Below are 139,706 nucleotides of genomic sequence, written 5' to 3'. Positions count from 1 at the left end.
TATGTTGGGAAGTGTCCAAGGAGGTCCATACCAACTTGTTGGAATGGGGCTTTTGGTGGCTCTATTTATTGGCTGGAGGAGGCCTGCCGGTTTTGTGGAGTCTTGAGCCTTTGAAATTTTCGTCAGATCTTGACATAGTGCTTCACTGATGCTACTAACTTAGGCCAGTAATATTTCAGACGAATCCTGGCGAATTTACGGCTCACGCCCATGTGTCCAGATGTCGGTTTATCGTGACATGCAAGCCAAATTTCTTCTCGCATAGCTGTGGGTATGATAAGTAATAACTGTCTCGCTGTGCTCGACTTTCTCTTGTAGAGGACACTTCCTCGCAGACAGAACGAGGAGAGCCCTCTCTAGAAAATACGCGGGAGTCGAACGTCGAGTCCCTCCAGGCGCTTTATAAGTGGAAGCAATTCTGAGTCATCTCGTTGTTTTTGAGCAATTTGTGACGCCTCAACAATGCCAAGGAATGACACAGTTTTCTCGACTGGTGTGCGTGACAAGCAGTCAGCATCACTGTGTTTCCTCCCAGATCGGTATATGACAGTAATATCTTACTCTTGCAGCCTAAGGCTCCATCTTGCTTGTCGTCCGGGTGGATCCTTGAGATTCGCCTGCCAGTAAAGGGAATGGTGATGAATGCTGCTCTGAATGGTCTACCATAGAGGTAGGGTCGAAATTTATATATTTCCTAAATTGCTGCAAGACACTTCTTTCTCGGTTGCCAAGTAGTTTGCCTCTGCTTTCGAGAGCTTACGGCTGGCATAAGCTATTACTTTCTCCTGGCCGGTTTTCCACTGGACTAGTATGGCACCGAGGCCGACGTTACTCGCATCGGTATGAACTTTAGTTCTGGCTGTCACATCAAAATGGGCAAGAATTGGAGAAGCTTGCAGGCATTTTCTTAACTTGTCAAAGGCATCTTGTTGTTCGCTTTTCCACATAAAGGTACGTCTTGTCAGTATTGTAAGGGGCTCAGCAATCTTTGAAAAGTTTTCCATAAATCTTTTGTATTATGCCCATAAACCCAAAAAACGTCCTACAGACTTTTTTTCTGTGGGTGTTGGGAACCTCACAACAGCTGCTGTCTTTCCGGGATCTGGCCGAACGCCTTGAACACTGATGACGTGTCCGAGAAAGCGAAGTTCATCGAAGCCGAAATGACATTTTTCCGGCTTAATTGTCATGTCTGCTGCGCAAATACCTTCCAATACCAGTCACAGTCGCTCTAGGTGTTGGCCAAATGTTGCGGAAAATACGACCACATCATCAAAGTACACTAAGCACGACTGCCATTTCAATCCTGCGAGCAGAGTGTCGGTCATTTGCTGGAAAACCGCAGGTGCAGAACCGACTTCGAATGGGAGCGCTTTAAATTCATAGAGGCCATCAGGAGTTACGAAGGCTGTCTTTTCACGGTCCCGCTCATCCGCCTCTATTTGCTAATATCCACTCTTGATATCCAGGGAGGAGAAAAACTTTGCACATGGGAGCCGATGTAACGTATCGTCAATAAGCAGAACGGGGTATACACCCCGCTTAGTTACGCTGTTAATTTACGATAGTCGTTGCAGAATCGAAGTGTGTTATCTTTTTTTTTCCCATCGAGCACTATAGGACATGCCCATGGACTGCTGGAAGGCTGATTAACGTCATCTGAAAGCATCTCCTCTACTTTCTTCTTGATGATCTCCCTTTCTTTTGGTGAAATTCGATACGGGTGCTGGCATACCGGTCTTGTGGCATCCTGTTGTAATTCTGTGCTTTGCAACAGATGTGCGCCGTACCTTCGAGAAAGTGGAGAAGCAGTCGGAAAAATCCTTTATCAGGGCATATATCTGTTTGTTTTGGGCTTCCGGGAGTCTCGGGTTGACAGTAATTGATCTGTCGACACTGCAGTTTCCCGGCAGGGCAGTTGACGTTAGACTGCATAATTGGGTCGCTACACAGAACTTGTGGAAATACGCAATAGCCGTTCCTTGTGCGATGTGTTGGAATTCATTTCAGAAATTCGTAAGTGCGACATTTGCACGGTTATTGCTTAAGTGAACGAGACCCCGAGCTACGCAAGTACCTTTGTTCAGAAATAGCCCAATGTTTCCATCCGCTATACCTGCGCGGTCGTAAAATGTTTCTTTCTCCACAAGAACCAATACACTGCAGTGTGGCGGCACACTTACATCATGAACGACGCGCAGTGCAGCAAGACGTCGCTTCTCCGATTAGTCCACAAGTATAGCTTGTTTTGTCGAGATAGACACACTGGACCTACGTAAGTTAATTATGGCGCCGTTAGCTTGTAGAAAATTCATTTCCAATTTAAGTTGCCTTGAAAATTCTGGCAGTACAATAAAGTCAGAAACGTAAGTGAAGCCTTTTATCTTTAGTTTTGCAGTGCATCGGCCAAGGGGCGTAATAAGATAACCACCTGCCGTGCGTATCTGCGGTCCAGTTCACTGCGTCACAACTTTTTTCAGTGTCTGCGCCATCTTGTAGCTTATTACCAAATAATCAGCGCCGGTGTCGACTAAGGCATTCAGCTCGCATCCGTCTATTATCAACCGCAAATCCGATGTAATCTTTTCGTTCCTGCACCTGTTTACTGGAATTATCTTTTCATCACACTGGAACCATGTTGGAGGATCTTTGTAACTCTGGTTATGAGCGGCCTCACCTCCACAGGTCGCTTGCTTCAGTTTTCCTGGTGTGGGTTTGGTGAACGACACCTAGGCAATCTTGGAGATGTGCGTGGGATAGACGATCGGTAGCGCATGGGCGATGGTGACCGTGGTTGATGTTGGCGAGGAGTAATTGGGCTTCGGCGCGTGGACAAGAATTCATTGACCTCGGCCGGTCGTTGTCCGTTTCGGCGGCATGGTGCATTTAAGGGAACACCCCTTAATCCAGCTTGACGGTACAGGCAGAACCTATTGCCACGCGCCTTCAAAGGGGGCTAACGACGTTTATTTATGAGCAGCTGGGCTCTGGCGAAAATGGCGGCGAGAGCCAACTATCGAGCGGGGCGGTTAGCACGCGCACTTCTTTCTTCTTGCGCCTCTGCGTTTGCCCTATTCCCACTACTACAGGTGACATTTCCCCCCTTCCTCGGAAAGAGCATCGCCTCGATGCTCAAGTGGTGGTGTGGGAAAGGAAAAAAAACTAAAAGAACAACAAAAAAGAAAAAGAAAACACGCTCAATGAAAATGCTCGCGCACAGAACACAGTGATAGCTACAGCAGCGTAGCTAGAAACAGTTCTCTACGTCTCTATAAACAGAGAGGTAAGCACATGAGGTGCAAATGGGAGCGTAAAAATCACGAACGCGCAACGTAGGGCTTCATGCGTACGACGTGATCGACGTCAGGGCTAGGTGGTTGTCTACGCCGTGTTTGCGCCGCACTGTTTGGAGCAAACTGAGCAAACTCTTCGGCGTCAGTAGTTGGTGCTCGGCGTCGTGGCACGGCAGCATAGCGTCCAGCATCGTCTGTACTTCGCGGCCATAGACGAGGCGAAATGGTGTGAAGCGCGTTGTTTCTTGTACGGCGGTATTATACGCGAAGGTCACATAAGGCAGGATACGATCCCATGTTTTGTGCTGGACGTCGATGTACATAGAGATCATGTCTGTGATGGTCCTGTTTAGTCGCTCCGTAAGGCCGTTGGACTGCGGATAGTAAGCGGTCGTCTTTCGATGCCGGGTGTTGCTTAGTTGAAAAATTTCGTCCATGAGCTGTGCCGTGAACGCAGTTCCTCTGTGATAACAATGGATGGGGCACCATGGCGCAAGACAATGTGACACATGAAGAACTGCGCTACCTGAGAAGCTGTGGCTCGTGGGAGCGCCTCTGTCTCAGCATAGCGGGTTAAATAGTCAGTGGCGACAATCACCCACTTGTTGCCGTCGTTCGATAGAGGAAACGGCCCAAGAATGTCCAAGCCGACTTGGTTGAATGGCTTATGAGGTGGTTCGATGGGTTGCAATAACCCGGCGGGCTTCAGGGGTGGTGACTTTCGCCGCTGACATTCACGACAGCCTTTAACATACTGTTTGACGCTTGCCGACAGCCCGCGCCAGTAATACATCTCGCGCACTCTAGCAAGCGTTCGTGAGGAGCCGAGGTGGCCAGATGTAGGCTCGTGGTGGCAAGTGAAAAGAATATCGTCCCGCAAGTCTTTGGGAACTACTAGGAGGTAGGCTCGGTCATTCGGGCGGGCGTTCTTCTTGTACAGCACATTGTCTCGTAGACAGAAGGACGTCAAGACGCGACGTAGATGGCGTGGTATGGTTGTTTGACGGCCCTCTAAGTGGTCGATCAGAGGTCGAATTTCAGCGTCGTCACGCTGCCATCTGACCAAGTCCGACGTAGTAAGGGCGCCCAGGAAGCCGTCGTCGTCCTCTGACTGTCGACTGACAGATTCGGCGGGAGCACGCGACAACGTGTCGGCGTCTTCGTGCTTGCGGCCAGACTTGTAAACTATAGTGACGTCAAATTCCTGTAGCCGCAAGCTCCACCGTGCCAGTCGTCCAGAAGGATCGCGTATGTTCGCCAACCAACATAGAGCATGGTGGTCTGTCACCACTTTGAAGGGGCGGCCGTAGAGATAAGGGCGAAACTTCGTGATCGCCCAGACGACCGCGAGACACTCTTTTTCTGTAGTAGAGTAGGTCGACTCGGCACGGGACAGCGAGCGGCTAGCATAAGCAATTACTCTTTCAATGCCGTCTTGACGTTGGACGAGTACTGCGCCAAGGCCGATGTTACTGGCGTCAGTATGCACCTCGGTGTCAGCCTCTTCGTCGAAATGTGCCAGGACGGGTGCTGACTGCATGCGTTGTCGTAGGTCAGCGCAGGCCGTCTGTTGCTCATGTGTCCAGGTTAATGGCGTGTCATCCCTGGTAAGGCGAGTCAGGGGTTCCGCAATCTTCGAGAAGTTGCCGATGAAGCGGCGATAATACGCACACAAGCCCAGGAAGCGTCGGACGGCCTTCTTGTCGGCAGGAGGAGGAAAAGCTGCTACAGCGGCAAGTTTGTCGGGATCGGGTCGAACTCCTTTGGCGCTGACGACGTGTCCAAGAAACTTGAGCTCTTCATAACCGAAGTGGCACTTTTCTGGTTTAAGCGTGAGATCAGCCGACCGGAGCGCTTCTAGCACATGCCGCTGGCGATGAAGATGTTGCTCAAATGTTTCAGAAAAGACAACTACGTCGTCAATATACACAAGGCAAGTCTGCCACTTCAATCCAGCGAGGACAGTATCCATCATTCGCTGGAAAGTAGCTGGGGCGGAACACAAACCGAAAGGGAGCACTCGAAATTCGTAAAGGCCGTCGGGAGTCACAAAGGCAGTTTTCTCGCGGTCTCGTTGGTCTACCTCGATCTGCCAGTATCCACTTTTCAAGTCGAGTGACGAAAAGTACTGGGCACGCCGCAGTCGATCTAACGAGCCGTCGATACGTGGCAGTGGGTACACGTCCTTTTTAGTTACGTTGTTGAGCTTCCGGTACTCGACGCAAAAGCGCAGCGTTCCGTCTTTCTTTTTGACAAGAACGACGGGAGACGACCATGAGCTGTTGGAAGGTTCGATCACGCCGTCTTCAAGCATCTCTTGTACTTGCGTACGAATCGCTTCGCGTTCCTTTGCCGACACGCGGTAGGGCTGCTGGAGTATCGGGCGTGCGTCGTCGCATGTGATGATCCTGTGCCTTGTAACTGAAGTCTGGCGCACCTTAGACGAGCTTGCGAAGCATGCCCTGAATTCAAGCAAGAGCTCGTGCAGTGCTGCCTGTTTGTCTTGAGACAACTCTGAATTAATGTCGACATTGCCCAGTGCCTTGTCAGCCATCCTCACTGGTTCAGGGGCAAAAAATTCAGCAACGTGTTCTATTTCTTCGGCAAACGCCATCGAAGTACCGCGGAAAAGGTGTCGATGCTCGTTACTGAAGTTGGTGACTAGCAACTTAGATCGGCCATCACGAAGCTGTAGCACACTTCTGGCCGCACAAACACCTTGCGTCAGTAGATACGCTAAGTTACTTTCTGCGACCACTCCACCTTCGCGCAATCCACCGCACATCACTTCGACTAGAACACTGGCTCGTGGAGGAAGCGTAACACTTTCGGCGGAAACACGTAGCGCGTCGTCACGTGGTTTGTCGGCGTTTGTGTCGATTGCTTGGTCGGCTGAGAACGTGACTACACCTCCCCGTAAGTCAATAACAGCGCCGTATTCCTGCAGGAAGTCAACTCCGAGAATGACGTCGCGGGAGCATTCGCGTAGGACAAGGCAACTCGCCACGAATGTCGATCCTCGAATCCAAACTCTTGTCGTGCAGGTTCCCAGTGGAGTAACGACGTGACCACCAGCCGTACGAATCTGCGAACCGTGCCAAGGTGTAATTACTTTCTTCAGAAACGTCGCCATCTTCCCGCTTAATATAGAATAGTCTGCTCCGGTATCCACTAAAGCGCTAACCGCATAACCGTCAATCACCACAGGTATGTCGAGCGAAAGCCGGTCATTCCGTTCAGCTGCAGTTGATATCGGTCCGATACCCTTCGTTACTCGCGTCGATCGGAAGTCTTCAGCGCGTCGACTGCCAGCGGCCTCGCCCCCAAAGGTCGCTGGAGTTAGTTTTCCCGGCGGGGACTTGGCGACCGTCTGCTCGAATACCGCTGAGGCGATGGTGAAAATCGCCTTGGCGACGGCGAGCGCGACTGCCGCCCGGTAGGCTATGGCATGCGTTGCTGAGCCAGATAATCTTCAATGTCCCGAGGTCGTTGGCCCAGTCGGGGTGGTGGCGAGTAGGCGGAAAAGACCCGCAACCCAAGGCGTCGGTATGGGCACTGGCGGTACAAATGATCTGCCTCACCGCAGTGGAAGCACAGAGGACGGCGATCCGGAGTGCGCCAAACATCTGACTTCCGAGGGGACATGCGTCGATCGTCGGCGTAATGTAGTGGTTGATCCTGCGGAAGCACAACCGGAGGAGCGGCATGGTGAAACGGTGGAGGCGTGCGTAGTTCCTCGATGTACGGCACCGGTTGGGCTGGTGGAAGTGCAACCGGATGAGCGGCCTGGACAAACAGCGGCGGGGACGAAGCAGGCTGTCTCAACACTTCTGCGTAGGTCGCACGGTGGTGTACAGAAGGTACAGGCGCGGTGTTAGCAAAAGGAAAGTTGGACCGGAGCGCTTGGTTCACTTCATCTTTTACAACACTTGCAATGGAGCTCACCGTGGCTTGTGGCGTGCCATAAACCATTATTATTTCTTCGCGCACAACGGTGCGGATGAGTTCTCGAAGGTTGTCATTATTGTTTCCAATGGCCGTCAAAATGTCCGTACTCGCGTTCACTTGCCGATCATAAAATTTCGAGCGATGCTGAAGCATCTTTTCCATACTTACAGCCTCGGCTAAAAATTCGGCGACAGTCTTGGGAGGATTTCGCACCAGACCAGCGAAGAGCAGCTCCTTCACCCGTCGCATCAGGTGACGCAGCTTCTTGTCCTCGGTCATTCCAGGGTCTGCTCGTCTGAAGAGGCGCATCATATCTTCGACGAACGCAGTAACGCTTTCGTTGGGAAGCTGGACTCGGGCCTGGATTGCTCGTTCGGCTCGTTCGCGGCGATCGGGACTGGCGTAGGTGTCTAGTAGCTGACGACGGAAGTCGCGCCACGACGTCAGTTGCTCCTCACGGTTTTGAAACCAGGTACGCGCGCCGTCCTCCAGGCAAAAGTAGACATTCGTACGTTTACTCGCGTCATCCCATTCGTTGCATTCGGCCACGCGCTCGAAGTCGGTCATCCAGTCTTCGACGTCTTCGAAGACGTCGCCATGGAACGACTTCGGCACCAGTGGATTTTGAAGCGTATACCGATTCGTCATTGCACGTTCCATACCGGTTGGGGTAGTCTGAAGCACTGAGGTGTCTTCGGTATCTTCAGGAGGCAGTCCCCGGATCCTGCGGCTGGTCCGATGGACGGGAGTGTCGACTAACACAGGGCTGGTGCTTCCGCTCCCAGGAGGAGTCTGCGGCATGAGTGAGAAGTACCCCGCACCTCCACCACTTTGCCACGCGCCTTCAAAGGGGGCTAACGACGTTTATTTATGAGCAGCTGGGCTCTGGAGAAAATGGCGGCGAGAGCTAACTATCGAGCGCGGTGGTTAGCACGCGCACTTCTGTCTTCTTGCGCCTCTGCGCTTGCCCTATTCCCACTACTACAGGTGACACTATACAGGTGACCGGCTTCTCCGCGCTCGTGGCCTGCGCTCGTGGTCACGCCAGACGTCACTTTTCCGGGGCATTTGCTCCATAAAACGAGGTGCACTACATGCTGGAGGCGGATAGGCAGATGTTGGTTCCAGCAGACGAGGTACACTTCGTGGTGTCCGCGGGTAGTGAATGCTCGTCACAACTGCTGCACTACTGTGTACCGCGGGTTGCCTGAGTACGTCGGCGTACGTTGGGGTGCACCGCATTGGCTGTGGCTCACACTCTGGATCCCGTATGACCTGCCTCAGTTTGTCTCGGACAACATCGACAATAGATAGTGCAGTAGGAGTCTGAGATGCCTGCAACTTGCTGAGCTCTTCCCTGATTGCATTTCGCTGGATTGCATACAAGGATTAGGCATCTGGTCTTTACGGCGTAGTATTTTATAAAAGCCCTAAAATGTCCAGCGAGACCCAGGAACACTCGAAGAGAATACAAATCGTATGGTTTTGTCAACTGGGCGATGCGCTTGACGGACTCTTCTTTTGTCCTTTTTGTTTGTCCGTCAAATATTCTCCCTAGGAAGGCAACGGTGTTCACTCTTCTTCAAGAATTCGCTCTTCTTCAAGTTAATCTTTAGCCCAGCTTTGCTAAGTGCCTCTAGTACCCTGGATAGATGCGAGCAGTGGTCACACGAGTCTTCGAATAAATGATGTTATCCACATGCACGTTGCAGAAGATCCCAGTAAATTGGCTAAACACGTTGTTCATGATCTTCTGAAACCATGCACCAGAATTTTTCCAACTGAAAGGCAGTCAGTTTTATTCTAAAATGTCGAAAGGAGTAACAAATGCTGTGAATGGTTTGTAGTCTTCTTGCAGCGGAATCTGCCAATTCCATTTGCAAAGGTCGGTGCGGGAAATCCATGTACATCTGACTGTCTCGTCAATATCGTCAATTCTTGGCATCGGGTATGGGAATAAATCAGTCTGACAGTTTCCAAGTCTGTCATCAGTGCACATCCTGAAAGTGCCATCATCTTTGGGCACAATTGTAATCGGAGATGCAAAGGTAGATGTTGATGGTCGAATAATTTCAGCATCAAGCGAGCCTTGTAACTCTTCATTTAGCCATTTCTTTTTTTCATAGGACATCTCGGAGGGCTTTCTTTTAACAGGTGTCGTGTCGCTGAGCTTTGAATGGAACCTCACTTACTTTTGCTGCAGAAGGATAAAATCCGATGCATATCAGCTCCGGAAACTGTGTCGGTAGATCCGAACTCTCTCTGACCAGTTTGAGACATGTTTCAGACTCTGCACACGCATTCAACTGGGAATTCTCAACCGGAATGCCGACGACTTCATCGCGCCATGAGATGTTTATCTGTAATTTCTTCATGCCGTGTCAGGGCGTGCCAGTATAAAATTGAATGTCATGAACAAGCTGTGCTTCTTCAGTTGTTTTGCTTGTTTTAAATTCCACACACACGCATGCCCACTTGTCTAGCACTCGAGAACTTCCATCGTAACTGTGTACTTTGACAACTTTGCCACTGAATATTTGATCTTGCGGAATCATTAGCGAATTAAGTATGCTAATTTATGCTCCAGTGTCAATTAATACTTCAGTCATGTTTCCATTGACGTACAGTAGGCCATCTGTGTGTACAGTAGGCCTGCCGCAGACTTCGCCAAGTAGACGCTTTCTTTCGGTGTCTTCAAAGAGAATGAAAAATCTGGGCTTACCAGCTCTTTACTTCTTTCGGGTATGGAGTCCTCTCTTTGACTGAGTCAATTTCAGCATAATTCACTATAGTGCTTTGACCATAGGATGCCTGGTCATCCGGGGATCCGATGGTAGAGCTTCGGCTAGTGATGTTGTTCTCTTGGTCATTGGTTAGTATAAAAGGTCGTCGGGAACGTCTTTCAGTGACTGTAGAAGTTCATACAAGGTGGCAGGTTGTCTTATCATGATTAGACGCTGATAATCCTTTGTCATTCTCAGAATAACCAGTGGCACGATTCCCCGCAGGGGCGTCTGCGCAAGCAGGCGTTTGGTGTTTTCCGACACCACGGACCCGAGCACAGGGGGGTTGGACCCTCCCGCGCCTAACCGTGCGCGGCTTAGCCGTGTCCGGGGAAAAGGGGATCCTGGAGGTTGAGCCGAAGCCGGGTGTTTGGACCATTATGGCCCCCCGGCGGAGGCAACACACCTCTTTGGCCTCGGCTTCACGTAGACGGCACCCCCGGACCCACCCACCCGGGGGAAATCGGTAGTTGCCTTTTCCTGTCTCTCTCTCCCTCCAACCTTCGTCTTTCTTACTTTCACTCTTTCGTGTCCTCTCTTTATTTTCCTTTCACTTCCGACTTCGCGGGCAGCAAGGGTTAACCTTGTGCATTATATCCTGCCTTGGGTATATGTATTTGGTTATAGTGGTGGCGTACAGTTGGCGTTTGCAGGACCTGCCCCTTACAGACTCTGCAGCGTCACCTTGTTGGGCTCCATGGTGGGTGGCTGGCGCCACCGCCGAAACTCATCCCACATATATGGATAGCTCCTTTCCTGCACTTGCTGATCGCCGCCCGAAATGGGGGCGCACCGAAGAAATATTCCAATTTTTTGGCCGACAAATTGAGAACTTTCCACGATACCACGTGGTACATAGTGAGAAAACTGACAAGTCCGTGAGTGATCTCACCCTTTATTGTTGCAAAGACTCTGACAGAGACTATAGGACCAGGTTACAAGGCGACGAAGTTGGCCAGCGGTGATCTCCTTCTGGAACTCCGCGATAAGAAACAACATGATAAACTACAGAATCTAGTGTCGTTTGGAAATTTTCTTGTGACTGACTCCGCATCGCACCATGAACACCTCCCGCGGTGTTATTTCTGATGACGACATGTTGGAGCTCACTGAAGATGAACTTCTGAAGGGTTTAAGGAACAAAATGTTTTGGCTGTTAAACGAATCAAGATGAGGCGCGATGGTGAGGAGATTCAGACAAAACACATAATTCTTACTTTTGGTTCAAGTGTTCTACCCGAGACCATTGAGGCCGGATACGTCAAACTACGTGTCAGGCCATACGTGCCAAACCCGCTCCGATGCTTCAAGTGCCAAAGATTCGGCCACAGCTCGCAGAACTGCCGAGTCCGACTGGCATGTGCTAAATGTAGTGCCTTGGAACACACATCTGAATCGTGTGAAAACTCTGTCCGCTGTGTGAACTGTGATGGGGAGCACGCCGCATACTCGCGGTCCTGCCCGTCCTGGAGGAAAGAAAAGGAAATTGTAACTATAAAAGTTAAAGAGAATATTTCATTTAAAGAGGCACGAAGGCGGGTGACCTACCTGTCTAAAACCAGCTTTGCCGATGTGGCGCGTCAGGGGGCAGCGTCACAACGGTCTCCGGCTACTGTCCGGCTCGCACGTAGTGAGCCGGCGGTGACGCCATCCGCCCCCTCGGCGGCTGCGGCTACCACTGCTCCGCCATCTCACAAGAAGGGGCCATCGACCTCCGGGCTCGTGGCCTCAAAGGTCTCGCCCATCGAGACGAGGCCCTCACGTCAAACACTGCGCTCGCAAGAGCACCTGTCCAGCGCCTCGCAAGAGCCGATGGACACAACAACCGGTCAGACGGAGCCGCCAGCGCTTAAGGAGCTCCGCGAATCTCGCGATCGGTCCAAAAAAGAAAAACCCCGCATCACAGGGCCCGACAAGGGCTCTGTAAGCTAATTTAGAGTCCCTTCACACACAGCGCAAACCTCTTTCTCAATATGGACACGCAAATATTGCAATGGAACGTTAGGAGACTTCTCCATAACCTCGATGACGTTAAAGAGCTCCTTCATAAATATAGTCCGAGAGTGCTGTGTGTCCAGGAGACGCATCTGAAATCAGAAAACACAAACCTTTTAAGGCAATACGCCGTTTTTCGCAAAGACCGTGACGACGCTACCGCCTCGTCGGGCGGTGTCGCTATAATTGTCGATAAAGGTGTTGCCTGTCAACAATTAAACCTGCGAACTTCCCTTGAAGCAGTTGCTGCCCGAGCAGTACTGTTTGGTAAACTAGTCACGGTTAGTTCGATTTACATCCCACCTTGCTATCAACTTTCCAAGACACAGTTTCAAAATTACATAGACGAACTTCCGCCGCCATATATAGTTGTCGGAGATTTAAATGCACATAACACTTTGTGGGGAGACTCTCGCTGCGAAGCAAGAGGGCGCCTAATTGAAAACTTTGTTTTCTTCAGGTGCATCTATACTTAACCAGAAAGAGCCAACGTATTTCAGCGCTACACATAACACATACTCATCCATTGACTTAAGTATAGTATCGAGTACACTAATACCGTACCTGGAGTGGTCTGTTCTCAAGAACCCCTTAGGGAGCGACCACTTCCCTATTATGTTAAACTCAACAAAACAAGATGGATGCTGGCCAAGTTTTCCTCGATGGAACGTGGACTCGGCCAACTGGCAACTGTTCCGAGAGCTTACGTGTTTATGTGGTGATGACATTGCTGATTTTAATGTAGACGATGCTGTGGCTTATCTAACATGTTTTATTATTGACGCTGCTACGAGATCTATTACGCAAACTAACGGATTGACCAAGAAGCGCCGCATCCCATGGTGGAACGATGAATGTAGGAAAGCACGCAAAAACCAAAACAAAGCTTGGGGATTGCTTCGCAATTCTCCAACCACCGAAAACCTCATTAATTTCAAGCAGGTTAAGTCACAAGGCAGAAGATACCCGTCGACGTGCAAAAAGAGAGAGTTGGGAGAGGTACCTCTCTGGCATAAATTCTTACACAGATGAGGCGAAAGTATGGCATAGGGTGAATAAATTGAAAGGCCGGGAGTCGAACCCTCTGCCCTTAGTAAGTACCCAAGGAGAAAGCCTGGAAGATCAGGCAGATTGTCTGGGCGAACACTTTGAATATGTATCCAGTGCATCTCATTACACAGAAACATTCATGAGGTTCAAAGAACGTGCAGAGTGACAGCCCGTTAATCGGAAATGTGCTCGAAATGAAGATTACAACCGCCCGTTTAGTTTAGCTGAATTTAAAACTACTCTCGCTTGTTGCAACACCTCAGCACCAGGTGCTGACCGTATCATGTATGAAATGATCAAGCACCTACACCCTGAAACATAAAAGACCCTCCTCTCTCTTTTTAATGTCATGTGGGCTACTGGGTACATTCCATCTTCTTGGAAAGAAGCTATAATAATCCCTATACTTAAACAAGGCAAGGACCCGTCCTTGCCTAGTAGTTACAGACCCATTGCCTTGACAAGCTGTCTGTGTAAGCTCTTCGAAAAGATGATTAACCGGCGCCTTGTCTATCTCCTAGAAAGCAACGGAATACTAGATCCGTACCAGTGTGGCTTCCGAGAAGGTAGGTCGACTACAGATCACCTTGTCCGTATTGAGGGGATTATAAGGGATGCCTTCATACACAAACAGTTTTTTCTATCTGTATTTCTTGACTTAGAGAAAGCGTATGACACCACATGGCGCTTCGGTATTATCCGAGACCTATCCACTATGGGTGTGCGCGGCAATATGTTGAGTACTATCGAAAGCTACCTTTCTAACCGTACCTTTCGTGTAAGGGTGGGCTGGGCATTGTCGAGGTCTTTCACCCAGGAAACTGGTGTCCCGCAAGGCGGTGTGCTTAGCTGCACACTGTTGTTAAAATGAACTCTCTACGCACGGCTATTCCACGAACGATGTTCTACTCTGTATATGTAGATGATGTCCAGATTGGTTTTAAATCGTGCAACTTAGCTGTCTGCGAACGACATGTCCAGCATGGCTTAAATAAAGTGGCTAAATGGGCTGATGAAAACGGTTTTAGGTTGAGCCCACAAAAAAGCACATGCGTCCTTTTCACTAATAAGAGAGGAATAGTACCAGACCCTTCTATTGAGCTCTCTGGTACCACATTACTGTAAGCAAAGAGCACAAGTTTCTCGGCATCATACTGGACGCGAAACTCACATTTGTTCCGCACATCAAATATTTGAAGGCTAAGTGCCTGAAAACAATGAACTTGTTGAAGCTGATGTCACGTACAACATGGGGCAGTGACAAGAAATGCATTTTAAACTTGTATAGGTGCCTTGTCGGCTCACGACTTGACTACGGCGCGATAGTCTATCAGTCTGCTGCACCCAGTGCTTTAAAGATGTTGGATCCTGTTCACCATTTAGGAATCCGCCTCGCGACTGGAGCCTTCAGGACAAGCCCCGTACAAAGCCTTTATGTGGAAGCAAACGTGTGGTCGCTCTACCTTCAGAGAACTTATGCCAGTTTTACATATTTCCTTAAAACAAATTCAAACCGTGCACATTCTACCTATTTTACCATAAACGATACCACATGTGCCACACTATTTAATAATCGACCAACAGCGAAGCAGCCCTTCTCGCTACGCGTGAGAAAGCACGGTGAAGAAATGGGTGCTTCACTACTTGAACATTGCCTAATGCCTCCAGCGAAGCTGCTACCGCCGTGGCAGTGGCAGCTGGTTGAATGTGACACATCGTTTATTGAAGTCACAAAACACGCGCCAGATCCACACATTCAAATGCACTTTTTAGAACTTAAGTCGAAATACTCTTGCCCTGAATTTTACACAGATGCATCAAAGTCACATGCTGGCGCTTCCTATGCGGCAGTCGGTCCGCCCTTCTCGGAATCCGATGTACTTTATCCCCAAGAAAGTATCTTTACGGCCGAAGCCTATGCAGTACTATCGGCAGTGAAACACATTGATAGATTGAAACTCCAAAAGGCTGTAATATTTACCGACTCTTTATGCGTTGTTAAAGCGTTAATGATGCCGCAAAAACATAAACACCCTGTAATTATCAACCTCTACTCACTGATCTGCTCTGCTTATGCATCTAAACAACAAATCATAATATGCTGGGTGCCTGGGCATAGAGACATTGAGGGTAATGTTCTTGCCGACCAAATGGCCACATCAATAACATCGCATGCTATTAATACTACAGCTGCTGTCCCTGTAACAGATTTGAAACCTTTCTTGCGTAAGAAACTGCGAACCCACTGGCAACGCTTGTGGGATGCGGAAACAAATAATAAGCTTCACTTGATAAAGCCACAGTTAGGTTTCTGGCCCTCTGCATCGATAACACGGCGAACTGATGTCCTATTCTGTCGTCTCAGAATAGGACATACATATGGTACTCACAACTTTCTATTGAGTGGTAATGATCCTCCAACCTGTGGTAGATGTGGCGAGAGGCTCACCGTCCTCCACGTCCTCTTGGAGTCTCGGGAAGCCGAAAGAGAAAGAAAGAAACATTTTCCGCTAGCATGTCGCTATTGTATCCCTCTCCATCCTGCTATGTTTCTCGGTAAAGAACCGCTTTTTGACACCAACGCAGTCCTCGCATTCTTGAAAGATGTTGTGCTACATGTTATTAGCCCAATAAGTTCATAGCGCATCCTCTCTCGAGAGGATGTTGCTGTGATAGTTTTTATAGCACATGCCTCCAGGCCCTTGTGTTTCAAGAGCTCTGTTTAGGCATTTGTGCTTCTGGCTAATTTCCGCATCTTTAATATTTTGTAAGTCGTATCATTCCTTCGCAATGCATTGTTCATGTCCAGAGTACACATAATTAGTCATTGCCATAATCTTATTACGTATAGATTTTACGCATTTTACAGCGACTGTTTTTAGGCCCATTTACAGCCATGTCACATCTAATGTTCATATAGTCCACTATTCATGTACCACTAACAAGCCATTACCATCGTCTTGGCCCTCCTTGGCCACATCTGGCCCTTGCGCCAATAAACCACAATAATCATCATCATCAGTGGCACGATTGACGATTCCCCCAGGTCGGGTCCGCTTGTTTCAGAAGCAATAGTTTCTTGTAGAAGTAGTCGATGACCGATCCTTCTCGGTGTTTTATTGCAATGGCCTTTCCCCAGCATTCTATTGGATTCAAAGCGAAGTATCACAGAAAGCTACTTCGCCATTCAACCCATGGTACATCTGTGTTGGTGGGTACGCACAACTCGAACCCCTTTTTCACTTTTCCTAAAAGGAAATGGTGCATATTATAGATGCGATCAGTCCGTGGTCCAATTGTTTGCGAACATGCATGTTCATAAAAGTGAAGCCACGTTGACGGGCTTAACGATGTACCATTAAAAGGTTCTGGCTTGATAAGTACTTTCACAGCCTGCTTTGTTGATCGGAGTGTTGATGACAATATGATCAAAAGCTCTTGTTGCCGCTGCGCTTGCTGTTTATGATTTTTCAAAAGATGTTGTATGAGATGTTCGGCACTTTGAGTTTTGTTTTTAAACTGCGGTTTGGCTACTCGAACTGTCAATCCACCGTTGGAAGTCAGTCACATGCATATGCACTCTGACTGAGCCAATGGATTCGAGATTCGCAAGCGATGAAATGGCTCTTCCCTGATCACTGACCGGATGAGCTCCTGCAGGGCTTGAAGGTCATTCAGCACGCCTCCAGAGGAGACATGAGCAGGTGCACAGCTTGCCTCAAGGTTGTATTGCCGAGTCTGCTGTTCCAGCATCTTTCCGACGATTATTGCTTCGGATCTGAACTCGGCAACCGTGCGCGGTGGGTTGCGGATGAGAACTGCGAAGAGTTCTTGCTTTACTACACACATGAGATGGTGCAGCTTCTTAGCTTCACTCATGTTGGGATCAGTACGCTTGAACATGCCGGACTTGTCCTCGATGTACATCTCGTTTGTGAGCTAGTTCCTAGCTAGAAGTGCCATTTCCGCCTTTTCTTTACGATCCGTGCTGGTGTATGTAGCTAGCAGTTGTCGAAATTCCTCCCAAGAGGCCAGAGAGGGTTCGTGGTTTTCATACGACGTTTTGCGAAGTCCTTCAAAGCAAAATATACGTTATGGAGCTTCTGTCTCTCATCCCATTCATTAAAGCTTGCCACTCTCTCGAACAGTTCCAACCAGTCTTCCACATCTTCGAACGTGTCGCCATGGAATGTTGGCGGCTTGCAAGGTTGGCTTACTAACAGCTGGGCCGGTGTCACCTGGCTAGTCATAGTGGTGGCGCTCGTTGTCTGAGTTTCCCTTGGCGTGAAGAGAAGGCCGAATTCGAGCAAGTCACCTTGAATACGGCTGCTGGCCCGCTGATGCACAGGTGCCAGTTCCACGGGATAGACTCGCTGGAGGTCAGGGCTACGTTGACTTGCGTTCGTGGGGCTTCGACTCATACCCAGCACCTCCACCAGAAATGTAAAGATGTTGAGGAACACAGGTTAATGAAACAACAATATTTATTAAGGAAAAATGTTATACTGACCTGTACAGTTCCCAGAGCAGGCAAGCTACCTTCATTCGAAGTAGTGATGAACAGGATATAGGGACTCCTATAACTAGCGATGAAGTTAGAAGGACCTTGAAAGACATGACCAGGGGAAAAGTGCTGGATAAGATGGAATAACAGTCGATTTGATCAAAGATGGAGGAGATATCATGCTTTAAAAGCTTGCGGGCCTTTATATGCAATGCCTCACGACTTCAAGTGTACAAGAAAGCTGGAAGAACGCTAACATTATACTCATTCATAAGAAGGGAGACGTTAAAGAATTGAAGACTTATAGACCCATCAGCTTGCCTTTAGTATTGTATAAAATATTCACCAAGATAATTTCCAATAGAATCACAGCAACACTTGACTTCAGCCAACCAAGAGAACAGGCTGGCTTCAGGAAGGGATATTCTACGATGGATCATATCCATGTCATAAATCAGGTAATAGAGAAATATGCGGAATACAATCAACCTCTCTATATGGCTTTCGTAGATTATGAAAAAGCATTTGATTCAGTAGAGATACCATCAGTCACAGAGGCATTGCGTAAAGAAGGAGTACAGGAGGCATACGTGAATATCTTGGTAAGTATCTACAAGGATTGCACAGCAACCTTGGTTCTCCACAAGAAAAGCAGAAAGATACCTATCAAGAAAGGGGTCAGACAAGGAGACAAAATCTCTCCAATGCTATTCACTGCATCCTTAGAAGTATTCAAGCTCTTAGGCTGGGAAGGCTTAGGAGTGAGGATTAACAGCGAATATCTCAGCAACCTTTGTTTTGCAGATGACATTGTCCTATTCAGCAACAATGGTGACGAATTACAGCAAATGATTGAGGACCTTAACCGGGAAAGTGTAAGAGTGGGTTTGAAGATTATTATGCAGAAGACAAAGATAATGGGCAATAGCCTGGCAAGGGAACAAGAATTCAGTATCGCCAGTCAGTCTCTAGAGTCTCTAAAGGAGTACGTTTATCTTGGTCAATTACTTACAGGGGACCCTGATCGTAAGAAAGAAATTTACAGAAGAATAAAATTGGGTTGGAGTACATACGGCAGGCATCACCAAATCCTGACTGGGGCTTACCACTGTCGTTGAAAAAAAAAGTGTACAATCATTGCGTTCTACCAGTGCTAACATATGGGGCAAAAATTTGGAGGTTAACAAAAAGCATGAGAACAAGTTAAGGACCACACAAAGAGCGATGGAACGAAAAATGTTAGGCCTAACATTAAGAGAGAGGAAGATAGCGGTGTGGTTCAGAGAACAAACGGCGATAGCCGATATTCTAGTTGACATTAAGCGGAATAAATGGGGCTGGGCAGGCCATGTAATGCATAGAATGGATAACCGGTGGACCATTAGAGTTACAGAATGGATACCAAGAGAAGGGAAGTGCAGTCGAGGATGGCAGAAAACTAGGTGGGGTGACGAAGTTAGCAAATTTGCAGACGCAAGTTGGATTCAGCTAGCGCAAGACAGGGGTAACTGGAGATCACAGGGAGAGGCCTTTGTCCTACCGGGGACATAAATGTAGGCTGATGATGATTTATGAAGGGCGATCCTGTGCCCATGACTCAGTCACCCTGGTCATGAAGAATGCCCAGCAGACGCATTCTTAAACTGGTGTCGAACCGTCTTTCTCCTCGCGTGATATCTCGTGCACGTGGCACATGCGAGCCAGGTCCAACCGGCTACTCGTGCCACGGTGATCGCTGCCTGTTGTTGCTGAACAACACCACGGTACGGCGCGCACAGTGTCCAATACGAAAGGCGCGCTACTTGAATGTGGCCAAGTTGTCGCTGAAATATGCAGGAGAGGAAATGCAGGGAGATTAACCATATGAATGTTTGGTTAACATCCTTGCAAATGAGCGAGCGCTTTTTCTTTTGGCAAAGGCGCAAACTCTGTGCACTCCCTTGAGTGCGTAATGTGTTATTTACTGCGTTAGTTATGGTTGAGACGCTCCAGGGTGAGATGGGACATATTCTAATTTCCACGCTAGTGGCATCAGAGTGCTGAAAGCCGCCGGGGTGCTATACTGTAAAGCATCTGCTTTTCACCGGTTCAAGATGTTGGGCTGCACTTGCATTATGCTGTGCTATATATGTGCCTTTACTTGAAATATGCAACGCCAATTTGCCCAAACCACTGCAAATGACAAGTACAATTTCAGTCCATTGCTCGCCTTTGCACCAGGCGAGCGGTGCAGCGAGTGCTGAAAGCACCCATAGTGGTGCGAGCCTACGCGCAGCTGACGTCATCGTGCGCAGCCTCTGGAACTACACCCAGGCACAGTCGGGCCTGGATCACGTATCGCTGAGCCAACAAGATCGCACGGTGGAAGCAGCAGCAAGTGCGTGCATGCACGGGCACAATTTTTTAGGCTGTTCTTTCACGTCTCCTTCAGATGCGGCATGTACTGTTGAAGGGGTCCTCAACTGCCCCTCGGGCTTGGTAATACAGTCCGCACTGCTGTGAACATCTCAGCCAAATTTTGCAGTTGTGTGCCGCGCGTGGAGCTTGCAAGCGGAGTGCTAAGTCACCTTTTTCTCAAGCATTCTCTTTTCAACAGAATCCTTCAATTTATCAGTCTTTATCTTTATCCTTATTAGTCTGAACTGATTTAGTGTTCCTTTTTAGTGACCTGTAAGTACAGCATGTTGTGCAACTTGGTGGCACTGTCCCACTTTTTATTTTGTGCAGTAACCAAATCTCCCCATTGTGGCCATAGGTGCTGCTAATGATGGCAGGATCATACTGACACAGTACGCTGGAAGCAATGAACGTTTTCAGAAGTCTGTGGTTTACCTTGGCAGGTGGGTTCGTCGGGCATTATCAGAGTAGTGGGTAGCATCCGGCTTTGGAGTTCCAGGAGAGTTCGCTACGCAGCACCTCCACCACTTGTTAACGAGTGTTTTTAATTACGCTTCTCAAGCGATGAACATGGGCAGAAAGACAACATTCCTAGCCCTAGGTGCCAGCAGCAACCAGAGCCCCGAGATTGTACGAGAGCGATTTTTGCCTATGGGGATGCCTGCGTCTTCACTACAAGTGTTATGTAATGAGGAATTCCAAACATACATTTGCTATTGTAATTAGGGTTAATTTTGAATGTTTCATTGGTTGGCATTGTAGGCATGAAGGGCAACACGTCTGTCTGCGTGGGTGTTACAGGATTGTTTGATTCAGCCTTTTGCAGTGACCTAGCAACATGTCTGTACTTTCAGGCAATGCAGATGACGAGGCACAGACAGAGATGGCTCTCGAAGGTGCTCTGGTGGGTGTGGCAGCTACGCCTTTTGAGGTGTTCTGCGAGCCCACCCAGACTGGTGGGCTTTCCTGCAGTGCTCAACTTCCACCGGCGGATGCTCTGATGGACGGTGGCACTGATGAGAACAGGTGACGAATCTGAAATGCTGACGTTTCAGCACAGCGATGTGCTACTACTGAGAAAGTAAGCAATAGCTCTTCTGAATTGCATGCAGCGAGTACTGCTGCTTCCAAATTCTTTGTACAAATTTGGGCTCATTCCACAATTTTACAAATGTTATGTTTTACTAAAAAATACATTTCGTTTCTAAACATTTTGAAGCTCTCGTAAGATGGAGCTGCACAATATCGCAAAAAAGTCCAAGCAAAAAGGAAATGGATGGTACCGTTAAACCTGGATATACCTTGCTAAAATTGGTCAATTTGCTTTGCTATATCGAAATTTTTATATTGAAATTCTATCTTTTATGCAAATCAGTACAGTCACCGATGGATTTTTCTTTCGCAGAAAAGACCACCAAGTTTTCTGAATTGGCCAATCGGGAAAAAAACATGGGAGGAGGAGATGAAAGATAGTGCCCTGTTGACGATACCTTCACATTGGTGGTATGATGCAAAGCCAGCCATGCTTTCTCGTCCACTCTGCCCGTCGGCTCAGCGTCGCTCGCAGTGGGACGACGCTATTCTGAAGAACGCCGGCAGCGGGGAGTGAATGAATGTCTTGTCTCCGAAACTCGAGACACACTGCCTCCAGCACTAAGCGTGTGAGATGTATCTGAGCTTCCCCAGTCTTTGCACACCTGGCAGATTGTCTCTCAAATGGGGCGTGCGAGCTGCATATGCGCTGAGCCACGCTGACAGCCTTGCACAACCATGGCTGCACTAGAAAAGGAGGCATGTGCCAACCTGCCTTGCCCTCCCCCCCGCGCCACTCTCGCACGCACTTCTGTTACCGTGAGCTCGCTCCCCTCCCCCCTTTTTCCCATGCTCGCACAGGAAGATGGCAGTCATAAAACCACCATGGTTCTTGGCTCATCCTTGTATGCTTTGACTGCGAGTGAAAGCGTGCAAGGATGAGCCGAGAACGATGGTGGTTCCTGCCATCTTCCTGACTGCCATCTTCCTGTGCGAGCGTGTTCAGTGGCAACCACACAGCCATTGTCATGCATTGGCTAGCATTTAGCCCTGGAATCAAAGCCTAAGCAATCCGTTTCAGCATTGGCATCTTTGGAGTGTGGGTGCGTCGTGGTGCATTGTAACTTGGCATCAAGAAAATGAATACTATCTTGTTCTGTACAAAGTATTACGAACGTATTATACAGCAGAACCCCATTGTTACATTTCGGGGTGCTGCGTTTTCTTGGCTGTTACGTCATTTTCGGCTGGTACCGGCATATCTCTCATAGAACCCAATGCATTGGCAACCCCGCTGTTTCCTCGCAACTGTGGGACCGTTCCCGCATCATGCGTTGCAAACTGACACCCTGCGCCAGCCCGAATGGCTATGTTGACTTTTCATGTCGCTTGGCTTGGTGGCTCGACGATGGGATTCGCCGCCCAAAGTGCCGGGCGTACACCTATCATGTATTTTCGGTTTCTGCCAGCAAAAACATGGCCCTTGAGATCTGTATTTGCCATCTAAACATGGTGTCTATGACGCGTTGTGGCCGTAAAATTGGTTTTGGCACATAGATGTTCCGTTTAAAGTCCAAAGATGACAACGCCGTCACCGCGCGCTGTATGCTGTATGTGCGAGTGAAAGCGTGCGAGGGGAGCCGACGAGCGCGGCTAAATCTTGCGCGCTGAAGAAAGAAAAGCGGGGAGGAAGCACGCCTTCTTCCGTTGTGCTCGAGGCACAACGGCGTGTTCGATGTGCGAGGGGGAGGGAGAGAGAGCGAGGGGGAGGGATAGAGGGCGGCATTGTACTCTGGCATCAACTGTGTACTGCGCAGTGGCGCGCGGTCACGTGGGCCGTATCTTGAAAGCGATCTGCGTTAGGGTAAGTCTAGGCAGTGTAGGTGCGTCGGCGGCTTGAAGCATGCTTGAAGCATGCACAAGCTTGAAGCTTGTGCATGCTGTGTGTTCTCGGCACTCATTTTGCGTTCAGGCAATAGACAACAGCACGAAGGTCACTTCGCTCGCTGCTGCAGCGGCGCTTCCTCACGCCAGCGTTTGACAGCTTGTGTCTGCGCTCATCAAGTCTGATGTGTTCATGTTTGCCTGTGGGCGCTGACACCATGCTTGTTAATATACTTAATAAGGGAATGTTTAGAAGTTTATACGGATGATAAAAATGCTTTCCTTACTTTGTATAGCTGTCTAGTAATTTGCTATTGCAATCGATTCTTCGGCTTTCGGGCGAAGTTACGACTTTTTTTTCACACGTAAGAATTAAACAATATTGTGTGCAGTTCAACACTACTCTCATTTCTAAAATTTTCCTGTTTCTCGGCTCTTGCATTTCCCGACTCTTACACTTTTTTACGGTCCCGTGAAAAACGTATCAATGGGGTTCTACTGTATAAGTCTTATGCGTTTATGTACTATGCGGACCAGCCACAGATGATTTAACTGGCGTTCACGTTATGGGGCAGTTAGTAAGGAAAGGCACACTCTCAGCTGAATCAATAAGTTGTAGGATTTTGCTCAGCATGTAGTTCATCGCGTTAGTTGTACATTCTAGCTCTCGCTTGTGCACCCTATTGGAAAATATGCATCGATTAATGGCAAACATTATGCGTGTGACATATAAAGTCTATTTCACACCTGCACCAAATCCGGTTACAAGGATGATAGTGCGGCATGCCGACAACCCACCTGCTTGCATTGATGAAACTTCTTGGTCACAAATATCTAATGGCAACCGTTATCACCCAAAATTTCGACCGCCGATACACTATTTTCTGCACGACCACACCACACAAAATCACGCTTTGCAGCCTCGGAACACAAGCCAAGAATGTAATGTTTTGGCTTTAGTCAACGTTGGGGGCCAAATGGTGGTTGTAAAAGTTGGCGGAAAACGCAAACGACCGAAGTTGCATTCGCGCCAACTTTGTTCAAGACTCAACTTGTGTAGATCAAGTCCGAAAATTGTTCAGTAACCATAACCATCATTTTGATCCAAAATGGGTTTAGCCTGAAAAGCATCGAGCGGCAACTGAAATACAGTAAAAGCTTCTTAATTAACACCTTGTTAATTTTTAATTTCGGATAATTTAAACCAACAGGCACAGGTTGGCTAAGCTCTATAGAACTGCATGTATCAAAGAGCTGTTAATTTGTCAAAAATTGGTTTCGCAATAGCTAACTTGAACTCTGCGCTGCCAAGGCTAGCTCCTGGCTCGGGCTGGTCAGTTTCCCAGCTAATCAACAGGTGGCACGACGTCCTTATGACCATTGTCATTGATCCATGTCTCAGTGCCACCTCCCTCGGATCTCATGTAACATTCGGTTTAATCAAACGATTAATCTGGCCGCCTCTTCTACATCCTCTCTTGATCTCCCCTGTGCGCTTCTTCCTTCTCTTTCAAGAGCGTTACACGGGCCTCCCCTCTGTCATCGACCCTCCTTCGTTGATATGGTACCACGTTGTTCACAGGTGATGTTTTCAATAACACCTTGTGGTCCACTGTAGCACAGTCTTCAAAATGCCTTCACAACCTTGGTAGGGTCCTGTAAAAAGAGCCTTTGATCCTTGCAGACCCCTCCAAACACGCACGTAATCTCCCACTTGTATGTCCGGAGATTTGACTGATTGTCGGCGGTCATAATTTTATTTCATTGCAGTCTTGTATATAGCACGTCGATCTTCAGACTTATTCGTTCTTGCAGCACCAAAAGATTCGTGATTCCCAACAGGTGGTCTGCGGGAAGCCATTCCAATTTGCCATGGTATGTAAAGTACGGTGTGCACTCTAAGCCAGCCGTGTGTGTGATTGTGGTGGTTCAGAGCAGCTTCAAGGCACATTTCCAACCGCCTGGAAATCCCGGGTAGAGCATGATGAACTGTTTGACATCCTGTATCGCTCTCTCGGCGATTCCATTTGCTTCTGGATGGTATGTTGCAGCGAAACGAAGCTCTATGTTCCTCTCATCAGCCCCAACGTTCAAGCGATCCCTTCTAAATGCTGGACCATTGTCAGCGATGATTACTTTGGCATGTTTGAACATATCTCAGTTAAGCAGCGAGATAGCGCTGTTGGAATCGTCTTTTTTGGGCTTGCATGCCACCATGCGTGTGCACTCATCAATGGCCAGTAGAAAAGCTGCGTAGTTCGTACTTCCTCCCCCTTTTTTCTGAGCTTCCCGAAGTCAAGGTGTACAGTCTGATCTAATGACTTTTCTCAGTGTTTTGGACAATTATTGCGCTTCCACGGGGCCTGAACTTTGCTTTGCAGAGCTGGCATTGATGTGCGGCACGTCTTCACATATTCCAAAATATCTTGTTTCATCGTCTTCCAGCGAAAACTCCGTTTAGTCTCCCAGTAGGTGCTCCAAAAACCGTCATGGCCACTGCATTCCGGAGATTCATGATACAGGCTTACAATTTTTTCTGCACTCTTAGGCATGTGTAGCCTACCATTTTTGAGAATCATCTCTTCTGTGCCGTCCAACAACATATGGGTGACATACTTGTCGTCACCTTGGTTCCTAATTAGCAGTCTTGACAAGGCGTCTGCATCTGGTAATTTTTTTCCTGGCTGTGAGTGACGTGGAAGGCAAACTGTTGTATTTCGCTCACCCACCTGGCCAATCTTCCATTGGGTTGCAAGATATTAAGAACGTATGTCAGTGCTTGGTTGTCGGTGAATAGGCTGAAGTGTTTGCCTTCCATGTACGTCTTGAAATAACGAAAGGCCATTACGACTGCCAATGCTTCTTTTTCTGTCGTTGGGTGGTTAACTTCTGCCTTGGTGAATGTGTATGAATAATAGCCTATCGCTTTGAGCTGTCTCTTCAAATGCTCACTATCGTCCCGCTGGATTACTACAGCGCCAGTACCATAATGGGAAGCGTCGGTGTTTAGCTCAAATGGCTTCGAGAAATCTGATATTGTCAACACGGGGCCAGATGATTTAATCTTTACAAGCTGCTGATACTTCTCTTCGCATTCATTAATCCACACAAATGGAGTCTTTTTTGTGTCAGCAACATTAGGCAATTTGGTCTTTACAGCGTAGTATTTTATAAAAGCCCTAAAATGTGGGAGCGAGACCCAGGAACACTCGAATAGAATGCAAATCGTATGGTTTTGTCAACTGGGAGATGCGCTTGATTGGACTCTTCTTTTGTGCTTTTTATTTCTACATCAAATATTCTCCCTAGGAAGAGAACCGTGTTCACTGTTCTTGAAGAATTCGCTCTTCAAGTTAATCTTTAGCCCAGCTTTGCTAAGTGCCTCTAGTACCCGGGATAGATGTGAGCATTGGTCACACGAGTCTTCGAGAAGAGAGAGAGAATAAACATCTTTAATGTATAAATGCAGCTTTGGAGAGGCGTCCTCATTCCAGGATGCCTTGAGCTCGGGCCGCGTCCTGGGCCCTCGCAATCAGCCGTTGCTGATCGTCGAGGTCGGAGCTGGCCAAAGGCTCTCTCCCAAAGCTCGTTGGTGTGGTAGGGGTTCGGAGGATTGAGTGGTGCCTCTCTGCAGCCCCCTACTATGTGCCTGAGGGACCCCGGGCTCTGCGCAGAAGCGGCATTGCGGAGAGAATTGTGTAGGGGCTATGAGGTGGTTTCTGGTTCGGTGGGGAAATGTGTTAACCTGTAGAGCTCGGAGGAATCGCTCCTGCTCTCTAGGTAGTGACTTGTGTGGGGGTGCATATGTTCTGCGGGTTAGCTTGTAGTGTTGTGTGATGTCTTGGTATGAGACTAGAGGGTGCATACGCTCCGGTTCAGATTCCTCGGCGTCGGCTCGGTGGGTCAAATCTCGAGCCACGGGGTTGGCGACCTCGTTGCCAGGAATGCCGTGATGAGCTGGCGCCCAGATGATTATGACTGATCTGGTTGGCGGCTTTTGATTAATTATCTTGAGCGTAGTGGCATGAATTCTTCCGCTAGCGAAGTTGCGGCACGCCTGTTGGGAGTCGGTAACTATGACTTCAACCTGTGTTTGGGCGAGCGCGAGGGCTATGGCCGCTTCCTCGGCTTGGAGGGGATGTATCCGGTAGCGAAATGCTGCTCCGATGTTTTTGTTGACCGATTACGGTGGCTGTTGTGGCTGCGCGTCTTGGGTAAGACCCCGCACCCGTGTAGGCTGTAGAGGGCAAAGTCCCGTATCGCTTGTGTATGGCCCGAGCCGGGCCTCCCTTCGCTGTGCGTGGTGCACTGGGTGCATGTTGCGAGGTAGGGGAGGTACGGTGATGTTGCTCAGGATGGTTTGGGGTAAGCTAACTGTCGGAGGCGGCGGATGGCTGAGAGGGTCAGAGAGCCCCAGGCGTAAGAGGATGGACCTCCCCGCTTCCGTAACAGCCAACCTTGTTCGCTGGCTGGATAAATATGCCTCGATCAGCTCCTCGGCCGTGTGGTGCACTCCTAGTAGTAGTAGGCGTTCTGTGGACCTACTGATCGGCAGGCCCCATCGCCTGCTTATATGCCTTTCTAATCATTGTGTTGATTTTTGTGAATTCCGTTGCGTTCAGTAGTGGTATGGAATAACGTAAGTTATTCGAGACACGACGAAGGCTTGGACAAGCCGAAGCGTGTCCGCCTCCCCCATGCCTCTTGTCTTGGTTGTTATTCGCCGGATCATGTGGGTAACTTGGGCTGTAGTATTCTTAAGCTTGTTAATTAATATTGTGTTGGTGCGATCCGACTGGAAAACCATTCCCAATATCTTTACGCTGTGAGACGGAACGATGGTGTGTCCCTCCAGTTGTATTTTGATAGTGGGCGAGTCGGATGCATGCTTCTTTCGCGGTGAGACCAGGAGTAGCTCTGACTTTGGGGGGCGCAGTTGAGGCCGCAAGACTTAGCATAGTCGCTCACCAGTCTGCTGCTTCTTGCAAGCGGCTCTCCATTGCCCCGATGGACCCCGTGGACGACCAGATGGTAATGTCGTCTGCATATAGGCCATGCCGGATCCCCGGGATGTTATCGAGGAGCGGCGGGAGGCCTATTAGGGCGATATTGAAAAGGAGAGGGGATAACCTGCGCCCTGTGGTGTGCCGCGCCCGCCGAGTAGAAAGGGGTCTGTGGCTTGGTCCCCGACCTTTAGAATGGCTTTTCTATCTGAGAGGAAATCTCTGATATAGGAATACGTCCTGGCCCCACAGCCCAGCGTGTTTAGCCTCTGTAAGATTGCTGTATGCTTGACGTTATCGAACGCCCCTTTAAGATCCAAGGCGAGGATAGCTGTGGGGAGTTGCGTGTCGCTGGTACAATCACCTCCTCTTTCAGCTGAAAGTAGGATGTCTTGAGTTGAGAGGTGTTGGACGGAATCCTATCATCGTTGTTGGAAGTTTCCCGAGTCCTCCAGGAAGGTTGTAGCCGGTGAGGACGATGTGCTCTAGGAGCTTCCTACACACGAAGCGAGGGAGATCGGTCGTAGGTTCTCAATGGCTGGGTGGCTTGCCTGGCTTCGGTATCAGACGAACCTCGGCCATTTTCCAGTCCTCGGGAAGTTTTCCTTCCCTCCATACTTGTTAAGGTGAGCGGTAAGCTCTAGTAGCGAGGGGTTGTCAAGATTGACAAGTGCCTTATTGGGATTTGGTCATTCCCGGGGCTGTGTGGCGTCTCAAGCCCTTTATCGCCGCTGTTACTTCATGTAAATGAATGTCCTCATCTAGGAGCTCATTTGGTGTGCCGGTGTAGGGTGGCAGAGGCTGCGATGGCTGTGGGGGAAGTACTGGGCTTTGAGAGTCAAAAGGAGGTCCGCCTCGTTTCCTGGAAATTGGTGGATTACTCGGGCCATATTGTGGTGGGATTCCGTTTTGCTGCTGGCCGGGTTGATTAAATACCTCAATAACTTCCACGTCTTGGAAGTACTCAGTCTTCCTCTCAAGCTGTCGCAGAGGGATAGCCAATTTTCGCGGCAGAGTGTGTTAGCGTATTCCGCAGCCTCTTGTGTGAGTATTGCGATTCGCCTCTTGAGCTTGCGATTTCTCTTTGCCTTTTCCAACGCTTCAGCAGGCTACGCCGGGCTTCCCATGTGGAGCAAGCGAGCGTCGATGCTTGGAGTGGTGGTGGACGTTTCAAGTATTTTAGTATGCGCCTTCACATCCTGGTGGAGCTGAGTGATCCAGTCCTTAATTGACTGAAGCTGTAGGCTTTGTTCGTTTGTAGCTCTTTCTTCTCTTATCTCCCGCAGCTTGGTCCAATCCGTGAGGCGAGCAGTGCCTATCCTGGCTTTGTTTTCGAGGCCATGGAGAGTGGTGGCTAGCAGCGCGTGGTCGCTGCCTAGGTACTCCGCCAGATTGGTCCAGCAAGCTTGGGGGATATTTCTGGTGAGGGTTAAGTCGGGGTTCGTGTCTCTTGTAACACTTGTGCCGAGCCTCGTGCTACTCCTTGGATCGTTGACGAGTGTGAGGTCCATGTCCTCAATAACTTTGTGAAGCAGGTTTCCTCTGGGGTTGGTGTACGTATAACTCCAGAGGGGGTGGGCTGCATTGAAATCGCCCACTATTAGAAGCGGATGGTTGCCTGCTGCGTGCGTGGCTTGCTCCAAAACCTGTTTGAGGACCGATGGCGTGCTTTTCGGCGCGACAGTAGGCGTTTAGAACGAACATGGGACCCTTCTTCTTTGTTGCCTGCGGGATAATTTCGAGCAGAATGGCAAGCGGTTCGGATTGTTGGAGATGGTGTTGAACGGCCACTAGCTTCTTACTGACCAGGGTGTGAAGGCTGTCACCCGTATCGGTGCCATACGTGACGTATCCGGGTAGGCGGACGTGTGTGTTCGTCTCTTGCAGTGCGATGATTTCAGGTGGTCTTGTCGATGTGGCGATGTATTGCATCAGCGATCCATGCTTGTTCTTGTAGCCCCAATTCCACTGCCACACCGTGGTTTCGCCGGGGGAGCCCCCGCGCTTACTGCATATGTTGAGGAGGAGCCATCTTGGTTATTAAGGGGTGGTGATGCGTGCACCAGTGGGGTTCTGGTGAGCCTAGAGAATCTGGCAAATCTGGTAGGGCCTGATGAGCTGCTTTCTTGGGGCGCCGGCTTTGACGAGCTTCCAGTGCTAGTATGCGTTCCTCTAGTCTCATGATGCGTTCCGCCATCTCAGTGTTGAGTGTTGTTGTTGAGTTGCGAATTGTTGTTGTTGTGCAGCTGACTGTTGTATAGCTGTGAGTTGTTGTTGCATGGTAGCTTGTAGGGATGTCTGAAGGTTCTGAATGGCCTTTGCTACTATCTCCTCTACCTTCTGAGGAGTGGCATATTGGACGGGAATGACTCCCTGTGGTGTCTTCGAATAAATGATGTCATTCACATACACGTTGCAGAAGATCCCGGTAAATTGGCTAAGCATGCTGTTCATGATCTTCTGAAACCATGCACTAGAATTTTTCCAACCGAAAAGCAATCGGTTGTATTCAAAAATATCGAAAGGAGTAACAAACGCCGCGAATGTATTGTAGTCTTCTTGCAGCGGAATCTGCCAATACCCTTTGCAAAGGTCGATGCGGGAAAATCGTGTACATCTGCCTGTCTTGTCAATATCGTCAATTCCTGGCATCGGGTATGGGAATAAATCAGTCTGACGGTTTACAAGTCTGTCATCAGTGCACATCCTGAAAGTGCCATCATCTTTGGGCACAATTGTAATCGGAGATGCAAAGGTAGATGTTGATGGTCGAATAATTTCAGCATCAAGCGAGCCTTGTAACTCTTCATTTATCCATTTATTTTTTTCGTACGACATCTCAAAGGGCTTTCTTTTAACAGGTGTCATGTCGTTGAGATTGAATGGAACCTCACTTACTTTTGCTGCAGGAGGCTAAACTCCGATGCATATCAGCTCCGGAAACTGTGTCGGTAGATTCTAACTCTCTCTGACCAGTTTGAGACGTGTTTTAGAGTCTGCACACAGATCAACTGACATGTCTCAATCCGAGTGCCAACGAGTTCATCGTGCCATGAGATGTTAATCTTTAATTTCTTCATGTCAGGGCGTGCCAGTATAAAATTGAATGTCATGAACAAGCTGTGCTTCTACAGTTGTTTTGCTTGTTTTAAATTCCACGCACACGCATGCCCACTTGTCTAGCACTCGAGAACTTCCATCGTAACTGTGTACTTTGACAAATTTGCCACTGAATATTTGATCTTGCGGAATCATTAGCGAAATAACTATGTTAACTGATGCTCCAGTGTCAAATAATGCTTCAGTCAAGTTTCCATTGATGCTGATCTGTGCGTACAGTAGGCCTGCTGCAGACATTGCCAAGTAGACGCTTTCTTTCGGTGTTTTCAAAGAGAATGAAAAATCCGGGCTTACCAGCTCTTTTACTTGTTTCGGGTATGGAGTCCTCTCTTTGGCTGAGTCAATTTCAGCGTAATTTACTATAGTGCTTTGGCCATAGGATGCCTAGTCATCCGGGGATTTGATGGTAGAGCTTCGGCTACTGATGTTCTCTTGGTCATTGGTTAGTATAAAAGGTCGTTGGGAACGTCTTTCAGTGACTGTAGAAGTTCATCCAATGTGGCAGGTTGTCTTATCATGATCAAACGCTGATAATTCTTTGTCATTCTCAGAATAACCAGTGGCATGATTGACGATTCCCGCAGGTCGGGTCGGCTCGTTGCAGAAGCAAACATTTCTCATAGAAGTAGTCAATGATCGATCCTTCTCGGTGCTTGAATGCAATGGCCTTTCCCCAGCATTCTATTGGATTCAAAGCGAAGTCTCGTAGAAAGGTAGCTCACCATTCAACCCGTGGTACATCTGTGTTGATGGGTACGCACAACTCGAACCACTTTTTTGCCTTTCCTAAAAGGAAATGGTGCATATTATAGATGGGATCAGTCCGTGGTCCAATTGTTTGCGAACGTGCATATTCAAAAGGTGAAGCCATGTTGACGGGCTTAACGACGTACCATTAAAAGGTTCTGGCTTGATAAGTGCTTTCACCGCCTGCTTTGTTATTTGGACTGTTGATGACAATATGAACAAAAGCTCTTGCTGGCGCTGTGCTTGCTGTTCCTGATTTTTCAAAAGGTGTTGTATGAGATGAACGGCAGCTTGAGTGTTGTTTTTAAGCTATGGTTTCGCTACTTGAACTGTCAATCGAGTGTTGGAAGTCAGTCACACGCATATGCACTCTGACTGAGCCAATGGATTCGAGATTCTCAAGTAATGAATTGTCTCCATCGGCTAAGAAGGCCAAGAAGTCCAGTGTGCTGACCTTTTCAGGTAACTCGACGGCGTTGTCTCCATCTTCCTGGTAGTTTCTCACCAGTAGACGACCATCTTCATGTCGGGTGATGTTGAATGACACCCACATGGTTCAAAACTGTGACTGTGCCAAAAATGTAACATTCCAGTTAGTCAAACATGATTAATCTGGTCGCCTCTTCTACCTCTTCTCTTGGTCTCCTCTGTGCATTTCTTCCTTCTCTTTCACGAGCGTTACATCTCCATTGCTGCTTTTGTGCGCTGAAACAGATTAAAGGAGCTGGAATCATGCCATGGCTGCCATGTCTCGCATTGAATTTCATAAATGGTTAGCAACATTGACAGTGCAGCATGCGGCCGATGAGGCATCCGACCGCATCGGGCAACTCGCTAGTCGCAAAGGTCAAGCAGGCGAGATAAGCTGTTCACGTTTGTGCTGTTTTTTTATAGTCTTCGTTGTATCAATGCCCCGTTGTGTGTGTTACGTTTCTGTCGTGGCGACCAGACCTACACTGTGTGCATGCCACCATGTCTTCGTCACGTGGCAAATACCGGGGACTAGTGGACCTGAAGAGAACAATCGTGTTCCTGTTCAGGCACAAACCTCAGATCTCTTAACAGCAACTTGAGATCGTGTGGCCGGAGATACCTCTTGTGCTTTCTAGTGGCATACTCGCGGATGATGCCAGTGATCCATTAGAGGGCGCGGTGGTACCTCCAGCCACGCGCTAATATACTGAGGTGTGTACAGGAAATGTTGGCCGGCATGGACGTCATAGACAACCTAAGTGCCGACAGCTGTGCTGTGGTCGGGCTACCACCACAGACGATAACATGATCGCTCATGTAGTCAGCGATGACCCCGCGTGTAGTGCGAGATGATGATGATGCTTCGGTTGCAGCCATCGTTATCGCTGGTGATGGATAGACTGCATCAAATCGTACCCGGCTGTTCTCTAGTTTTGAAGAGGGTGGAAGATGCTTTCCGACACATTCGAGCTCTTGAAAATAAGCTTACAGTGATCTCATTAAGAGAGACCTTGCTTCAGAAACAAATTTTCTTATGGTTGGACAAATGTTTATGAAACTTTCACAGCCTATGTATCCTGATGTGCCGATTTCAAATATGCAATCTTTCGAGTGCGATATATAGTCTTTAAGATATCAAACATTTCATGTCTTGTTAAGAGCAAGATGTTTTCTAAACTGTGACAGTAACAAATCAACATACCACAATAACGTGCAATAAAGCCTGCATGAAGTAAAACAAAAGTGGATGTCCTAAGCCCATTTGAACCAAAGTTATAGTACGTCAAACTTTCACAAGTGATATCCCTGCTTGACATTAAACATTCAAGTTGTCTTAATAAATTTTCCCTATTACTAACAATAATAAATTTAGTCCTATTCATTCTACATTAGTTTACCAACCCGACAAAAAATAATTATAGTAATAGCTTAACTAGAAGCCAAATATCTCTCCTCCAAAACTGCTAATGCACCAAAATAGGCATATTGAGAAAATGAGGAAAAAGTTTTACGAGTTGTTTATTAGCAGAAACATAGTGCAAACCTCACAGAAGTCACTCAAAATGCCCCAGGTGCATAATCAAGATGCATTGAGTCCTTGTGCCTCTGACCCTCTTTTGCCGAGTCCTTCTGAAGCTGCATGCCTCTTGCTGGAGATGGCATTAAAAACGTATGTCCTTCTCTCTTGCCTCTTAGAGCCAGTGTTCGTCACATTCACGCTTTTCTCGTAGAATTGATGCTGCAGCATGCTGGTTTTCTGTGTTGAAATGCAACACAGCTTCTACAACGGCTGCTTGAACTGCAAAAAGGGAAGTGTGCTGCTCCTTGGAGACTAAACTCCAGATGACTGAATGCAAATTTTCACTCAAGTTTTGGGTTTTCCCCCTTTGACATCTTTGCCACGGCTCCAGGCAGACAGGTGCTGGTGAACAGGCAATAATGCCTCTGCAACATCTCGGGCCAGCTGTACTTATGCTTTGGGTCAGCTGCACCTTTAGCTTTTACGGCATTGTGCCGGCACCGCGACTGCTCGCCAGTTGAGCACAAGCTGTGGTTTGAGCACTGGTCCGTGGATGTACTGATGCGATGGAACGTAGCCATCACTGCGTGCTGCATTGCATCCACATCCCTTCGTGTGACTTTAATGCACACACCATAGTATGCGGTCAATCTGGTGATGAGGTCAGCAGTGAGTTGCCCCTTCCCTCAAGACTGAGCCCTTCAGTTTTCTTTTGCACCAAATTTCTTAGAGCCGTCCCCATTTGCTTTTGAACGTGGTTGGTGCAATCTTATTTTTGCACATCAATAAAGCCATAAACTTTAGCATCCTTTATAGCATTGTACGTTCTATCACCGTCACACAATACTGTTGTATAGGGGAGATTGCACCGCTCAAGGGACCTTTCAAAAGAATGAGGCCTGCTTCCACCTCCATTTGCCCAGATTTCCTGCTGGTGTTCTTTTGGCACCGATGAGTTTCCATTGCTCATGATACTCATCACCAGGCTTTGGGCTGACCTAGTAGCCCAAACAAAAATTTGATAGGACTAAGTAGTCTAAAACATAACGAGTATAGTTCAACAGCTCCGACGCCAATGTGCGAAGAATGACCTCGTGTCATTCAGCTACCATCAAAGCACTGCTACATTACCCCTTTGTCCGAAGCATAAGTCCTCGTAGAGCGATGACACTTCTCGTGCGCACTGTCGCATAACATCTTTGACCGCTTGTGCGTTAGCGGGCTCCAGCTTTTTCTTCAGATGCTACTGAAATGACTTATTGTGCATTGCTCGACGGCAAAGCCCTATTGCAGAAAATATTTGTTCGTGGCAGTTTGGCTATTTCCAGTCGAAAGCATCGCACATCCTGCGAACATATTTACTTCAAGGGGTTTGGACCTTTACGTTTGATCCACTCGACGCGAGCTCCACGCATCCACGATCTCACCGCAGTTGTCGCACGTCACGTACAGTTTCACTGCCACATTATATTTATGATTGCCACAGGCTAGCTTAGCTTTTCCTCGGCACAAGTGGCAACGCATAACTCGGAAGTAATCATGGTCGATTATAGTGTACGGGGCTGCAGGTTCCATTACTTCAGTTGCGGGTTCCATTGCCGCTGAAGTTATCAATCTTCGGCGCAGTCGCTGGCGTTGATGCAAGCCTTTGAAGCGTTACTTTCTCCAGTGCACGCACTACCTGCACTCTCTCCTTGTCCACGAGCGCAGAATTCCTTCTCGCACGACCAGCGTCGGCAGTGCAAGCGTTATCGCACTTGAGTGGAGCTGGTGAACCGCCATGGTGTGGTCAGAGGTGCCCCGTGAACGGCACTTTGCCCCGTGTTTGTCACATTTTGTCATGCTTCTGCCAGATGCGAACTCGCATCTTTCGATCATAATGGGAGAAATATGTGGTATTTTGGAACCAAATTTTAGTTGCGGAAACACGTCTGGAACGCGAAAATTAAGATTGAAAATTAGAATTTTGCACCGATTTTCGGTCTGAAGAGCCGGGTCCACCATTAAGAAAACAAAGACAACCATGGCGGATTTATTTCATAAATAAAAGGTGATGCTTCCAGTGGTGATCCCACTCCTTTCATCAAATATGGTATTTTGTTTATCACCTTCATTAGTTTAATTTCGTTTAACTCAAATTGATTGAGTGAACCTGTGAGATTCGAATTAACTAGCTTTTACTGTATTGGTCGCCGTTTTACATTGACTTTATGGCTCCTGTGGTGGAGCTGTTGGTGCCGTTTGGCGTTGCTTGATGTGCCGCCACCAAAAATTTAAAATGGCAGTTAAGGAAGTCACCCGAAATTGTCACAATTTAAGACCTAAATAAGTATGGAAGGGAGGATACACAGAACTTGCACTACAATTTACAATTTGGAAACTTGGCTTTGCTACTTTAGGTTTTGAGGAGAGGTTGGCAAAATATCAAAGGAAAAATTATTTTTTTCTGGTTGACTAAGTCAATTCTCTGGCCAGCAGAAAGAGGGGGACTACACTAATCTATCGCAATGCTGAAATGCTCAATTTCTATGGTACGCACGATTATCGCAGCTAGCGATATGTCGAACAGGGGAATTTGGCCTTGGGTTTGTCTGAAAGACAGTGTGTGGGTACAAGAAATTTTCTTCGAAACAACCATTGTGTGATTTTTGCAGTTAAAATTTACAGGAATTTTTCTATTCAAATACACGTGACTTAGCCGGGCACAACCTAGCAGTTCGAATTATCCATCAATTTTAATTCAGCAATTTTGAATTACCAGGATTTGCCTGTAATTGGGTGTGCCACATACATTGCAAGATAGTCTCAGCTCCTATTTTTTTCTAGGGTAATTTCTGGTGTTTGCTTTTCTTGTTTTGTGCTGTTGTGAATTCTTTAAAATTATGATTGCTTACAAAGCGTGGTTTCCCCTGTGTTTCAGGCGGCCCGCAGATTTTGTCCCACCAGAGTCTCCAGTGTGGACAGAGCCACTTCAGCAGAGGGTGCCATTCACCGAACTGGTTGGTCATTGCTTGTTCCGTCTAGATTAGTTATTCAACAGCTCATAGCCACTGCCGGTACACTTATTATCCGTCCCAGTGTTTGTCAGAGGAGTTGACTTTCGGAAATTGGCTTAACATAACACTTTACAGCCTTGCCGTGTGTTCCGTGCTTCTACGCCATTGCCGACAGCGGAGAACCTTTTAAATGAAACAAAAACCGCACTGATCAGCAGAAAGCTCGATAACGAACGTCAAAGCAGCTAGGCCTAATGAAATCGCAGATCGACTACAGTTGCCGGCAAATTGGCATACCGAGAGCACTGGTTCGCGGCTATGAGATAATAAAAATGGCCGTGCCATTTCGGACCTGCGGTCACGGCAAGAAGTCAGACAAATCGAATGATGGATTTTGGTGTCCGAAATTTCACACTTCCTTATACATTCGCTCAAAAGATATGAGGTGGGGCCATAAAGGCCCCACCTCATATCGGGCATTTCCAAAAAACTATCATTGACTGTACGTAGGGCTGAAATGTGATGAGCTTCTCCTTGAAGCTGCTAGGGTTATTTTGGCATACCGAAAGTCAATCGTTGGAGGCTGATTTTGAACCACGTCATAAATCACGCGACCCAGCCCTGCTGGCCTTGAACTAGGTTCCATGTGACACCTCGAGCATTCGTGACCTCCTTTGCCTTTGCCTGTATTATCTCTTTGTTACGGGTCCACACTTCTGTTTGGCCTGATGAAGTTGGCCACGTATTTTTCCATCTCGTGGTGTCAACTTTTCAGTAGTCCGGCGAACGCCATCCGCTTCGCTTCGCAGTTGAAAATCTTGTTTCGTTGTTTCTCTGCTATCGGCGCACATTCTTTTCGTCTGCGCCGAACCCGTGCTTGAAGGTTCGATGTTTTCTCTGCTTGCCAAAAGACCTTTCTTTTAAAGGTTGCAGTGTAGTGGCATAGCTTGGTGTGTGCCATTGCACCTCGAGCATGGGCTTTTCACGAGGTTACTGTGGCTAGGACTAGATCACAGTGCAACGCTTTCAGACACAGTCGCTTGGAATGAGATGCTTCGAGAAAACAAAATATCACATGCTAATTTGTCTGCTGGAAGTCAGGCTATGAGGTGGTCTTAAAGGGTCCCTGAGACAGATCATACTAATTTTCCAGACGCGTAGGGTACTGCTACAGTAAAATTCGCACAACTATTTGTGTGAAGCGTCTCATATTAGGAGACCTACGGACGATTACAAGTTACCCACCTCCCTAGCTATGCTTTTTTCCTCAACTCGTTTGCCGAGTGATTGGGGCTAAGCTCTGCCTTCACTGCCTCTACTTCATGATATAATGTCGTGTTATCTACTGGTTTTCTTGGGGCCAGCGTGCAAAGCCTCTCCAACCTCTCTGCCAGCCGCCAGGCACTCGATCCCAAGCGTGAGCTTTGAAGTGGCGTGTGTTGTGAGCATTCTGTCGCAGTGCCGAGCGCGTCCGGTATTCCGGTAACCACAGTCGAGCTGGGCATTTTGACGGATGGGTGGAAGCATACACTAAAGCCTTTCCATACTATTGCTGTGATGATGGAGCTTTAGTCAGCGCAGATGTGAGCCGGTGAGCGGCCTGATCGGTCTAAAGCTGGTCTGCATGGTCCCAGCTACCTAATGGCACAGAGCTTAACCAGCCAAAGAAATAGCTAATAATGCTGTAACCAAGTATAAAACATTTTGAACATCTAGAAAAAACGTGTTCACGATTACGCTCCTTCCAAAAATTTACACCAGCAGCAAAGTAGAATACACTTGATTATACTGCTATATTAGTTCTGTGTTTGGTAGAGCTCTCTGCCACCAGGTGGCTGCACCTTCCAGGCCATTCACATTTGCGCCTCCTCTCATCCGTAAGACGCCTTGCGCAGTCAGCTTGTGCTTGCGTTTACCCGAATACCGGACACGTGAATCACTACTGTACTGTATAGTAATCTTTCGACATGAAGTGACGGCAGCAAACGTGTAGATGCCGGTGCCGATCGGATATCCACAGCCAGCGCTGCAGCCACTTCGCTTGCATGTTTGCCTTGCAGAGGGACACGATGTGGCAGCTTGACATGTCGCCGATTGCTACGTTTGCAGCCCACAACAAGAGAGTGAACCATGGGCTTGCAAAAGACAGATTGAGACCAACACAGACCGCGCAGCTCGTTTGAACAAGGAGCACCTTGTAACACAAGCAGATGACACTTGCTGTGTGCCGGAAGTGCTCTCAAGAGTGTAGTGATACACTGCCCTTGTTCATTCTCTTTGTGCTACTTTCTTTTTATGGAAACAAATCAACTAACCTTGCAACTATTACAAACAACATTTGTTCACCAGTCGAAAAATTATCGCTGACGTGCCCTAGGCAGCCAATCGGATAACTCGCCCTACTGACATATGGTGAAATTGCGTCGAATGGTCAGGGTGGCTTAAAATTCATCTGAGTTGTGCGCGGTGATCAGTAGCGATGTGCCTTTTTAAGACCTTGTAATAAATTACATGCTTTACGCAGAGCACTTATATGCATCAATTAATGATCAGAAGGACTTATCCTAACGACTCAGTACCTTTGTACAAAATCTAAATCGTTTCAGTGTCCTTTTAAGTACCTGGTGGTTGCAGCTAAACTACATCCTCAAACCTAAGCCGACCCCCTTCTGTCGTAAGTTATTTTTTCAAGGTGGGATGCAGGGATTTATTTATGAGAAAAGTAAAAAAAAAAGATAACTTTTTCGGAAGTTGAAGATTCACAGACTGGGAACCCTTTTGTATAATGTCTCCAAATATTTTTGCAGAAAACTGCCTATAAGTATGACACAACTCTTACATCAAGTCTGGCAGCCAGAATTTTATGCAAATCGTTGAAAAAAATCTCATTTTCAAGTGCACGTACCTCTGCAACCACGCTACGCAGCCCAGCCATCTTGCAGTCATTAAAAAGCACGCTCCGCCGCCTCTCCTTCCCCGCAGCACCTTTCTCGTGGAGGGAGAAGGAAATGCACAAAAAAAGTTTAAAAGTCCTACGCTCATGTTCCGGCCCCCATTGGCCGCCTCTGTCACCTAAGCTATCAAACTCCTCATTGGCCGTAGCTAGGGTACCCCCCTCCTTCACGTGTTGGCGACTGCTCTTCGCTATCCCGCGTGCCGATCTGTTACCTCACACGAGCGTGCGCTGTTGCTGCATTAGATTGGAGCTCTTTGTTGTCTGTGATGTCGGCCACAGCCCTACAGCTTGGAAGGTGAAATACGCAACCAAGCACTGCTTCAGCCGTCTTAAGCGAGAGCCTCCGAACATAGATCAGTTGGGCTTGCGTTACTGCAATTGAAAACTTCATTTCAACCCCGCTTGCCTAAAGGTCAAACTACACGTGCCCACGCTTCTTGCATTTGCCGCGCCTGGCAAGTTTTGAACCTAGAAGATGCGCGCCCACTTGGCTTACATATTCGCCTTGTTAGACATCGTTTCATCTGATGCATTGTGCCAAACATACCCAAGCCACGACAATCCATTGGCAACCATTCTGTTGCTATGCCGACAGGTCTCATTAGGCCTACGGGCGCCGAAATCGCAGAGTGACCTGAGAAATTGGACGCGCTATGCGCTCATAACTAACGTTTCAGGTGAGTTTAGAGACAATGAAAGCTCATTTCGATAGTTACTGGCAATCAATGCGAGTGCTGCCATGTTGGACAACGCTATTTCTTAGCGTGCGTAAACGTTAGATATCTGTGCTCTAGCCACGCTTCGACACGTACGATCTGTTCTGCACCATCTAGACATGCCTGAGGCATGTGGGCACGAGCTTTTGTGCGCAGGCACGCGTACGTGTACTTTGGCCTAAAGAGATCGGACGCGCTTTGCCCGACACATCGAGCGCTAACAGTGCAGTGCAAAGTTCACTGCTTGCAATTACTGGTTGCACCATTCCTGTAATGTTTCCCGCGAACTCTACCAATGTAACTGGAACGCTAGACTCGACATCCCCAGCGCAGTTCCGTGAGTGTGCAGAAACACGTCGTCGTGTCCATTGCAGAAGTTCACCATGTGAGTGCCATGTAATTTTTTTGCTACATTTCGTAGCTTTGTAGAGACGCTGCACACAAGCACAAAACATACTATTTAAGCACATTTGAGGTCGGAATTAGTTTCGCTGCATACGGCGCAAATGCGTTCATCACATTCAACTCAAAACTGGGTACTGAGTCTGCAACTGAGCGTTTGCTATTTGGCCATTCCTTGGAAAAAAGTTATCTGCAGTACATGAACTCGTCTGCGTGGGTGACATCCGCAATATGTGAGGATACCACTTATGGATTTATTTTTTTCTGAAAAATATGCACAAAGTTAGGGAGTGCATTCATTACGCGGAATAAAATTTTGAGCCATTTTTTTCGAAGCGACCTCTAAAAAAGTCGAACTTTCGCCCGAAAGGTGAACTATCGATTGCGATAGAAAATGCGTAGACAGCTACACGAATAAGAATAGTTTTATAAGCTGTATAAACTTGCAAACATTCGCTAACTATGCAAATTAATCAGCATGGTGTCAGCCCGCACAGGCAAACATGAACACACCACACTCGATGACGCGGACACTCGCTCTCAAAAACGCGGACGTTGGGAAGCGCGGGAGCAGAAGCGAGCGAAGTGACCTTCGTGCTGTGTATCGCTTCAACACAAACTGAGCGGCGAGAACGGAGCACGCACGAAGGTATAAGCCGCCATTGGATGGCTAGACTCGGCCGTCGACGCAGATCGCTTTTAAGGTATGGCGCGCATGGCTGCACAATGAGCAGTTGTTGCGCTGCCCTCTCCTTTCCATCCCCCCGGCCACTATGCGCGCTACGGAATACGGCGCGTTTCCTCCCCGCTTTCCTCTCTTGAACGCAGGAGATTGACACGCGATCGTCAGCGCTGACGGCAGAAATGTGCCCGGAGTGTTCATGTAATTGCCATCGCAATAAAAGTAAAAGATGCACGGTACCATTCGGCGTCTGATACGGCAACCGATACAATCGTACCTGCCGGACGCCACATCAGAGGCTGAATCGAGCCGTATCTCTCCTACTTCATGGCAGCAAGTTCAGGGTGCATTCATTATGCGAGGAAAAAAATAAACACACTTCTTGATTGGAAAAGTTTGGGTGCGTTGATTACGTGGGTGCGTTGATAACGGGGGTCCGTTGATTACATGAGTGCGTTCATTACGCGGGTGTGCTCAATACGCAGGTGCTTTCATTATGCGAGTAAATACGGTAGTTTTCTTCAGGTACCTTACCAGAGTTTGTTTTCTCTGTCCAGAGTTGTTCCATGTCGGTCCTCTCCTTGTGTCATATAAGTTGCACGGGTAAACATGTTGCACAAATTTAGCTTCTTCATTACTGCTGAGCAAATGACCACAAACAGTATTGAACACTTTGTTCTTCTGGTGCTGCCCTCTAGTGACCTGGGTAGGAACTTCCTTGGCTCATAGTCACGAATACTGTTTTGCTGCTGCTTCCAGCCGATACAGGAGGATCAGGCTGCGGATGATGATGAGGATCTCGTCCAAGACATCAAAACCTTGGAGGAAGAGGATTTCTCTTTTGCAGCATCCAAGAGCTTCGCCCATGTGGTGAGGTCATTCTGTGGTTTGTCACATATTTGCTCTACATCAAAGACTACATGAAATGCAGTATGAATGCTGGTTCAGGGCCCATATGTGTTTGTGCTGGAAATACATTGAGCGTCCTTGAAGTTAGTTATATAGTCAATCTTTCGATGAGGGCTTCCAAGCTCACATGCGCACAAAAATGCTAAGCGTGTTGCCACACAGTGAAGGGTGCTGCTAGATGCCACTGTTTTTTCATTTGACTTGTTGCTTCAGTGGCAGCGCTGCTTGTAAATCTTTACCTTTTTCATTGTAATATGCATTGAAAGTGTGCAAATGCATAAAAATAAAATGCAGGCTTTCTCAGCAATTAGCCTGGTGCACTTTGGTGACTAGCATACACCATTTTGGGATCACATGGGATCGCTCAGCGTTAGTACCAATGTTTCGTAGTATAGTGCACGGCGTGCAGTTTTAGGCAACTTTTAGAGCCAATGAAATTTTAATGCCTCTTTCAGCTGTTAAGATCCTCCTTCAGTCCATCAATTACCATATTACTCATGTAAGGCTGGCACTTTTTTTCCAATCTTTAACAGGGTGCAGGCCTTGCATGAGGCAGACTTATGGCTACTCACTGATGCTTGAAACTGTGCTCTTACTGCTAGCGCCGCCGCTAGCATGAACCTGAAAATTAAAGTAAAATGCATTCTAAGCTGCATTTGCAATGATTTTACAGATATTAATGAGATAATGAGCAATGAAATTTCCCCGTTGAGATATGTCGAGTTGGAATTTTTGTGTCAGTACTGTGTTCTGTGCTGCAGCTCAGAAGACAGTAAACTAGAGAGAAAAATGATGAGAACTTGCACATTGGTTCTCATTCCAGTTCCTCCTGCAGTCTTTAGTGCTACAGTATGATATGCATTCTAATAACGAACTCGCCTAAACTTTCGTGATACTCTGGGAAGTGATTCTACAGTTACCATTCTATCTTTAGAATATTTAGCGGTTAATGCTCTTGTTTTCATTGAGGTTTGGGTTACAAGCTTGAACTGTTTGGCTCGTCTCATGCGACACCACACATGACATCATTGCTTGCCTGATTTATCTACACTTTTCATTGCTAACAAGCAGTGAAGCCAGCCCAGGTCTCTGCAGCAGGTCACTCTTTCTGACACACTACAGTAAAATCTCGTTCCTTCGAACCCCAAATAACGAACTTTTCAGATTAACAAACTTTTCAGAAATTCTTCGTTGACTTATTGTTTCAATGTAAAAATATTTCGGTACTATGAACTTTATAATACCGAACTTTCCGATAATGATAGTTATTCAATTTTCGTGTCATGTTAATGCCTCAGTACAACAAATTAATATTTGAAAATCTGGGGATTCTTAGATTTCCGTGTATCAAGTCACGGCAGCTGAAACAGGAGGCTAGCAGACGAGAAGGTGCAGAAAGCAGACGCCGCGGTGCATGGGTTCAGAAAACCAAAAAAAGTGGGGCCAATCACCCACGATAATCTCTCCACGAGTTCTGAAAAAGCCACGAATGCAGCGTGACGATCACGCGAATCGGTGACTGCGGCATCTCACAAGGGGAACTGCTGTTGCTGTGGTTGTGCAGGCACTGCGTGCATGCCGTTTGCGTACCAGCCAAACTGCCGGCGCACGTTCCAATGGGTCCGTCCCTGGTTTAGGACGACGCCCTTGCGCTCTACAGCGATACAGTGTGCCCGAAGGCCCTGCGTGGATGGATATTCCAACAGTGCAGCTCAGTAGAGCAATGGGACCAGCGAGCTAAGAAGGCGTGCATCGTGTCGGGCATCACCGCAATATACTGTCGCTCTTGACTCGCGCTTTTTCGTTCCGAGTTAAGGCAACAGTGTGTCAGCTGAACAGTCAGGCGAGCCACTCTTTCTGAAAAGGTCCTGAAGTAGCGATTGTCACGCGCAGGACCATTCGAACACTAGCTGAGGTGACGACGCATCAGGTTTTGTGAGTGCATGTTCCACCCAGACAAGTGTCACCTAGCAACGGAGGTACATCTCTTCCTTCTTTCGGTCTTCTTTCCGCTCACCTCTTTCGCACTTCTTTCAGCATCTGCGGCTGTGCTAGCTACACGTGCGGAGATATGAAACCTCTGTACTCGCGGGCACATGGTCACACTTTGTACTTTCTGGGCGGTGTCATTTACGCGCGCTTGCGCTATTCAGGACACCTGAATAGTTCAGGTGTCCACGGCAAGGTATGTCAAAAACAAACGAGCTTTGGAGGCAACATGGAGCTTCCTTTTTGTCGGAAGTTTTCTCGGTGTCAGCGTCTATTTTGAGCACGTCATTCTTATTACACGGTGCTTCGGTGGTGCGTGGGGCCGGAATCTATGGCAAATAGCAACAGCGCCGGGCCGAGAGTCAACAGCGATGTCTTTGTGGATAGCTGATATGGTGACAACTTATGAACAGATGGGTTAAAGGGACACTAAAGACATAAAAAGTCAAGCTAAAGTGATAGAGTAATGCTCTAGCACGCTTAAGGCGTCAATAAAATCATGAACAGAGCTTTCCCAGTGAACCATTAATGTACCATAGATGTCCATAGAACATCATGTTTGAGACATTGCACACATCCTATGGATATCTATATTTCTCCAAACAACATTACAAATACGTACCATAGATAATCTAAGTCCCACCCAGATCACGTTGCTGTAACGTTGAAAGGATGTCGCAGCTGGACATAAGTACCCTCTAATAGATGCTCTTTTTGGGGATGCAGGAGGTCCATAGAACATCTAGTGGATCTTTCCTGTTGACCATATAATGAGGTGCATACCTGTAAGTTCCACAGCAGAAGTACTATCGAATACAAATGAAATGCGAACAGCAGAGTGTGTGGCCAAAGCATAACTTAAAGCAGTGTGCGGCATCGGCCAGCGATCATTGTACGTGGATGTACCATTCATGGTTGTACCATGCATGTGGTTTCGATGCAGAGTGCGGGACTGCTTGTCCTAGTGCGTATTACGTCACCTGTATTTTGTTTGAAGCTTGTATTCTCACTCCGCCATTACAGTGCCATTCCTACCTGTGATTACTGTTAAGGTGGCTAGCACTGTTGGTGCGCATCCAATGCAATGCATTTTTTGTGCTATTCAAATTATGATTAGACACTGGCAGCTTTGATGTTGGTAACAAAAGCAAAGCAGCGCACGTTAGCAAGCTGGGTGCATGCCAGCTATATCACACTACAGATATAGCGATGGTGCTAGCCACCATAACAGTGTACTGCCAGGTGGGTATGGCACTGCCACAGAGAGATGAGAAAACAACTTTCGGACAAAATACGGGTGACGTTTATCGCAATTGGGCGAGCAGCGCTGCACTCTTCCTCGAGAACTACATCCCCAGGCACGTGCACAACGACTAGCCGACGACATGCACCGTACACCTTTAGTTATGCTTCAGCCACACGCTCCGCTGTTCGCATTTAATTTGTCCTTGATGGTACATCTGCTGAGGCACACTAATGGCACAGTTACCCCCATGGTCGGCATGTAGGTGGTGACCTTGCTTGAAATGTTTTGTTAACTTGTAAGCGTGTGAATGTGAAAATATAAATTGCAACACTTATTAAGGTGGAATTCTTAGATGGCTTAATAGTCGAAAAATTCGATGTCCAGCTTCTCTTTATTCTTTTTCTTTTCTTTCCGGGGTTTTACGTGCCAAAACCAGTGCTGATTATGAGGCACGCCATAGTGGAGGCCTGCGGAATAATTTTGACCACCTGGGGTTCTTTAACCTGCTCCGATGTCCAGCATTACAGTACCAAAATTCAATGGCACTAAAATTGGGAATTGAACCATCGACCTTTGGTGTTAATTAGGTCAAAGCGAATTAAGGCACAGTTCATTAGGATAGAGTTAATTGAGGCACTCTAACCCACGACCTTTGTTGGGAGTCGAAACCACTTGGAGATATGGGAGAACCGGTCACATCCCCAAGTTATCTCCAAGTTGGATTCCAATTGACATGGTCAAGGTAGAGTCGAACCCACTACCTTGGGTGTTAATTAGGGCAAAGTTACTTAAGGCAAGTTAATCAAGTCACTCGAACCCTTGACCTTTGGTGGGAGTAGAGCCTGCAACCATTGGTGTTAATTATGACGAAGTTAATTAAGGCACAGGTCATTAAGGCACTTGAGCCCACAACTTTGGTAGGAGGAAACAATAGGAAGTAACAACGCATGCGAATGAGAATGACAAATAATTTAATTAATGCTTCGTGAGTGCGCAGGCTTCTGCCTTCATCCTCTTCAGTGTTCGCTAAAGTGACTGTCAACTTTTATATATCGTTCTAGCGCTCAACAAAATGCGAAAACTGTGCTAACAAAATCGTAAATCTGCATTTTGATTATTATGCTTCATTACAAATCCTGCAATGGATAAATGAAAAATGGTGAGTTCAGTAAGCACTAGATAAAGCACACCAGTGAAACTCACAATGTCATACCAATGTTGCTTTTTATTTGTACAACTCAAAGCTTTATTACAAAATGATAGCCCCCCTGCCAGGCACATGTATGAAAATATTCATGACAAGTTCTAGCTGTACACAAACAGGTTAAACGTGGATCTAAAAAATAAAAAAATAAAGACAGATTCTTGAAAATTAAACTTCACTAAAACAAAAGTAACGAGAAAAGGGTGTTAACACTCAGAAAATGACTAGTAGGCACAGTGCCACAATTATTATTAAAAGAGAAACTGATTAGTAGGAGATAATATCACATGCTTATTATTGACCAAAAGGGCATGGCTTGCTTGCCAGCACCTGCTTCTGGGGCCGCTGGATTCAAGATAGAAAGCCAGTACTTTCTAGCTATATTTAAAAACCTGGTAAAAGAAATTCCACGCAAGCAGATTCCCGAGATGGAATGTTCATCTTGATAGGAAACTTGGGGACGTATTCTGAAACGTTCTACTTCGGCAATATTTCGCTTTTCGCCTTCAGGCGCGAGCTGATTGGCTGTTTTAGCGAAATTGGATGAGCTGATTAGCTGGTTGAGCCCGACGTCATTCAGTTTTGCTCAACCAGCCAATCAGCACGCATCTGAAGATGAAAAGCGAAATATCACCGAAGTGGAACGTTTCAGAATACGTCCCTTGCTCAGGCAGCTTCTCACACCATGAAAGCGCCGATAACATAATGCTGCCAGAGACTTAAAGATAGGCATTACAAATGAGAAATGTCCCTGACACTTGAAGAGGAGTGCCGGAAACCAAGTGATACAAATATGTGCGAAAATGAACCATCAAGACGTTGCCCTCAGAGCATTTCTGCGCTCCACAAGGCGAACAAACATACCACAAATAGCAGTCAGAAGCACAGCTCTAAATTTCAGTATGCAACTGTAGTTCTGCCTAGTATATACGTACTTGGGCCATGGTCAACAGCACAAAAGTCGAAAAGACACTAATAAAGCACACGCTGCTCGCGCGCGGAACATTAATGCGCACTTGCATCGAGGCGCGTGTTGCTGAATTGATATCAGTGGCGATGCGAAGTCAAAGCTATTGCGAGTTCAAGCTTCTTTTTTTGTTTATAAACTATCATAATGCATCAGCAAGTTAAAGGTTGCGTATTTTCAACAGTGTACTAATAGATATAACGGAAAAGTAAAGCATTTGTATGAGAAAAAAATGACGTAACCGAGAACGAAAGCACAGAGAAAAAATGCCGAAAGTATTGGCTTTTGCGCCCGGTGTCCAGCAGCAACCTTACTAGACCTCCAGCAGTGCATGCAGAGGTCGTGCTAAATTGCAAAACAACTGCGGTCGCAACTGAAATTCTGGGCATTAATACTACAGTTGAATCTTTTCAGAATGAACACATGAATATTTTGCAATTCAGGTACACATTTTCCCTCTCGTAGGTCCTCGAACATGCACAGTGATGATGATGTCAAAAAACAAAGTAAATGCCCCGCTGCAGGGCTGTAACAGGCAACAGCACGACTTTTGCTCTCCTAGCTTCCGGCATTAGAGAAAACTTGCTTGTGTATCTGCACATAGTGCGTGCATCCACTCACAACGCACAATGTATTGTCACGTAGTAGTGACGCTGAAGTAAACAGTCGTAAAACTGTGTATGACGAAACTAATTCTTTATTGGGCGAACCTGTGCCCACAAAAGCAAGCTACACTCGAAGCACAACGAAAGCGGCGAACACAGTCGGCGGTCGTCGAAAATCTGATCAGCGGCGAAACGCGTCGGCTTTTATACCTGTGTCATCGAAGGTTCCAGATTAATCCCTGATGCTCGCGGGTCTTCCAGAAAGTTCTACACAATTCGCGTCGGTCATACAATCAGATAACATAAGCGACGGTGAAAACAGGCAACGGAAAGAAGCATCGATAACGTTCTAGAAACTTCCGATACAGGCGCGTCCTGCGCTGAGCGATAACGTTTAACATTTGTTAGCCGGTGGAAAGCGGCCACCGGTGAAAGATAAACATGTATACGTGTCAATACCTTCCCCTTAAAAAGCATCGTCCCGGTGATACAAATACGAAAGCAAAAACAAAACCACGCGTACAGAAAGGGACAAAAATAACAAAGCAACAAGGACCTAAGTTCGTCAGCGGGCATAGAAAGGCTTAAGACGCACCACGTGGATGACTTCAGGTCGTGCGCGGCGCCGCTGTGATTGCGAAATACCGTCTGGCACGACCTCATAGTTTAGTGCGCCAATACGTCGGATGATCTTATATGGTCCGAAATAGCGACGTAAGAGTTTCTCGCTAAGTCCTCGTCGGCGTATCGGAGTCCAGACCCAAACACGGTCTCCGGGATGGTACTCGACGTAGCGTCGTCGAAGATTGTAGTGTCGGCTGTCGGTTCTCTGCTGGTTCTTGATGCGCAGGCGGGCGAGCTGTCGACTTTCTTCGGCACGCTGCAAATAGGTGGCAACGTCGAGATTTTCTTCGTCGGCGACATCCGGTAGCATGGCATCAAGCGTCGTTGCCGGTTTCCTTCCGTAGACCAGGTTGAACGGCGCCATGTGCGTCTTCTTGCATGGCCGTGTTGTATGCGAAGGTCACGTACGGAAGGATGGCATCCTACGTCTTGTGTTCGACGTCGACGTACATTGCCAGCATATCAGCGATGGTCTTATTTAGGCGTTTGGTGAGGCCATTCGTCTGCGGGTGGTAGGCGGTGGACCGGCGATGGCTTGTCTGGCTGTAGCGCAGGATGGCTTGAGTTAGTTCAGCCGTGAAGGCCGTACCTCTGTCGGTGATCAGGACTTCTGGGGCACCGTGACGCAGGAGGATGTTCTCTACGAAGAATCGGGCTACCTAAGCAGCACTGCCTTTTTGCAAGGCTTTTGTTTCGGCGTAGCGGGTCAGGTAGTCCGTAGCTACGACGATCCATTTATTCCCGGACGTCGACGTCGGAAAAGGCCCAGTAAGTCCATCCCGATCTGCTGGAACGGTCGGCGAGGTGGCTCGATCGGCTGTAGAAGTCCGGCTGGCCTTGTCGGCGGTGTTTTGCGTCGCTGACAGTCGCGGCATGCCCTTACGTAATGGGCCACGTCGGCAGAGAGGCGAGGCCAGTAGTATTTTTCTTGTATCCTCGCGAGCGTGCGGGAAAAACCGAGGTGTCCAGCCGTTGGGGAGTCATGGAGAGCTTGCAGAACCTCTGGACGCAATGCTGAGGGTACCACGAGGAGGTAGTTGGCTCGGGGAGGCAGAAGTTCTTCTTTAGGAGAATGTCGTTTTGCAAGAAAAACGACGCCAATCCTCGCCTGAACACGTTGGGCACAATGACGGTCTTTCCTTTCAGGTAGTCTACAAGGCTCCTTAGTTCCGGGTCGGCTCGCTGTTGTTCGGCGAATTCGTCGGCACTGATGGGTCCCAAGAAAGTGTCGTCATCCTGGTCATCCTTTGGCGGCGGTTCGACCGTGGCACGAGACAAGCAGTCGGCGTCAGAGTGCTTTCGGCCGGACTTGTAAACGACGGTGATGTCGAATGCTTGAAGTCTCAGACTCCATCGTGCGAGGCGACCTGAAGGTCCTTCAAGTTAGCTAGCCAACACAAGGCGTGGTGGTCGCTCACAACTTTAAAGGGCCTGTCATAGAGGTAGGGGCGAAACTTTGATGTAGCCCAGATGATGGCGAGGCACTCCTTTTCTGTTGTGGAATAATTTGCTTCCGCCTTCGATAGCGACCGGCTAGCGTAACTTACAATCCTTTTTAGTCCGTCAGTCCTCTGCACAAGCACGGCACCGAGTCCTACGCTGTGCGTCGGTGTGGACTTCGGTATCGGCGTTTTCTTCGAAATGCGCAAGTATTGGCGGCGATTGCAGGCGTCGCTTCAGTTCTTCAAATGCTTCGACTTGCGGCGTCTCCCACTTGAACTCGACGTCGGCCTTCGTGAGATACGTCAGTGGCTCAGCGATCCGTGAAAAAATCTTGACGAAGCGCGTGTAATAGGCGCACAGTCCAAGAAATATACGCACTGCCTTCTTGTCAGCGGGCGGAGGAAAGTTGGAGATGGCCGCAGTTTTCTGAGGGTCGGGGCGCACTCCAGACTTGTTGATTACGTGGCCCAAAAACAAGAGCTCTGATATGAGAAGCGGCACTTTTCTGGCTTTAACGTGAGTCCGGAGGTTTTGATTGCTTGAATAACTGTTTCAAGGCGCCGCAGGTGTTCTTCGAAGCTTGAGGCAAACACAACGACGTCGTCCAAATAGACGAGGCAAGTCTGCCACTTCAAGCCTGCCAGTACTGTATCCATGACGCGTTGGAAAGTCGCAGATGCTGAGCAAAGACCAAACGGCATGGCCTTGAACTCGAACAGTCCGTCTGGTGTTATAAAGGCAGTCTTCTCCCGGTCCCTCTCGTCGACTTCGATTTGCCAGCAGCCGGTTTTGAGGTCCATCGACGAAAAATACTTTGCGCTGTAGAGTCGATCCAAGGCGTCGTGAATCCGTGGGAGGGGGTATACGTCCTTCTTCGTGATCTTGTTGAGGTAACGATAATCGACGCAGAAACGTAGGGTTCCATCCTTCTTCTTCACTTATACCACGGGGGACGCCCACGGACTCTTGGGCGGCTGGATGATGTCATCGCGTAGCATTTCGTCGACTTGTTGCCTTATGGCCTCGCGTTCGCGCGCCGAAACTCGGTATGGGCTCTGACGGAGTGGGCGGACATTTTCGTCGGTTATGATGCGGTGCTTGGCGACAGGGGTTTGTCGAACTTTTGACGACGACGAGAAGCAGTCCTTGTATTGCAGGAGCAGAGCTTTTAGTTGTTCTTTCTTATGCCTGGGAAGGTTCTGATTGACGTCGAAAGTTGGTTCAGGTACTACAGTCGTCGTTGCAGGTGCACTAGAATCCGTGAAGGCGAAAGCACTGCTGGCTTGTACTATTCCCTCGATGTAGGCGACCGTGGTGCCTTTGTTAATGCGCTTGTATTCGTGGCTGAAGTTCCTAAGCATCACTCTTACATTCCCTTCACGTAGCTCAGCTATGCCTCTAGCGACGCAAATTTCCCGGTCAAGCAGTAAGTGATGATCGCCCTCGATGACGCCCTCCATGTCTGCAGACACTTCGGTACCGACGGAAATCATTACGCTTGAGCGAGGCGGAACGGTGACTTGTTCTTCTAGCACATTCAAGGCATGGTAACTGATGTCTGTATCCGGTGGTATCGCGTTGTGCGTTGAAAGCGTTAACGACTTGGACCTTAAATCGATGACTGCGCCATGTTGGTTTAGAAAGTCCATGCCTAGGATGACGTCCCTGGAGCAGTGCTGCATGATTACGAAGCTCGCCGGGTAAGTGCGATTGTTAACCGTGACTCGCGCTGTGCAGATTCCAGCCGGCGTTATTAGGTGGCCTCCCGCTGTCCGCATATCGGGTCCTTGCCAGGCCGTCCTCACCTTCTTCAACTTGGCGGCGAACGGGCCACTGAAGACGGAATAGTCAGCTCCAGTGTCGACGAGAGCGGTGACGCTATGACCATCGATTAGCACGTCTAAGTCGGTAGACCGTCGTGTGGCGTTGCGGTTAAGTCGTGGCGTCGGATCACGGCTACGTCAGCTTGCTTCGCTGCTGCTACGGTCGCGTCGGTAGGTCTTCTTTCGGCGGCGAAGATTGGTCTCAGGCTCTTGCTAGCATTGTGCTGTACCATCGGTTTGAATGCGCGAATCGTCGTCGTAGGCGGCGGAGGATGTTCGTATTGCGTCTACAGCAACCGCACCTCCATCGGTTTGCTTTCAGTTTCGGATAGGGGCTCTCGGACCGGCCCCGGGCTGGGCCAGTGTATGGCTGGCGCTGTGGTGACAGGTAACGTCCTGGTGAGGGTGAGCGTGAGGTCGTCGTGGTTGCCATGCACTGGGCTCCGGCAAGGTAGTCAGCGATGTCACGTGGTCGCTCGCCAAGCTGTGGACGTGGCGCGTTGACGGCGAACCCTCGTAGGCCCATCTCGCGGTATGGGCATCGGCGGTAGACATGGCCGGCTTCCCCGCGGTGATAGCAGCGCGGGCGGTGGTCGGGGGCACGGCAAATGTCCGCCTTCCTCTGGTAACTGCGCGGGGCGACGGGCAGGCTGGCTGGCGGCGGCGGTGGACGACGGAACTGCGGCGTTACGGGGCCCTGGCGCGAGCGTGGAGGGGTGCCTTGACGACTGGCGACGGCGGCGTAGGTCATCGCTTGCGGCTTTGGTTGAGGCGATGCCGGAATTTCTGGCACTTCCAGTGATCGCTGAACCTCTTCTTTAACTATGTCAGCGATTGAAGTCACCTGAGGCTGCGATCTTGGGAATAATTTCTGTAGCTCTCACCCGTACAACCGCTGTGATCGTCTCGTGCAGGTCGTTGGCGCCTAGAGCTTGAGCTTCGGCGTAGTTTGTCAGCGCACGGCGGTTGTATTGCCTGGCTAGCATTTCAAGCGTCTTCTCGATCGTTGTCGCCTCCGAAACAAATTCTGCCACAGTCTTGGGCGGGTTGCGCATCAATCCGGTGAATAGTGCTCTTTGACGTCCCACATCAAGAACCTAACTTTCTTTTCTTCAGACATGTCGGGGTCGGCGTGGCGGAAGAGGCGAGTCATCTCCTCCGTTAAATCGCGATGCTCTCGTTCGGCAATTGAACTCTGGTTTCCAGGAGAACTTCAGCCCTTTCTTTTCGTACGACACTCGTGAAGGTCCTCACGAAGTTCTCGCGAAATAGGTCCCAAGGCACCAGGGTGGTCTCTCTTCTCAGACCATGTCCGAGCAGCGTCATCCAACGAAAAATAGACATGGCGCAGCTTGTCATCGTCGCTCCATTTGTTGAATGTCGCGGTCCTCTCATACGTCTCCAGCCATGTTTCAGGGTTTTCAGCTGATGATCCACGGTAGGTCGGTGGCTCCCGAGGTTGCTGCAGCAGGATGGGGGACGCTGGGGCTGCCATTGGAGTCGTTGACTTGGCCTTGATCGCTGTGGTCTTCTCGGGAAGAAGTCCGTACTCCGGCGGAAGTCCTTGCTGCCTACGGCTAGCTCGCTGGTCCTTGGCGACGTTGGCGTCGTCCTCCGGTTTCGGGTTTGGATCGCGGCTTTGCGGAGGCGTTCGCTCCATGAACGCACTAGCACCTCCACCAGATGTCACGTACTAGTGACGCTGAAGTAAACAGTTGGAAAACTGTGTAGACGAAACTAATTCTTTATGGGCGAACCTGTGCCCACAAAAACAAGCTACACTCGAAGCACAACGAAAGCGGCGAACACAGTCGGCGGTCGTCGAAAATCTGATCAGCGGCGAAACGCGTCGGCTTTTATACCTGAGTCATCGAAGGTTCCAGATTAATCCCTGATGCTCGCGGCTCTCTCAGAAAGTTCTAGACAATTCGCGTCGGTTATACAATCAGATAACATAAGCGTCGGTGAAAACAGGCAACGGAAAAGAAGCATCGATAACGTTCTAGAAACTTCCGATACAGGCGCGTCCTGCGCCGAGCGATAACGTTTAACATTTGTTAGCCGGTGGGAAGCGGCCACCGGTGAAAGATAAACATGTATACGTGTCAGTATGATCAATGTGCGAAAGCTTTGAATGTGCAAGAGATGTCCAAACACAAATAGTTTCGATGTCTTTGGATGATCCTTGACTGCCACGTACTAGTCGAACATACTATAGATGTAACTAGACGTCGTTAAATGTCTTGGATATTGGTCTTTTGTGGTACGTCCAATGGATACTTGTGGTTTGCTGGGTTAGTAATCGAGAAATTGAGGTAAATGCAGGACATTGAGAGACTCCCCAGGACATTCAGGCACTTACCCGATGACAAAGGCACTCCTCAAAAAAATTTTGTCACTAGTACTCAACCGCTCGGAATAAAAACATCGTTTCGTTGCATTAAAAGATGAAAAGAATGTTACTTGTCTACTTCTATTAGATACTTAGAAAAAAAACCTATTGGCGCTACCCTTGATAACGACATGGGTGGGGTAAACGTTTAGCCCTCTATTGCACAGCGTGCCAAATTTGGCACATAGTGGCTATTCTTTTTTTTAGGCTATTGCAAGAAAGCCGGCGATGAAAATTATGCACCCAAAACAAGGCCCATAGCCTCTTATCTTGAATTAAATGTGTACTGTCATCTATTGAAAGCTTTCCAAAGTAGGATCATTTTTGTGTCTTAAAAAAACCGCTTAAAATTATTTTGGCTTATGGGCTGGGTTTGAACATTCTTTGTTGTATTTTAATGTTTGAACAACAATTAAAACTCATATTTTTCTAATTGTAGGGATAACAGCAAACAGGAATAAACGATTTTTTTTTCATGTACGAAACTGGTGGTCTTGGACCGCAAGACCGTATTTACCAATATTGGCACACTGGTGCAAATCTCCGGATGAATGCAGATGGAGTGAGAGCATGGACTCGCGCACATTTTACGGGTTGAGAAACGTCGACAGAGACGACTGTGCTGATATTTCCTCTGAAGTGAGCTTCAGACCTTTCGGACCAGATGAGTTATCGAATGGATCACTAATAACACAATTGCGTATAACATTCGTAAATTATAGTAAAGCAGTGTCGACTTTAGCGCGCTTTTGTATTTGCACCAAAACAGATCCGATGCACTTTTCTTGCTGGAGGCGCGCTGTTAGGATGTTCAAGCCGACCAAGTGGGACACTGGCCCGAATTTGACGACAATAGAAAGTGCTGCAAGCGCCCCATTGTACACAAAAAATCTGTGCACTGCAGTAAATACATCACCTGTGCTTGAATTCAGGAAGTAATTTTTGTTCTGTTTCACGAGGCAAGATAGCGCCTCCTTCAGTTGCCATTTGCACTTCACCTAATGCGGAAAAGGTTTCTGTGAATTTGCACAATGTGCCATATTTGGCACATCAGAATCAGAATCATAACTTTATTATTAAAGGTTGGGACATATTACCAGTACTTAGTATACATAAGGAGGTCCCTATCGTACCGATATCTTGACCATGGTCCAAAAAACATTATTTTTTTCAGAATGCTTTCTTTGATGAAAAATACAAATTCACAGCAAAAATTTTTTTACCACATGTTATAATAAGTCGTGCAGTAGAGGTTAGTTTTCGCTCGACTCTGCGCCGCTCACTTTCGAGTTTCAGTAGATCTGTTATCGCGTAGTGCTGCCGGTGTGTTACTGGCTCGCTAAACTCGCACTTGAAATGTAAGCAGCAGAGAGTGCACGTCCATGTGATGTCGCGGGAGGCCAGAACGGTCCACGCGACGACACGTCCAGACGGTGATCAGCTTCGTCGCCGATTCGCATTGCTAGAGTCCCTCGCTGCTTTCGCGCTCGGAAAGCCGCTGTCGAGGCCGCCGTCGTAGTAAGCAACGACGCCGGCAACGCAGAGCTTCCAGCACATGTGACCTCATCGAAGCTTAAATCGTGAAATCAAGCCCAGTACCGCGAGCCAATAGGTGTTGTCAGTGTCGTCAACAAGGTCCATTGCGACGAGCGTCGAGATCATCATGTTTACAATTCAGTGCCCCTTTTCTTTCCGCTTTCACACTGCCATCGGCTCTGTCTTGACTCATGGAATAAGGCAGACACGGCAAAAGAATTGTTGGATTGGAAAGAGGAAACCACGTAAGTGTGGACCAAGGAAATAAACAAGCTCTAGAAGACCGTAAAGAGGCATCTAGGGCTCATTACGCAACTTCGTAGTGTCAATTCACATCATAATACCCTAGTGAAGCAATATAAGCACCTCGGCGTACACATAAACGAAGGAAAGAATTCTCAGCAACCACCAAGATAATCTGAAAATAAGGGAAGCGGAATGCAGCAATAATGAAACACAGAGCACTGTGGGCCACAATAAGTATAGGTATGAATCTGGAAAGGAGTAATGTACCAGCGCTAACATTCGCAGATGCCATTCTATGCTTAAAATCGGATATCTTGTCGGGTTTGGAAGTTAACCAAAGATCCGTAGGCCGGTTCGCTTTGGGAGTCACGGAAATTTCACAAATGAGGCAGTGCAGGGTGACATAGGTTGGGCCTCTTTTGAAGTCATAGAAGCAGAGAGCAAAATTAGTTTTGAAGAAAGGCTCAGGAACCATAGATGACAATAATGGCGGCTAAATGCACACTGTCCTGAAACGTTGGACACATATGGAGGAAGAGTCAAACAGTTGCCACTAAGTTCAGTCGATAACGTAATAGACACCAGGAGTCATCAGAAAGAAAGTGAGAGGAATGAGACCGTGAATTGGATGCAAAGAATGGAAACAAAGAGAACGATGAGATTTACAAGAATGGAAGAAAATTGAAAAGGAAAATCTGTACGATAACACAAATGGGCAGTTGCCTTGCTATTTGATGCTGAGCCTTGCCTAAGGACCAAACATACCGGAGCAAATATCGGAACTAGATGAGGCATGTGTATGCTGCAGTAAAGATCCACAGAGACCACTCAGCACATCCTCATGAATGACGGGATCCCCCAGCGAGAACCGTAGGTAACGTGCAACTCCCAGAACTGCTTGGTTTAAGTGGAAGGAAACACAACACAGCCGTAGAGATAAGCGAGAGACGATTAGAGTACTGGAGGAAAAAATCAGCGAAAAGATGGATTTGACCTGATCTCTTAAATCATAGGTAGCGGTAGAGGTAAATTTCTGAAAAAAGATAAAGAATAATGAAAGGTATAAAATGCTACATAAAGAACATGTATAGTACACCTGATTAAATCAAGCAGGCTAGGTGACTGTCGCCGACCCGTTTCAAAAGGTATGCCAATAAATGATCATCATCACCATGACGTCGCACTTCTCTGGTTCGATAACGACGAGAGCACGATGACTACATGGGAAAGGTTCGTTGAGGAAATCAAGTGCTGCTTCAGGGACTCACTTTCAAAAGAAAGAAGGCTGAACATACGCTTTCGCGAAGAGCACAGTTGCCCGGGGAAACATGCACAACTTACATCGAAGAAGTATTGAACTGTGCAGAATTGTCAACACGGGCTTGTCGGATGGAGATAAGTTGGACATTTCCTGAAAGGCATCGCTGAAGATGTCTACAATTTTCTTATCTCCAAGGAAGATCTGCGTACTTCTTCTGATCTAAGACGTCACTGTCGTGCTTTTGAGGCGCTGAAGACGCGACGAGTATTGCCAAAATTTGGTAGACTTGACAACGTCACCACGGTCGCAAGTGTGGACGTCTCCACCTCCCACGACTCGCTTTGTTGGTACGCCAACTCGTTAAGGAAGAACTGGCGCATTTTCAAGCACCAGGTGGAGGAAGACACAGGACGGGAGTACCAGCAATGTACACCTGACGCACGCTGTCCTGACAGCCGGTACTTTGCTAACTGCAAACTAACAACGAAAATCGGCCTTTGCTTGATGAACGTGTCCGCATCGACACGATGGAGTTCCGGCATCCTTCGCGTAACTTCGGACGCCGTCAAGCCGCACCACCCCAACGCATTTCACCCCGATACAACTAGCCTCAGACCCCATTTTATGACAACCCTGCGTACCGCGAGCCACCCATTTGCTTTAGCTGCGGAATCCGTGGACATATCGCCAGGTATTGTCACAGATGGCAGCAGCACGTTTCGGCCATCCCCGAGTATCAATCTGGAGTGCACTACAGTACGCCGTGGGAGACCGCTGCGCCTCTTCGACGACATCCGCGTGAACATGTATCCCGGCGTGAGTCTCCAGCTTCCGACCGCAGCCTTACTCCACCTCCGACCGGCTATCGCCGCTCGCCATCGCCTGGCCGTCGCTCACTTTCACCACACTCCAGCTGGAAACTAGCTGGTGCGACCAATGGAGGTGATGTCGCGGGACGGTCACGTAGTCCTCCACCTGTCGCCTTGCTCAAAAACAAAGTGTGTCTGTGTTGATGGTTTAAGTACTCATGCCTTAGTGGATACTGGTGCTACAGTTTCAGTGATGTGTGTTGTTTAAAAATCGTCCGCCGAAAGACTACTTTTCGTGGTTGGGGGTGAAACCCCCAACTCCACGGGTGGGGTTGGGGGTCCAGGAGTCTTGCAGTCCCTGGGCAGCTCCAGTGTATACTAGTTAAGAAAAAGGACAATTCTTGGAGGTTCTGCGTTGATTATCGAAGACTTAACGCCGCCACGAAGAAGGACGTATACCCTCTGCCACGCATCGACGATGCTATCGATTGCCTTCATGCAGCCTCCTATTTTTCCTCCGTTGACTTACGATCGGGATACTGGCAAATCCGATGCACCCGACTGATAAGGAGAAACTGCCTTTGTGACCCCGGACGGACTCTTCGAGTTTAATGTCATGCCTTTCGGTTTATGCAACGCGCCGGCAACTTTTGAAAGGTTTATGGACACAGTGCTACGCGGATTAAAATGGGAGATCTGCATGTGCTATCTCGATGATGTAATCATTTTTGGAAAACACTCGAGGAGCACAATCAGTGACTTGGCGTCGTACTGGACCGCATACAAAACGCAGGATTGGTTTTAAACTCAAAAAAGTGTCACTTCGGTGAGCGCCAGACTCACGTTCTCGGTTTTCTCGTTGACAAAGATGGTATACGACCTGACCCTGACAAGACTGCTGCAGTGCGCGATTTTAGCCAACCGAAGGCAGCGAAAGACCTCCGAAGTTTTCTGGGCCTTTGTTCGTATTTCCACGGTTTATTCAGAACTTCGCCCAACTTGCTCACCCACTCACGTGCCTCCTTCACAAAGACATTCCGTACGTATGGACTACAGAGTGCGAGGACGCGTTCCGTCAGCTGAAGTACTTACTCAACTCTGGGCCAGTCTTGCGCCATTGCGATCCCGAGGCCATGACTGAGCTACACACTGATGCTAGCGGTGTGGGCGTTGGCGCCGTCCTCCTTCAACTTCACCATGGGCTCCAGCACGTCGTTGCATACGCAAGTCGGACACTGACGACAGCGGAGCGAAATTACACTGTCACCGAATTGGAATGCCTGGCAGTAGTCTTCGCCATCCAGAAGTTTCGGCCATATCTGTACGGTCGCCATTTCCAGATAGTGACGGACCATCATTCTCTTTGATGGCTTGTTGGACTGCGGGATCCTTCTGGACGGCTGGCACGCTGGGCGTTGCGCCTTCAGGAGTACTTTTCTGTCGCCTACAAGAGCAGTCGGTGTCATACCGATGCCGACTGCTTGTCTCGTCTCCCGTCGCCACACTCCAACGCTAACGACGACGACTTCGACAACTATCTTGCCAGCATTACCGAGTTTCCTGTCGTTGGTACCTTTAAATGTGAACAACGTGAGATCCTACACTAATACCCCTATTGGAGGCTGCCCGCACGTCAGGTCAGACCACGCCGTTCACGTTGTGTGACGGCCTGCTTTACAAAAAGAATTACTCTGCTGACAGCGCTTCGTTGCTCCTAGTCGTTCCCGAATGCCTGCGTACTGCGATTCTTCGCGCTATGCATGACGATATCACATCGGCTCACCTGGGCTTTGCCCGCACGCTTCATCGATTACGCCAGCGCTTTTATTGGCCGAAGCTATGGAAGAGCACCAGACAATACGTTGCCAGTTGTCCAGGTTGCCAATGTCATAAGAAGCCGGCGACGCCTCCTGCAGGCTTATTGAAACCTGTGAAACCTCCTGCTTTACCCTTTGAAAAAGTTGGTATAGACTTGCTGGGCCCCTTTCCCAAGAGCTCTACTGTCCGTCGCTGGATTATTGTGTGCGTCGACTACTTGACGCGCTATACTGACACTGCGGCGCTTACCTCTGCCACTGCCGCCGATGTGTCGTGCTTTCTCCTTCATTCTGTCATTCTGCGCCACGGCGCTCCACGTGTTGTGATAAGTGACCGTGGACGGCAATTCACCGCCGACGTTGTTGAAGATTTGCTGCGCCTTTGCGGTTCTACTTATCGCCATTCAACGCCATACCACCCACAAACAAATGGCCTCACCGAACGCACAAATCGTACTCTTACCAACATGTTGTCATTGTACGTCTCGGATGATCACAAGAATTGGGATGCCGTGCTGCCCTTCATCACGTACGCATTCAATACAGCCAAACACGAAGTAACCGGGTATGCGCCTTTCTATCTGCTGTACGCTCGCAGTCCCCTAAGTTTCTTGGACACAGTTTTGCCATTCACACTCAACGAAGACACATCCATTGCAGAAACACTGTGTCGTGCCGAAGAAGCACGCAGGCTTGCTCGACTACGAACACTTTCTTCGCAAGTTTCAACCAAGGCACGCTATGACGCCCGGCATATACCTGTCACTTTCGCTCCAGGCGATCACGTTTTACTGTGGACACCTCTACGGAAGAAAGGCTTGTATCGCAAGTTTATCTCAACGTACACCGGTCCATTCGTGATACTAAACCGATTAAGTGACGTCAACTACGTCATAGCAAAACTGACCTCCAGTAATCGCCGGTCGTGGAAGACACAAGTGGTTCATGTGGCCCGCCTGAAGCCCTACCATCATAGGGTTCCCGAATCCAGCGGTACCAACCATGGGGTTCCTTAACTCGCTCGGCGAGCTTCGTCTGCACCGGAGGAAGATGTTACGCTGCGTGGTGGAGCCGAAGAGAGAGCGAAGAACCGCGCGTGTGTTAGAGAATGCCTAACTGCCTGCGATCCCGTCTCTATGCCCCCTCTCATCATCATGATCATCATCATCAGCCTATATTCAAGTCCACTGCAGGACGAAGGCCTCTCCCTGCGATCTCCAATTGCCCCTGTCTTGCGCTAGCGTATTCCAACTTGCGCCTGCGAATTTCCTAACCTCATCATCCCACCTGACTTTTTGCCGTCCTCGACTGCGCTTCCCTTCTCTTGGTATCCATTCTGTAACCCTAATGGTCCACCGGTTATCGATCCTACGCATTACATGGCCTGCCCAGCTCCATTTCTTCCGCTTAATGTCAACTAGAATATCGTCTACCCCCGTTTGTTCTCTGATCCACACCGCTCTCCTCCTGTCTCTTAACGTTACTCCTAAGATTTTTCGTTCCATCGCTCTTTGTGCGGTCCTTAACTTGTTCTCGAGCTTCTTTGTTAACCTCCAAGTTTCTGCCCCATATGTTAGCACCGGTAGAATGCAATGATTGTACATTTTTCTTTTCAACGACAGTGGTAAGCTCCCAGTCAGGATTTGGCAATGCCTGCCGTATGCACTCCAACCCAATTTTATTCTTCTGTAAATTTCTTTCTCGTGATCAGGGTCCCCTGTGAGTAATTGACCTAGATAAACATATTCCTTTACAGACTCTAGAGGCTGACTGGGGATCCTGAGTTCTTGTTCCCTTGTCAGGCTATTGAACATTATCTTTGTCTTCTGCATATTCATCTTCAACCCAATTCTTGCACTTTCTCGATGAACGTCCTCAATCATTTGTTGTAATTCCTCTCCATTGTTGCTCAATAGGACAATGTCATCTGCAAACCGAAGGTTGCTGAGATATTCGCCATCGATCCTCACTCCTAATCCTTCCCAGTCTAAGAGCTTGAATACTTCTTCTAAGCATGCAGTGAATAGCATTGGAGAGATTGTGTCTCCTTGCCTGACCCCTCTTTTGATAGGTATCTTTCTACTTTTATTGTGGAGAACCAAGGTAGCTGTGGAATCCTTGTAGATATTTGCTAAGATATTCACGTATGCCTCCTCTACTCCTTGATTACGCAATGCCTCTATGACTGCTGGTATCTCTACTGAAGCGAATGCCTTTTCATAATCTATGAAAGCCATATAGAGAGGTTGATTGTACTCCGCAGATTTCTCGATTACCTGATTGATGGCATGGATATGGTCCGTCGTAGAATATCCCTTCCTAAAGCCAGCCTGTTCTCTTGGTTGACTGAAGTCAAGTGTTGTCCTGATTCTATTGGAAATTATGTTGGCGAATATTTTATACAATACTGAAAGCAAGCTAACGGGTCTATAATTCTTCAATTCTTTAACGTCTCCCTTCTTATGGATTAGTATAATGTTGGCGTTCTTCCAGCTCTCTGGTACACTTGAAGGTGTGAGGCATTGCGTATAAAGGGCCGCAAGCTTTTCAAGCATGCTATCTCCTCCATCTTTGATTAAATCTACTGTTATTCCATCTTCTCCAGGCGCTTTTCCCCTGGTCATGTCTTTCAAGGCCCTTCTAACATCATCGCTAGTTATAGAAGGAGCTTCTGTATCCGGTTCTTCACTATTTCGAATGAAAGTAGCTTGGCTGTTTTGGCTACTGTACAGGTCAGTATAGAATTCTTCTGCTGCTTTTACTATGTCATCGAAATTGCTGATGATATTACCATGCTTATCTTTCAGTGCATACATCTTGCCTTGTCCTATGCCTAGTTTTCTTCTTACTGATTTCATGCTGCGTCCATATTTGCTGCTTCCGTCTATCATCTTGTAAATAAACCCATCTCATCCGCAACAATAGGCACGAAGCGTTCCGGCGTTGCCTTCATTGATTCCAGCACGATTTTCACTGATGACTATGGCGATGCGAACTCCGTCGCTTCGTTTCGGTGGACGCTAACTCCGTTTTGGCTCTATTGCGTCGCACATTTGCGGCGCTCCGCCAGCCCAGCGGTATCAGCGCAGTTGTTACGGTCCATTCGTGTTTCGGAGGGGGGCCCGGTGTAGAGCTATTGGCGCAGCCCATTTGTCTTCGGAGGGGTGAAAGGGCAACGGGACAGAGGCGCGCGAGGCTGGCGATGCGGATAAGATTAGAAAAAAGCCTGCGGCGGCCTGCAACGGCTCAAAATTTTTTTCTGTTTTCTTTTCAAGGAGTTCGCTTTCCATTCCCTTTCGGTACGGACAGCCCGTAGCCAGTCTTCATCGTTATAACCGATAATGCGGCACGGGGGCATTCTAGTAAGTAGGTTATTTCACAATAGAAAACATGCAAAAGTTGATGGTGCAGCAGCTTCTCATCGTTAAAACCGATATATTGTTAAAACCGTTATCGCTATAAATGGGTTCGACTGGATTTTCTTGGCATGAAACAACCATTTCGAGGTTTCTGTGATCGTATTTTATTATTCCACGTTGAAACAAGATTTGCCTTTAGTGTCCCTTTAATGAGCGGAACAGTTCATTTTGGGGATTTCATTATAACGGCTTTTCAAAATAACGAACCACTTATCACGGTCCTCTGAAGTTCGTTATATCCAACTTTCACTGTATAACACAATTTAATACTTAGCAGGCAACACTGCAGAAGCTATGTAAATGGTGCACTAGTACACATATGGCATTTAATCGAATATGAGGCAAGGTTTTTTTCCCAGAATCTTTAGCCTCGAAGTCACCCCCCCCCATATACGCCTTTAGGTGTGGGCTCACGTCAGCGTGACTCTCACCTCATAATGTGGCTTTACGACAGCGCGCGCCATGATGTAATGTGGCATGTACAATTTTTTTGTTGCGAATGCAGGTAAGCTGAAAAGTTGCTCTGGTCTTTACAGTATTGTGCAGTGGAATCTCGTTGATGCAGTTTTCACGGGAATTGGAAAATGAAACGTATCATCTGAAATACATTGCTCCTATTAGACATTGGCCGGGAAAGAAAACGCATTATCTCGAAAAATGCATTATGCAAAATCGTTAAAACGAGATTTCACTGTATAAAGTGGAGTAGAGAGATTGGTATTGGCTGTAATTTCGTGAGCGTTGTTGTAAATGAATTTCACCTAAATTACTTGAGAATGGAGCAAGTGCTTTCGTGTTTTCTGAATTTCGGAAGCCCCACAGTATTTCAAAAGGCATTGAAAACAACTCTTCCTTGTTGCCAGGACTGACCATTTTGAGCTGACAAGCGTAGTGCATACAATGCGTTAACAATCGTGTCTGCTAATATTACATTGCTATGCGTCATGAAAAGAGCTGAAATTTCAAACAAACAGTATTTGCCCTTCTCGTCATGGGTGCTACGCTCCCAGCCGGAGAGTTGTTAATCACGCAAGTGCCCTACGTGCATCGCTGTCCTGTTACGTCACTGCGAGTGACGCATGACTTCGAGAATTATTCAAGGCAAAATTAATTATTTGTTTAAGCTCTTGCTTCAGTAGACGAAATAATGTTTAGAGAAATATTAAAACATGCAAACCGAATGTCTTAGTGTTTTTGTTTTACTTCATACCATAGCAAGAGAGATGCATTTCTGTTTCGTATGCTTGTTCCCATGTCGTGCAGTCGCGCATACAGCCAACAAAATAACAGGTTTGCATTGGACGCCAATGTTGGCGACACTACGAGAGACTTCCGCAACCATGTGACGGTCTATGCTTGCACCCGGTTTGAAGTTGGGGTTGTGCTGCCAGTCGCAATTAGGTTGGTTCCCTTCATCGGAGAAAGAAAGGCTGCCAGCTCTGTGCATTTATGAACACAACTCCCACACCATGTGTTTTGAGGGCTTTAAAGAAGATTAACTTTAGAAAAGCCTGTCAAACATGCAGTGTTTCGAATTCTCGTGGATGCTGCAGTTGACTTCGACCCCCTGCCCGATGTACCACACAGTGCCTCAGGTGGCGAGGACTTCACTGTGGGCGGTCTGACTGCACTGGTCCAGGAGGTGTCCATCTGTGAAATGTCTCCATCGGCCTCCTCAGCAGCATCTGGACAGCCGTACCTCGCAGAGCCTCTTCTGCAGCCACGTCAACAAGTGCAGCAGCAGCAGCCAGTATGTGCAGTGATAATGTACAGCCAACCACAAAAGTTTGTGCTGCAGGATCTTATGAAACGTTGAATTTGTGGTCAGCTTGTGACCATAGCCAGGAAAATGGTACAATACTGTGTTCGCATATGCAGTTGAACCCACTTTTAACGATCCCAGAGATACAATTTATCTGTTATAGTGATCTAATTTCACTTAATTAATGATTTCCTGAACCTGTGTATTGAAACTGCATTCGCTATAACGGAACATTTTCAAAAGCACCATACTTTTCCAACGCACACTTCAATCTCGGTCGCAGCAATCTCGATGTTCTGGAGCAGGGAAGTGCAAGCAAATTGGGTGCACGGCAGCACGCCCTCAGTTCCAGTCCAACCGTCACGAAAATATGACCACCAAGAGGAAGCTCACTTTCAACCATGCTTTCAAGGCATGTCTCTTGCTTGCTTTAAAGCGAGGCAGTGTGGCGGCCAAACCTCCAAGGTAGCACTGGTATGCACGTTTCTTGGAGGCCTCGAGGGCTGCACTCTAGTTTTTGTGCACCTCTTGCGCTGCTGCGTGCATTTTCGGCGGCCACAATAGCACCCTTGTTTTTTTTTCACGGTGGCACTCTTGGTTTCGTGAAATTTTTTGTGTGGCATCAAGAGCACTATTTGCATATGTGCTGTTTGGAAGATTCTTACCAATTTGTGTCAAGGGTCGCTCATGCATTGCTACTTTGTTGCTGTCGATATTCATAAGGCCCGAGTAGTTATCATGTCATTACTACACCGTTATCAGGAGATCACAGTTTTGACACATCATTTACGTTGGTGCTGATAACAGTCCGCGGTGGCGTTCTATATTTTGAACTTCACTTTTTCAGCCGAAGCAACATAAAACACAACTTTGCGGCTCTCAACGTGTGTGGATGATGGTGCAGCTGGAACGGCAAGTCCTTTGCAAAATGCCTGCATGATGCAGTAGTTTAATTCCGCTTTCAGCTTACTAGAATGCTTTGCGATAGTATGCAGAATCCAGTCATGTCCTGTTGATAACAAAATATGACTAACTCTTGAAAAATGATGGTGGCTGTGCTCATAGTTTCTAAAAGCAAGTGATGGAAACTGACTGGGCGTCGTTTCAAAAGAGCTACGCCACCGTATTTCATTCTTTAGATGACGCTTTTAACGGAAACTTGCCAGTAGATGCGGGAAAGTGCCCAGAACAAAAACGATGCGGGAAATCAGATTTTTACACAAAAGTAGTGTGGGATAGCGGTGTTGAAAATCTCAGTACGGGGCCTAGGTGTGCATCCTGGAATCATCATGGGAATACATCAATACACCTTACTCGAGCACTGTGAACACTTGCTGTCACAATGCTAGCAGGATGAAGAGCAGCTGCAGCGGCAAGCAAATTCCCCTTCGTGCAGCTTCTCACTTCAACGTGAACTAGCTACGCAAAAACACAGTGCACAAAAAGCTATCAGCCTTGTCGGCTGGCCAACCTTTGCACTCACAGCAAAGTTTCTCCAACATAGCGCGCACGTGGCCGTGATCAACTGCGCTATGTGAACAATAAGTGTGCGCTAACCTGCTCCTTCCACTCCCCTCCTAGTGCTTGCTCACCTCCCCGCTCACCAACCCAATATCCTTCTTGACGCACTCTCGCACGCTATCCTTTGCAACTACCCTATGCGGCCTATGGCCACGATCCTATCGCACTTGGACTTTATGCATAACCTTGAGCAGACTTCGATGACAAGGAAAATCGCCTGCAGTGTCCGTGTAATTGCTACCGTAATAATTATTTTATGTGATTATGTCAACGCATGGTGCACAGGTGCGATGTACATTTTTCGTGGTCGCTCAGTAGTATATTGACAAACGCACATGAGGCACATTTTATTCCAGTGAAGCCTCATTAATTCGGCCCTCGTTAATTTGGAAAATCGGATAATTCGGACTCGTCCTCTGGTCCGAGCAAGTGTGCATTATTTAATGGAATCAAACTCGTTAATTCGAACGTATTTGGTTGCATATTGGCTCATTTGTACAACTCTCTGGGCACAGTGAGCGCAGGGCGGTGCGAATGTGCGACACAAGAGAGCAAAAGCGGCACTAGCATCTAATGGACTGATCCCACCGGCCAGTTTCACGACGCCACCGCTGCCGCGGTGCATGCTGGTACTTGTAGTCATCCCGCCGCTCTAGCCGCCTGGAGTATCTGTGCGTCCTGTTTCATCGTCTGATCGGAGGATTCATCTGCTGCGTTCCTAGGTGCTACAACAACTGCACAAGAAGCAGAGCCTTCGGATTCTATCTGTTTCCTAAAGAGCGAAAGCTTCGACACACGAGGGTCTAACGAACTAATAGGTGGTACTGGTAATACACAGCGTGAGAAGAAACACGGGGACGAATAGCAGCAGCATTTCGATGGGGGCAAAATGCAAAACACCCGTGTACTTAGATTTAGGCGCACGTTGAATAACCTCGGGCGGTCGAAATTATTCCGGAGTCCCCCACTTCGGCGTGCCTCATAATCAGATCGTGGTTGTGGCACGTAAACCCCCATAATTATTAAATTTAAAACCTTTTTTCATTGTGAGCCTCTTTTATATTTGAAATATATGTACAGGGTGTTTCATTTTAGCTGCACCAATTTTTTGGAATTGCCTGTGGCAGATAGCACAATTATAATCCTTAATCTAAACTACTTGATCAGGTAGCCATTACTTCCATGAGAAATCAATATGCCTAATTGAATAGGTAACATAATTACGCTAATTAAAATATAATTGATTATTTTACGGCACATCTTTCAATCTACGAATTATAGCCGCAGAGTTCAGAAGCCGTATCCACTTGGAAAGAATTCTCAGGACTGAACCAGTTTCGAGATATCAATTTTCAAAGTGTCCGACGAAATGCATGGGCGGTCCAGTTAACTTTATGCTTCAATGTATAAAACAGCATTTTCCTCGAAAAGTTAACTGGAATGCCCATGCATTTTGTCGGACACTTTGAAAATTAAATTAATAATGATACGGTCTTAATGGCTTAATCGACCAGTACGAACCACTGATAAAAGTATATTGCGGCTGCTATGCAAAAGATGGATGCTCGCCTCCCCACGCAGCCCGAGTTTTTGAAGCAGAAAGGGTACCATTCGCTTGAATACAAATAAAAAATTAGCGTAGCTTGCACTAGAGGGCAATGCTATAGACAGCGGAGCTGATGGGCACCTATAGCTAGTCCTGGCTTTTGGGCTAGGCTAAGCGCTACCAAGTCATCCCCAGCAATTTCAGAAATTATTGATTATTGATCGATTATCGATAAACTATTCATTGGCTATCGCAAGGTATTTTTCACGTATATGGGCTTGGCTAAGCACTACTAAGCACTTGGCTAAGCACAGGTGGGATGATGAGGTTAGGAAATTCGCAGGCGCAAGTTGGAATACGCTAGCGCAAGACAGGGGTAATTGCAGATCGCAGGGAGAGGCCTTCGTCCTGCAGTGGACATAATATAGGCTGATGATGATGAAGCACTACCAAGTCCTTCACAGCATTTTACGGAATGTGATTATTGATCGATTAGCTATTGATTGGCTCTCGATTGCCTATTGCAAGGTATTGACTAGGTATTTGGGCTAGGCTAAGCACTAGGCTAAGCGTGGTGGCGTGGAGTAGAGGTAGAATACCTGGCTTCAAATCTGAAGGTCGTAAGTTAGAATCCTACTTCGAGTCCACTTCATTTTTCAGGCATCGAGTGGTGCCTGACACCGGCAAGAAAAAAAATTGCCGAGAGCTAGTGGGGCTATACTAGTTCAGGTACAACCAAACAAGGAAGGCCACTAAGCTTCATCAAAACTCACTCCCTTACCAGAATAGGAATTGGCCTCCCTGGTGCAGTATTCGGCCACTACATCCCTCATAACTCCGACAATTAACCCATGGCCCTCAGTCCCAGTGGCTGCGGAGCACCTGACCAAGGCGGCGGTCAGACCTGCTACGCGGCAGAGGGTGCTAAGAATATCTGGGTCCGGACAGGCCGCCAATGGAAACTGAACCTGGCAACGCTCAACACGCGCACCCTATCGAGTGAGGCTAGCTTTGCAGGACTATTTGAAGAATTGTCAGGCATTGCCTGGGATATTATTGCCTTACTGAGGTTAGAAGAACTGGTGAGGCTTACACAGTGCTGACTAACGACCACGTCCTCTGCTACAGAGGTCTTCCAGATAAGAGAGAATCCCGGATAGGATTTCTAGTCCATAACAACATAGCGGGCAACATTGATGAATTTTACAACATTAATGAGCGGGTAGCAATCGTCGTAATAAAGCTGAATAGGAGGTACAAAATGAGGTAGTAAAAGCCTACGCCCCAACCTCTAGTCACGATGATGAAGAAATTGAACAGTTTTATGAAGATGTTGAACTAGCAATGAGAAAGGTGCAAACTCAGTATACTTTAGTCATGGGCGACTTCAATGCAAAAGTGGGGAAAAAGCAGATTGGTGAGCAAGCCATTGGCAACTACGGCATCGATTCTAGGAATGCAAGAGGAGAGATGTTAGTAGAATTCGCGGAAAGGAATAGGCTCCGAATAATGAATACCTTCTTCAGGAAGCGCAGCAACAGGAAGTGGACCTGGAAAAGCCCTAATGGAGAAACAAGGAATGAAATAGATTTCATACTCTCTGCCGATCTAAGCATAGTGCAGGATATAGAAGTGTTAGGTAAGGTAAAATGCAGTCACCATAGATTATTGAGGCTCAGGATTTCTCTCAATTGAAGAGAGAAAGAGTAAAATTAGTCAAAGGAAACAGGCCAACCTAGAGCAGTAAGGGTAAAAGCAGACCAATTCAGGCTGGTGCTCGCAAACAATATGCAGCTTTAGAACAGGAAGATAAAGACAACATAGTGGTAATTAATGAAACCGTAACTAGGTTGATCTCAGAAGCAGCAATTTGAAGTGGGAGGTAAGGCACGAAGGCAACCAGTAGGCAAGCTCTACCAAAAAACAAAGGACCTAATAAAGAAACGACCAAACATGAAAATGTCCTACTCAAGAATCAGATAGAATTCGCTGAACTGTCAAAACTGATCAACAAGAAGAAAGTAAGGGATATTCGAAATTATAACGTGGGGAAGATTGAGAAGCCATAAAATATGGACGCAGCATTAAATCAGTAAGAAAGCTTGGCATAGGACATGGCAAGATGTATGCACTGAAAAATAAGCATGGTAATATCATCAGCAATTTCGATGACATAGTAAAAAGCAGCGGAAGAATTCTATACTGACCTGTACAGTACCCAAAACAGCCAAACTACTTTCATTCGAAATAGGGATTAACCGGATACAGAGGCTCCTTCTATAACTAGTGATGAAGTTAGAAGGGCCGTGAAAGACATGTCCAGGGGAAAAGCTGCTGGAGAAGATGTAATAACAGTCGATTTAATCAAGGACGGAGGAGATATCACAATTGAAAAGCTTGCGACCCTTTATACGCATGCCTCACAACTTCAAGTGTACCGAGAGCTGGAAGAACGCCAACATTATACTAATCCATAAGAAGGGAGGACGTTAAAGAATTGAAGAATTATAGACCCGTTAGCTTGCTTTCAGTACTGTATAAAATATTCACCAAGATAATTTCTAATAGAATCAGGGCAACACTTGACTTCAGCCAACCAAGAGAACAGACTGGCTTCAGGAAGGGATATTCTACGATGGATCATATCCATTGTCATCAATCAGGTAATCGAGAAATCTGCGGAATACAATCAACCTCTCTATATGGCTTTCATAGATTATGAAAAGGCATTTGATTCAGTAGAGATACCAGCAGTCATAGAGGCATTGCATAATCAAGGAGTACAAGAGACATACGTGAATATCTTAGCAAACATCTACAAGGATTCCACAGCTACCTTGGTTCTCCACAGAAAAGTAGAAAGTTACCTATCAAGAAAGGGTCAGCAAGGAGACAAAAATCTCTCCAATGCTATTCACTGCATGCCTAGAAGAAGTATTCAAGCTCTTAGACTGGGAAAGCTTAGGAGTGAGGATCAACAGTGAATATATCAGCAACCTCTGATTTGCTGATGACATTGTTCTATTCAGCAGCAATGAGACAAATTGCAGCAGATGATGAGGACCTGAACCGAGAAAGTGTAAGAGTGGGGTTGAAGATTAATATGCAGAAGACAAAGATAATGTTCAATAGCCTGGCAAGGGAACAAGAATTCAGGATCGCCAGTCAGCCTGTAGAGTCTGTAAAGGAGTACTTTTATCTAGGTCAATTACTCACAGGGGACCCTGCTCACGAGAAAGAAATTTACAGAAGAATAAAATTGGGTTGGAGTGCATACGGCAGGTATTGCCAAATCCTCACTGGGAGCTTACCACGGTCGTTGAAAAGAAAAGTGTACAATCATTGCATTCTACCGGTGCTAACATATGGGGCAGAAACTTGGAGGTTAACATAGAAGCTCGAGAACAAGTTAAGGACCGCACAGAGCGATGGAACGAAAAATCTTAGGACTAACTTTAAGAGACAGGAAGAGAGCGGTGTGGATCGGAGAACAAACGGGGATAGCCGATATTCTAGTTGACATTAAGCGGAAGAAATGGAGCTGGGCAGGATGGTAGGATGCGTAGGATGGATAACCGGTGGACCATTAGGGTTACAGAATGGATACCAAGAGAAGGGAAGCGCAGTCGAGGTCGGCAGAAAAATCAGATGGGATGATGAAGTTAGGAAATTTGCAGGCACAAGTTGGAATACGCTAGCGCAAGACAGGGGTAATTGGAGATCGCAGGGAGAGGCCTTCGTCTTGCAGTGGACATAAAATAGGCTGATGATGATGATGATGATGATGATGATGATGAATCATTACCTAGTCATCCCATTATTTCCCGAAAATTATTGATTATTCAACGATTATTGATTAGCTATTGATTGGCTATCGATTGGCTATCGCAAGGTATTGGCTACGTATTTGGGCTAGGCTAAGCACTACCAAAGTCATCCCCAGCATTTTCCGGAATTTATTGAATAATGATCGATTATCACTTAGCTATTGATTGGCTATCGATTGGCTATAGCAAGGTATTGGCTACGTATTTGGGTTAGGCTAAGCACTACCTAGTCATCCCCATTATTTTCCAGAATTTATTAATTATTGATCGATTATCGATTAGATATTGATTGACTATCGAATAGTTATCGATGACTGACTAAGCTTAAGTAGTCCCAACCATGCTTAACTAGGCTTAGCCAGCTCAGCTTCGCTAGTTCACAGGGGTAGTGCCATTGCGCTTGGACCCCTTCTGCACTACCGCCAGGATCGGCCCACATTTTTTGTTCGCGACGGACCGACTAACGGCCAGCTTAAACAGCTCCGCAGTTAAAAAGGCTGCCTAGCTTACCTAATAACTTCTAGATATCGCGGTTACCGAAGTCTGCAACTCGTGCGGAAAACCCATGTAGGTAAGCATCATTAGGGCACGAAAGTTTCGGCGCTGCATTTCAAACTTGTCGCCAACAGGTATACAAATCCTATTGTGTCCGTCGCTAAGCAAACATAACGTTGCTGTCACCGAGATGCGCGTGTGCAAAAATAACACAAAACGACCGCGTACATGAGCATGTACTAAATACAAAGCTCGAACAAATACGATTCTCAACGCGTATTCAGCGGGTAACAACCAAAATAAAAAGCAGCAGGCACTATTCAACGTTCGCCTCGCATCATGCAATGAACAGCCAATGTAATTTCTTAAAATGCATGAATTTTTCTCGGCGGTGGAGTCGCAGAGAAGACTGGGAAGCTTGTGCGCAGTACTCAACGAGCGGGGACTGCGGTGGTGTGGTTGACCAGTTGACTACAACCAAGATGGTGGAAGTGCTACTTCCGGAAAACCGGCGCATGCGCAGATCGGTCGGTGGGATCGGTCTATTGAAACGAAGTGCGGAATCCACATTGTCGTAGACATCAGCGTAAATCGTACGGGGAACACTTTGTGCTTATTTGTGTCTTTATAGCCGTCATACTTGTGTTTAATGCCGCACGTAGCGCTGCGTTGGCCATGTGCCTTCACAACTGCGTAATCTCTATCCATGGTCGCTTTGATAGGGACCACACTTTCATCTGTAGCGGTTGGGGCAAACAACAGTTTTGTCTTGACTCGGTGCACGCATTGGCCCCATGCCTTAAGAACTCCATGGTCGCGCCATCTATTATTATGTCTATAGTGACCATGGTTTCTCCGCACTGGTTGCGGCAAACAGTAGTTTCCTTTTGACTAGGTGGAAAGGCAGCGTGTGCAATGTGTCATAAACAGCGAGAACTGTAGAGTATGAAGAGTGCCGGCTACATTGCGACGAACGATCTGCTGGCAACCAGCTCACTGGCGCAAAAATTATTCGGATGTGCGCACGGTAGGGAAATGCTTGTCTCGGATTAACACGTGTGGCCATGGCTGCACTGAGCAAGAAGTTTGGATTCAGAATTGCTAATCGGATTCAGAATTGCAGCTTTCGCATGCTTTTGGGTAAAATAGACATGGCTCTTGCCGATTCATTGAGTAAATAAAAGCGTGTTGATGCAGTACACATTTGTTGGTTTTATTGATACCCTCGATAATTAGATCTTCGGTTAATTCAAATATTTCTTTCGTTCCCGTGAAGTCACAATTAACCAGGTTTTACTGTAATACTAGGCAGCCCGGACAAGGAAAAAAATTGCCAAAAGGGCACAAGGAAGAGTAGATATGTAGTACACAAGCCATACAACACACACTATTCCATCTATGCAAGTGAGGACAACAATAGTCTTCTTATTCATGCTTCTGGTCAGCTACCAACTTGCTCAACAAGTAATTTCAATTGTAGGATATATAACCGAATTCTTTAACATTGTAGGAGTGCTGACCAGATAATTCGTCAGTGTCTTTACAGGGAGACAGATATGTTGCTGTGAATGGAAGAACCTAGATGATACGCTGTAACTAGCATGAGCTTTAAAGGGGCTCTGAAAAACTTTTATCGAAGTTAAGAAATGCATTTCAGGTTAAGTTAGACTATTTCAGAAATACTGTGATGCAAAAAGTACTTAAATGCATTCAGCAGAAGCAGAGTTATAGGCAATCAAACATGGCCTCCGCTGTGCTCATGTTCCTTCGTCAATGCCTTGCACTGCAAAGGCTACGGCGAGGTGGGGTGTGGCCACACCGCTCCGCCTTTGAAATGTAATTGTGGTGCGCAGTTCAAATTTCACTTCAGATGTTAACGCAGACCCCACGACTTCGGCTGTATAAACTTGTAAACATTCGCTTATACCTGCCAAACGTTGTTGAAACGCTGGAGTACGAGGCGCGACAGTAGCAACGAGCGAATTGACCTTTGTGCCATCTCTCGCTTAAACGCGAACTAAACATCGAAAGCACCGTGCATACGACTCTACCAGCACTAGTTGCACTTTGCCCACATCGCAGATCGCGTTCAAAATACGGCGCCATCGCAGCCCTGCCGTAGGCAAGCCGCTGTTGTCGACATGATGCCAACGTCTCGTCGTATAAGGAAAATGACAATCCGCAAGACACACCGACTCCGGCGGCTGCTTTGAAAGTAATGGATCCCTTTCACCTCATCGGAAAAGTTATCAGAGCCCACGACAGTGACATTGCGATGGCCCTTTTAGTGGACTGCGAGACTCGCATAACGCCTTTGCTTGCCGTAAAGCTGACTGTTAAGTCCAGGCTGACTGACTTCATGAAATAAAACTTCCCATGAGCATAAGTTTGCCAAGCTTGCTGACTGTCATAAATAGGCAGTGAAATTGTGATAATTCATTGCGGCTTCATTGCGGCTTCAAATCGCTTCGTGTTCAAATCGCTTCGTGTTCAAATCGTGTTCTGTGAATTTCGTTGTAACGGGACTCAATTGTACAGTAATACCTCGTTAACTTGATGTAGTAAAAACCGGAAAACATTTCGAGATAAGCAAAGTTGCGGAAATTGCAGTGGAAAGTAGAGTTCTTTCGAATAAATTCACTACTGACCAACTTTTGAACAAGAGCTTCTTAACTGCTTCTTCATAAAAGTTTCAACGAAAAAAATTCAAGCAGAAACTCCTCCCGGAGTTGTCTAAGTGTGCGTAAGCATTGTGCCACTTGCTGATCTCCAGCAGCTCGGTGCCATTATCAGTGTTATGACACTTGGTCCGGCCAGTACAAACGACAGTGCTGCGGCGACACAAACTGGTGCGCGGATGGAGGCGCAAGGTGCATTTATAACGCAAGCGAATTACTGTAAGTGGCGGCTTGTGCACTGATGGCGTTCCGATCATCATAAGCCATTATCGCTCTTTAGCTCCTTGTTCATCCGTGTTGAACCATTAAGATGGATACACACGCGAGGGCAAAATACCGCCTGCTCCGCGAGCCAAACAATCACGTGATCTCTTGAATCCAACGCAGCCGAGTTAGGTCGCATTCCCACAGCCGGAGCACCGTTTGCGGAATCCGCATGGTTACTCTCTACTCCAGCGCTTAGCAGCTGCGCGTTTGCATAATCTGCGTGCTCTATATTCCATAGCGCTGTGAATCCCACAAGAGCCAAAAAAGTGACAGTTGCCTCGTCACTTAGCGTTTTTTTTTGTGCACCTCACTCATGTTGAGGTGTCACGCAGGCTGCGCGGTCTGAGTAAATATAGATGCGTGCGCAACCACGACTCTCCTTTCCCGCTGCATCACAACAAAAGCACACGCAGTCACTGCTGTGCAACAAAAACACACGTGGCTTCAAGCCGAAAACACGCCATGGTAGCCACACAAATCTGTCCAATGTTGACAGATTTCACACTGACTACGCTAAATTGAGGTCAGACTACCGCCAAACGGATGGATGGAAATACCGGCGAGCATTTTCGATCCGGACCGCGAGTAGAGGAAGCCAGACTAGGCGAGGGTGACACGTTTTGATGACGCGCGCGTCACGTGATACGCCATCCGCAGTGAAAATTCCTCCTCCGTCCGGTCGTGTGAATGCACCTTTATGAACCGTGATCAAAGGACTCCGGTGGCGGCACAGACCATGTCTTGAAAGCGATCTGCGGAGAGCAAAGAGAGTGCTGACTGCTGGTAACTCCGCGCGCTGGGTTTCTGCTGCTTCGCTTGTGTTGAAGTGCCAGGTGGCACGGTCCCTCACCACTGCAGGCTCTTTCTTGAAAGCGATCGTCTTGCATGAGGGAGGGACAGATGGACGGACAGTTTTCTCGTTGGGTAAGCACAGAATTGCCTAAGCATTTAAAATAAAAACATACCAGAGATATCAGCGAGCTCTGTTTGCGGCACTGTGATTTTATTACGTGCAGGAAAAACTGCGTAAGGCTCTGCGGTAGCACGTAGAAACGCATCCTTGAGCTGCTTCACACATTGCATAAGCCAATCGTTCCCGCCGCTGCACTCAGCTTTATTTCGCAGCAAACGAAGCATGTTTCTTGTTTCTGCTGATGTCGGTATCTGTCGCGGCCCTTGTTGTTGTTGCCATCGTCTTCACCGTCCTCTCCATTTGCAGCCATCCCAGTGATTTCGGAATTACTAAATTCACCTGTCACCAGTACATCCTTCTCGCATAGCGCGTACTCTTGCTGCGTGCGTTGTGTAGAATAAAATTAAAGCGAAAATCACACTTCTGATCGTAAATCACATGAATTGCATAAAGAGAACAAAACAAACTGCATCAAGCATGCCATTTTACAGGGCCTGCCTTCGTGGGCGAAGGAAGGACATGACGGCCGACGTGGTTGCTTCAAAAAGTTGTTATGCCGCTAGGTCCCGACTTCACGTTCGGGTAAAGCATCCGCTTTGTGGTAGGCTCGGCAGCCTCGCACGAAGCTTATTAAACGGTTTGGCGGTAGAGTTATTGTTCCACTCTCGGTCACAATTTCGAGATATCCGTGATTTGGCCCAAAAATACTTTGAGATTAAGGGCAATAAATACATGGCATGTATGGGAAATGGTTTGGTGCTGCGGAAAATTTCGACTTAGCTTGGTGTTTCGAGATATGCAAGTTCGAGTTAACGAGGTATTACTGTATAAGACAATTCCCCAGTGGAGTGTTTCTGCTGTATTTCTTTTCTTATATTGCGGAAGTGACTATGCAGCACGTTTTGCCAGCGCATATTCCATGCAGACAAATGTCGTCTAGCAACTGAGGCCTGTCTTCCTTCTTTTGCCTTTCTTTCTGCACATGCCGCTTTTCTTCGCGCTTCTTTCTGTGACTGTAACAGCTATGCGCATAGAGAAATATAATCTCCATGCTCGCAGGGATAATACAGGGTAGCACTTTCCGGATGGTGTCGTTTACGCGCGCTTGCACTTTCGAATTTAATTGCAGTGTCCACAACAAGGAATGTAAAAACGAACAAAGAAAAATAATCATTGGCAACATGGAGCTTCCTCTTTGCCGGAGGTTTTCTCGGCTTGAGTGTCTGTTTTGCGTGCGTTTCTCTTATTACACGGTGTTTCGGTGATGCGTGGTGGTGAAACTATCGAAAATGGTAACATTGTGGAGACCAAGAGCCAGCAGCAAAGTTTTCGGGGATAACTCATAAGGTAACAACTGATAAACTGATGGTTAATTTTGGGGGTTTCACTATAACGACCTTTCAGAATAACGATCAATTTGCTGCTGTCCTCTTAAGTACAATATATGGAGATTTCACTGCATTAAGCACTCGCCCAATATCAACGAATGGGGCGCCTATACATAGTCAACTTATTAAGTGGATGACACACTTAAACAGATGAAATGGTATAACGAAGCCAAGGAAAACTTACAGGGAATTAACTCCTTAGTGAAATGCTGAATTAACTGGACATTTGGGTTAGATCAGTGCTTATTTTTAGCTTATACAACAATAAAAAAAGGAAGAGAAAGATGTAGAAAAAAACTCATCTTAGTATAATACATATGGAATGCAATGTTTCACGAAGTACTAATACAGAATTCCTCGTTGCACCGGAGCAGTAAATTATTGCTCCAAAGCATTGTTCTTTTTTTTTTGCTTCAAGCATCAAATATTTCCGTTCCGAAAGCATACTCCAAACTGGCTTTTTTCTGCTCGAAAAGCGGCTCCAAAAGACCAAGTGCCGCTTCCATCACTGCATAGACTGTCTTCCATCTCAAAAAGACAAATTATTTTATCTTCGCACTGCTGGTTTACGCACGACAGTTGCACATAGCTGCGTCTGCTGCACGTGTTCTCCAAGATAGCAGTGCCGGGCTGCGTAGCATAGTCGTCTGCAACTGCCACGGGGTGCCATGACGAGCTCTTTCGCCGCCGAGACAGACTGTGATGATTATGTGTGGGCGCAGGTCAGCCAGACGCACAAGAAAGCAACCAGAGACACAAAGAGACGTATTTATGACACGAACGGCACGTGGGACGAATACGGGAACATGAACTATACAGATAAGCTGGTTAAGTGTCACGCTCGAGCACTCACAGTTCTACACAGGAGTCCGGCCTCATGGCGACGGCTCGGCGGACTTGGCTCTGACGGCGGTGGGGTATCCGGGCGGCGGTTGACGTTCCGGGTGGCACCAGGACGTAGCCCGGGTCCGGAGAGTTAGCTCTGGGTCGTAGCCCGAGCTCGGCACCGTAGCGGTGGGATGAGAGCCGGGGCGAAGCCCAGCACAGCAGTGGGTGAAAGCCGGGGCGGCGCCCGGTTCGGAACAGGACCAGGGGGCTCTGGGTCGTGGCCCGAGCCCGGCAGCACGGCAGCGGTCGTGCGAGCGGGAACGAGGCCCAGCTCCGCAGGACCCGCGTCGATGGTAGAAGCCGGGGCGGTGCCCAGTTCACAGTGCAGGACCGGGATGCCGGGACGTGGGCCGGCGTTCGGTCCGCTCCATCTCGCTGCACTGCCCGTTCTGTCAGCCTGGCTGCCCCGTCGTTCTAGATGGTCTCTCCCGGCACGCGCGCCGTCCACGCGCACCAGCGACGCTAAATCCCGCGCTTTTCGGCCCCGCACGCCGAACACAAGAACGGAAAAGCCCGCGCATTTCATCTCTCGGCCCCGCACACCGAGCGCAAACCTTAAATTGTCGTCCTCCTACCACACAGACTCAACACTAGAGACTCTCAACGTTGCAGAGACACTACACAGGGGGCTTTGTGTAGCTTCCAGTGCGCTAGCGGAGGCGAGAAGAGAGAAGGACGCGTATTGGTCCAATTACTTCTTATAAGTGAAGGATTAAAAGAATTTCCCCCCATGACATTCGTTGGACGGCGTCCTTAAATAGTGCGCGCGGTCTATTAGGAAAGTTTTTCAGGGCCCAGTTCATGTGGGTTTTCATATGTGTCAAAGGGGCAAGAAAATTGTCTTCTCTTTTGTTCTTTAGTTGTGGATCTTGATACTGCCACATCAACACATTGATTGCCTGCCAACACTTGGCTATCTCGCAGGAACTTAGCAACTTTGAACATCAGCAGCCTACTGCTGTGCAGCCATTGATGGAAATGCCAGCGCCCCCTGGTGCAGACACCGGCAACAACGTGCCCCTAGCCAAGCGCCTGTTCTCCGTTGCTACTGCTGGGGACCTGAGGTACTCGAGCAATACACATGTTTCGCGCTGGACAATGTGATGCTAGGAGTTTGGCAAGGGCAGCACTTCCTTTGACTAGCTTTTGCTTGACCTTGTTTGTAAAGTGCAGTGCCAAACTGTGCTGCTATGTGCTGTAGTAATATCTCGTTAATTCGACCCTTGCTAATTGAAAAATCTTATAATTCGGAGTTGACTTCTGGTTTCGGCAAGCACATTGGCGAATTTCATCTAGATTCTAGAGGGTGTGCCTCAGTTGTGCAAAGATTGTGACTCTATCTGTGACTCCGTTGGTGCCCAGCTTGAGCGGTATCACATGTTTCGTCAAATGCGATATTCAATTGCAGTGTTTTGTTAAAAGCAAATGGTTTGTTCTGGCCAAACACTTTATGGCCGACTAAGGTTGCACTTTGGGCTTAGTGGTATGATGTACTGAAGGCCTTAGCAGGCATGGAAGTGCTGTGCTAATTGTGGCATCTTGCGCCAAACCACCAAGCTGCGCCAACTTGCGCCAAAACACTTCGATTGAAGTCGCAAAATTTTGTGGGATGTTCGTGTTCAGTGGCAACCACACAGCCATGTGTTGGCTAGCATTTTACCCTAGAGGTTAGAAGCCAAGGCAAAGCAAACCGTTTCAGCATCGACGTCTTTAGAGTGTGAGTGTGTTTGGTGGTGCACTGTAACTTGGCTGCAGGAAAACAAAAATCCTATGTGGTATACAATGCATTACGAACGTTTTATATGTCTTAACCGTTTGAGACGCCAATGAATACTGTTGACTGAAAACTTACCGTACTTTATAGATTGTAACACAAGTTCTTTTGCAAATTTTTGCTACCTGAAGTAGATCCTCGCGTTACAATCGAATACCGAAATTCAAGTTGTCTAAAAAGTGCAATGATGAACCCGATTCTAATCAACAAGTGAAATCTGCGAGTGAAAGCACGCGAGGGATGCGTGCTTTCACGGAGAGCGAACGCACGGCGGAGAGCAAACGCGGCGCCTTCCGTCGTGTGAAAGGCCATGGGGGGATGGGACGGAGGGAGCAGAGGCAACGTTTAGCTGCGGCACCAAATGCGTATCTTGCGACCGGCTGCAAGGGAAGCTGGCGAATCAATATCCCACGCGAAAGGGGGATAGCGAGAAGGAAGCGTGGGAGGGAGGGGGCATGGCTTCTACTCTTCCAGTAACTGCGCACCTGTGGACTTTGCGCGGTTGAGGGCTGTCGCGCGCACGGTATCTTGAACGCGATCTCCACACGGCTCTGACCTTCGTATGCGCTGTGCTTTCGCCGCTCAGTTTCTGTTGAAGTGATAGACTACACGAACCTTCGCTCACTGTTGATGGCGCGCTTGCTCACACCAGTGTTTTGACAGTGGTTGTCCGCGGTCATCGAGTGTGATGTATTCATGTTTGCTTGTGTGCGCTGGCACTAGGCTTGTTAATTCATTTAGTAAGCGAATGTGTGCAAGTTTATGCAGCCGATAAAACTACTATCCTTACCCTTACTCCGTATAGCTCTCTACTAATTTGCTATCGCTATTGATGCTTTGCCTTTCGGGTGAAGCTGCGACTTTTTCATGCATCCGGCGGCCTCGCATTACTTTAGCGGTTTTGTTCTTGTTCTTTTTTTGCTGGACGCGGCAAAAAGTCACGCTTTGCATTACTTTCGCGGTTTTATTTTTTCTTGGTGGACGCAATGAAAACTCACCCCTCGCTCTAAATCGCGGTAGCGTTACAATCGAGTAAATATGTTACTTTCGCCGCATTTATTGCATATTCTGAATTGTAAATAGCATACCGCTGCAGAATGGATTATGAATTCTCCATTCTTTAGTGAGTTTTGTCAAATGTACAGAGCATGGATTCCATGCGAAAACACACTAGAGGAATATTACAGATGAGAGCATCAACTATTTCATGTCTAGCAGGCTTAAAAAGCACCCATCCAAGCACTTGGAAATTATGCCTGATGCTACACACTGAAAAAACAATGAAAGGAGTAAACCCACTACATACGACATATTTGCTCCAAGCAAGTTACACACAACTGTCTACCTTCCTACTGGTTTTACTGAAACATTTTGAACCCGTTATTCAAACTTGCAACATGATTCCAATCAGTACAGTTTCAATATGTATGCAACACATTTTAAGTACCATTACTTTTATCAATGCTATTACTGTTCATGAACTTTCTTGACATACACAATTGTGTACACACGTCCTAAAGTGTTATACGTGTTTGCGTAATATGCCGACAAGCTAGAGATGATTTGAATTGGCACTCTTTTTATGAGGCAGTCGGGAAAGAAAGCTGCATTCTCAGCTGAATGATTATCGTTATACATTTTAGGGCTTGCTTGTATGCCCTATTGGTAAATGTGCGTCGATTAATGGAGAACACCATGCGTGTAACGGTAAAATATATTTTGCACGTGCACCATGTCCGGCTACCGGGATGGTAGTGTGGCACGCTGACAAACGAGCTGCCTGCTTTCATGAAACTTTTTGACCAGAAATATGCAATGGCAACCATAATCATCACTCAAATTTGAAATCCGGGTACTCCATATTCTCCCCAACTACACCATACAAAATCAGAATTTTGCGGCCGCAACACGCAAACAGAGAATGTAAAGTTTCGGTTTTAATCTGCCGTAGCGGTTATTTCTTTTTTCTTGGCCACAATTACTAGTTGGCTCATCTGGTATGAGATTTATTAGTGGTTTCCGAGAGTGCATGTAGGTTTCCTTTGCCAGGTATACGACATTGTTTTCTTTTAGTGAATTTTCCTCCACCTTGTGGGCTTTGGCAGAACCGATTCGCTGTAATGTAACAGTGTTATGCAAAGTCAAATAAGCAACATCCTTATTTGTCTGTATTTAACTCACGTTTGTCCTTACCTAGAATACTGAAAAACATGCATCTTTCGCTCCAAACTGCTCCATTGGTGCAGGCAAAGGTATACCTATTTACATTTCGATCTCGAAAAACTGTGCAAAGGTTGTTTTGAGCAAAGTTTTTCACTCCCATGGACTGCTTTTCAGACAAACCCTAGCCAAAGGTGAAGGTTTGGTGCTTCGCTAGCTCTCGTTATGCCGCTTGCTGTAAAAATGAGGAAAGACTGGAGCAAGCAGAGCAGCGCGTGCCCTTCTTTCCCATCTGGCTTGAAAGGAGCAAGTCCCCAGCATGGGCTTCTTCACATTACCGCATGCTCACCTACGCGCTCCCTCTCAGCATGCACGTGATCACATTACCGCATGCTCTCAATTGCATAATCTCCAACATGTGCATCAAGCTACCATCCTCGCACGTTTGCCATTGCATTTACAGTAAATGGTGCGCGAGGGGTGTTCTTATTACATTTGGACTTTATATGGAACCTAGGCTTCTTCCGGCACATGTTGTCATGCACTGGTGTAGCAAGTCTTTTTCCAGAGGGAGCCCAGATACAGTTTGGCTTTTGCAGGACCGCACAATTGATTGGGCGCTATATTTAGCGCTATATATCTATCCTTAGTTGGAACTAAATTTTATTCGAATAGATTTCTGGTCACCTTGGAGTTTAGTCAACAACATTCTACTGTATTATCTTGGCGTGCGCGATTGTGTACACAGTGCCTGAAGAGGTATAGGCGATGAGCCTTCTTTGAATGCTTTAAACACTTTTTGGTCTGCCGGTGTCTAACCTCTTTCACGGCAGCTTTTCTGTTGCTGCGAGAACATGCTGTAGGCGCAAGTTCGACGGGTGAGAGTGGCTGCTCTTCTAGCTGAAAATCTTTACGCCTGAAATAGACGCCTATGCATTTGTGTTGTAGTTCAAAGTCCAACATGCTAAAACCTAATTCTGTACTGCCAGTGGGACAAAACTGGATGCAGCTGAGAGGCTGTGTTCAGTTTCTATGTGGCGTCCGAAAGTGTACACGCTGTGGTCTATGGTGCGCCACAGCATATGAGTCTATTAGTGTAATATTCTTCCCCCATTACACATTGTACAAAAGGTGTCTTCAGCAGTACGGTTTACTGCTACATTACTTGAATGCTAATCACATTAGCGTCAACTGTCATCGTGAGGTGGGTTCTGCCGCAATACTTTTAATGTGATTAGCATTCTTTGGGAACTTCACCCATTTTCCAGTGTGTTTGTGTGTACCGGGTTCAAAAAACCGGGTTGAAAAACGACTGGACGAACTTTGGTCACTGGGTAGGTAACACTGGGGCATGTTCTGCTCTTCAGTGAACCTTTTTGATGCAAACTTTGGCTCTCTGGGTATGTGCTGCTTTTCATAATTATATAAAACACAAAAAAATTTCGCATTTATCATAAGATTGCTAATTGCATTAAGGTTTGCATTCACATCTCTGAAGGACGGATGCACCCCCAATAATCTTTGCAGCACCATCCTGGAGTGCAGCAAGGAGGACAAGTTGAGTAGCTCGTCCCAGCACTCGGTGGGCGTGGCCACACTGAGCACCACCACTGGCCGACCCCCGGCTGGCGGCAGCTCCGCCCTGCCTGCTGTCCAGGAGGAGCCTGACGACAATGATATTGGTGGTGTCTCCACGGCAACACCAGCACCGCAAGAGAAGCTGCAGGAACATGGCGAGGGGTGCGTGGTCCAGCTCGTGTCGACTTTTCTATGCTCATATTTCTTGAACCACAAAACCCTTGCACATATCTGTTGAGGTTAGGCCTTGAAGCAAAATTTTGCCTTGTCTAAATCACTTAGACATATGGAATAGTGAATAGGGCATAACATCGAAGCTGCATAGGTGGTGAATGCCAAATATTTAATTGCGTAGGTAGCGGGTAGGTTCCTGTTTCACCTTGTTTTAATACAAAAAAAAATTATGTGCGACTGATGGTGGAATCGAACGTCTGCTTTCGAGCACAGCAGCCCGGTGCTCTTACCATCAGGTGACGATCGCAAGCATGCTTCTCTTTCAAAAGCCAGCCATCTCTTTGAAACACTCGCCGATTGCGCACCGTGCCACTTTCTAGCTTTTGTGTCAGTGCATGCTTTGAGGCGCCATTAGACTCCCCGCTACTTTCTCCGTAGCAGTTTAGACTACGTAGAAACTGTGCGACATTGTACCAACTTCATGATTGTCCAAGTTAATAATCTTTCAACTAGGGGTGCGTGGAAATCAAATACCGTATAGACTCATGTAACGGCCACACTTTTCTTTCACAATTTTGATAAGATGTGGCCCTAACACAGGACCGAACCTTTCGGTCAAAATGGTGCCGGTGCAGCCTGGACTTGTAAAAAACCCCAGTTCTTATGGACAGCCCAGCTCTCATCGTCTATTACAGTCAAATCCGCATATATTCAACTCGCGAAAAAACCGGAATTAGTTCGACATATTGAGTAATTCGATATAGAACATTTAAAGAATTTGACAATCTACAACACGCATCTCATTAAAGAAGTGTTCTTTACTTCATAAATACATGTATGGCAGGCATATCAGCGGAGAAATAGTCACCCATCTTCTTCTGCTTTTTCATTTTCAAAGCATTGTTCAGCATACACTTTTCAACGTTGTTGAGTGACTCGAAAAAGCTGAGCCCACAGCCTCCTGTGGGTGCGCAGTGGTGGTGAACAACGCTCGGTGCATGAAGTGCTTCGGAATATGTGGACGGGTCGGAACTCGTTGGGTCCTCGCAGTTACTCTCGCCAGCGAGATCCTTAGCCAGATCCGCAACGATGTCTTCGTCAGCCAGCTCTCCGGTGGTCGCAACATGGTCGTCGACGGTGACGAAGTCTCTTGCTGCAGGTCCATCGCAAACGGCACCCGGGAACTCAGGACAGCTGGCTAAAGAAGTGATCAAGTTCCTCAAGTGGTTCAGCACAATTTTTGGATGAGCTTGTGCCAGCCTCGCCGGAAACGAGTCCACAATGATGGAAGCAATTCTGAATTTTCGTTTTGACATCATTCCATGATGCATTCAACATCGCTATTGCGCCCAGGAAGTCAATTTTCAACTCCTGGACAGTGTGAAGGTTTAACAAAAGCCGTTGCACATGGCGCTTTCTATAGCCTGTGTTCAGTGCACGAATGACACCTTGGTCTAAAGGCTGCAGCACCGAGGTTGTGTTCGGTGGCAGAAAACGAAGCTCGATATTGCGGAAGCTTACCTTATAATGGTGCGCAGAGCAATTATCGTGTAAGCAGATTTTTCTGCCTTCACACCAGGTCATCGTCCCACGACTTAAGCCAGTTGCCAAAAAGTTCGCTTGTCATCCAAGCATTCCTGTTGGACCTGTAGATCACCGGAACAGACTGTGCATTCTTTAGGCGCCGCAGCGATTTGCTCTTTCCGATCAAGGGTGGTCGAAGCTTGGTCAATTCATCGATATTGGTGGCGAGCAACACCGATATTCGAGCCCTGTTCACTTTCCCGCCGTGGGACTTGTCATCGCGAGATGCCAGCGTTTGTTTGGAAGAATTTGTCACAACAAAGCAGTCTCATCGGTATTAAATATCTCACGGGGATCGTACCCTGTCGTGATGTCACTCCAATTCTCTTCAATCCACTTCTGCACACTGCTGACGTCCACCGCTCGACTTTCACCGGTTACAGCCCGGCCAACAATACTGTGACTCTCCTTAAAATGCTGCAGCCAACCTGACTTGCCTTTGAAGTCGGGTCTGTTCAGAATGAAAACGAAATCCTTCGCTTTCTGTTCAATTATGGGGCCAGAAATAGGGATGTTTCGCGAGCTAACATCAATCAACCACTTATACAGTGCTGCCTCCACGTCTTCATATGCAGCCGTGCGTACTCGTTGGGCACCAGTAGCACCTGGTCTCTTGTCCACCTTAGCCCTAACGTCTGCCTTATTTTTCAATATCGTACTCAGCATGCTTCTTGGGATGCTGTATGCTGCGGCGACATCTGACTTCTTTTCTCCGCATTCAGCTCTTCTGGTGATTTCCAGCTTTGCGGATATTGGCAGGTTCTACCGTTTCACGGCAGCCATCTCTTACTGAGCGGACGAGCGCTGTGTTATGAGGACGCGACTACGCACACAATCTTGCAACTTAACGAATGACAGAACACTGAAGCAGCCTAGCCGATCGCATGCAGGCGAACGTGGCCTTGAGTGAGAGAGAGAGAGAGAGAGAGTAGTCGAACCACTTTTTTTAGAGGGAGGCTGTTCGAGGGAGTGAAAGCAGTGCCGCACGCGCGCAGTTGGGCTAAACCACTTTGTCTGGAGGGGCGGGAGGGTGACTTCGTGAAGAAGTGAAGGCGTGTGATAAAAAAAACTTGATAATCTGGTTCGTAAGATCGACGCCATGGCGTGCACAGCTGATCACGAGAGAATTTTTCTGCAGGCAGTAGGTCAGCTCATTCATACTGTGTTGGTGTAGCTCATTGTCGCTGAACCATGTCGTGAAGGTGATCTCGAGGGCATCCACAAAGGAAAAGAGCTTCTCCGAAGGATAAAGAAGCCTATCATTATCACAAAAGTCTCTAAGCAGAGCGAGGTCTCTGTTCACCTTCTGCATATACCAGAAGCTCATCAAAGCGCTCACTGCATGCAGCCACTTTTTACTATCGTCTTCCTGGCAACATGCCCTGTTATGTAAAAGACAAGTCAGGCATCGCTTGTCTTTTCGGGATACACAGGATCAGGAAGGAACTTTGATTTCTTGAGAACCTCAGAAGCTTCTTCGAGCTTTCCTTTATCTAGCAGTGAGTCCACTTGTTTGGCCTCACTTCAATCGGCTAACAGAGAGGTAAGCAAGCCTCCTGCACAGTGGCTGCTGCTTGGTGCCTTTGCCAGATCCTAGAAGCTTAGGCAGTTCACTGTGATTAAAATTGGGTAGCTGTCGGGTGATCATTGCACCCTGAAAACTGACGGATACTGCCAAACAACTTTTCTATGCAGTCTTGGCTGAGTCGGCTTGTGAAGACGTACTTGACACCAGCTTTCTCACTGAGTAAATGTCCCAGAGTAGCGTGCAGGGTGACTCAGTGGTGCTTGCAGAAATGAATCCAAGCTTGGAAGTGTCCACAGAAGCTTCCCATTTGTTCAGGTACTCTAGCAAATCGGTGATGTTTTTCCCTTTGATGGGATGCTTGCTGTCATAGCTTCAATTAATTTTACCATCATGAGCACAAATGCTTGTGTTGGTGCAGGGTCACTCCAACGCTTTGATATTTCATTCTTGTAAAAGAATAGCCCACGGAGGACTTCAGCACTGAACAGAGGGAATGCGAAGTTTGCTTTCATCTTTGCGAAGTGGTTGGAGTGTTTGTGAGACGCCGTGATTTTAAGCATCACTTTCAGCGTTAGCGTGCATTTATCTTCATCATACGCCACTTTGATGTGCTCTATGTAAACAGCGCCATTTGGAGTTTAATAAACAATTCCAGACACATTTCACTAAATGAGAAAAATCAGAAATGAAAAAAGGCGCCTGCCTATTTCAACGGGATGTGGCACGGATGACTTTATTGAGGATGAAGACCCAGATATCCCAAACTGGCGCCACATGGATAGATTCCACGAGGCTCTATCAGAGGTGATAAAGTCCACCTTGAGGCCTGCTTTCTCTGTAAACAGCATGGCTTCAAGGATGATCTTAGAAAGCAGTGCAGGCTTCGCACTTCCCCTAGATGGAAAACAACCCAGTACCTGGTGCCAAGAACCTGTCAATGGTTTAAACATTGTTGCCATACCGTGATCTCAAGGAATGCGTCGTTCGGTGTCAGGTGTAAGCTCTCCCAATTCCACGAGCCCTTCCACCTTTCCTCCAGTGCCAATGCTCAAGCATTCTGACAATTTCATTTCATCCACTAAGAACCCGCCGTGTCATTTGAATTCAGTAATTTTGATTTCTTTGCAATCCCTGCCAAGACAGAAGAATTGAAACCGAACCCACTGTTGCCCTTGCGCGTGTAAATCTTGAGGCATGATCGACTAGGCAGCAGCAGTATGCCCTCGCATGTCACGTGTTTATAAAGCCTTGGGCTTTTCATCTTCATTATCATACATTCCAGTAGCCAGTCTGGGTTGCATTTCATACCTTTTGGTGACTTCCTTCGAGCACCCTCAAAACGCTGCATGACGGCGAGCCTTTGCTTGGGTGCGAGAGCTTTTAGTCGGCCCTCAAGGACATTTTCTTCAAGCTCCTCACTCTGCTGCTTGTTTCTGAATAGTTTCTTCGTACAGCGAAAGCCTAGTCTTCAGCCGTCTGATGGCTTGTGTTGCTTCCACCTTCTCATTGAATACGCACAGCTTGACTCTGGTTGCGCTGTTTCCTCGCAGATCCTTGATTGCAAAGAGCTTTGCTCAGATGTTTGCAGCGTGGCTTGTCTTGCTTTCCTTAGCAGTTCCCTCGCAATTCTTGCTTGAGATTGCGGTTCCTGTGACAGAAAATTTCTAATTTCCAATGATGAAATTTTGAAGAGTTCCTGCACCCGCGCACACGCTGAGAGCATCTATGTATGTCTCTTAACACTCAGTATCATGTGACACACCATGCAGTATCTGCACCCCCTTCAAGAACACTTTTTGCTTCAATCCATGGTCACCTTGAGTGAATAAACCAACTTCTTGGTGAACAGAATACTCTTGTCCTCTGTGGACTCGCACACACTGTACGCAACAGTTAGGGGCGAAACACTGAGCGTGTTTTCCCCATGAGCACGACGGTAATGTGAGGTTGTCAAACCGCGTGCACGATGCATTCTCGAAGTCGACACTGCTGACCGTACTCTCGAAACTTATACGTGTTGTAGCTCCCTGTGCACGTTTCTTTCCCGGTGGCACATTCTGTTCACTTCTTGTAGGACGCTTTCCTACTGGGGGCAGCTTCTTTGAACAATAAGCCGGGAGGTTCGGAAACAAAGTAGGAACTGCGCCCAGAAGCAGCACAGACCTGCTTATATATATATCGATACGGACGAGCTCACCGTTCACTTTATGCTCAAAGTACCTTGACGTACCTTTCATTGAAGTGAAGCTCGCACACTGCACAGCATTCTTCCAGCTTTTTGTCATTGCGAGGATTAGCACGCTGCCATTGTGCGAGCGCACTTACATCTTTGGGTGCCCCAAACAAGGACAGTTTCTTCTTGCTAGACTTGTAGCCTGTTGTACACCCGGGCACAAAACAGTGGTTCTGCCTGCTAGGCATGATAGCACAGGAGAGAAACTCAATTGGGTGAACTATGCACTGCGCGTACACTTCAAGCGAACAGTTGCACACACATGGCACAATCTAACAGGCGGTGTTCTGTGCCGCGTTTCCCGGGCCTGCCTGAGCCTGACATGTATGCAGGAGCGAGTGCCCGCACGCGGTTCCCTTTCCACGGGCTTCGGTACCTCCCATACGAGCCGCTTGGCTGGCGGTCGTCAACCTTCCCAATTCTAGCACTGTAGTAAGACTGAGCATCGCTGCCTATATTCTTTGTTTATTGATTATACGACGCCCCGATTGTTCAACGGTTTTGTGTGGTCCCCTCGAAGTCGTATAATCAGGGTTCCGCTGTAGCATAGTATGTGTATTTTTAATGCAAAGATAAGTTATCTAATGCATTTTCAAGTAATTGCCATCTTACCTTTCAATTTTTGCTGTTTCGAAAAAGTTCACATAAAATTACCCCGCAAAATAAATGCACCCCCCCCCAACTTGGCTTCGGAATCTTGGGCAAAAAGTGCGTTCATTATGCGAGGATGTACGGTACTTTGCTATCGCTTTCAATGCTTTGCGTTTTGAGCAAAACTGATTTTTTTATCGAGACGAATATTCGTATATTTTTAATTTGCGGGCGCCATCTGATGACTGTCGCGGGTACTAAGCATGGTCAGCCATGGCTTCCAAGATTTACAGCACCGCGTGCTCGGCACTGTATGCGCTGGCACTCGTAACCATGCTAATATGGCCCAACCTGTGGTACCATAGTACAGTGTACAAGGTTCTGGAACATGTTCTTTTCTCTAACTTAATTAAATATTTAAATGAGAACACCATGCTAAACAATTGCCAGCATGGTTTCCGCAGTGGATTTTCCTGTGTCATGCAGCTCACGTAATTAACTCATGACCTAGCAAGTGTATTGGATATAGGTGGAACGATTTTATATTTTTTTATTTCAAGAAAGCTTTTGACGTTGTGCAGTATGATTTGTTGATAGAAAACCTGTCATGATATGGCATTGATGCTAATGTAATTAAATGAATACAAAAATGTCGCAGTTTCGCCCGAAAGGCGAAGCATCAATGGCGATAGCAAATCAGTAGAGAGCTATACAGAGTAGGGATAGTAGTTTTATCGGCTGCACAAACTTGGACACAATCGCTTACTACTGAATTAACAAGCGTGGTGTCAGCGCGTACAAGCAAACATGGATAGATCTCGCTCTATGACCGCAGACAACCACTGTACAAACTCTGGCGTGCGCAAGCGCAGCCGTCGCAGTGAGCGAAGGTTCATGCGGTCTATCACTTCAACGGAAACTGAGCGGCGAGAGCACAGCACATACAAAAGATCAGAGCCATGTGGAGATCGCTTGCAAGATACGGTGCGTGGGAGAGCCCACACCGACGCAAAGTACAAGTGCGCGGTTGTTGGCGGAGTAGAAGCAGCACCCCCCTCCTAGCTCCCGCACTGCCTCCCGCTTTCCTCCTTTCGCGTGAGAGATTGAGTCATCAGTTTTCTTTGCACCCGGTTGAAAGATACACATTTGGTGCCGCAGCGCAGCGTGGCCCCCCTTCCCTCCCTCCCATACTCCCACGGCTCTCGCGCGACGGAAGAAAAGGCGTTTGCTCTCCGCCATGCGTTCGCTCTCCGTGAAAGTACGCATCCCCCGCACGCTTTAACTCGCACATACGGCGCGCGGCGACGATTTTATCGCCCTTGGACTTTATACAGAACCTCACGACGGCGACGCCGACGGCAGAAATGCGCTTGAAGTGCCTATATAGTTGCTATCACAATAAAATTATCTGCAGCTTAGACGTTTGAGGGTTGTTATTAATGGAGAGAAATCGGATGAGGCTGTCGTAACGTCGGGAGTACTACAAGGATCGGTGCTTGGCCCACTGTTTTTTTTGATGAGTGTTAATGACACTGTTGAGAATATTAATTGTGCTGTGTGCACGTTGGCAGATGACTGCGTATTGTACAGAGTTATTGATAATATAAATGATTGTGCATCATTACAAGGTGACATCAACAGGATTACACGGTGTTCAACATGGCATATGAACCTTAACGTAAAAAAAACAGTGCACATGTGTTTCTACAGAAAGAAAAAGAAGCAGTTTCAGTATAATTTTATAATAATTAATGGGATGCAACTGCTGACTATGTCAGAATTTAAATATTTGGGAGTGTATTTCACCACTGATTCGTTTTGGACACGTCACACTGATCACATTGCTGCCAAAGCATCTCATGTTCTAGGTTTTATAAAAAGAAACACAATACAATTTCAAATCAAAGCAAAGGCTGTACTGTATCTTTTCAGTGTCCAATCAATACTTGAATATGCCAGCACAATTTGGGATCCTTGGACACGAACAAACATAGACAAACTGGAAAGAGCTCAGAATATACCTGTGCGCTTTGTATTTAAAGATTACACACGGAATTTTAGTGTAACAGAGGCCAAAAAGATAATTGGGTGGGACATGCTGCAAGAATGACGTTTAAGTCATAGATTAAAACTGTTCCATGATATTTTTCATTCAAAACGAGTATTTATTGCATGAACTATTTACATTTGCCCGACTACTTGTCTATGAGAGTTGATCATGAAATCAAAGTGAAAGAAACATTATGAAAAACTAATGTGTTTTGCAAGTCCTTTTTCCCCACAATCCATGACTGGAATAGGTTACCACATGATATTGTGAAAATAACCTCAAATGATATGTTTGTACAGTTGCTTCAGGATATAATAGTATAGTAATGAACAGGTTGTGGGTTTTTCCTATGTTGCCTGTATTATGTTCTGTTTCTGTTTAAGTAATCCCCCCTGTAATGCCTATTGAAGGCGCTGTGGGTACTCCGGTAAATAAAAAACCTCCTTGCAATTTGTTTAGAACTGCTTAAGGACAAGGTACTGTCCACCAGAAATGCTCTGGGAATTTGTGAAGGTGTTCTGCTGCTAGAACTTTAAAACTCGTATTAACAAAATTCTTCGTTCAACTTCATTGCAAGTACAACTTCGTTAAATTGAGCTTTCACTGCAATACTGTCGGACCCACTTATGTAATAATCCTTGAGGTAACGATTTATCGATACCCTTTTCACAGGATTACAATTTTCCAACCCTGCCTTTTGAATCTGCATCCAGCTATAACAAACATTTTAAAAAGCACCGTACTGTTACAACGAACACTACAAAACTGGTCGCCGTAAAAGGAGGGTGCGCATTGAGATTCCAAGAATGGAATCGCAACCGAACTGGGTGCACAAAAGTTGCTGGTTACTGTTCATCGCTGCTTTGTTTACATCATTGAAAGTTCATGATGGTGTTCTACCCTTCGAACTTTGTACTTTTCCAGCCGAACCAACATAGAAAGCGTAACTTTGTGGCTCTCAGCACTCGATGTATGGCTGATGCTGGAGCTGTAATGGCAACATCTTTGCAAATTTCCGCATTGACAGTAGTTTCTGCTTCAAGCCATCTAGAACGCTTCACTATCATGTGCAGAATCCGCTTGTGTCCCTCTGATAGCAAATTATATCACTAGCTCTCGAAGAAAATACTGCGGTGGCTGCACTTCGTGAAAGGGCAGGTAATCAGAACCAGTCGGGTGCCATTTAGAAATATCCACTAGCCATATTTCATTCTTTAGACGACTTATTTAACAGAAACTTGCAGCTTGATGTGGGAAAGTGCAGAAAACAAAAATAAACAGCATTAAGATGGAAAACTAAGCCAGTTGGTAGGCGTTTATGTTGAAGTTAGTGAAGCTAAAACAGAATGATCTCAAATCAGAGTTGCCAAAGCCAGCGTCACTGTCTTTAATTGTTGCACGTTCTAAAGAACGACCTCATATATACCTAACTACTGATATAATGACTGCCTTTTGCGGAACTATTGAGTTCATTATAAACGGGTTTGACTGTACATAAAGATTTATAAATGCTAGACCATTACCTCCGAGACTTCCAGCGTGGTGCGCTCGAGCACTGATGACCTTGAATATCATGCCCCGTAACCGAGCTGGTTCTCAATGTTCGGTGTCATTTTTGGCAAGCAATAATGGCTGCATAATAATTGTAAAATTTTTTTAGCTTAGGCACCGAAAATGTTTATTTCTGTTAGCTTCCTGTGATGCATCAACTCGTATTTGAAACGTTGAATTTCCATGACTGCTCCTGCGCATCTTCACTTTGGGAAACTAGGCCTTTTATGTGGTCCAAACCTTTGCTGAGGTTGCGCTTTAAGATGACAGCTGCCCGGCAAAGGCGGTTGATTATCGGTCTACAGAGATTTTTCTACATGCCCTTGTGCCCCTTGCCGTGCCTACTCATCTCAGGACCAAGCAAGCAGCGTTGGCCGTGGCCTGCAAGGACCCGTTTTCAGAGAAGCTGCGGTGTACAATATTGAACTCGTGGCAGCCTCAGGAGAGCGACCAAGAGCAGCTCCTTGAGTCGTCTGGAAAGTGCCCTGAGCTCAAGGCAGACGCAAATCACTCTGGGTAAGGACTGTGAGTTCATCTAGAACTCTTGCTCGCAGACGGCTTTCCAGCATCGCAGCTGAGGGGCTGTGGCGTTTGTATGCTGAGCACAATGAAGGGCTGGTGGTGGACTCTTGTGTAAGGACAGTGCCCCTAAATTTGGCCTGCAATTTCAGAAAAAATAATTGATGTGTGGGTCGCACTCCCTTCCCACGTGTTCACATCAGCCACAGCTGCACAGTGGTATCTGCATGGTTTCGACACAGTATGAAATTGTGTGTTGCTGTCACTTCTTGGTTGTAATCACAGTTGATAAAATTGCTTGCTGGGTAGCTTGTCGACCGGTACATTTGCCACCATGAAATTTATTTTCTGGTGCCTCGCAGTTTGTACTGTAACTCTTGCAGAGCATTTGCGTACATAATGTTTCCCATTTTGGTCACAATGTCTTTTATAGGCAGTTGCATGCATCGCACACACGAAGGTCATTGTGCACGACGGTCTCCCGCATGACCTGAAAAGTATGCAGTCGTTCGGTTGCAACATTTTGTTATCATGCAGTTGTCAGTTATGCAGTTGTCAACTAAGCACTGGTTAAATTTGTATCCTAGCAATCCAGGGCTTGTCCTACTGCACTTTGTGTATGCTTTGTGTACACACTTGTGCAGCGAGATTCCGGTGCTCCTGTGCCAGCTGAAACATAGATACTTAGGTGCTTACGACTGAAACAATCCGTTCATGTTCTGCATGAAAATTCCAGTAGTTCTTTTTTGCCGCCCAACCCTACACACAGCACTGTCCAAGCCCGCATCTGCGCACCGCTTCATCTTGTAGTAGTGCAATTGCGGTAAACCAGATTACAGCTTCGCAGTTAACTCGAATCTCGATAATTCGAACTCGAAGGCGCCCGAAAGTTTGTTCGAATTGGAATAAGTTCGAATTCAAAGGATTTATTCTCGAAGTATTCATGCACCATAGCACGATGCACGAACGGTACAAGTCGTGAAATACTGCAGCGTACAAGCACATAGCGAGCAAGGACCACGAAACTACCCACGCCAGCCAACTTCCCGATAACGGCAGGAAACGAAACATCAGGGAACGGGCTAAGCTGGCGCCGAGGCGGTTGGAGTGGTGGCGCCGACACAGCGCCGATGGACGTGCGCGGAAACGGGTGAAGGTAAGCGAGGGGGACAGCAGGGAAGTGGATTTGGCCTCGGCAACTCTGCCGCTTTGGTGGAAGTGGCTTCGGTGGCTCCCCTCGCCCTTCTCTCAACTCCCTCGTAGCTCCCTCACCTTCAAGTCTCTGTGCATGCCCGCCGGCCGAGCGCCAGTTTAGCCCACGCCCTGAAGTTACGTTTCCTGCCGTTATCGGGAAGTGAGCGTTGGCCGGACTGGGCCTCCACCGCTGCTTCCCTCTGCACCGCAGCCGCTGCGTTACAAGCACGTCAAAACGCAACTAGAAAGTAGAGGAAGCAGAAAGAAGGGTTCACTGCCATTTTCTCCGCGTGGCTGAGACGTCGGCACGTACGGGCGTATTCCGGCGCTATGCAGAAATGGCGACCTTGCCATTTCAGAGAGGGTGAAACGTCTACCGCAATCTTTTTTTTGTTTTTTCTTCGCGTGCGGCGTTCAGGGGTCTCTTTTAAGCTTTTGCTCTATGGCAGGGTCAGAGCAATGCTGGTCGGAGGCGCCGCCGTGTGATTTGGCACGCTGCTGAGAGCATTCTCGGAGGGTGGTATGTTCGCAAATGCTTGCATGTTCGAATTACTGGCCGTTTTCGCCCATTCAAATACACAGAGTTTTCACGGGACCACAGCCTAAGTTTGATTAAACCAGAAGTTCGAACTAAGTGTGTTCGAATTAATGAGATTTGACTTTACAAGCCAGCGACGACGAATGGAGCCAGCAAATAAAGCTCAAATAAAGGCCTCCCAAGGTTGAACACTGGAGCAAGCATGTAAAAATTTCAAAAGTACACTTAAACCTCGTTACATTGAGACAGGATATAATGAAATAATGGATATAACAAAGTAAATGCAATTCGCCTTGAAATCCACTAGAGACCCATGGATTTTAAACCTTATTTTTGTTAGCTAAATGGGTTTAGTGGCGCAAAAGCGACTAAGCGACGATTTTAACAAAATAAAATTTTTCAGCCAATGGATATAATGAACTAGATTTGTCTTGGAAACGAAAAATGCCAACAGTTGCACACTGAGCATATTACTTTCCACGGGGTTTCATACTTAATCTTCATGGCAGTTTGAAAATTTCCCCATTGAATATGGGGTCGAGTAACACTAGTCTTTCTTACCGCTACATGTAGCTGCATGCACGGTCACCGCTTCTGTCTTATCACAGCTCTCTCTCGCGCTGGCACAAAGCTGGGAAAGCTAGGCGCACCCTCCAAGATCGCAATCTCGGAGGCTACACATAGCTACACCATGCCACACCAAAAGTCCGCTAGATTTGCCTGCACCACTGTGAAGCAGCTCACGTCGGTTCACGAAAAGTTCAGAAACCATGCAGCTTGATTTTCGTGGTGCAGGTCCAGCACGACACTCGAAACAAATGCCAAGGTGCAGAGGCAGTGCAGGTGTTCTTTCCAATTAATGTCCACAGAGTGCGTAAGGTATAATAGGTCCTGGAGTGTTGGTATGGCTGGCTTCTGAGGCGTAAATACCCTCTCATGCTTGCGTATACACGGGTGACGCACGTAAGCGAGATTTTAATAGCGCTTGCGCACGTGTACTGTGTCGTCTGGTACACTGCTGCTTCGCATCTGTATGTCTGCATCAGGTCAGTACCGTCAGTAGAGAGGGTGCAGCAAAATCGTGAACCAGCCTTGCGCCTTTCCTGCACCTTTGAAATGAATGGCGTAGTTTAGAGGGTGCCACTGCTGCACCGCTGAAACAAATGGCAGGGTGCCACACTTAATTAACTGGTTCAGGTGGTGAGGTGAATCGACCGTACCTTTAACCAGACCGTGCCACATATCGATGATGCTTGTTCGCGGTGTGCTAAAAACCAGTGCCTTCCCTTCTCTCTCACTGTGGCGTGCCACGCTGGCTGATAGCTAGGCGTTGTACCATGAAGGGTGCTGACTGACGCTAGCCACGTCTGCGCAAGTGACTCGGAACCGAGTTCACCGAACGAATGCACACACCCTTATTGGACTACACCATACATATAAAACGCATGACGCGTAGCACGCTTACATCTCTCCCCCGAGATATGCACACAAGAAACTCCAAATACTTCACAAGTCAAGTCTTCTCGGACTCTTGACTCGGCACCCCAGCCTGGTGACTCTCATTCCGCCATCATTGGAGACTTGTCGTGTCGCTGTTGACGTGGCGTTTATTACCATGGTCCTCTATTCGTGCTCCTCACGGTTTTCACTCTGAGCTGGCTCATCGTTGGGTTGATTAGAATACTAGATGCACCCTATTACGCACAAGTGCAGAGGTGGGTGTTTCCACGACGTACGAGCAGGGCTTGGAGGCTGGGTTGAGAACACACGCCATATCCTTGGTGTCTCAAACCCACCGTACTCCCGGCAGCAGCGGAGGAAGCACGGTCGCGGCATGACAGCGATTGAAGTTTTCTGGCGCCTTCTCACCTCTTCGTCTTGGCATTTGACATCGTCTGGCACAGGGCACTTCGGTTCTAGGTGGTCCTTTGTCTTCGGAAGCCTGGTTCGCAGGCTGCGGCCCAAAGTAGCTGCACTGGGCTGAACCCTGTGACGCCTGCAGTGTGTCTGTACGACAGAAGAGCCAGAAAAGGATTGTGTGCTTTCTCAAACAATTCTTTGAATGTGAGCACCATCCTTTCAACTTCCCATTTGACTGCGTGTAGTTTGGACTTGAGGTGATGGGTTGGGAGCCATAGCTCTTCGCAAAAGCTGCAAAGGCATGTGAAGCAAACTACGGCCAATTATCGCTTTGTACTACTGCGCGAATGCCAAAACGAGCAAAAATGTTTTTGACTGCATCGATGACTGCCTCAGAGTTCATGCTTCACATGTAGTCAGGGTAATGAGAACGATAATAAACTACTAGTAGGTGTTGCGTCCCTTGTAACTAACAAGTCCGTTCCTCTTCTTGCCACGGTTGAGCTGGGTCTTCGTTACCACCAATGGCTCACTTCTTTGAACTCGTGTGACTTCACACTCTCTGCAGCGGTGACTGTCCCCTATTTGCTGCGAAAGTCCGTACCGCCACATATTTTAGGCCCTTAGGCGGCATCGGTTAATTCCCTGGTGGCCTTTATGGATAAGTTTGAGCACATCCTTTTGCAGCGAAGCCTGGATGACAAAGCGATTACCTTGTAGGAGGGCACCATTGCACAAGAAGATCACCTCGATGGCTCCGGTACTTCTTTATGTGCTTTGGAAGCCTGTCTCAACGAGGCCATCCCTGGGTGCAGTATTTGACGAGCTGGTTGCATTCCCCGTCCAGTTTTTGGTGCCTGCGAACATCATCTACAGTAATCAGCTTCGTGTCTGTGACCGTAGCAACTTGAAATTCCACCCACATCCACCGGACTGATCGACGGCTTCTCATCATCCAGAGCCCTTGGAAGAGCTTCCGCAGTGGCTAGCTGTTTGCCAGGACTGTAGACCACGCTTAATTGGTACCACATAAGTTTGATGTGAAACCTTTGAATACATGGAGGCATCGAGTCCAAGTCAGCGTTACCAAATAGTGTTACCAGCGGCTAGTGATTGGTTTCTACCGTGAAGTTTAAGCAACGCGCGCATTAGTCAGAACTGTGCACTGTCCATGCTACCGCCAGCGCCTCTCTCTGTTTGGCTCTAGGGCGGTTCCGCTTCAGTAAGCGACCTGGATCCGAACGCTACCGCGCGTCGCTTGCCGGATGGTTGATCCTGCAGAAGAACAGTTCCCAATCCAAATCAGCTTGCCTTGCATGAGAAAATGGTATTACGACCGGGATGATACTTCACGACGCACAGGTCTGAGGGGAGCATTGCCCTTACCCGATTAAGAGCAGTCTTTTGAAGCGGTCCCCATAACCATGCATTTTTCTCGCCTAGCAAGGTGTGAATAGGGGCATTTGCCTGCGAAAGATTGGGCAGGAAGCGACCAATATGATAAGCCGTGCCGATGAGTCGCCTAACCCCAGCAACGTTCTTGGCTAGCTGAAAGTTGCGCAATGCTTCGAGTTTGCTGGGACTTGGCGAGATACCATTGGCATCGATGACCACAACCAGAAACTCTATTTTATCTTGACCGAAGCAGCATTTTGACTTGTTGAGTTTAACTCTGGCTGTCCTCACGTGTTCAAGAACCTCCACAAGTCGGTTGTTGTGCTCTTTTCGATGTTTGTCAAAACCAGGATGTGTTCTATTATTTTGACGGCGTTCGGTTGCCCCTCCAGAATTCGAGCTATTTCTCTTTGAAATACTCTGGTGCTAAGTCACTCCAAAAGGTAGATGACAGTAGCAGTAGTGTCCAAATGGCGTGATGAATGTGGTATACGTATACTCTTGGTATTCTTGGGACAATCGCACTTGGTGAAATCCTGCTGTTGCCTTCAGCTTTAAGAACACTTTGGCATCGCCCAGTTGCTTGAGCACCCATTCGACTGTTGGAAGCACATGCCTTTCACAGAGAACTTCTTTGTTGAGCTTTGTTAAGGCCACACATGTTCGGATACCGCCTGAAGCCTTAGGTACTGCGACAGACTGGCACACCACCTTGTTTTTTCTTTCTGGTCCAGCTCCTGCTTTACCTGGTTGTACAGAGGAATGGGAATTCTGCAAGGTACACTGAGAGCAAATGGCCTGGCATTTGGCTTGAGTCGAATAGTGTATACTCCTCCTTTACGGTACCAAGCCTTTCAAAGACGTCCTGGCCAAGGGTTGCTTCGCTTCCAAGGCTGGCTTGCTTTTCAGGTCACTGGCAGCGTCGATAAACTTCATGACTCCCAATACGAGGATACCAGGGTAACCTAGTAAAGGTGTAGACTGTGAAGGCATGACGTACACTGGCTGTACGTGGGTGTGGCTCTTCCACTCCAACGTAGCTGTGAATTGGCCAGTTCCTTTCAAAGAATAATTTCCTGGACCGCTGAGATGACCCTCCGGTTTTTTGAGTCGCTACGGTAGTCCCGAAAAAGTGCTTGGAATGACGGTAACTTCCGCTCCTAAGTCGACCTTGAACTTGAGTTGGACTCCATTCATGTGGACTAAAACAACTTAGCGTTAGCCTCACGATTGGTCTTGACAGCATGCATCTCGATGGCATGTGACTGTCGGCTTTGCGAGCATTGTTTAGCTAAGCAAACTGCTTTGAAGTGTCGTTTCTTTTTCGAAAACTTGCAAGCAGCTTTCTTGGCAGGACAAATATCCGCTGATGCTGTTCTCGTCCGCAGAAGTGACACGATCTGCGCGTACCGCCGAGAAGCGTTTCTCTTGATCCCTAACGCTTGATTACGTGACTGCCTTCTCGCTGGCCCGTGTTTCACTGCATCAATGGCGACTGGCCCAGATAATTGGTTTTCTTGTTCACGTTTTCTCGTTCAGCATCTTCATGCAGTCGCGCATGTAGGGGCGCTTTATCAAGTGTCAAGTCGGAAGTGCGACAGATTTGTTCCGATAACCTGCTTTCCAAAAAACCAACGATAAATCGAGTCTCGAATGAACCTGTACTCGACGGACGCTGAGCCGTAGTTGCATCTTTTTACAAAGTTCCACAACGCGGGATAAAAAGCATTGATGCATTCGTCTCCTTGGTGCGTCCGCTTATGAAAACGATAACTCTCGTGAACTTCGTTTAGTGGGTGCACGAAATACGAGGTGAACTTGCTTTTCACAACAATGTACGACTAAACTTCTTTCGCCGACAAGTTGAAAGACGCCAGCACGCGTCAAGCTTGAACACCCAGGCAATAAAGAAGCATTCAAACCCGAACCTCTTGATATCTCGGTGCAATCCTGTAGCGTAGGCATACTCCTCAAATTGCTCAATCCATAGACCATGCACTTGGGTCGGCGAAGTCGAGATCGATAGCTGTTCGAAGCTCGACGCTCGCCGCATCTACACAGTGACTCGGCGAGTAGAATGAATCAATGCACACCTTTATTGGACTACACCACATATATAGAATGCATGGCGCGTAGCGCCCTCTACAGGCACCTCCAAAATTGTGTGAAACTGGCACAAGCCGGCCAAGGCGGCTTGCTCACACATCTGAGCTGTGGCAGCCGTGGGGCAGATGGGGCCACGAGAGAGTGGTGAATCAGATAGTTTTGCCTTCATGGGCAGAACACGTCTGCCGTTCTGCAGGCCCCGAGCCGTAGCCTTCATTGCATGTTTCATGTTGTGCACACCATTTGGCATATACTGCATAAAGGGCAATAGTCAATATAACGAAGTAGTGGATATAACCAAGTAATTTCGGCTTCCGAATCTAAGAAACTCGGGCACACATCTATGCATGTGATGAGCGCGGCCCTTAGGTGAGAATAATTGTTGGTACGTACCTGCCAACTTCGCATCTTTTTCCGGGAGTCTCCTGGAATTCCACCACTCCTTTCGATTGTACAGACATGACTCGAAATTCTGAAATCAGAGAACAGACCTTTGTGCTTAGGGTTCGTGAACTATGAGCTGCACCACCTTTTCATAGTAGTACAAAAGGCCCTTAAATTCAGCAGTGGTGTGTGTCTGGGTGCTCATCCGGTCCTTCTCTTGCTTCCAGGTGGCCAGGAGGTTAAGGTGCTCCACCACTTGGCATCAGGTGCCTATGCACGGGTGTATCTGGCGCAGATTGAACACCGACGACCTACCTGGACAGTGACGATAGTTTTGAAGTGAGAATTTCTTGTATTGTGGATAGTTTGGGCATACCCTGTTTACAATGTCACTCGCAAGGGACTACTGCTATTGTGTACTGCACGCACCGGAGGCGTATATGCGTATTAGCTGCCACACGTGGGCAAGTTTAAGATTGAAAGAGAAATACCAGAATCGAACATGCTGTTGATAATATGAGCTAGGGGCTTGGATATAAGATCCGCAACATACTCAAGAGGAACAGCACTTAAGGCTCATGGTAAAAAAATCTGACGTCCTATTTTATGGCACCAAAATTTATGGTGCCACCAACAAGGTTGTGGGTTAGAGTGCCCTAATGAACTCTACCTTAATTAATATAGTTAATTAAGTCACTTGAACCCTCAACCTTTGGTGGGAGTCAAACCTACGACCTTTGATGTTGATGGTAAAGTTAATTAGTCACAGTAATTAAGGTATTGTTAATTAAGGCACTCATACCCACAACCTTTGGTGGGAGTCGAACCCATGACCTTTCGTGAGAAAAAAAACAATAGGAAGTAACAAGGCATTCGAATGAGAATGTGAAGTAATTTAATGAATGTCTCGTGAGTGTCCAGGCTTTCATCTTCCTCTTTATGTATGCTAAAGTGACTCAACTTTTTCATCAGCTCCTGCTGTGACATTATTGGGACCTTGTTTCAAAAGGGTAACTGGTACTAACGTAGTTGAGTTGAGCTAACTTGGTGAGAGGGTATTGTTACTTGGGTACTCAGATTGTATCCCCAATGGTGTTTTACTGTATAAGCTTTGCTCCACCTTGTGCAGGCACCTTCCCAGATAAAGGTTGTGCTGAAGGCAGACAACAGCAGAACCAGTGCCTGCTGGGAGACCTACATCTGCTCCGAACTGCGCCGGCGTTTCAGCGAGGCCTTTTCTGGGGCACCTGTGAGTGACCGCTTGGCCAAGACTTGTCACGAACTACGGCTAGTTGTGTTTGCCTTTGCAGTCTGCATTTACTGGTCATGATAATCTAGCCATGCCACAGAGGGAAGGCACTTGGGACTCTTGCCCTCGGGAAAGTATATGCTACAAAACTAGCAAGAGGCTGGTTTGGAATATTTTACTTGACCGACCAGCCATGTCTATGATAGGGCCAGCCAACACAACCCCAAAAATAACGGCAAAGTAGATCAGTAGAGACCGGGATAACTGTACTTACTTGTCATGCCATTGCTTCACGGATCAGTTCTTTACTAATTCCAAGATTAAAATGAGTCGCACCTTGATACTGTCACGTTGTAGTGACGGTAAAGAATGGTGCAGTGTCAAAACTGAGTTACAAATTTAACTGTTTATTGGGCAAACTTGTGCCCAGCAAAACAAGTAACATTCGAGCACAACGAAAGCGGTGAGCAAAGTCGGCGATCACTAGATGTGCCGGTCAAGCACGTCGACTGTTGTGCATGACTGGTTGAAGTTTCCAGCGTAAACGCTGGTGCCCGCGCGCGGTCCGGAAACGACTACACAATTGTTGTAGAGCATACAATCTGATTACACGAGGTTCGGCGAGAACACACAACAGGTAGAATCAATGATAACATTGGAATAAGTCCCAAAATATGGTGGTGGGTCTTGCACTGAGCGATAACATTAAGTTGTTAGCCGGTGAAATGCAGTCCCCGGTAAACGGATAAGTAAGTGCATGTGTCAGTACAGTTGAACCCACTTATAACGATCCCAGATATAACGATCTGTCGGTCACAACCACCACATTTCAGTGCATTCACGATTTTCCGACCCCTCTATGAAAACTGCTTCCAGATATAACAAACGTTTTTTTTAAAATGGCCGTACTGATACAACGAACGCTTCGAACCCGGTCGCGGTAAAAAGAGGGGCACACGCGAAGTGCCAAAGCCCGGAAGCACGACCACACTGAGCGCACAGGAGCGTGCGCCCCGCTCTACACCACATATAAAGAACGCATGGCACGTAGCGCCATGCGACCTTCAACCTTCGAGATGAGCGAGCAACTGCCTCGCACAGATTTCTAAAGTCGCGAAATTCACGAATTTTAAAGGCGTGCCGCGTACAGCATAGACAGCATGGGACGAGGCGTGCGACGGTGCAATATTGTATGCCACGACGGCGTCACTCTAGTTTTTGTACAATTGCCAATGCGGCACCATGTGCATTATGCCTGTTTCAACGATTTAGAACGATCATTTATGTCTTTCCACGATCGGAACAACGACCTCTCAAGCGTTCCTGTCGACGCGGCCTGAGTTGGCAAGAACGTTGCACCAGAAGCTGCCGTCACGCACGCTGCCGCCACGCAGTGTTGCACTGCTCCCGCATTCGTCGTCGTCGCTTCGACAGCTGCCTCCGTTGCCACTCATCATTCCAGCGTAGAATTTCACTTGTGTCGTCGTAATGGGGAGGCCGCGTTTACGGTGGTGTGAGCCATTGCTTAAGGGGGTATGAGCCATTCATTATCCTACGTGACGGCAGATTTTTTGAAGCAATTTAATTTCGATGAATTGCAAGCGGCAATGACAGGCGATGCTGCGTTATAACATGCCACCGAGCAACTCGAGACATCGAACGCAAGCGACAACGGCATACTGCGGGCATAGCGTCAGTGACGTCGTTCTTTTCATCACAGCCAAACGTGTTACCTCATAATGAGAAATACTTTAATGAACCATCGAGATTAACCCTATGATAACACCGGGGCCGCATGTTGCAACTTCGCTGGTTAACCATCTTCATGGAGTACAAGGGCCAACAAATTTTTTATTTGAATTCGATTCGAATATTAGAATGAAATCGAATATATTACTGGCTGTGCGGGAGCAAACATGGTTCTTAGCATTTGTTTATAACTAATCTAAGAATATTGGGCGATATTGTGCTGAATTTTCAGAAAATTTCGTGCTGCTGGTGAAATTTCGCCTGTAAACCCACTTAGCCACTAAACGTCTAAACTTTGCGGGAAAGCTGGTTTCAGTAGCAAGGGGCACGGTTTTATAGGTAGCGCAGGTGCACTTTCGTTCTTTTTATTGTAACAAGACTTGGCCGCATTCTCGCCGTTTCGTTGTGGCCGGTGGCCGCACCGCGAGCTGATTTGCCTAGCAACCACCGCTGCTGGTAGCGCCGCTCGCCGTGCCATCTGGCATGACGTCAGAGGAGGAGCCGGTGAAACCGCGTTGCAACAGAGCCGTCGTTGCATCGTATATATAGAAGAGGTGGCTCAGTGGATTCGTCGCAGATATGGAAAGTGAGTCGGAGAGACTGAAGACGACGACGCCAGGCTTGTCGTCGGAACGAAACTAAGAGAGGCAGCGAGCCGAGGAGATGGTGAAAGAACGAGCCGCACGCCTCGAGAAGCGTCGTAAGTACGAAGTGGCCAGGCGAGTGGATTCAGATGAGGATAGCAACCGAAACGTGTTCAAGTCACTGGACGACAACCCCTTATCCTCCCACCTCACCGATCATCGGGCCGTCTTTGTGGCAATTGAAACACGATGAAGACTTTCAAAATAAATGCGTTACACTTTAAAAATGTTTCTTTAATGTAACCATAACTTAACGAGAGGTAACAACCATACCTAAACACTCAGACGTATGAAGCTAAACGATAAAGATGTAACCATCGAGAGATCCAAGCTTAACAATAAGATTAACCGTACCTCTCGCTACGCACACCCAGGCATAACTGAGTTAAGCAACGCCAATTTTTTGCAACACCACATTCAATTCTGAGCTTATTGCTTGACAGTAAGTGCGATGAGTGACGACTGGCACAGGGTCAAATGCCTCCCCGTCTACGGGCATTTGATGCGGTATTAAGGCACAGGTTGTCAAGGAAAGCTAGTGGGAATTACAAAATTTTTAAGTTAAGAGCCAAATGCACAATGTTATAGTAAATGGCTGACTGTCTAGTTTTGTAACATTGATGTAATTGCAAGTTCCGACATATCAAATTAACCCAACTTGCTAATATATGATGTGCTTATCATTATTTGATATTGGATTCAATATTCGAAATTAAGTATCGTATTCAAAAATTTTAATATTTGCACACCCTCAAAAACAAAGAAAAAAAGTTTTTTAGGCTAGTCAAACATTGAATCATTCCAGTTCAGGGACCTGCTCCGGAATTGTGGCAGCAAACGGCTCAAGATAATTAAAAAAATTACTGCACAGCGTTCATTGCCAATTTGTTCGTCGAAAAAAAGGACCAAGAGGTGGCAGTGACACCTCTTGGTCCATATAGAAGCCATGCAGACTGCAACTTGAGATGCTGCTTCCTCTGCTTTTTGAGTGCCATGTGTTGCTTTGAAGAGTTTTGGTCACTGATTTCTACTCGCCACTGTAGCCCAGTGAATATGGCATTGTGCTGCTAAGCTTGAGGTCGCGGCTTGGATCCCGGCTGCAGCGGCCACATTCTCAGAGGTGTGGAATGCAATGACGCTCGAGTACAATACACTGGACGCATGTCAATTCAGCACTAAAGAGAAGGAATTAAACGGTTTAAACTGATAAAGGATTCTTTGGTACACTATTTTACTTATTTTCGCAGTAACAGGTTAAGTATTAGAGAGAATAAAGGTCAAAGATCTATTTCTGAAATCCGCGTCGGCATGTCAGTGTGGCATCACGAATTTTAAAGTACTTTCTCATATTTCGGCTGTTGGGGTTCTCCAAACTTGTTATGTTTGCTCTCTACAATACAATGCAGTCGATCTTTACCAAAAAACCTTAACTAGGCCCGTGCAGCCTCTGCCAAAATTCATGACCTCATGGCTGGCTGTGGGAACTTCGAGGTGGCATCACCACATGTCTCGTTTTTGTGCCTTTTCTGCTTACCAAGCATGTTTTCTTACGGTAAGAGAGGCTTTTTTGCTGTTGATGGATAATTTGCTAATGCAGCTCGAATTGTCTTTCTCTTTAGCGAACCTCTGAAGAACTCCAGGTGGTAAAAATTAATCTGGAGCTTCTCGCTATGGTGTGCCTCATAAACATATTTAACATTACATGGAATTCGGGAGAGAGATAATGCACACTGGCTAAACTGATGCCAGCACACATGAAGTGAAGTCTGGGTTGGTTGATAAGCCGGCAGCTATAGCGTGAACGCCTACAAAATGTGTACGTCTCCTTACTGGTAGGAACGGCGAAAGCTTCGTGTGGACGCAAAGCTGAGGCGGTTAGGTTGCATGTGTAATGTCTACAGTTCAGACTGCGACCGCACGCATTGCGACGGGTGAACGCGAAATGCACCCTTGGCTGCTGAGCCATACAGATGCTACGAAATAGATTTGTGTAAACTCGGCACGACTCTGCTAGTTTATTTACGTTCATTATGCCAAGAGCGCAGATAAAATGAGGCCAGTACATTGTCTTGTCTTTTTCCAACCTCCAGGGATGAATCTGTTTCCTTCTTTGCAAGTAAAGAACCATTTCTGTTTAGATTGGTCACAATTTGGCACTTGCGTGAAGGTTTAATTCAAATGCCACAACTATTTGAACTATTCAATACAAATATTTTGACACTAATTACCATTCGCTTCATCTTCACTTGCACAACAAAAAAATTATTCGCTCAAACCTATTGTGATGATGTGGCACTGTGCAATCTGCTTGCATGATGCTTTGTAAATTGTAGGTGTGTGCGAATAGTGATTTTTGAGACCGAATCGAATACGAATCGAATATTCCCAGACTTGAATCAATATCGAATACATTTCGAGTACATTTTGAATAGTTTTCTAATAATACATCCGTTATCACAATGATTATAAACGATGCTCACATCCCAGTAATCTTAAAGCTACAAGTTCCTGTAATTGCATAGTACGTTATAAATAAGCGCTAAAAGCACAAATGGAGCATTGGAGCCAAGCAAGTAGTTCCTTCGCATGCACAGGGCTCTTCATAGAGTGCGAACGATCACTGTACAGCCTGTAAGGTATGGTTACTTATTAATAGCGTGCTTCACTACGCAGGTTCTCATGTTTTATGTTTATACTATGCCTATGGGGTTTTACCATACTGTGCCGTTCGGAAAATTCGTAATTTTTCTCCAATTTTGTGTTTATTTTGGTGTAGCTGACATCTGAAGTATTCGAAAATATTCGAAAACTATTCGCATTTACGAATATTGACTATTCCTAGTGAAATATTTAGCGCACACAATCGACACGGACACAGTGAAGACGACAGTTCTCACGACGGTTTCGACGGGAATTCAGGGCGCAGGCTCCTTTCCCAAGCGTATCACCCCTGAAGGAAGCCTAACGCCAGGCCGGGTACGCTTGTACCCATTTGAACCAGGGTACCTGGTGGCGGTAGGAATCGAACCCACAACCTCCCGCAGCTGAGGCAGGCGCTCTATTGACTATTCGATTTGAAGACCAAATCGAATAAGACACTATTCGATTCGTTATTCGAAAGTTTAGAATATTCGCACACCCCTAATTTGGTTTTGCTTGTTCATGGTATGGTATTGGTCATCTCCTTGTCATAGTAAGCACCTTGGAATGTCTTTGTTGTTGTTTTTCTCCTCTCAGTTTTTGTCAAGGCTGATCTGAGGAACTTAGGTGCAGCAGCTAGGAGTGAATTGATGTCGTGCATGTTTGTTGCGGCGAAGTGCGTACCAGACTTGCAGCTAGCCAGCTTTTTCAACAATGGCGCCATCTTGGTGTTCCCTACAGCCCCTATGGCTCACTTTTGGTGAGTGGTTGGGTCGTCGCACCTTTCTTGCCCACGACATCTTGTAGAACAGCTAGGAGGGAGACAAGCGATAAGTAACGAATAAGGCTACTGGACAAACACTTAGACACACAGCTTGGGAACATTGTTCTTGTGTTTACCCCTTGGTGAAACATTGGCTCCGGCGACATTCCTTCTTCAATCACTGTTCGTTACTTCGAGCCTCCATTGTCCCTTGAACTTTTCTTTGCTTCTAATCCTGCAGTAATATTTGCTCACGTTTGCACAAGTAGACGAAAGCAAGAACAGATTGTGTCCTTGAAACTTGCATGCATTGAGTGCATACCTTATTGCCTATCCTCCAACTTCAGAACTTTGCTGGTTCTGTTCACATTTGAAATAACTATAGACTGTAGTGCCAGTCAGTATTGTGGATATCAGTACTGTGGAACACTAAAGGAAAAATAAGCTGATCTGCAGTAGTAAACTTTTCTGCAATACAGACAACTTCCATTATTTTGAGCCTGATGGCACCGATGAAATTGTTCAAGTTATCTGCTGGGTCAAATTAAACAAGATGCAGAAAAAACAGCGCTCGCATTTTGTGTGTCTCTCCTTGCTTCTCACGCTGTTCTCAAAAAACTCCGCTAGTTCATTTGGCAGAATTTGTCCATTTTTTACCATTTCCTTATCAAACTTTAACACACACCCAATTTTTATAGAGAAAACATAGTGTGCCTTTCATTCTGGCAATAAGAAAAAAAATACACCATTGCTTATCTTCACAGAATGGAAATTCATTCCCTTTATGTCCATTGTGATCACCCTTAGATAGCAGTTTATCGCGGTTTGTGAAGAACCTCGACATTCTGTTGTCCATACGGTCTATAGTGTATTTGATATTCTGAATTTATGTAATGGCTTCACAGCAAACGCAAATAGGATGAGGACATGCGACTAGTGTAGCCTCTTTGTTAGTTCGTCCTGCGATGCATGCGATTCTCCGGAACGCCAAGAACACGTGACATGAAATATTGCTGCGTGGGTAATAGTAACATATCTTATTGTTTGAATGTGCTTCATAATAAGACTGAAAGTGGTGCATCGTCGACATCGTGCTATCCAAGAACTTGTTCTGTTGCCATAATTTTCTTTCTTCATGGTCACCATCTTGTGATAGTGATGAGAATTTCACGGGCTAGGCTTGCTCAAACAGTAGGCATTTGTGAATGCTGCGAATGCGGTTTTGGTTTTGTGTTAGATTGCACTGCACAGGCAATTTTCTGACTAGTGCTCTTGAGAAACTACCATCCTTGTTAACTTTATTTTTGGTGAAAAAATTGCATTAAGATCAGGCAAATACTGTAATAATTAATTGTGAGCTACCATTCTCTTTAAAACCTTCCTGGGGAGGCCTACAAAAAAGTGGAGATTGACATGTGTCCGATGCATTCACTGTCCTTCAAGGTCCGCGCCAGATGCTCTCGCTATTGGATTGTTCACTGTTGGGGTCACTTGTGTGCATGCTGAGCACCCAACTTTGAATTATCCGGTGAAGGCCAACTTCAGGATTGAAAAATTTGGGCCCACAGAAATGTAGGAGATTCAGTTAGAATAAATTACCCGAAAAATTGAATTAACCGGATTAGTATTAACAGAAGTCTACTGGACCAAAAAACCGCTCTAACTGCAAGAGGAAATGTCGTAAGCCAGAGAAAATGCAAGAAAGAAATTGCCTTCTAGCTAGCACATTAACTCACCATGATGTCGTGAATTCTGAGAATGCCTGCTTGGGGGTAGTTAATCTTTATTTGGTTAAAATGGCCTAAGTTGTCTCCTAAAGGATTCTCAATGAAATTAGTCTCGCCTTAAGAACTCTTACTGTGCTGCAACAGCCTAAACATGAGAGAAATCATTCTGAAGTCTGTGACGTCACTCTGACATTGCAGTGCTTGGATTTCAGCACAAAGTTCTAAAACTAACAGTTTGGTGGTGGTTTTCTATTTCATAATAACATGTAAAAGCGAAATTATTGAAAATAGTTATGAAATACATAAGGTATTTACAACTGATTTACCATTTCTCATTAGTGTCCCTTGAATAACAAATTCTTAAAAACTAATAATTTAGCAACATGGTGGTTTACCAATATATTGAATACAGTTAAAGCTCGATATAGTGAACCTCGATGTAGCATGATGCACGATGTAACAAACTACTTTAATTTCGTAAGTTTAGTTCCATTGAGAACTGTGTGTCTTTTTTGCGATTTAGAAAGTAATTCTGTGACACGGTTTTCATTTAATGAAGTTGTTGACCATTTCAAGCATGTGCTTGGAGCCTGTATTACTGGTAAATCAAGCAAAAAGGTATGAAAGGTTGGCCGAGGAAAACGTTATTCGCAGTGTCCTTCCACATGAAAAGTTCGAGTGGCAGAAATGTCAAAGCGTGTGCACCACGACGCAGTATGCAGGAAGAATGTGTCGCATTGGTAAATTTGCAGAGTTGTGAGGCACGCATCTCTGCGAGATATCTTAAGCGCAAGGGTGGTGGGAATGGAGGGATCGTGCGATAACATGATCAAGCATGCGATAGGGAGGTGGGGGTACAGGAGAAGCGTGCACATCAGCGCTCTTCCCCAAGAGTGCGCATCTCCTCCTCTACCCTTGATCCATACAACGGCCGCGCTACGTATCTTGGAGGTAATCTGCGGCAAGTGCAAAGGCAAAAGCCAAGGTGGTTGGTGCCTTGATGTGCATTGTGTTCTCGCATGTCTAGTGTTGGCAGCCTCATAATCTCATGTTTCCGATACACGGCGTGAAGCCTTCGCTCTCTGTGACAGCCAAGTGCTCGTGGGATATCTGAGATATCTTCACGTGTGGCGCATGGACACCGATAAAACTACAGACATTACTTGGCATAGTGGTTTCCTTGCTATCGAATCTGAATTTTTTTCTATGAACGATTATCTGTATCTTTTTGCACTTTCGTTTTTAAATTGTGAGCACCACGCAACGGAACAGTCGCAGATCTCGGATGCCGTGAGCCACACCAATGCATTGCACTCAGCGCGATCTGCGCCGCACGTGCTGGTGCTCATAACTGCGCCATTATGGCCTGACCTCCTTGCGAGTTCTTTATAAGTTCTTACTGATAAGATACTGTGCACCAGGAATGTCCTGGGAATTAGTGAAATTATTATTACTACTGAAACTTTAAAATTCGAATTAACGAAATTCGCAATTTAACAAAGGTTTTCGTTGCAATATACTGCACCTTCAATATATTGATGTTTTACTGTAAGAAATTGGCAGCCGTGGCACTGTGAACTTTGTATTCTATGGTAAAATAAACCACTAACTCCATTGTTCTCATGGTACTTTATTGGTATAGTAATTAAACCTGACTACTGGTGTCTGTTCCGAAAGCAAAACAAATGTGAAATACTGGAAAAAGCACATAATAAAGGCGAGCTTCTGCAGCCGCCTGCGTGTTGCACACGTCATGCTCCCCTCTCCACCTCTCTTCCATTCCTCCAAAACACGAGTCGACTGTGGCAACAGTGCAGTCGGGCGTCGGCTGGTGTTGGCGTGAAGACACGTGGCGTGCACGGCGGCTCACATTTTTTTCTTTTCCAGAATTTCATGTTTCTTTTTGCACCGTCTTATGTTATAAGTGGGTTTGAATGTACAGTCTAAACCACTCTGACAAATTGAACAATTCACTAGATGCTTCTTCAAGATGTCCGGGCTTTCCAGGAAAGGTGCCAGTCCTAAGCCCCCCTTCTGCATCCTAGCATTCTCATGCATACGTCAGCACAGCAGTGCCACTTTGATGTCTATGCCATTGTGAGAAACTATGTGGCTTGTGTGCTCTGTGCTGGCAGAGTCTAGTGGACCGGTACCAGAAGCAAGGCCGCAGCTGCATCCCCGAGTGCCTGGTGCTCTACTTTGCCCTCGAGTTACTAACCACTCTGCAAAGGGTGCACATGTGTGGTATCATCCACGCAGACTTGAAGCCCGAGAACGTCCTCATCGTAGACTTGTGAGTACCTCCATTATCACCTTGTGGTTCCATACTTCAGCGCTCCCACTCCTGCGCAAAATGCGCCAGATTGCGCCATACGAGATTTCCTGCGCCGATAAATATACACAATTTTGCGCCGAAGTGCGCCAAAATTAGCGCCTGCGCATTACGTGGGTGGCCGCAGACGTGCGCAGCGCGCATGACTAAAGCAGCTTCATAAATGAACGGCGACCGATAATTCGGGCTCGATGGGAACTGCCTAAAATTACAATAATTGGGAGCCGGAAATATCCAAATTCGCCAGAAAATAACTTAATTTACTCCGCCAGTGGCTAAAAAAGAAATTATTCTCGGTTGACCACTTTCGGGGATACGTACACTTTCGCGGGATTTCGCGTCACTAGCGTCAGCGTCGGCATACTTGGTAGTGTGCCAGGAACGCTATCATCCGTAGACGTGTCCAGTGCTAGTCGCGCGAAATGTCGCGAAAGTGGAAGTATCCCGGAAAGGGATCGTCCAAAAATAAAGCCGAAGTTTGTCAACGCAGTCCTGCACGCACGCACGCTTGCCTACAATCTAGTCTGTCCGTATCTCTACCATTGTTATGCTGTCGCCACAAATAGACGAAAGTACAATTAATGCATGCACCAAATCTTCAACCTTTGGCAACAGGACCGCGATTTTGTAGAGAAGTCTTTTCCGCTGCCGCTTCTTGCGCTTCGTCATGGGTATAAGAGCGGCGCTCCGCCTGCGTTATATATATCAGCCGGCAGAGAACAGTGGATGATAAGGGCGACTATAGAATCGAGCGGAATGCATCGCTACAAAATCGTCGCGCAGGAGTCGATTGGGCTATCATAGCCAAATGACGATGTTTTTTTTTTTTGAAACAGTCACTGTCCTCGTCCGTGGAGACATCGAGGGTGCAGTCGGCGCCGCTTAAACAACTTAAGTCGCCGCGACCGTGTCGCTAGTTAACACGCCAATGAATAAATGGTGGACGCGCGGAGCCAACCCGAATGCACTCCCGAACGGCTTGCCGGAGTTCGCTTGCCCGAAGGTTTGGGCGCGGTCGGTGCTGAATTAACTAGGCTTCGCTAGTTTCGGTTTCCAGGAGGGGTCGGCAACAACACTGACCACCATGCTGCGGCGATGCCAGCGACGTATCAACGCCAGAATATTGCTATTTCCGCTCAACTCGAAGGCCAAATTAGCACGCCGTCGCGCAGGCAGAGTCCGAATTACATAGAATGGCGTACCTTAAGGTGTCCGAGATTTAGATGTTACTTATACCTTAAATTTATGGGCCAGTGATGGTGCCTCAAAGTAGTCCGTATAATCGAGCATGTTTGAATTGCTGGTGTTGAAATAATCGGTCGACGCCAGTTGTGAATCAGCCAGTTGCTGAACAGAGGCTTCTGCTTTACACGGAAAAACAGAACGTTGAAAAGTACCTGGGTCGTTTGAAGCAATGACTGAGCGTTAAGAGGGGCGTCAAGGCTGGCCTGGCTCAGAAAAGCATTGATGACATTGTCTGGCCAGGTGTTTCTGACTGATGCTAGAGCCTTGCTGAAAACAAAGTGTCAGCTGTCAATGAAAAATTCATACGATGTAAAAGGCAACATCTTAGCAGCTTCACTAAACTTGAAATAAACTAATTACAGCACACTGTGTGAACAGGTTTGTTGTCATTTAAATTAAAGGGACACTCATGTATTTAAAGGCAGTGTTTTACAGCTAGCAAACTTTCTGAAATAATGCTTGTCAATTTTTAAAGTGTTTGAAATAGCTTAGGACGTGTCCAGCATCTGGCATTTATTAGCTCCAAAGTGCTCCGAAATCTTTATCTGGATGCTCCAAACTGCTCCAAAATTAGGATTTTGCTGTGCCAATAATTTCTCCAAATCTCAGTTCGTCAGTGGCAGCACTGATACCTGCTAACCTTGACAATATTATTCTGAAATGTGTCACTTTTAGAGCTTCGTTATCATTATTGTATTGACACCAATGTCGCAATGTCTCCTTTGCGCCTTTGCGCAAAAGGTGCATCAAAAGAATGAAAATGCATTTGCTGACCAATTTTTCGTAGCCAGATTCAACTGCAATGACAACTTATACTAAGGCAGACATTTGGCAGCATACAGAGGCATTAAGAACCTGTTCCTAATTGTTGGTTTGCGTCTAACCTCTTTCACGCCAACATGGTTAACTGGTTATCTCATGGTCAAATGGGTAGAGCATCTGGCTTCTTGCCAAGTGAACTGCTTGAAGCCAGCCCTTGGAAAAATTGGGTCACTGAGTGTGTTACTGGGTATGTGCTACTCGGTACGTACCGTTCTTCGATGCAGAAAAATATTACTTAAAAATTTATCCATTGCTGGGCGGAATCGAACCTGTGTCATATAGTATATTCAATCTTGTCTGAGTGAATATGAATGCAGCATTCTTAGGGTACTTCACGCACTTTTCGGGGCCGACTTTCTATATGTTTCTGTGTATGTTGGTATCTGTTTGTATCTAATCATTTTCCCGCCTACGTTGGTCACTGGGTAGTCCGTGATCGAATGGGTAGCCCATCGGGCTGCTGTGTTGAGAGGGAACAGGGTTAGAAACCAACCGTCGTACCAGCTTGGTTCGGTGAGTATATGGTAATGTATACATGTGTGCCGCTCTACAGCGAACCTCTTTCACGCCGACATGGGTTCAGTGAAACTCCTTGACACTGACTTGGAGCACTCAGTATGTGTCTCTGTACTGGTCCTTAGTGACCTTCTTTAATGACAAATTGGGTAACTAGGTACGTGCCACTGGGAATGTGCCGCTCTACAATCATGAAAATGTTCATTTTGTGCTAGTCTACGACCTAGAGTGGCATTCTCGGGCTATCACTCTTCTGACATTTCGCGTGACTGTGTACTGGACATGTCGGCATATGTGACCGCCAGCGTTTCTGTCACTGTGCCAGCTCGCAATCTGCGCTCTGTGCCAGGAGCACTGTCGGCGCTTAGTTCAAGTCTGGTGCAGAGTCACATAAAATGTAGCGGGAGTGATAGTAGTATCTCTAAGCACCGGCACTGTATGCCTTGTATTTGTGGCCAATGAAGCAGAAATGGTGATGACGCTGCCCTGCTTTCATTACGAATACTGAAAAAAAGTTTCCATTCTGTGACAGTAAATTCGCGCGTCTGATTCTGTTAGTGGATGTGGGGGGCATGCTATATTCTTTCATAAATTGAGGGTCTCCTTAAAGGTACACTAAAAGGAAAATAGCTTGACATATATTTGTAAATTACCCTCGTGCAATACGAAAACAGCCACTCCGCATTTATTCCGTGCAGCCCATACAAGGCAGGCTTCCTTGACCGGTTTACTGAGCAGGGGGCCAGCTGTCTACAGTTGATTGACTTTGGACATGCTATCGACATGAGCCAGCTGCCGCCTGGCACAACGTTCACCTGTGCGGTGACAACAGCTGGCTTCGTCTGCACCGAGATGCGCGACAGTCGCCCATGGACCTTCCAGGTGTGCAGACAGCTTGCTGTGTGGGCATGGGTGCCGGATGAGCTTGAGCTGGTGCAGTGCACTTTTTAGACTGGACAACACACTAGCAGAGAAAATTGCACTTGAATATGCTTCTTTTAAATTAATGGGACTCGCTGAGTGCAAATGAAAGTATGAAAGAAGTTCTCAAAGGCATCGACTAATCTTTATCCCAACCAAATTCTACATAGCTGCTGATCTGAAGTGTAAGCTGCGACGGAATTGTGAACATGTAGCCTTGTTATTTTGCTTCGACGAGACGCCCTGGTAATACGAAAACCTGCCTAATGCATTGTTTTAAAAAAGTGTAACAAGATGCTGCCACCAGCATTGTTGCTGCAGCTCATTTCTTCGGTAACCCAGTGATCCATAGAGATGAATGTTTGCAGACAAGCTAAAGCTCTGTGTTATTTGTCACTGCGAGACAGTTGCCTTATTTGTACTTTAGCGAAACGTGAGTTTAATTCATGTCATCACAGCATTCTGTGAAAATGCATTCATCATCATCCTAAAAAATTGTGTAATCACTGATCAGAACTACAAATAACCGTCCGTGCTCAAAGAGGTGACAGGACAAGTTTTCATCAGGCGTGTGCTTTTTTGAATAGTGCTTGCGATCTGATTTGATTCACATGGGAGTTTTAGTATCCAAAGTTCTGGAAAATAAATATAACAGTTTCATTTGCTGAAGATCAAATTGCAGCGTTTCTAAATGGCATGCGCAAACCCAATTCTCCTTGCGAACTTTCACCTATTCAAAATGTTAACGGCCGTCACCACACCCTGGTGCTATTTTGGACAACGTAGCTTGATCAGGGCCCACAAAAGAGCTAGTGGAGTGTAAAGTGCGAAGTGCAGCATCTGCTTATACCGTATTTAATCGAATGTAACGCGCACCCAATTTTCGAGAGTTCAAAATAAAAATGCACCTGAACATAATGTTAAGAGATTTTTTAAAATGATGGCATGGCCCCATGTTGAAAAAAAAGACAAGCACAATGCACTCAGATAAAATGTGAAATTTTTGTGCTGACAGTTGCTTTCCTTCAGTGATTCAGTTTTGCTGGCGTTAAGGCCACTTCTGGATACGCCCCCATTGCGGGCCGATTCAAGGGCTGTTACCTCGACAGGCTCGGTCTGCACGCAGCTGTTCCAGGACGTCTGCAAGCTTGTCATTGAGGTCCGGATATTTTACAGTTTTGGCCCGTAGAAACTTTTCCTGGTCGACGTGCAATTGAAGATCTTCTTCCTTTCTTTGCATCAATCACATGGACCCAGGTTTCGGGCACGCAAAAAAGGCACGACGTAGTTATCTTAAGCATGCGAAATAACTTTCCTTTGATATGAGCTTTCATCCCCCTAAAATCGGCGAAATATCAACGTACCCAGTCTCGTGCCGATACCGTACGTCGAGTCACCCGCGCCACTGCGCGGCACAGGTTCGTTTTCACGCAGCAGACAGTGCGTTGCCACCAGGTCTACAGGGTACCGTGCAAAAGGGTTTGTTTTGTCGTGTGACATACACACTTTAGTCAAGGCGACTGTAGGTACTTTATGCTTTTGTCTTCGTGCCTTTGGCCGTACGCACAAGCTCTGTTGAGTTCCAGACGAAACTATCTGCGTTGTGCCATTGTACTTTCATTATTACACCCTTGACTGTGTGCGCCAGCTCTACAAGCGCATACGTGCACTCCATCACGCGACATAGTTGATTTCACGCCGTTGGCTATGCGCGTTATCTTCATGGAGTTCCGGGCGCCTTTGTGCACTTCGTCAAGTCACCTATCGTATTTTCTCGTCTGTGCATGCTATCTTGCGAATCTCGTCTAAGCGTGCGACTGCGTAGACTTTTGTCATCGCACCTTCGGTTACTCACACAGCTGCAACATCGCTATGGAAGCGTACGGAACACCCAAGACAGAGTTCGCACCTGGCACAAGAAGCGCGATTTGGAACTTTTTCGAAAGAAGCACTCTGTGCTCCTGCGAAAGGATGCTGAAGACGCCAACGGCAACGACCACCACTCTCATGAACCATTGAGCGGCCCAAAAATTTGTATGTGAATTTCAAGCTCAAGGTTGTTATCACAGTCAATACCAAGCAAGAGCATCGGCGATGTGTTCAAAAGTGGCATTGCCTGATTCGAAACGGAAGGCTTTGGACCGGAAGATTGCTAGAATGATAGCACTCGACTTGCAGCCATATGCGATCGTCGAAGACCATGGTTTTACGGACCTTTTGAATTAGGCAATCCCTGGTTATTGGCCGCCATCAAGACTGATGCTGTCTCTTACGCTGGTGCCAAAGTTGTACGATGACACCAGAGAGTGGGCTCATGTGGACTGCACAAAGCATTCAGTGATGGCATGGCGTCACTTGCATTCACCTATGACATTTGGAGAAATGTTGCTACTTTGAAGCCGCTTAGCGACAACTGCAGTTAGACCTGATAGCTACCCAACACTTTCAGCTGTCATGGCGATCCTACCGATGCTCATACGAATGCAGTAGACCGCACTGAGGATGACATGTTGTGGCCCATAGCTATAACTGTGTAAATAGAATTGTACTCTCAAATGAAGTAAGGTGTTTGATTGTCTCATTTTAATTCGACACGTCGGATAACTTGATCAATTTCTATAGTTGTGCCAAAGTCGAATTTACATAAGCCGACTGTATAAAATGTTTACGTTCATAGACTATGGCTAGCAGAGACAAATAAAAAAGTGGCCGGAGGGAAAAAATCTGATCCCACACTTATATGGTTACTGGTGTAAAGTGGAGCTTTTGTTGATGTTTCCCCAAATGGTAATTCATATGGTATGCAAACATAATGCTAATGTCTCATTTTTATGCAGAATGACAAATTTTAAATATTACGTTTGCATGAAATAACATTAAGTGATTATCATTTTAATGACACTACTGTTAAACCTCAATACTGTAACAAAGTTCTGTCTAACAAAATTCTCGATATAACGAAGTATTTAACGTTTCATAACTTCGTGTCCAAAAACACCGTGTATAACAAAATGTCCTTATACACAACCTCCCTAACGAAATGTCACTGCCGCCACGAAGGAATACATAGACAATAAATGTACACTTCCGCAAATGGAGGTGGTCCAATGATTGAATTACAAGCAGCTGCTTGCGAATGCTCCTCTAAAATTGTGCGCAACCACGAGCGACCACGGAAGTGGAGCATCGTCGTGTTCTGTATAAAGTCAAAGTGCGGTAAGATCCTATTCCGCCCCGCGTGCTGTATCACTTTGGGTGCAAATGAAAGCGTGCAAGGTGAGCCGAGAAGGATGGTGGATGGATGAAAGCAGTCTTCCCACACAAGCACGGAGGAAAGGGAGAGGGCAGAGAGCCCGCGGTGCTGCAATCAAGCATGCACATCAAATTTTCTAGCTGGGACCTGGCTGGCAGCGCGGCTGAGCACTTACGCAGCTCAGTTGCCTCCATTGAAATACGGCGTGTGCAATGAGTGGGCGTGCTGAGATGGCGTACGTCTAGAGGTTGCATAATCTCGAATTTTGAAGACACTTTAAAGCTAGACACAGACAACGCATCCCCTCCCTGCTGACGGTGCTTTTCATGATATCGTTGTCCCACGAGGGCGATGCTATCAGCCGTTAGTCGGAGTGAATCCGAAAGTGTGGCTGGCAAGGAATAATTCATGCTGCCGGTGTGAAGATATCAACATGGCGTGAAACCATATTTTTCATTGCCGACTCTCAAATTCAACATAGTGAATTAAGTTTTCTCTAGCAAATTTGCATTTTTGGTTGCCCAATACTTCGAAAAATCTACGGCCCCTTCCGTGTAAGAAAAATATCGGCGACTGTACTTAATTGCGTAAAAGGTAGAAGTTCAATGCAACAAAATTTCAATATAACAATGGAAATGGCCAATTTTACCGACTTCATTATATTGAGGCGTAACCATAATTCTAATGATAATGATAGGATTCCAATGCGGTGTTTGTCCAAAGCCCAGCAGAGGCATCTGCGTCAGCAGGCGTTTGCTTTATTGCGACACCACGTACCCAAGCACACGAAGGTTGGACCCTCCTGCGCTTAACCGTGCACAGCGTAGCCGTCTGTGTCCGGAGAAAAGGGGATGGCGGTGATTGAGCTGATGTCGGGATTCGGACTTTTATGCCCCCCCCCCCCCGGCAGAGGCAACACACTTCTTTGCCTCCGCTTCACATAGGCGGCCCCCGCAGATGGACCACCAGGGGGAAATCAGTAGTTGCATTTTCCTATCCCCCTCTCCAGTCTTAGTCTTTCTCTCTCACTTTCAATCTTACCTATTCTCTTCCTTTCACTTCTGATTTTCTGGGCAGCGAGGGTCAACCTTAAGTGGGTAGCCTACCTTGAGTATGCCATATCTGGTTATAGCGGAAATGGACAGCTGGCGTTTGTGGGGCTTGTTTGCATGTCCTACAGAGTCCCCAGGTTGGGCTCCACCGTGGGTGGCTGGCATTCCTGCCGAAAAATCACATTCACATGGCTACTTCTTTTCCTGCATTTCCTGATCGCCCCGAAATGAGGGGGCACACAGAAGAACTATTTCAATTTTTTGGCCAACAGACAGAATTTTCCACACTACCAATGATACTAGAATAGTTAATTGTTGGGCTAGTTGGTTTTCCATAACTGAACAAGTAACTCAGCGCGATATAAAGACAGACACAAGAAAGGAAGAAACAAAGACAAGCGCTCGTCTTTGTTTCTTCCTTTCTTGCGTCTCTCTTTTATATCGCGCTGAGTTACTTGTTCAGTTACCAATGATACACAGTAAGAGACCCGAAAAGACTGTGAGAGGGATCATGACAGAGACTATAGGACCAGGTTACAAGGCAACGAAGGTGGCCAGAGCGGACCTTCTTTTGTAACTCCATGATAAGAGCAGCATGATAAACTATAGAATCTAGTGTCATTTGGAGACTTTCCTGTGACTGTGACCCTGCACCGCACCTTGAGCACTACCGCGGTGTTATATGTGGTGATGACCTGTTGGAGCTGACCGAGAATGAACTTTTGAATGGATGGAATAATGTTTTCAATGTAAAACGAATCAAGATGAGGCGCAATGATTAGGAGATTCAGACAAAACGCATAATTCTTACTTTTGACTGAAGTGTTCTACCCGAGACAATAAAAGCTGGGTACATCAAAAATCGTGTCAGGCCATACTGCGAAACCTGCTGTGATGCTTCAAGTGCCATAAATTTGGCCGCAGTTCACAGAACTGTCGAGACCCACTGCGGTGGCTGAGTGGCTAAGGCGTTTCGCTGCTGAGCACGAAGTCGCGGGATCGAATCCCGGCTGCGGCGGCCGTGATTCGAGAGAGAGAGAGACAGTAGCAGAAAACCTCATCAACTTCAAATATATTAAGTCGCAAGAAAGGAGTACACCATACTGCTAAGAGAGCTGGCAAAAGTACATCCCTGCAAGATAGAAAAGTTTGGAACAGGGTTACAAAATTATCAGGTCGGCCGTCTTACCATTTTTCGTTGGTGGATGATGAAGGCAATAGCCTTGAACACCAAGCCAATGCTCTTGGAGAACATTTGAGCATGTGTCCACGTGAGTGAACTATTGAGCAATGTTTCTAAAACACAAATAGCATAATGTAAAGCACTGAACAGGAAAAGTAGTAAAAATGAACGGTAAAACCATCCTTTTAGTGTTCTGAGTTCAGAGCTTCTTTGAAAACTTGTGAGAAGTCTCCTTCTGGAGCTGATAGAATCATGTATTTATTGATAAAAAATCTTCACCCTGACACACTAGTATTGCTGTCTTTTTTCAATACTATCTGGCCAGAAGGATACCTACCATTGGCATGTAAAGAGGCTGTTAAACAGGGAAAAGACCCATCCTTGGTGTCAAGCTACCGTTCTATTGCATTAACGAGTTGCCTCTGTAAGTTATTCAAAAACAGGATAAATCGTCGATTATTACACTTTATTGAAACAATTGTTCGACCCGTAGCAGTGTGGTTTTCTAGAAGGCCGAACCACAACCGATCATCTTTTAAGGATTGAGGTGTACATTCGTGAGGCTTTAGCTCAATTTTTCCTCTCCCTGTTCGGTGACATGAAAAGGCCTATGGCACTACTTGGCCATGTGGTATTTTTTAAGACACGTCTTAGAAATCGGTATGTGTGGCAGTATGCTTAGTGTAATCGAAAGTTACTTATCAATGCGTACATTCCGGGTTACAGTTGGCAATGTCTTGTCTAGGCCATTTATCCGAGAAACTAGGGTACAGCAGGGTGGAGTAGTTAGTTGTACTCTTTTATTGTAAAGAGTAAGCCTTTAAGGTCAATAATTTCACAAAGTGTTTTTACTCTGTATATGTAGTGACCTAACGTTAGGGTTTAGGTCATGTAACCTTGCGATATGTGAACAAAAAGTTCAGCTTGGTCTGAGCAAGGTGCCTAAACGGGCGAATGAAAATGGCTTTAGGCTAAATTCCAACAAAAGGTCATGCCTACTTTTATCAAGAAGAGGCTTGTTCCCAGATCCGACATTGAGCTAGATGGGCACCACTTATCTGTGAACACACAACACAAATTTTTAGGCATCATTTTTACACAAAACTAGCATTCATTTTAAGACAAACTGTTTAAATACTGTAAACAATGTGAGAATCTTGTTGCACACAACATGGGGTAGTGATTGGAAATGTCTAAGAAACCTCTACAAGAGCGTATACTTGCCCAATTAGATTACGGTGCCATTGTTTACCATTCCGCTACGCCGAGTGTCCTAAAGATGCTGGATCCCGTTCATCTTCTAGGCATCCGTCTGGGAACATGACAACTCCCATTGCAAGCCTCTGCGTAGACGCGAACGAGTGGTCGCTCCATCTGCAACGTTCATACTTGGACATCCGTCTTATGTAACCATAACGACATGACCATTTCCACACTGTTTTTTAGTCGACCGGCAGCGAGAGAGCCCTTCTCACTGCACGTAAGAAAACTTAGTGAGGAAATGGGTGTTCCACTCCTCGAACATACCACAGTGAAGCCACTGCCGTTGTGACAGTGGCAGCTCATAGAATGTGATACACTGTTTGTAGAGGTGACAAAACATGCTCCAGAGGCACATGTTAGAATGCATTTCCCAGTCGAAATACTCGTGCACAGAGTTTCAAACTGGCGCTTCTAAGTTGCATGCCGGCATGTCTTATGCAGCAGTCGGTCCATCTTTCTCAGAATCTGATGTGCGCACCGGAAACAAGTATCTTTATGGCTTAGGCCTATGCACTATTGATGGTTGTGAAACAAACTTGAGTATGTCCATAGTTTGAGATCCTCACAAAAATTAACATTAAGAACCTTGAAAAAATTCAAGAAAAGCAGTCCGATTTATTTACAGTAAATTTAGGACTACTGACCCCCCCCCCCACTGCATCACTAACCGCAAACGGCATTGAACTATTACAAATTCGAAGAAAGAAGAGTTGACTAGAGTTTTTTTCAAACTTAATTAATCATAGGCTAGCCTTACACACCGCAACGTACGTATCCCCCATGATAAGCAGACCCACTTGACACCACTGCTCTCATTCTCTAACGCCAATTTTCGCAAGGACTGACACTTTTCAGTACTGTTTTTTTCACAAACAATAGCTGACTGGAATAAATTAACTGAAGCATTTCCCCAGCGCCCGTATCTATAATGTTGTGTAATGAATGTTATTTCGTGTTAGTTGTATTATAACTAACTTGATTAAATTTTCTTAATCGTCTACGTTATGATGAAAGAAACTGTGTGAAAAGCATGTTACAAACTTGTTCCATCCTGTTCTTTTGTGTAATAATCTTGTGTATTCTGCTCACCCTCCTTGGACTTGTCCGCAATATTTTTTAAATAAATAAATAAATAAATAAATAATAAAAGAAAGTTTAAGCTTCAGAAAACAATTATATTTACAGACTCCCTAAGTGTCGTAAAAGCCCGAATGTTACTCTGTAAACACAAAAATCCTGTACTTATTGAGCTGTATTCAATTCTGTCCTGTGTACAGTCAACATCAAATTTTTGGACTCCCTAGGGACCGCAAAGACGTCCGAAAAATTGGGCAGTCCGAAAAACTAATGCATGCAGAAAACTCACCATTTTATAGGTATTGCACGGATGGAGAGGGTCAAGAAGGGAGTATCAGGCTTGCACAGCTCAGCCAATGCATTGTTGAGGTGGCTATGAAAAAAGCAGTCCTTAAAAATTAAAAACATCAACAGAGTGGGCGCCGTCAGTGTAGCTGGCGCTATCTTCAGCTAGGTCAACGCTGTCTGTTACTGCCTTAGCAGCATGAAAACATTGATCCTCTTTTGCATGGTGTTCCACTTACATGCATTGTTTACTTCAATTCAGCCAGGGTCATTTAATCGCTGTACACTGATGACAGCATCATCAATGCTGGAGTCGACTCTGAGCTGTCGGCTTTGTAGGTACTGGCTCTTCAGTGTCAGAGTCGTCCGCATCCACCATCACATGACAGACGATTCATCCTCTGTTAGCTCCACACAGAGTTCAAGATCTTTGTTGGGGCTGGCAAATCATTCAAACGTTATCCCAGTTGGAATCGAAACACACGCGCTGTGTAGGTCGTCGAACACAGTCCATGGAAGGATATGATTACACACGCTGTTATTCTCTTTGGGCGAGACTGCCGTCTCGGCGCCGAGTGTGAAGCCCGGGTGGCCAAAGCAGTTGCGAAACGTCTGTTGTGAGTCCGCAAGCATGCCAGAAGCAGACCTAAGGTCAACAGGGTAACCTTTGCCGCTGTCCGAGCACAGCACCATGTGGCTGAGCATGTGGGACCTGTGCAGAAGCTTCAGATTGTGGCTAACGCCTTGGTCCGTTGGCTGTAAGATTGCTGTGCTGCTCGACGGCAGAAATTCTATCTGTATAGTCTTAGGTTTTTAGTGGCACGAGCATCAAGTGACACTCTTGTTTCTTGCACAGCACTTCCGTTCACCTCCTGAGACGACCAAGGATGAAATTAAAATAAATCGGGAATAGCAAAAAAGTAGTACAGTACAAAATTCATGGGCTTCATTATAGATATGATATGAGAGCATAAGTTTAGAGACAAGTTGACTTACTGAAGTGTCTGGAATAATTAGAATTAACGCCGAGGTGCGAGTGCCGTTAAGAGACACCTAAGTCAAAGATTAGGGTCGCGTATCATTTTTTATTTGGTCATGTGCAGCATAGTTGTCCACAACAGCAGAACTTTACGATTCTTCTGTTTGAACCTTCTGTTCAATTTGTGATTGTCCACTTAAAAAAATGGCGTAGCTTGCACTGTATGCGTAATGCTAAAGAGACAGCGGAGCCGATGGGCACCTAGCTAGTCCTGGCTTTTGGGCTAAGCTAAACACCGAGTCATCCCCAGCATTTTCCGGAATTTATTATTATTGATCGATTAGGTATCGATTGGCTATCGCAAGGTATTGACCAAGTATTTAGGCTAGGCTAAGCACTACCAAGTCATCCCCAGCATTTCCCAGAATTTATTATTGTTGATAATCGATTAGTTATTGATTGGCTATTGCAAGGTATTGGCCACGTATTGGGCTGGGCTATGCACTATCAAGTCATCCCCAGGATATTCCTAAATTTATTGATTACTGATTGATTATCGCTAGCTTTTGATTGGATATCATTTGGCTATCGATGACTGTCTAAGCTTAAGTGTCCCCCATGCTTAGCTAGACTTAGCCTTAGCCAAACTCAGCTTTGCTAGTTCACAGGGTATGTCCATTGCGTTTGGACCCTTTCAGTACTACCGCCAGGGTCGGGCCACATTTTCTCTTCGTGGTTGACACATTACACCCGGCTTAAACAGCTCCACTGTTAATAACTGCTGTGTTATCCAGGCCTTCTTGTTGGCCTCATAACGAACAGGTAGGGCTGCCCCTACCTTGGATTCTTTGATTTCCCTATGGTGAGCATTGGAAGCTTCTTGTTGCCTGACATGTTGCTGCCGATGAGGATGGTCAGCCGCTCTTTGCTGTGTTTACCACCATGGTAGAGGTCACCAGCGAATGCAAGCGTTTTCTCTTAGAGCATTTTGTAGACAATTCAGTTCATTGCAGTTGAAAATTTTCTCAGGCACAAACTGCTGCAACACTGACTGTAGCTTTCCATTCCTATATTGCGCTACGGCTGAATCGTCAACAGCGCCGCTTTCCCCCACATCTTCTTGAACTTGAGGTCATTGCGATTCTTGAAATTTATGAGCCACCCATTGCTGACCTTGAATTCCTCAACGTTCATTTGAAGCACAAAAGTCTCTGCCTCTTGCTTCAAGATCGCCCGAGACCGGGATACGCTTTGCCATCATGGTATTTAGCCAGAAGGCTTCGGGCAAACACCTTGACTCGCATTCTTTTTTGAGCCCCATTTGACTTTCCGGCCACTTCCAAGATCTTTAACTTGTTTTTCATGAAATGTGAAACCATTGCTTCCAAATTCCAAACTCCTTGCTTGACTGGCCACTTTCAACTTGTTTGATGATGAGGGCTTTCTTTTCCGTCGTCAGCCTGTGTAGTCATGGCACAGATGACGAAGGCGTATTTGGGGCCATTGCTCTCATCGGCCAATCCGCTCGATGAAGAGCACAGCACCAACAGCGGGAAGCTTCTTAGAGAACGTCGAAGAGAGCACACAGCAGGTCACATGACCTATCACAAAGCTAACCAAATGTGGATAAACACAAAAAGGCTATGACCATAGCTGTGGCTGCCAACGGATTGGTGTGCGGGAGTGCTGGTTTGAGGTTTGATACCATACGTGAGCAGACATCAGCTGGCTACTGCTAATGGATCGGTGTGTGAGAGTGGGGATTCAAGGCTATGAGATAAAGTGGCGGGGATGGATGCTGCTTTGGACCTGTGGTTAAGGGTAAGAAATCCGGAAAATGTGATTGCGTAGGGTGTGAGCGTCCGATGTTTCAGACGTTTCGATACATTGGTTCTGTGGGGTACGTGACGGGGCTACAAAGGCGACCGAATTATCAGGCAAGTACGAAAAATCTGCCGTATGGAAAATCGGACCTTGACTGCATGTTTCTAACTGGCATGTCATTATATGCTGGTTACCTGGCCATAGAGGCATCCAGGGTAATATGCTAGCAGACCAAATTGCCACATCAATTGCATCACAAGCTACTAATTCTATCGCTGCAGTCCCTGTCGCAGATCTGAAGTCTTTCCTATGAACGCAACTGAGACGCCACTGGCAACACGTGAGATGCTGAAACAATAATTAGCATCACGCAATTAAGCCACAGTTAGGTTTATGGCCCTCTACAATGAAAACACGACGAACTGAAGTACTATTCTGTCGCCTCACGATAGGACACAGGTAGGGCACCCACAACTTTCTGCTGATTGTTAATGAACCTCCCACCTGTGGTAGATGTGGTGAGATGCAGACCATCCTCCACGACCTCTGGGAGTGTCTAGAAGCAGAACCTTAGAGAAACACTTTCCTCTAGCATACCGCCAGCACACCCACTCCATACGGTAATGCTTCCTAGTGCAGAACCGTTTTTTGACAGCAAATCATTTGTAGGTTTTTGAATGATGTTGTATTGCATATTGGTCCAACAATTCGTAGCACATCCTCTCGCCAGAGGATGATGCTGCGATAGTAGTGTTCTGTATAGCACATGCCTCCAGGCCCTTGGGTTGCAAGGGCTCTGTCTCGGCAGTAGTGCTTCTCACAGATTTTTACAGCTAACATGTTTAGCATACAGGGTGTCCCAGCTAAACGAAGCCAATGTTTTAAACGTGACAGAATGTGCTAGGAGGTTCAAACCAACTCAGTGAGGTTGAGGATCACGTGTGCTATTCTGCGGTATTTTTTTCGTTTTGCAAAGTCAACTAATTAGCATAAACTAATTGCCTAACTTTTAAAATATTGGCTTCACCAACAAAGTGCCAAAACGGAAGTTGTAGATCACATTTAAAAATGGCTGACTGACGTGTTTGCAATTAAGTACCATTACCTTGTAATTGCCTTTAAAGAAAGCCTACGAAATACAAAGACAGCCGCGTGATAGCACCACTAGGGAGTTTCAGTACAGCGGAAAACAGCAAACGCAAGGATTCAGTGTTATCGTTTCGTGCTGCAAACTGTGCATGCGCAGAACGTAAACGTAACCAGAACTCTCACGCACGTACACTATTTTAGGAATATAGTGTTCAACGCTGATGCACGCAAGGGATTCCGTACGTAGGGCAAGATGGTGGCGCCTGTTGAAGCGAGAGCCGTGCACTTCGCATCTATCGAGTCGTCGGCCTGCACTGTTCGGCTCATTCGTTCCCCACTAATGCTCGTGTTTGCTTTAGATTTGTCTGATGATGCTTCTACAGTGGCGTACAATTGACAAATGGCCGTTGTTTTGGATATACGTTCTCGATTAGCGCCTCAGTAGGCTTAACGAGAGGGTTTGCTCTTGTTTGCTCATGTTTGCTGTATCCGCCTAGAGATGGTGCCCAAGTGTATTTTCAAAGCATTGGGGTTTATGGACAGTGAAGGCAAAATGGACTTTCAGCGGGTAGAAATAACCAAACAGAGGTTATCTGATTGGTGGCTACAATCAAGGCAGGGGTGAAATTTCACCTACCGCAAGGTACTAATATGTTAATAGTCACGGCTAGGTGGCGTATGCCACCGCGCGATTTAAAGGGTTGAACCATATAGTTCCATCCATCCGTCAGCATTTTGATTCGTTCCGCTATTCTAAACACTACCTTATAACGCGCAGTGCAGCCTTTCTTTGCGTTAGCGTTGCGTTGCACGCTATAATAAAACTCCCTACTATTTCAGCGCCCCTAAACGACTGATCAAGAAACGAAATCCGCGTATCTGTAAGTGGTTCCGGGACGGGCTTGGCGTTTCTGGTGGTCGCAAGGTACGCACCAGCAACTGTCACTAGTAAGATATGATAGCGAACAAATACAAGAACATGACAACAGCATTTTCCTTCCCGATTAAACCATTCCGTGGTCCACATTTACTCCAGCCGGAGCTCTTTCTTTTTTGTATTCTTGCATTGTGTTCGGGCTTCACTCATTAAGGTACCCCGAGGGGCGTCTGCGTAAGCAGGCGTTTGGTGGTTGCGACACTAAGGACCCGAGCACATGCGGGTTGGAACCTCCTGTGTCTGACCGTGCTGAGGTTAGCCGTGTCGGGGAAAGGGGGATCCTGGGGGTTGAGCCGATGCGTGGTGGTTTGGTCCTTTATGGCCCCTCGGCGGTGGCAACACCCTCTTTGGCCTCTGCTTCACGTAGACGGCACCCGGACTGAAACTACCGGGGGAAATCGGTGGTCGCCTTTTCCTGTCCCCCTCTCCGATCTTTTCTTCTCTATTTTTCTGTCCACGTCCTGTCACCTCTTCTCTTCTGTTATTCCACACTTTTCATAGGCGACTTGGGTTAACCTTGTGTAGGTGCCCTCTCTTGGGTTTTTATATAAGGTTAAGCGGCATGTACGGTGGCGCCTGCAGCCTACACGTGGAGTGCGGTAGTCGTCCCTTGTTGGACTCCCGTGGTGGGGGGCTGCCATTGCTGCCGAACAACACAAAATTGTTATGGGAACGCCCGCTTTTCCTCGACTTCTTGATCGTCTCGCTCAGAAGATGGGACGCACACGATGAGTTTTTGAATTTGTTCACCGGCCTAAAGACATCTTCCCCCGATATCAAGTAGTACATAGTGAGAGAACTGAAAGACTCGAGAACCATATCCCCATTTGTAGTTGCGAAAACCTTGACGAACACGCTTGGCCCTGGCTATAAAGTCGCCAAAATGCCAAGCGGGGACCTTCTGTTTGAGCTACGTGATAAGGAGCAACACAACAGACTCGGCAAGCTTGTGACTTTTGGTGATGTCCCAGTTACTGTTTCACCGCATCGTTCCATGAACACAGTACGCGGGTAGTATCCGAAGCAGACCTCATCGACCTATCTGAAACCGAGTTATTGGAAGGATGGGGGCAACACGTCACGAATGTGCAGCGCATCTTTATGAGACGGGACAACAAAGAAATTCCCACGAAACACCTGATACTTACCTTTGAATTAAGCGTCTTGCCACAAAGCATCGAAACAGGCTACACAAAGATAGCAGTAAGACCATACATACCAAATCCTAGGCGATGCTACCAATGCCAAAGATTCGGCCATGGCTCGCAGAGCTGCCGTGGTCGACTCACCTGTGCCAAGTGTGGAGTACAAGGCCATGCGTCAGACAATTGCGAGGCTACACCTCACCGCGTAAATTGCGATGGTGACCATCCAGCGTACTCCCGGTCTTGTCCAAGCTGGAAAAAAGAGAAAGAAATTGTAACACTGAAAGTCCGTGAAAACATATCGTTCAGGGAAGCACACAAAAGGTGCTCACCATTCCACACGACCACATACGCTGAGGCGGCGCGTCAAGGGGCAGCGTCGCAGCGGCTACTTGCCCAGTCCGCCTGCCCACCCGCGCGCAGCGAGCTGTCGCTTCTGGCTCCTGCCCCCAAGGTGGAAGGAGCTAAGTCTACTCCACCCAACCAGCAAACAGGCCCAGTTACCCTAGGGTTGCCGGCACCACAACAGTCCTCGGTGGCAGCCTGCGCTACGCATAGCGAACCCGCAGGCCCGCTAGCAGCTCCAACGGTGGGTACAGTCAAGGCTACCTCACCCTCATCGGCCCCTGCTAGCGCTGGCAACATCCGGGGCAGCTCAGGCCCAAAGGCAGCCCCATCGACCTCCGGGCTAGTGGGCGCAAATGTCTCGTCGTTCGCGGCGAGACTTTCTCGCGAAACTTCTCGCTCGCAAGAGCGCGTGTCCGGCGCCTCACAAGAGGCAATGGACACCACACCCACCCCGACGGCGCACCAAGCGCCTAAGGAGCGCGAGGTTCCCTCGACCGCTTCAGAAAAGACAAATCCCGCGTTACAGGGCCTGGAAAGGGCTCTGTAATCTAATGCAAAACTTCCTTTTTTAGTACACACACCACCCATTTACTTTCAGTATGGCCACACAATTATACAATGGAACATCAGAGGCCTTCTTAGGAACCTCGATGATGTGCAATAACTTCTCCACGAACACAATCCAAAAGTGCTGTGTGTACAGGAAACTCATTTGAAATCGACACATACAAACTTTCTTCGACAGTATGTTACGTTTTGTAAATCGCGATGATGGTCTCGCATCATCAGGCGGTGTTGCCATCGTAATTCACGAAAGCATAGCATGTCAACGTTCGCAGCTGCAAACGCCCCTTGAAGCAGTTGCAGTTCGACTTGTTCTCCTTAACAAACTCATCACGATTTGCTCGCTGTACATACCACCACATTACCGCTTACACAAACACGAATTTCAGTCCTTTATAAACGAATTGCCAGAGCCTTATCTTGTTCTTGGGGATCTCAATGCACACAGCAGTCTGTGGGGTCGCATCGATGGGCGAGGCCGTCTAATTCAAGATTTCCTTTCTCATCCGGTGCGTGTCTGCTTAACAAAAAAGAACTTACATATTGTCTTGAAAACAAAACTTTTCCTCTATAGACCTCAGCATAGCTTCTCCATCCATACCTGAACTTGAATGGGAAGTTATAAAAAACCCTTACAGGAGCGACCATTTCCCATAATGCTGAGAGCACCAAGACAATGCGAATCTCCACCACACCTCCCCAATGGAAGGTCGATGCAGCGGACTGGGATAAATTCCAAACACTTACCAGTAAGCTCTCGTGGCTGACATTCCATCGCTCGGAATTGACGGTACCGTCGAGTATTTTACTAATTACATAGTTGATGCAACCTCTAAGTGTATTCCCCAAACAAGCGGACTTTCTAGCAAACACCGTGTTTCGTGGTGGAATGAACAATGCCGGAACGCGCGTAGGCAGCAGAAAAAAGCATGGAGGCAGCTTCGCGATTCTCCTACTGCTGAAAACATTGTCAATTTCAAGAAAATCAAGTGCCAAGGTAGGAGACGCGCAGACAAGCCAGGAGAGACAGCTGGCAAACATTCTTACAAGCATCAATTCATACACGGATGAGGCCAAGGTTTGGAACAGGGTCATTAAGTAAGAGGACGACAAACACATCCACCTCCCCTGGTACACACCAGGGAGACAGCCTGGAGGACCAAGCGAACCATCTGTGTGCACATTTTGAACATGTGTCCAGTTCATCGCACTATTCATCAGCATTTATAAGATACAAATCAGCAATAGAAAAACAAAAAATAGACCGAGAGAGCACCGGGAACAAGCCATATAACCTACCTTTCTCCCTAGCAGATCTGCAGCAATCACTCACCTGTTGCAACCAATCTGCCCCAGGCTATGACCGCATACTGTATGACATGTTAAAAACCTGCCCTCTGAAACAAAGAAAACCCTTCTCTGTCTCTATAACTCTATCTGGACCTCCGGCGACATCCCCTCTGCCTGGAAGGAGGCCATAGTGATCCCTATCCTGAATCAGGGCAAGGATCCATCGTCCGTATCGAGTTACTGGCCCATAGCTCTAACAAGCTGCTCTGCAAAGCTTTCGAGAAAATGATAAACCGCTGTCTGATACATTTCCTAGAAGCAAACAAGCTGCTTGACCCATACCAGTGCGGTTTTCGCGAGGGTCGATCCACCACTGACCATTTGATACGTATGAGGCACAGATACGTGAAGCTTTTGTTCACAAACAATTCTTTTTATCTGTATTCCTAGACATGGAAAAGGCCTACGACACCACATGGCGTTCGGAATACTGAGAGACCTCTCCCACTTTGGTATACGTGGTCATATGTTAAATGTCATTGAAAGTTACTTGCTGAATCGCACATTCCGTGTTCGGTTGGCAGTCTTTATCACGACCTTTTGTGCAGAAACTGGAGTGCCACCGTGTGGGTGCTCAGTTGCACTCTCTTCATTATAAAAATGATTCCTTGCGTCTATACTTCCCACGCACATGTTTTATTCAACGTATGTCGATGATGTACAGATTGGATTTAAATCGTGCAACCTTGCAATCTGGGAGCGGCAGGTTCAACTTGGTCTGAACAAGGTGGCTAAATGGGCAGACGAGAATGGGTTTCTGCCTAAATCCACAAAAGCACCTGCGTCCTTTTTCCTAGAAAGAGAGGACTGTACCCCGACCCCGACATTGACCTGCAAGGACAGCGTCTACCAGTAAAAACGGAACATAAATTCTGAGGCATAATTCTTGACACAAAGCTAACATTCATACCACACCTAAAACATCTAAAAGCAAGTGCATGAAAACAATGAATATTTTAAAAGTGTTGTCACACACTACATGGGTGTGACAAGAGTGTCTGTTAAATTTGTATAAGAGCCTCATGAACACGCTTAGACTACGGGGCCATAATTTATCAGACAGCTACCTTAACCGCGTTGAAGATGCTGGATCCCGTCCACCATCTAGGTATTGGCTTGTCTACAGGTGCATTTAGGACAAGCCCTGTAGAAAGCCTTTACGTCAAATCCAATGAGCGGTCACTCCACTTGCAGAGGACCTACACAGCTTTCATGTATTTCCTTAGAGTGAACGCTAACAGTCAACATCCCCCATATTCCACCGTAAATGATTTGTCCACTCCCACCTCTTTCATAACCGGCCTGCAGTAAGAGCCATTCTCGTTGCGTGTGAGAGTCTGGCTGATGGAAATGGATGTCCCACTCTTTGAACATCGTCTAATGACACCCACTATATAGGTCTCACCGTGGCAGTGGCAGATTGTAGACTGATCTGTCCTTTTTCCATGTTTCGAAGCACGCCCCGGTTACACACATTCGAATGTACTTCCTTGAACCGCAGCATAAATACTCCTGTCCAGAATTTTACACCGATGCATCAAAGTCTCATGCTGGTGTCTCTTATGCAGCGGTTGGTCCATCATTTTCAGATGCCGACGCCCTGCACCCCCTAACGAGCATTTTCACAGCAGAGGCTTATGCAATGCTCTCGGCTCTTAAATACATCAAACAATCAAAAATACCAAAAGCAATCATCTACACAGACTCGCTGAGTGTAGTAAAAGCCTTAAAATATCTTAAAAGGCACAAAAATTCTTTAATAGTATCACTTTATTCGCTCATATGTAATATTTATGCGTCCGGGCAGCATGTTGTGGTGTGCTGGGTGCCTGGACACCGAGACATTGAGGGAAATGTACTGGCAGACCAGCTTGCCACATCCATCGAGGCAAAAGTTGACACATCTATGCCCGTCCCTGTTCCCGATATGAAGCCATATCTACGTAAGAGACTTCGAGTCCACTGGCAACGTTTGTGGGAGGCCCAGACTCATAACAAACTCCATTTAATCAAGCCTCGCTTAGGGAACTGGCCATCGACCACGAAATCTAGAAGAAATGATGTCCTATTCTGTAGGCTCAGAATAGGACACACTTACGGCACACACAATTACCTGTTGTTTGGAGGCGAACCCCCGACCTGTACTAGATGTGGGGAGGCACTTGCTGTACTTCACATACTTGTACAGTGCCCACTAATAGAACCTGAAACAAAAAGCACTTTGTTCAAGCCTATAGATAGAATATACCCCTTCACCCAGCGATGTTTTTACATAATGACCCAGTATTTCAGCACGATTCAGTTTTAGCCTTCAACGACATTGACATATTAAAAATTTTTCGTCCGAGAGATCCGTAGCGGCATCCTCTTCCAAAGGACGCTGCTGCGACAGCATGTTTGAAATGCACTCGCCTCCAGGCCCTTGTTTCTAAGGGTCTCTGTGAGGTTGTAGTGCCTTGTATCGCTTACTTTTTATACTATACTATATTTATTGTGCGCCTATCACGTCATTGTCATGATTTTATTATTTTGTCTGTTTTACGCACCTTTAGTGCGCAGGAGTTTAGGCCCCTTTACAGCCACCCTACACCTACCCACTGTCATTGATCATACCATTGCTCACTCAGTACAACACGTCTTGACGCTCTTTGGCCATAGCTGGCCCTTGCGCCACAAAACAACATATATCATCATCTATCATTAAGTGGTGCTAATAATATGTTTATACCATGTCACGTCGAAGCGCGACACACATTCATCACCGCCGCTCGCTCTGTGCACCCGATCGCCACAGGGCACACGAGTGAGTCTCGAAAAATGGCATGCAAACAATGTCCTTTACTGCTTGGTCGTTTGGGGGCGCTGAAATAGTGGCACAATCACGCGGTTGTTTTTTGTATTTCGCGGGCTTTCTTTAAAGGCTGTTACAAGACTCACCAATGGTACTTAATTGCAAAAACTTCAGTCAGCCATTTTTAAATGTGATCTACAACTTTCGTATTGGCACTTTCTTGGTGAAGCCAATATTTTAAAAGTTAGGCAATTAATTTAAGCTAATTATTTACTTTGCAAAACGAAAAAATACTGCAGACTAGGACACGTGATCTTCAACACTACTGAGTTGGTTTGAGCCTCCTAGCACACTCTGTCGTTTTTAAAACATTGGCTACATTTAGCTGGGACACCCCGTATATATCTTCCTTCCTCAATGTATTTTTTGTGTTCATAGTATACTTCATTAGCCATTACCATCATCTTATTGCATAAACATTTTACTCATTTTACAGTGACTATTTAAGGCCTCTTTACGGCCACGTCACATCTACGTCTCGTAATTCATCACTATATATTGCCAACTCAGTAACACTAGCCTGGCGCTTTTGGTCCTATTTGGCTTTTGCACGACAAAACAATTCATCATCATGTTATCCAAATGTATTGCAATCTGGCAGATGTGACAATGAAGCAAATGTTTTCATTGATGCTGATGATTTGCCTCAGAATTGTGCGAAAAGTAATCGTCACACTTTCTCGTTCCACATGACCACCAGGCATTGTGGTTCTGCTTCTTATTTCGAGCCCCAAATGCTCGTTTTCTTCTCCACACTTCACTTTGTGACAGAGACATTCATGTTCTGCAACTCTCTTGCACTTTCAGTGCATGCTTTATTCGCATTCTCAGCTGCTTCCGTTGCCGCCTTCCTTGCCTTTCTCTTGCTGCCTCTGCTAGTGGGTTAAAGTTGTGTGAAAATAGGTTTGTAGCTAAAGGGCTTAAGAACCTGTACAGAAGTACATTGATTCTAAGTGGAAAAATTGAACTAGGAAAGAGATGTCAATGGCGAAGTCATTGGACATAACTGAAAATTGTATTAAAGAAAGTCTGAGACGGAGCAACAATATACTGAATATACTTTTCAACAAATGTCTCGTTTACAGGTAGTGTATTGTTTGTGACAAACTGCCGTAACTTAATTGTTTCAGTTTTGAGTGAAGGTAATATCTTTGTCGTACCACTTCATTTGCACAAAGTTGGTGCTGCTCCTTAAGTGAAATTGCTAAAAGAATTGTCCAGTTGTCAATACACTACAGCCCCGATGCCTGTGTTGTATGCAGACTGACTGGTTTGGCCTTCTGGGATGCCTGCACCTGCTCTTGTTTGGACACTGCATGGAGGTCGAGAAGACGCCCAATGGCTCTTGGTGCATCCGGCGCAAGTTCACAAGGTGCATCTCCTTGCCTAGAGGGTGTTTTGCAGATCTGGTCATGTGTATGAGTCTACTCATACCCAATGATGACAAACTTGTTCGAATGCTTAAAACAGTCCGATTCTATACTTCTTTTCTTTCTGAGGTTTTACGTGCCAAAACTAGTTCTCGTTATGAGTCACGCCATAGTGGAGGGCTCCGGATTAATTTTGACCACCTGGGGTTCTTTAATGTGCACTACAACAAAAGCACACAGGCGTTCTTGCATTTCGCCTCCTTTGAAATGTCGCTGGGACAGAAAGGTTGATGATGACGACAATGAATCTATGATAAGTTTTTTACCCATGACTGAACAGAGCTGCACTACAGTGCTTAGACACCTTGTGGTGACCTGATTTTTGCAGCAGCACATGTAAGTAATGCTGCATCTCAATAGCATCTAGCTCTCTGTTGCATTATGTAATAATGCACCAAAGCCATTATTATCTGGATGTGCTGACAAGCTTGCTCAACCGCATACAGTGCAGTCCACTTATAACGATACCACGTATGACAATATATTAGTTATAATGATGAGTCGACTCAGTATCAACTTGTGCATAAGGGCTATGACAAAAAAACGTATAATGGTATAGTATGACAGCATGTTGGATACAGTGCTTTTTCTGTGCAGACGAGTTCCTCCTAAATGAACAATGCCGAGACGGGGCGAAAAGCTTGCCTACGCGAGTTCGTATCTGCCGCCATTACAGCGCTGTGCGTCCCACCTGTGCGGCGATTGTGAAAGCCACATGCAGCATCGCAAGTTGGCCACAAGATGGCCCAGCTGTTAGAGAGAAAAAGAAATTGTGCAGATCGCACGCCCTCTGGGAACTTATGTTATCATTTTGCAGGTGGCTGGCTATGCAGCTTTGTTAAGGGTTCTGCAAAGCATTACCAGGTTGACAAGTGTGTTTGTGTAAATCCAACATATGTGTGTGAAGTGAGTACAGTGAACTAGAATTAATTCGAGTGCATGTGTCTGATGACAGCGGTAAGACAACGGCGACGGTATCGACGATTGCATGATTACTATGAACGATCGAATTTATGTAAACGAGCAGCATGGAGGTGCGAGATGGGCAAAAAACACAAAGTACTCACTGACGGCAGCATGTGCTATCACTTTCAGGACACAAACGGGTGACTTGACGACGATACTATAGCACAACTTGATGCCTCTGTTTTTTTTAGCCATTCGGATGAGTGGCGTAATGCAGCTGCTCTCCTTGGCTGAGCGGTGATGACACGGCCAGAGTGGAATTCTTTGCAGCGCGGTCATACATTGACACTATGTGCACCAGGAAAGAGCACGCCTCGATGTTTAAGCGGCCTGATAATGACGAGAAGGGCCATGAAAGTCTCGTACGGGCTTTGGGAGGAAATAGGCGGTAGCACGTTGCTCGGAAATCAACGTTCGTGGGAAACGTGCTTTTTAATTGCTGTTAGAACGGATGCAGGCACCACCTGGTGTTCTGCCGCTGAAATGCCGGGATGGCACGGATGCGCAGCACAGATGGCACGCGAGAATCACAGGCGAAAGTTGGAATATGAAGATGGAACGATGGCGAAATGACCATCAAGATCATACAATTCATATTATTCATGATATGCATGTCATTCATACCCAGATATATAAGAATTAAAAAATGACCATGACATGGCATTCATGCCATTTATGTTTTGATGTACTTGTCATGACAGGCATGCGATGTCACTGATGTCAAGACATGCACTTGTAGGTCTTGTCATTCATGTCAGTCCATGGGCTGTATAATGAAAAACTATTCCGAGTTTATTTTGATCTCCTGACGTCAAATTTATGTAACTGCCGACGCAAGCATTAGGTGGTGATTTGCATCATTAAACAACCAAATCAAACGCTCTCGTTTATAAGAGGTCACTTCAGGATTTCCCAGCTTGAGATGTTTTTCTTATTTAATGGGCTGACAAGAGGCAAGAAGCGCACACGAGTGGACATGGTTTCAATGGGTCTGAGCCAGCGCAGTGAAAGTGGCGCAGCGGACCAATCTGCGATTGGTCCGCTTCCCCTTGTTTAACTTGTGTTTGCTAGTCAAAAATCACCGCGGCGGCCAATGGAAGGATAAAGATAATGCAAAGTGGATCCCCAACGAAGGAAAGTTGGCAGAGCGAAGTCGTATATGTACCGGATTGGCTCGACAGTGTTTACTGCCACCCAAGATTTTATT

The 139,706-nt window shown here is 46.8% G+C and overlaps 1 protein-coding gene across 1 annotated transcript; it reads left to right on the top strand.

Moving 5' to 3' along the window:
* The first annotated feature begins 19,547 nt into the window (after positions 1 to 19,547).
* Positions 19,548 to 113,364, top strand: LOC125941788 (mitotic checkpoint serine/threonine-protein kinase bub-1-like). The gene is made up of 10 exons (XM_049659634.1): positions 19,548 to 19,566; positions 19,849 to 19,950; positions 20,825 to 20,926; positions 65,345 to 65,541; positions 80,001 to 80,140; positions 84,538 to 84,750; positions 94,654 to 94,815; positions 97,346 to 97,376; positions 103,425 to 103,544; positions 113,203 to 113,364. Exons 1-10 carry the CDS (start codon positions 19,548 to 19,550, stop codon positions 113,362 to 113,364), a joined length of 1,248 nt encoding a protein of 415 aa, XP_049515591.1.
* The last annotated feature ends 26,342 nt before the right edge of the window (positions 113,365 to 139,706 follow it).

The sequence above is a fragment of the Dermacentor silvarum genome, unplaced genomic scaffold (assembly GCF_013339745.2).
Source record: "Dermacentor silvarum isolate Dsil-2018 unplaced genomic scaffold, BIME_Dsil_1.4 Seq312, whole genome shotgun sequence".
NCBI classification, from domain to species: domain Eukaryota; kingdom Metazoa; phylum Arthropoda; class Arachnida; order Ixodida; family Ixodidae; genus Dermacentor; species Dermacentor silvarum.
This window is presented reverse-complemented; position numbering and strand designations above follow the sequence as displayed.

Coding starts and splice junctions, on each gene's coding strand:
- LOC125941788 (XM_049659634.1), top strand. Junction 19,951..20,824: donor CACGGTGGAAGCAGCAGCAA/GTGCGTGCATGC, acceptor CTGTACTTTCAG/GCAATGCAGATGACGAGGCA. Junction 103,545..113,202: donor AGGCCTTTTCTGGGGCACCT/GTGAGTGACCGC, acceptor CTGTGCTGGCAG/AGTCTAGTGGACCGGTACCA.